Here is a 143,034-nt window from a genome sequence, read left to right as displayed (position 1 = left end):
GTGGAGGTAATGAAGATAATGGCGACCTCCTTCAAAAGGTCCCATGCATGCATTTCTGCACACAGTGGCCCCAACCCTGCAGCAGGCCACCGCTGACCCATGCCTCCACCAGGGACTCTTGGACACTCATGGGCAAGTCTGGGTCAATCTCTTGCAGGGTCACTGCGCCTTTCTCCTGGGTCCTGGTGCGTACAAGATTTTGTTTGTGCCCTCCAAGAGTCTGTTTCCCCAGTCCTGTGTAAGTTCTGGTGGCTCTATGGTGGGGTTAATGGCAACCTCCTCCAAGAGGGCTTATGTCATACCCAGGTCTATTGCACCCAGAGCCCCTACCCCTGCAGCAGGCCAGTGCTGACCTGTACCTCCACAGGAGACACTCAAATACAGTTTTGTTTGAGTCTCTGTGGGGTTGTTGGTCCTGGTGCACACAAGGTTTGTTTGAGCCCTCTGAGCATCTCTGGCACATATGGGGTTTGATTCTAAAAAATAAATTAATTAAATTAAATATGGTGTTCAAGGTTGACCTCGTTGAAATGTTGACTTTGAGAAAAAAACTTGAAAGTGATGAGGGCAATAACCATATGAATATCTAATGGAAGGATGACTCAAGTAGAGGGAACAAACAGTAAAAAGAACCTATGGTATGAACATGTCTTTAATATATAAAAAATAAACCAGTATGACTTAAACTATACAAGTGCAGGGGAGAATAGATGAGGTCATAGTAATAATGTATATAGAATTCTAGATTGGCAGTTTTTTCTTTCAGCAATTTGAGATTCTCATTCATTCCGTTGTCTTCCAGCTTCCATGGTTTCTGTGTAGAACTCTGCTATAAGTCTTATTGCATAGTCTTTTGAAATACAGTATTTTTTCCTCTCACTGTTTTTAAAATTTTCTGTCTTTAGTTTTCAGAAGTTTTGTTATTATGTGTCTGAATTCAGTTTTCTTTGTATTAATTGTATCTAGATTTCTATCTCGGAGAAGGCAATGGCACCCCACTCCAGTAGTCTTGCCTGGAAAATCCCATGGATGGAGGAGCTTGGTGGGCTGCAGTCCATGGGGTCACTAAGAGTCGGACACGACTGAACGACTTCATTTTCACTTTTCACTTCCATGCATTGGAGAAGGAAATGGCAACCCACTCCAGTGTTCTTGCCTGGAGAATCCCAGGGACAGGGGAGCCTGGTGGGCTGCCGTTTATGGGGTCGCACAGAGTCAGACACGACTGAAGTGACTTAGCAGCAGCAGCAGCAGCAGCAGAGTTCTATCTAGAGTGCTTCATGCATCATGTGACTTGATGTCTTTCTTTGGCTTTGGAAATTCTCAACCATCATTTCTTTGAATATTGCATCTGATCTATTTTTTATTTCCTTTCATGAGATTTTAATTATGCATAATTTAGACATTTTCACTGTGTTTCATACATCTTTTACATTCTTTCTGTATTTTTTCATCCTTTAGCCTCTCTTTATCTGATAGCTCAGTCAGTAAAGAATCCACCTGCAATGCAGGAGACCCCGGCTCAATTCCTGGGCTGGGCAGATCTGCTGGAGAAGGGATAAGCTACCCACTCCAGTATTCTTGGGCTTCCCTTGTGGCTCAACTGGTAAAGAATCTGCCTGCAATGCAGGAGATCTCGGTTCAGTCCCTGGGTTAGGAAGATTCCCTGGAGAAGGTAAAGGCTACCCACTCCAGTATTCTGGCCTGGAGAATTCCATAGACTGTATAATCCATGAGGTAGCAAAGTGTCAGACATGACTGAGTGACTTTCACTTTACTTTAGTCTGGATGTTTTCTTTTTGCCTTTTTCTAGCCCACTAATTCTCTCTTCAGTTGTGTATAATCTGCTGTCAAGCCCATCTGTTGAGTTCTTAATGTCAATTTTTATATTTTTAAGTTATAGAATTTATTTTTAATAATTTTGTATTTCTCTGTTGAAATTATCCATCTTTTTATTTAATTTATTGATTATATTAATCACTGTTATTGAAAAGCCTGATAATGCTAATAACTGGATCTCCTTTGGGTCTCTTTCTATTACATATTTTTTTCTCTTGATTTTGTTGGTCAATTCATGTTTCTTTGTGTATCTTAAAATTTTAATAAAATTTGACATTATGCATTAAAAAATGTAGAGATAATATGAAGCTCTGGCTTATGTTGCTGTCCTCAAGAAAGAATATACTTTCACTTTCAACAAATATTAGAGGCAGATCACCTTAATGCCATTAGAGATTGAGCTGACCTGAAGCTGGTATACAGTGTTTACAATGGCTAGTCTATTTGTAATTCACTTAAAATCTCAAACCATGATAAGTGCCATGAAGGAGGTAAACTGAATGGTGGAGAGAAATTTGGGATTGGAGTGAGAAGTGGATGCTTTCTTAGCTAGGGCACTCAAGGAAGGCCTTTGTGAGAGGTGATATTGAGGTGCAACCTGAATGATGAGAAAGAAACATCCATGTGAAGATGTAGGTTCTTCCAGATAAAGTTAGCAGTAAATGCAAGTTCTCTGAAACAGAAATGAGACTGGCAGCTTTGTGAAATAGAAAGAGGACATGATGGCATTACAAAGTGCCAGATATTAGCTTCAGATATAAGTGTCAGATATTAGCTTCCCTGGCAAAGAGCATGAATTTCATTCCACATGCAATGGGAAATTATTGAAGAGTTTTACACAAGAGAGTGATAAGATCATTTATATTTTTGAAAGATTTCTCTGGTTGCTATGTGGAGAAATATTTATGACAGAACAAGAATTGAAGCAGAGAGACCACTGCTAAGGCTATTTGCAGTCACCCAAGTGACAGATGATGGTGGCCTTGACTAGGGTGCCAGTGCAAATAAAGAGAAATGGATGGACTTGAGATAAATGTTGGAGGAAGGATTGGCAGGGCTTGTTGCTGGGTTAGGTATGGCGTGGGAAGACAAGGGTTTGAGTAATTGGGTGGATGGTTGTCCCTTATATCAAGATGGGGAAGTGCAGGAAAGGCATAGATTTGGGGGATAAAAGTCAAGAGTTCCATTTTGAAGACATTTACTTGCTCTACAAGTGGCATTAAGTTGGTGTCTTTCAGTTGTAAGTATCAAACTGGCTTAAGCAAAAATAGGAAATCATTGGCTGACTCTGCTGGGAAATACACCCTCATAAACAGCTAGATCCAGGCACTCTGTCATCACAACACACACCCACACTCACACACACATACACACACACTCTCTCTCTCTCTCCATTATGCTCTTCTCCTCCTTCTCAGAGATGATTTAAGACTTGAATGACTGCAGTCATGCCCCTCTCACCAGGGAAACTGTCCACAGTAGGAAAAAGGCAGTCATCCCATCACCAGTGCTCCTATCGCTGTATTCTTCTGCTCCATCACTCACACTGTGTGAGATTACCTAGCTATCTGTTTATTCCTCTAGGAAGAGGCTGGACACCCCTCAAGTGTAAGAACCACATCTTATTCCCTCTGAACCCCTAGCTTAGTAAAATAAGTGAGTCAGCTTTGGAGTCAGACGCCTGGATTCCACAAAGCTCTGACATTTACAGTAGTAGCTGTGTAGCCTTGGACAAGTCACTTAACCTCTCTGAGATTTTCCTCATCCATAAACTAATGGTTAAAAATATGTGATTGGGTAGGTTACGAGGATTAAATAAGATCTTGAAGAGAAATGCCTGGTACAGTTCAGGTACTCTATGGTTTGATAAATGAGGACATAACAGAGGCTGTAACACCCAACCTGGGTTTGATCTTTGAGAAACAAGTGGGGAGATGTGAAGGTGAGTAGAGCTTGGCAGCTGGGGAGGGAAACCAGCTTGGGGCAGTGGGCAGAGATGCCTGACACTCACTGTGCAGTTTTCTTGATCAGCCCCACCCCAAGCCTGGCCTCAGACCAAACTTGCCTGGTGGGGACCCTTCTGAGGCTCCCCACCCACACCAAGACAGGCCCTGTCCTGTACCCCACTCCTGTGCCTGTGGCTGGGGTTTGCTAAAGCCACATACATTCCTAAGGTGTCAATAATATTCTGGAAGGCACGCCTACCACCCACTGCCTACCTCAGGCTGGATAGGAAAGGAGCACATGCTGCCCTCCTCCATACAGCAGGGGCTGCTGGCCAGGACACATGCACACCCCTGCCCCTTCTTCCCAGAACCACAGACAGCACAGCTTTAAGGACCCCAAAAGAGTCCCCAGCACCCTCCTTCACAGATGCCTGTGGCCCTGCCAATCTGTGAAAGGCCCCACCACGTTCCCCTAGTTAGCACCAACCAGCTTCATCCTCCCCCACGAAGCCCACAAATTTTAAAAATGTACTCAGAACCCTTTGACATCAGGGAAACCATGCCTAGGGTGACCTGATGATGGATGAATGTACCGATCACTGTTTGGGTATCTTTACCTTGACGATAGCTCCCAGGGCTCTGGGTGCCCGGGACCCAGGTGGAAACCCACTCATCTTCATGGGTGCAGCACACGGTCCAACCATGACTGAGGAGGGTGGTGCAGAGAGAAGATGGGAGTTCTTAGCCTCTGGGGTCAAACAGAGGACAGTGCCCTGACTCCCTGACTCTGCACTTGTGACCCAGGGGCAAATGGTTTAACCTCTCTGAGCTCCTGTGACCTCCTCTGTAAAACAGGGCTTGACAACAAGGCAAGCAAGGATTAAGTAAAGAAACATTTGTAAAGAAGTTAGCAGGAGGCTGGACACACAGTAAGCAATCTATAAAGTGAAGATCATCATTAATAGAAACAAAGGAATAAAAGTCTATGATTCCTGTCTCAGATTGGGACCAGGCTGGAGATTGAACAACCCCCTCCCCCCCTTCCCAACCCTGCCAGCATTGTAGAGTTCCAGGACCTCATTACCTCTTACCTGCCCACCTCTCCTCCCCCAGAAACCCACAGCTTAGGGTCCTGGGCCCAGCCCTGTCCTCCAACTCCTGCCCTCTCTGCCTGATGACTCATCCCAGCTCCAGGCCATAGTTGTTCCCATCAGAAACCCACTTTTCCGGTTTCCCCTCCTGAGTCGGGGACCCCTTGGGCCCTGCCTTGCTCCTAGCTTAAGGGAGTGGTAGGGGACCCTGAGTCAAATACAGGTCTCTCTCTTGTCCCCCTCCCCAGACCTGGGACCTCGAGGGAGCTGGGGGAGGGAGGAGAGAGATGGGAGCGAACTCAGGGAAGGAAATGACCCCCTTCCTTGGCCTGAATTATATCTAGAGCAGCTCTGATTCCTGGGCAGGGATGGACCCAGGTTTTGCAGGCCTAGGGGGAGTGGGGAGGTAAGACAGGGAGGAGGGGAAAGGTCAGGCTAGAGCTAGGATTTCGCACTGCTGGGGGTTGGCAGGGGCGGGGGCGGCGGGGTGGGGGGCGGCGCACTGGTCCTGGAAGTCCCTAGGCAAAATGCAGGCAGAACTCTTCTCCTCTGTGAGCAATCTGCATCTCCCCCAGCGGGCCCTGGAGTCCCTCAGGTAGAACTCACCGCTCATCCACCCTTCCTCTAACCAGCGCATCTCATCCGTTGCCAGTGTCGGCCTTTTCTGCCTCTCTCTCGCTGGTTGCTCCCACCCACGTCTTCCCCACTGCCTGGTGTGGATCTGTATTACCTCTTCCCCTCCCTGGTCTCCTCTCCTGCAATCTCCCTCCACACAGCCAGCTCACCAGGGATCTTCCTTACACCGAACCAAACATGGGGCAGGCCTGGGAAGGAGCAAACACAGCCATGACGGCAGGAGCCAGTGCTTCCCTCTGTTCAGTCAGTTGAGTTATGGGGCAGCGGGGTGGGGTAGGGGGTATGGGGCAGGGCCGTGGGGTTGGGGGGGCAGAGGGTAGGGAGGTGGATGGCCTGGGCTGTAATCTCTAAGCACACGCACATGCCAGACTACAGCGTCCCTCTGTTCACAGTTCCTTCATCACACCCTGGGAAGGGTATCATTGGACCCATTTTATAGATGAGAAAACCGAGAGGTAAAGAGATCATATAGGTTGTGCCCAACCTATAGCTAGGAGGTGACAGAGTTGGAGTTTGACTCCAGTCTTATTTTAGAACCGGATTTTCTTCAATGTTCACAGCTGTCTCCAGAGACTAAGGAGAAAAATCTGTGTTGGGGGCCCCTGAAGTGTCAGTGGACCAATTGGTTTCCTGAGAAGCTCTCTGAAAGGGTCTTTGTGTGTGTGTGTGTGTGTGTGCCCTGCTCCAGGCAGACCTGAGTGTGTCCTGCCTGAAGATGAATCTTGCCCACTGCTGCCCTCCGCTGACCGGAGGCAGAATTGCTTCAGTCTCTTGGGAACCTGACTGCAGGGGACCATGTTGCCCAACTCTAAGGACCCTGAAAAACCAGGTGGTCTGAAGTTAAATCTCTAATATATAAAGAGCTCTTAAAAAGCAATAAGAAACAAACAGACCCAACAGAAAAATAGATAAAGGACATAAACAGACCATTTGACAAAAGAAAATATCCAAATAGCTAATAAGCAGATGATCAACCTCACTAACAAACCAAAGAAATGAAAATAAAAACAATATCCAACCTAGACAACTAGACAGCATATTGCAAAGTAGAGACATTACTTTGCTGACAAAGGTCTGTCGAGTCAGAGCTATGGTTTTTCCAGTAGTCATGTATGGATGTGAGAGTTGGACTATAAAGAAGGTTGAGCACCGATGAATTGATGTTTCTGAATTGTGGTATTGAAGAAGACTCTTGAGAGTCCCTTGGACTGCAAGGCGATCCAACCAGTCCACCCTAAAGGAAATCAGTCCTGAATATTCATTGGAAGGACTGATGCTGAAGCTGAAAGTCCAATACTTTGGCCACCTGATTCCAAGAACTGACTCATTGGAAAAGACCCTGATGCTGGGAAAAATTGAAGGCAGGAGGAGAAGGGGATGGCAGAGAATGAGATGGTTGGATGGCATCACTGATTCAATGGACATGAGTTAGAGCAAGCTCTGGGAGTTGGTGATGGACAGGGAAGCCTGGTGTGCTGCCGTCCATGGGGTCCCAAAAGAGTCATACACGACTGAGAGATTGAACTGAACTGAACTGAAGGACCCTGAAAAACCAGGTGGTCTGAGGTTAAATCTCTAATATAGAAAGAGCTCTTAAAAAGCAATAAGAAACAAACAGACCCAACAGAAAAATAAAGGACATAAACAGACCATTTCACAAAAGAAAATATCCAAATAGCTCCAAATAGCAGATGATCAACCTCACTAATAAACCAAAGAAATGAAAATAAAAACCATGAAGTTACATGTTCACCTATTAGATTAGAAATGCTTAATGCCTTCTGTTTAAAAAAAAAGATGTTGACCAAGGCAATCTTTATATGTAAGTTTTATTTTTTGTAAGGCTTACAAAAACTGCTACCCACCAAAAAAAGGGGGGTGGTATTGAGAAGTGGGCACTCATATTGTTGGCAAAAGTGAGAACTGGTACTAACTTTAGGGAGGATAGTTGAGCAATATACATAAAAATTTTAATATTCACATTTTGAACCCAATAATTCCACATCTGAATATTTCTTCTAAAAATGCAAAAGGATGTATGTTTAAAGATGTTCATTGTAGTAGTGTTCATAGTCCATTCTTTGATAGAGGAAAATCGGAAGCCATAAAAAATAAAGAAGTGACTAGGGTTTGCCCATGTTCATGCTGATCACATTTATGCATTGCATAAATGTCATGGTATATTTTTATGTGAGTATGTAATCAACATTTAAAAAAATTAAATAACAGAATATTTTTCCATAGATTCCATGACAATTTTTTCCATTGAGTGGAAAAAAATAGATTTTTTAGATTAGATTATAACATAATTACAACATAGTTAAAATACTATAATTTTATCACATCAAGTTGTGTGTGTGGATGTTTGAAGTGTATGTGTGCAGGTGTACATATGTGTGTGTGTGTGTGTGTGAACAGAGTGAATAGTCTAGAAGACTGTGGTCAAAATCTTAATAGTGACTACCTTTGCATATTAGGATTGCACTTGAATTTTATGTTCTCCCTTATACTTCTCTTATGGCTTTAACTTTTAACAATTAACTCATGAAAACAGTAATGCTATTTTCATTTTAGGAAAGGAAGAAATCAGAGAGTCTTGCTTCTCCAAGAGATGAAGCCCAGTGGTGGGGTTGGGACATGCTAATCCCCATGGATTGGGGCATGCTTGGGTTGCCCCCAATGCAACATGGTTGGGGCATGCTCACCCAGTGGGTTGGGATATTAAGGAGAGACAGAACTGGAGTCAGATCTGCAGGCTGATTGTGAAGGTCAAAGATGGGAAGGCTTGTCCAACACCCTCACTTTAAGGAGGGAGTTGACTGATTAGGTGGTGCTCAGAGAGGGCAAGGGACTTGGTGGAGGTTACACAGTGAGCCAGTGCTGACTCAGACACCAGAACCCAGACCTTCAGACCCAAGGCCAGGGCTCTTTGCTGGCTGCTCTCATGTCACAAGGCAGATCTGGAGGTCAGAAGTTAGGTCACTTTTAAATAGCATATTTCCACAGTTATGGTGCTGCCAGCGATTTGCTGGGGAAACAATTCTCTCCAACTTAGTCACATAAGATGCCTGGGGACATCTTCATAGCAAAAGGCCTGTCATTGATGGTGAGCAGGAAACTGAGTTGTAGGAGAATGAAAGATGGTTTCTTCCCTCTGTCTCCACAACCTCCCCTCCCTCTCACCACCTTCCCTGCCTCCAGTGTTGCCGCAATAATTCATTTTCTATACCACCCTCCAGGGAAGTGAAAGTCACTCAGTTGTGTCTGACTCTTTGTGACCCCATGGTCTGTAGTCTGCCAGACTCCTCTGTCGTTGGAACTCTCCAGGCCAGAAAACTGGAGTGGGTAGCCATTCCCTTCTGCAGATCACCCTCCAGGGATGTGTCAAAAACACCCTCCAACCACAACACCTCAGATTAGAAAATCTTTCTGGTGTTCCCCCTCTGTCATCACTTAGGGCCTTTAGTGAGTGGTCCCTCAGTTTGCAGCCTCCGGCCCCTCCCCAGGGGTCACATCCTATGTGCTGACTCTAGCATGTCTTTTTTTTTTTTTGGCTACACTGTGTGGCATGACGGATCTTAGTTCTCTGACCAGGGATCAAACTGTGCCCCTTGCACCGCAAGCATGGAGTCTTAACCACTGGACTGACAAAGAAGTCCATCTAGCTTGCCTCTTTATCTCCCCGTGCATTTGCTAATGCAACCCCCTCTATGTATTATATTTCTGCTCATCCTTTAAAACCATCTTAAATAAATGTCCCCTTTTCCAGGAAGCCTTCCTAGTCTCCCACAAACATTTTTAAGGCGGTGCATTAAGCTATTCCTACCTCCTTTCCTGTGACTTGAGCTACTTCCTGCTTTTTCTTTACTTCCTTTTTCTTATTTCACATTTTTTAATTGATTTAAAAAAAATCCCCTTTCTTTGTTCTCTCAGGTACCATGGAAGTGAAGCATGCATAATACACAGTTAAAATAGAGAGTTGAATAAAAACCCCTTGCCTGATTTCTACCATCCAATACAAAATCAGATGTTTTCAATCCGTTTTATAATTCTTATCATTATGTCTTATTTAGATTCACCAACACATTTGCCAGGTTCTTTGTTCATCATTACCTCTCGCCTCCCACACTTTTCTTCTGGGATTGTTTTTTAACAGTTTTATTGAAGTCTAATTGGCATATGATAAATGGTGCAGAAAAATTGCACATATTTTAAGTGAGCAATTTTGATAAGTTTTGACATATATACCACCTGTGAAATCATCACCACTGTCAAGATAATGAACATCACCCCAAAAGTTTCCTGGTGCCTCTTTGTAATTTCTCCCTCCTTCCCTCCACTCCCTGCCCCACCCCATCCTCAGGCAACCACTGATCTGCTTTCTGTCACTATAGATTACTTTCATTTTCTAGAATTTTGTTTGAATGGAGTTATATAGTAAGTGGGCTTCCCTGATGGCTCAGTGGTAAAGAATCTGCTTGCCAATGCAGGAGATGTGAGTTCAATCGTTGGGTTGGGAAGATGCCCTGGAGAAGGAAATGGCAACCCACTCCAGTATTCTTGCCTGGGAAATCTCATAGACAGAGGAGCCTGGCAGGCTACAGTCAGTGGAGTTGTAAAAGAGTTGCACAGGACTTAGTGACTACACAAAACTCTTTTCTGTCTTTTCACTCAGCACAATTATTTTGAGATTCAGCTGTGTTGCTACATATATAAATAATGTGTTCTTTGTATTGCTCAGTAGCATTCCATTTTATGGGTAGACCACAGTTTGTGTATCCATTTACTTGTTGATTTGAGACTTTTATTTCCAATTTGTTGTTGTTGTTTAGTTGCTAAGTCACGTCTGACTCTTGCTACTCCAAGGACTGTAACCCCCTAGGTTCCTGTCCATGGGATTTCCCAGGCAAGAATATTGGGTTCCTATTTCCTTCTCCAGGGGATCCTCCCAACCCAAGGGTTGAACCCACATCTCCTGCATTGGCAGGCAGTTTCTTTACCATTTGAGCCACCAAGGAAGCCCTACTTCCAATTTGGGCTATTATAAATAAAGCAGCAATGAACATTTGTGTACAAATCGTCATGCAACAATGGTTTTATTTCTCTTAAACACCTTGGAGTAGAATGGCTGAGTTATGTGGTTGGTGTATTTTTAACTTTTTAAGAAACTGCTAAACTGTTTTCCAAATTAGTTGTACATTGAACAGTTTCTCCAGCAATTTAAGAAAGATTTTGTTATTCCACACCCTCACCAGCACTTTGTATGGCCTTAGGTGTTACAGTAAGTGCATTGTAGTATCTCATTGTGGTTTTAATTTGCATTTTAATAATGACTAATGATGTCAAACATCCTTTTATATGCTTATTGGTCATCCACACATATTCTTCGGTGAAGCATTTGTACAAATCTTTTACCCATTTTGGGGGAAGCTGTGTGTTTTCTTTTTATTGAGGTTTTATAGTTCTTTATATTCTGCATAAAAGTCCTTTTTTAGATATGTGATTTGCAGTTATTTTCTCCCAGTCTGTGGCTTGTCTTTTCATTATTGTAACAGTGTCTTTCAAAGAATAGATTTTTCTTAATTTTGATGAAGTCCAGTTTATCAATTTTTCCTTACATGCTGTAACCAATGTTTTAAAATTTCAGTACTATATACAGGAAATCATTGCCTAACTCAAGACCAACAAAGAATTTCTTTTGTTTTCTTCCAGAAGTTTTATAGTTTTATGGCATACATTTAAGTCCATGATTCAAGTCTTATTTTTGTTTTCATTTTTTGCCTATGGATGTTTAGTTGTTCCAATACTACTTTTTGAAAAGATTATCCTTTCTCAATTGAATTGCCTTCACATATTTTCAAAAATCACTTGACTAAGTGTGGCTCTCTTTCTGGAATCTCTATTTTGTCCTATAGATCTAAGTGTCTATCTTGAAGCCAATACCACACTGTCTTGCTTACTGTAGCTTTATAATAAGTCCTTCAACATTCACATTCTTTTTCAAAACTGTTTTTACTATTTTACATCCTCTGTATTTTTATATAAATTTTGGAGTTAGCTTGTCAGTTTGTACACACACACACACACAAAGTCTACTAGGGTTTTCATTAAGATTGTGTTGAATCTATAGATGAATTTTGGGAGAATTGATTTAATATTGAGTCCACTAATCTAAGACCATTGTATAGCATCCCATTTGTTTAGGTCTTCTTTAATTTTTCTTAGCAAAGCGCTGTTATTGTGTACAGGTCTTACACGTTGTTGTCAGAGTCATCCCCAAGTATTTAATATATTTTACTATAAATAATGTTTTAAAAATTTAATTTCTGATTATTTGTTTCTAAGAAATAGAAATAAAATGGATTTTTTCATATTAATCTTGTGTCAAACCTAACTCACTCACTTATTTGTTCCAGTAGCACTGGCAAGAATCTCTAGTATAATGTGCAATAAAATGATGAGTGCTGACATCTTTACTTTGATTCTGATACTAGGGGAAAGCATTCAATCTTTCACCATGAAATATGATAGAAATTTAAGTTTTTCATAAATGTCCTTTATCAAGTTGAGGAACTTCCCTATTATTTCTAGAGCATTGAGGGTTTTAATCAAGAATGGACGTGACTTTTGTGAAATGTTTTTTCTGCTTATTAAGATGATCACATGGCTTTTCTGTCTCAGTCTGTTAATATGATGGATTATATTGACTATATTCCTGGGGCATATTATCCTTTTGACCATGATGTGTTGATAGTATCCTGTTTATATATTGTTGAATTCAATTTGCTGGCCTCATAAAATAAATCAGGTAGTATTCCCTCCTCTTCGATTTTATGGAAGATTTTCATAAAATTAGTATTATTTCTTCCTTATACATTTGGAAGAATTCCTCAGTGAAGCCATCTGGAGTTGGAGTTTTCTTTGTGGAAAGATTTCAACTATAAATTCAATTTATTTGTGTGTGTATATGTGCTCAGTTGGAGAGTCGTGTCCAACTCTTTGGGAGCCCATGGACTATAGCCCACCAGGCTCCTCTGTCCAAGCAGGAATACTGGAGTGGGTTGCCAATTCCTTCTCAAGGGGATCTTCCCAACCCAAGGAATCAAGGAACCCTCATCGCCTGCACTGGCAGGCAGATTCTTTACCACTGAGCCACCTAAGAAGCCTCAATTTATTTAATACTTATAAAATTATTCAGGTTATCTCTTTCTTCTTGAGTGAGCTTTGGTCATTTGTATTTTTCAAGGAATTCATCGTTTTTATCTAAATTATCAAACTTAGGTTGGCAGAGTACCTTCAGTATCTTTGAAGATCTGCCATCTTCTAGCTTGCATTGTTTCCAAATACAAAATCCGCTGTCATCACTCTTTGTTTTTCTGCATGTAGTGTGTCTTTTTTAAAAAAATATTTTATTTATTTATTATTTTTGGTTGTGCTGGGTCTTCGTCACTGCACGTAGGATTTCTCTAGTCAGAGCGAATGGGGCTACTCTCTAGATGTCGTTCAGGGGCCCCTCATTGCAGGGGCTTCTTTTGTTGCTGGAGTACAGGCTCTTGGCAATCTTCCCAGGTAACACTAGTGATAAAGAATCTGCCTGCCAAGGCAGGAGATGCAGCTCTGATTCCTGGGTCAGGAAGATCTCCTGGAGGAGGGCATGGCAACCCACTCCAGTATTCTTATCTGGAGAATTCCATGGACAGAGGAGCCTGGGGGGCTACTTCCAGTTCAGGTCCATCGGTCGTGAAGAGTCGAACACCACTGAAGCGACTTAGCATGCACACCTGTGCAGGCTCTAGGCACTCTGGCTTCAGTGGCTGCAGCTGGCAGGGTTTGTCGCCCCAAAGTCCTTCCAGAGCAAGGATCAAACCCGTGTCCCCTGCATTGGCAGGTGGACTCTCAACCATCAGACCACCAGGGAAGTCCCGGCAGTGTGTCTTCTTACTCTGACTGCCATGAAGATTTTCACTTTATCACTTGTCTTATGCAATTTGATACGCTGTGTCTTGTAATTTTCTTTATGTTTCTTGTGTTTGTGGTCTATTGAGTTTCTTGGATCTGTGAATTTACAGTTTTCATCAGATTGGAAAATTTTCAGACATTTCTTCAAATTGCTTTTGGTCCCTCCCCTTCTCCTCTCCCTCCAAATACACATATGTTAGGCTGCTTTACAGTTATCCCACAGCTTGTTTATGCTCATTTCATTTGTTACATCTTTTTTTTTCTTTGTATGTTTTATTTTGGATAGTTTCTATAGCTATGTCTTTAGATTCACAAATCTTTTCTGCAGTATCAAAACTGTCATTAATTCCATTCGGTGTATTTTTCATTTTAAACATTGTAATTTTCATCTCTAGAAATTTGATTTGGGTCTTTTTTATATTTTCCATGACTCTACTTAACATACTTAATCTTTCTTCTAGCTTCTTGAACATATGGAATTCAGTTATAAATATGTGTTTTAATGTCTTGTCTCCTAATTCTATCATGTGTCACTTCTGGGTAGTTCTGATTGATTTTTCTCTTCCTGATAAGTTGTATTTTCCTCCTTCTTTACATGCCTGGTGCTTTGTTTTTGGATGCCAGACATTGTGAGTTTTACCTTGTGGGTGCTGGATCATTTTTGTATTCTTATAAATATTCTTTAGCTTTGTTCTGGATATGGGTAGGCTCAGTTCAGTTCAGTTCAGTCACTCAGTCGTGTCCGACTCTTTGCGACCCCATGCACTGCAGCACGCCAGGCCTCCCTGTCCATCACCAACTCCCAGAGTTTACTCAAACTCATTTCCATTGAGTCGGTGATGCCATCCAACCATCTCATCCTCTATCATCCCCTTCTCCTCCTGCCTTCAATCTCTTCCAGGATCAGGGTCTTTTCCAATGAGTCAGTTCTTGGAATCAGGTGGCCAAAGTATTGGAGTTTCAGCTTCAGCATCAGTCCTTCCAATGAACACCCAGGACTGATCTCCTTTAGGATGGAATGGTTGGATCTCCTTGCAGTCCAAGGGACTCTCAAGAGTCTTCTCCAACACCACAGTTCAAAAGCATCAATTCTTTGGCACTCAGCTTTCTTTATAGTTCAACTCTCACATCCATACATGACTACTGGAAAAACCATAGCCTTGACTAGACAGACCTTTGTTGGCAAAGTAGTGTCTCTGCTTTTTAATATGCTGGCTAGGTTGGTCATAACTTTTCTTCCAAGGAGCAAGCATCTTTTAATTTCACGGCTGCAGTCACCATCTGCAGTGATTTTGGAACCCCAAAAATTAAGTCCATCACAGTTTCCACTGTTTCCCCATCTATTTGACATGAAGTGATGGGACCAGATGCCATGATCTTAGTTTTCTGAATGTTGAGTTTTAAGCCAACTTTTTCACTCTCCTCTTTTACTTTCATTCAAGAGGCTTTTCAGTTCTTCTTTGCTTTCTGCCATAAGTGTGGTGTCATCTGCGTATCTGAGGTTATTGATATTTCTCCTGCCAATCTTGATTCCAGCTTGTGCTTCTTCCAGCCTAGCATTTCTCATGATGTACTCTGCATAGAAGTTAAATAAGCAGGGTGACAACATACAGCCTTGACATACTCCTTTTCCTATTTGGAACCAGTCTGTTCTTCCATGTCCAGTTCTAACTGTTGCTTCTTGACCTGAATACAGATTTCTCAGGAGGCAGGTCAGGTGGTCTAATATTCCCATCTCTTTCAGAATTTTCCACAGTTTGTTTCTCTGTGATCCACACAGTCAAAGGCTTTGGGGTAGTCAATAAAGCAAAAGTAGATGTTTTTCTGGAATGCTCTTGCTTTTTTGATGATCTAGCAGATGTTAGCAATTTGATCTCTGGTTCCTCTGCCTTTTCTAAATCCAGCTTGAACATCAGGTTAGGCTACTTGGAAATAATTTGACCCTTTCAAAAGTCTTGCTTCTAAACTTTTTGGACAGGATCAGAGTAGTATTTAGCCGAGAGATAATTCTCCCCATTACTGAGGTAAAATTCTTTTGATTTCTCTACTCAGATTCCCAAGAACTATGATATTTTCCTCTCTAGTTGGTGGAAATGGCCTTTTTACTAGCTATATGTGAACTCTGAGAATTTTTTCCTCAAATCCTTCTGGGAGGTCCTTTCCCCTACCTTGGGTCCTGTCCTCATATGCGTACATTGATCAATACTCAGTATTGGGCTAGTACCCTCGCTGGTACTTTGTCCTGTAAACTCTAGCTTCCTTGGCCTCCCTGGACTCCCTGATCTCAGGGATCTGTCTCCTAATCTCAGGAAGACGTCTGGAGTCTGTCTGAGGTCCCTCTCCCTACACTGTGGCCTGGAAACTTTGTCTAGGCAGTAAGCTGGGGCAACTACAGGGCTCAGTTTGTTAGTTTCCCGTCTCTCAGAGATCACTGGCCCTTAGAGCCTCATGTCTGACGCCTTGAGAACCACCACTTCATACATCTTTTCTAGCTTTTCTTAGTTGTTTCAAGCAGGAAGGTAAGTCTAGTTCTTGTTATTCTATCTTGACTGGAAGAGAAGTCTTTTCCACTGCATTTAATTTTCTTCTTTCTGAAGTTCATCCTTCATAAATTGTTGGAGCAACGTCTAAGATACGATTCCCTTATCTCCCAGTCTGTAAATCTCTGAAAATTTCTTTATTTTACACTCACATTTCAATGCTAGTTAGCTGAATGTAGGATCCTAATTGTTTTTCCGTTTACTCTGAGGTTTTATTCCATTGGCATCTATTGCTGCTGATGAGAAAATGGCTTCAGGCAGAAATCATTCGTTTATAGATAACCTTCCTCTCTAGCAGTTTTTCAGATTTCTTTATCTTTATTATTTTCCAATTTCTTTACAACATCTCTGGGAATGACATTTTAAAAACTACTCAGAACTCAATGTTTTCATTTTAGGGGCTCATTTTTCTTCATGTATAGAAAATTCTCATCATCATTTCTTGAAATGTTGCTTCTTTCCTATTGTCTCCATCTGGGACTGATTAGATAAGTGTTGGAACTTCTTGCTTTCTCCACCATGACTTTTAATTTATCGTTCATATTTTCCTTTTCTCTATTATATTAATGTTTACTGAATACTTACTATGTGCTATAAGTACTATAACTCAGTGATAAGAACCATAAATTCAATTAATCCTAATGGCTCAGCAGTAAAGAATCTGCCTGCAGTGCAGGAGACCTGGGTTCAATGCCTGGGTCGGGAAGATCCCCTGGAGGAGGAAATGGCAACCCACTCCAGTATGCTTGCCTGGAGAATCCTGTGGACAGAGGAACCTGGTGGGCTACAGTCCATAGGGTCACAAAGAGTGACACGACTGAGTGCATACACAACAAACAGGTATAGTATATCTTCATTTTGCCTTTGAGAAAACTGACACACAAGGAGGCTTAAAAATATGCCTAAGGCCTTACAACTGGGCTTCCCAGGTGGCTCTAGCGGTAAAGAACCCACCTGCAAATGCAGGAGGCATAAGAGACAAAGGTTAGGCCCCTAGGTTGGAAGAGGGCGTGGCAACCCACTCTCGTCTTCTTGCTTGGAGAATCCCTTGGACAGAGGAGCGTGGCAGGCTATAGTCCACAGGGTCACACAGAGTCGGACACGACTGAAGCGACTTAGCACGAAAGGCCTCATAACTAGTAACGGAGTTGAAATTTAATCCCAGGTGTGTGGCTTCAGATCCCCTGCACTCGGTTGATATTCTTTGCTAGCAGTCATAATTTCATTTCTTTGTGCTTCTTTGTGCTACAGCCTGGGTGATGTCTTCAGGCCAATCAAGTTTACTAATTCTCTCTCCAGCCTAATGTCTAGTCTACTTCTCAAAATACGAATGAGTTTTCAATAGTTCATTTCTATTATCTCTACTTGGTTCTTTCTTTATTTTAAAAAAGCTGTATGCCTTCTATTCTTAATTTTATCTCTTTAAACATACTTCTATTCTCATCTTTCGGACTCTTCTGTTTTGGGCATGTGCACCATTCAGATCTCCTGTCATTAAAAAGAAAAATTCACCCCATTCAACAAGGGGTGCAGTTAGCTGACAGCCTGGGACTATTAGTACCTTTACGACCTGCCTGGGCTTTTGAGTTGAGACCATGCTCTTCCTTGACAGTCTCCAAACAATGACTGATTAGAAATAGGGAACTAGTGTCTCACCGTTTTTGTTCAACATGGGACTCCTCCAATGTGCAATATTTGCTCTGTAATTCCCCTTTGGGTTAGCAGCCAAGGCTTTGTCAAGTCTGCATCACATCCAAGGCTCTCACTGCCCAGTCTTGCTTCCTCCCCTCTTATCCTTCATAGGCAACACCCCAACTCCTAACTCTATCCCTGCCTTTATTTTCTGGAGGACACAACTAACACAGCATGCGAATTATCCAAGTTGTCTCATCTTCTAACTTTTATCTCCTAGAAGTCTTTCTCTTCTTATACTTTGTAATGGTTTACTAGTGGGAGTTGATTCTAAAGAAATCCTATGTGCCCTGCATTGCAGAGGAGTACTTTGGGTAGTTTCACAAGAAACTTCATTCGCTTAACCTGCTCCGTGACAAATTTTCTTTCAATTTCTGGGTTTTCCCCTACCACCGACACCACCACCATTGTATTGTTAATACAAACTTAACCCTCTCCTGTGCTGCTGCTAAGTCGCTTCAGTCGTGTCCAACTCTGTGCGACCCCATAGCCAGCAGCCCACCAGGCTTCCCCGTTCCTGGGATTCTCCTGGCAAGAACACTGGAGTGGGTTGCCATTTCCTTCTCCAGTGCATGAAAGTGGAAAGTGAAAGTGAAGTCGCTCAGTCGTATCTGACTCCTAGCGACCCCATGGACTGCAGCCTACCAGGCTCCTCTGTCCATGGGATTTTCCAGGCAAGAATACTGGAGTGGGGTGCCATTGCCTTCTCCGAACTTAACCCTCACACCCGCGCTATAAGCAAGCTGTGGTGTGATTATTCCCAGGTGACTCTTTTCTGCCTACAGTTTTTTATCTCATTTTTAAATGTACGTTTTTAAATACATTTAAAATGTATTTTAAAAAACATTTATTATATTTTATCAATCATTTCTATTTATTTACAGTAGGAGGTGAAAGGGACTTCTTCACTGGAGTACCCCATACTTACTGAAATCAAACCCCAAAACACACAGTAAGTACATATATTCAGTTAATTGCATGCAACTGGTTTCACTGGTCATCCTGTTTTTTTAACTTTTAATTTTGAAATAATTATAGAGTCTCAGGAAGTTGTAGAGAAGTCTTACATGCTCTTCAGAGTTTCCCCCAATCAGGAATCTGCATTTTAACCAAATAATCAGATATGTAGATGCTGTCAGTTCCACATGTGTATCCCTTGGAGCTTTCCTATCAACTGCTAGCATCTGCCCATAACCAGTGATGCTCAGAGTTGGTACATAAAACACCTCGTGGGGCTTCCCTGGTGGTTCAGTGGCTAAGACTCTGTGCTCCGAGTGCAGGGGGCCTGGGTTCCATCTCTCATCAGGAAACTAGATCCCACATGCCAGCTAAAGGTCCCACATGCTACTACTAAGACCTGGCAGAGTCAAATAAATAAATATATATTTTTTAACCCATCTGCTTTACCCCTCACATGGGTTATTTCTGAAGAACATGTCTTTTACCATTTCCCAGAGTTTCCCTGCTAGGTGAAGCTTTGATTACCAACTGTGGTAACTGGTTGTCTTCCTTTCCTTCATCACCTCCCACTTTTCTCCCAATGCAACCACTTCCCAAACAAGTGAACTGAACTCAAATCCTTGTCAAATCTGGACAGTCTGTACCAGAAGTGGTATTAGGAATCAGATCCTTAGGATGGAATTCTAGAGTTGGGTCACCTGTCAGTCAGCAGCGACAGGACCCCGTAGTTGGAAGTCCTTGACGTGCCTTGAAGTTGGTCACCTTCACTATAACAGGTGACCAACTGCTGTTATAAACACTCTTATCTGTGGTGAATTGGGGGCTCGGATACAAGTGTAAGGGGGTGTGATGGTTTCTATAGCCTCTCTAACATTTGAGAGATATGGAGGCAATGGTAATTAAAAGAAGTTGTGGAATTTGCTGGTTGTTGTTAAGAACCATTGATGTGATGAAAGAAGAAAATGATAGGCTGTAACTAACTAGCCAACTAACCATCTAGGGCACAGCTCGAGAACCAGAAGACTTCTATGACAGCATGTAATGATCTCCTAATCTCCTTTGCTGGAGGGAAAACCAGAACCAGGACCCAATGATTAGAGCGGCAGAAGTGTCCCACTCCCCTTTGTTGGAGGGTAAGAGGCTCCCCCTTCTTGCCTACTTAATACTTTATGTGTATCCAATATGCTAAGTCACTTCAGTTGTGTCTGACTGTGACCCTATGGGCTGTGGCCTGCCAGGTTCCTCTGTCCATACTAGATTTTATTAAAATAGAGTTGGGGTTTCTGTCTCCTGATTGAACCCAGATCATTACTTTTTTCAAGCTCCAGGTGCCTTTGCCAGGATGACAGATCCAGAGACCCAGGAAAGTACTTCCATCTCAACAAACTTCTGTAATCCAACTCCACGTTCCATTCTGCTCCTGACTCAACACCCTCAAAATCCATTCCCAGATTGCTGTTGCTACTTATTAGTCAGATTACAATGCTAATTACTTATTAGCATTTTTTGTTTGTTTGTTTTTGGTAAAAGTCTCCAAGCAGAGGTAATACTTCCTCAGTGGTGCTATGCTAGGACTTGACCTTAGTGACTAGCCCAGAAGTGACAAGAGGGAGTAGTAGCAGGCCTCCGAGAGGGCAAGTATCCTTCTTGCAACATACCTGCCTTAGGTGAGGCCTCTTCCTGGTCTCTAGGCAAGAAGGGGGAGCCTCTTACCCTCCAACAAAGGGGAGTGGGACACTTCTGCCCCTCTAATCATTGGGTCCTGGTTCTGGTTTTCCCTCCAGCGAAGGAGATTAGGAGATCATTAAATGCTGACATTAACTAGACAACTGGATAGGTAAAAAGAGTGATTGCTAAGTTATCACAAAGGCAGCAATTACAAGAGTAGATGCCATGTCCAAGGCTCATGAAATAAGGTAAGAGGGTGGAATTACAAAAATTGAAAAGCTTGGAGGAGGGATTCCAAGAAACTAAAACTGACCTCCAAGGAGAGGAACCAAAGTGTTGGAAACTGTTGCTACAGAGTGCTGGAAAAACTGCAAACTAGATTCAGCGGTGGCAAAGGCATTGCTGTGCTAGAAGGAAGAAGTAAGCCCCTCCTTCATGCTTTAGCCTTGCCAACACCCTGCTGCACTCCTTATTGGCAGGGCATAATGGGGAGCAACTGGAGATGCTGACATGATTTTCTGAATCCTGGCTCCAGTACTAAACAACAGGGTATAGTATTTATGGTGTAGTGGTAAAGAATCTGCCTGCTAATGCAGGGGACGAAGGAGACGCAGGTTCAATCCCCGGGTCAGGAAGATCCCCTGGAGGAGGAAACGGCAAACCCATCCAGTATTCTTGCCTGGAAAATTTCATGGACAGAGGAGCCTGGCGGGTTGCAGTCCATGGCGGGGTGCAAAGAGTCAGAGATGACTGAGCAATTATGCAAGCAAGCAGGTACATGTAGCATTTAGGCAATAGTTTAACAACTGACAGAAAGAATAGCTACAATCAGCGATAAAGCAACACATGAACTGCCAGGACTGGAGGAAGCAGTCAAAAGGTCGAGAGAAGTGGGCTCCCTGGAAGAACAGCATTACCTAAAATAAGAGGACCCCCTAGCTGAAATGTTCTCAGTAAGCTGCTTTCACTGATGCTCCCGGGAAATGAGCTTATGAAGGGGACACTGGCCCCGTGGAGCAGCTCAGTGGTGGCTGTCCTTTCTTAGCTGAGGACTGTAGGGGAGGATGCTATGCGCCTGGACTCTGTAGTGTTTATATTAACGGTGTGACAGTGGGATTCCAGAACTGCAGAGGCCAGGTGGCAGCACTTGAGCATCAGAGGTCAAAGTGGATAGAAGGTCTACCAAGGGGCCCTGACCCACAGGGATCTGAGGGATCACTGATAGACCTTGGAGTTCTAAGCTTGGCTCAAAAGGGGAGGTGGCCTGCACATAAATGTCACTCCTGGGCAGTGGTGATGGCTTGCTTGGTTAATCAGGAACCTGCAAAGGGCAAGACTGAAAATTTGGAGTTACGGAAATCTGGAGAAGAAGCTTGTGGATTAAGCTTGGAGAGAAGTTACAGAATGTATGGATCTCAGGCTCCTTTCAGTGTCTACTGGACAGTGCCCATTGTAGAGGAGGCATGGAATAGGCAGGTAGAGAGCACAGTTCATCCCATAGAAATGAGCCATCCTCTAACCTCAAAGCATGCACAATCGGCCAGTGAACCAAGTAGCCATGGCAGCAAGGATGGAAGCCCTGCTTGGCCCAAAGGCATGGGCTCCCTCTCGCAAAGCCGATCTAGGTACTACCACTACTCAGTGCTCAGTCTGTCAGAGCAAAGACTGATATACTTGATAGGGTACCACCCCTGAAGGAGGGCACAGGGTGCCAGGCTGATTACAAAGAACCCAACCATCCCAGAGGGGCCATGATTCATCCACGACTTCTTGGGATTGATGCAGGCTTGTCTTCTCAGTTCATAATCTCTTGCCTAGCATTACTATCTGAAGGCTCCCGGAGTGTCTAATTTATCATGATGGGATCCCCCAATAACATGACCATGGAGGAAGTGGGCATGACCATATTAACCACTGGTCCTACTATATACCATATCAACCAGAAGCTGCCATCTTGAGAAAATATTGGGATAATCACTTGAAAGTATAACTAAGGCATCAGCTAGAAGATAGGGTCAAGATGCTGTCCTTAACATATATACCTTCAGCTAATAGCCATTACATAAATACATGCTATATTCCTGATCAGTAGACTATACAGCTCTGGGAACCATGGAAGTGGCCCTCCTCACCTTTATTCCTGGTGTCCCATTTGGTAAATTTATGCTTCCTATCCCCAAACCTTTAGGCTCTGCTAGACTAGAGATCCTATTTCCTAGAGGGTAAGAGAACACTCCTACCAGAAGCCACCATAATGGTTTTTACTAAATCTAAAATTATGTATGCCTCCTGGCAACTCTGAGCTTCTCATGTCAGGAGAAGTGCAGGCAAAGAAAGGAGTTACTGAACTGGCAGGAGTAAGGGACCCCAGCTGACTCAGGTGAGAGGCATCTAGAGTGGGTGGTAGAGGGACTTCCCTGGAGGTCAGTGGTTAAGCATCCTTCTTGCAATGCAGGGGATGCAGGTTCAATCCCTGGTGGAGGAACTAAGATCCCACAAGCTATAAGATCCCACATGCCGTGGAGCAACTGAGCCCATGTGCCACACGAGAGAGTCTGTATGCCACAATGAAGATCCTGTGTACTACAGCTAAGACCTGATACAGCCAAATACAGTTTTTTTTTTAAAGGGTGGTAGAGAAGGAAGCTGACGAGCATCGCTTCATCTCAGGACCAACAACAGCAGTGGCATTTTGGCTTGTTCCACTGATCCTCCTGTTGTCTTCTTTTTTTTAAAAAAATGACTGGTTACCACCTTGAAGAAGCAGGGGCAGGACATGAAACTTGAAGTGGGGTGCTAGTTGATCTGAGGGTGTGTAAGGAGGGCCGTCACAGATACTATTGTGCCCTGTCCTTATCCTTCAGCCCCCTCAGTGGGCCAGCATGTGTACCATGGCTGTGGCTGAGGGATCTTCTCCCCAGAACTGCAGGAAGCTGACTACATACATCACAGGTCACAAGTACTGGGGAGCAGCCTCAACACTCTGAGATGGTGTATAAATGCCCACCTTCCTCATCCTTGGGGTGGGATCACTGTGAGGCATGTTTTTTCCCACTCCTAGAGGCTTCCCTGCAGGAGAAATTGTCACTTGCCCTCTGTGCTAGCTGGCTTGATAGTACAGCCATAGGGGGCTGCCTCCTGTTCCCTGTATCACTCTCCCACTTCTCTGTAGTGTTACTTAAAAACATCTCCCAAATAATATTTTCTCAAATATTTTCCAAATATTTTCTCAAGGTCAGCTCCTGGAAGGCCCTATGCTAAAGACACATGTGGCTCAAGAAAAGAAATGATTTAGAGAGTGAACTCATTTCTATTTTTAAAAAACCTCTCTCTTAAGAATTACCTTAATTTTTAAAAATATCCCTCTCTCCCCCTCCCTCTTCCCTTCTTCCTCGTGTGTGCATGCATGCGTGTATATGTGTGTGTGTGTGTGTGTGCACGCGCGCGATAAACGCCTATGAGGATATAAGCCAAGTATTAACAATAGGTCTTTCTGGGTGGTGTAATCATGAATATTTCAAAGTTTCTCTTAATTTGTCTCTGTGTTTTGTTTCTCTGCAGCAGCAGCTATATATTAGCAGCTATCTTTAATTGGCAATTAGGAGGTTATTAGTGAGTTTGGTGGAATGGTGGGGAGCAGGGCCAGGCTGCCATGGCTGATGAATGGCAGAGGAGGGTGGGCAGACAATTCTTCCAAGAGGCTGGGCTAGAGAAAGGCAAGAAGAAATGAGATGGTCGCTCAAGACGGGGGAAGTGGAGAGAGGGCTGTTTTAAGAGAAACTCGAGCCTGTTTATCGGCTGAGTGTAAGTAGTCAATGCCAAGGCAAGAAATGAAAATACAGGGTGGAGAGGGAGAAAACTGAAGGAATCAGATCCCAGAGGAGGCCTGAGAGGATCCAACTCGGGCCTAGGTGGAAGAATTAAGGCAACTTCATCCTCAGACTAGAGGAAAGGAGCTGAGGATGAATCAAGTTATAAATGCACTGCCTTCATTCCATTTGTTTATTTTACACTCAGCTTCACTGCACAAAGGATGGATCTAGGCTGAAGGGGAGTGGATGCTAAGAAAGCCCCCTGGAGGGACATTTTTCCTAGTATGGGATGCTTGGTCCCCCACTGAGAAAGAAGCAGGGGGTGTCTATGGTACTTGAGCAAACAGGCAAAGGTTTGGTGTGGTGGAGAAGGGAAGAGAAAGGGAGGCTAGCTGGATAGCTTATAAAGACCATCGGATAGAGCTATGGGCCCAGGTATGACCCAGCTCCAAGATGCATAACTGTGGAATCTTCTCTCCAGTATCTGGGGGTGAAAAAGTCTGTGCCTTTTACTTGCTCTGGTTTGAGGCAAGTCACGTCTCCCCTTCGAGCTGCAGTTTTCTCATCTGCAAAGCGGGAGAAAAAGGACAAGTCTGGAGGGCTGTTGCGAGGATTAAATAAAAGTCATGGACACCAAGCACCTAGTGCAGGGCCTGACACACAGAAGTGGCTCAACCCACGGTCATTCTCTTCCGCTCCCCCTTTGACAGACCTGAGCCAATGTTGCTTTGTATGCTACACATTCTCTGTGCCCCGGAGCTCAGTCATGTCCGACCCCGTGGACTACAGCCCACCAGGCTCCTCTGTCCCTGGGACTTTTCCAGCAAGAATACTGGAGTGTGTTGCCATTTCCTCCTCCAGAAGATCTTCTCAACCCAGGGATCAAACCTTCATCTGCCGCTTTGCAGGTGGATTCTTTACCGCTGAGCCACTGGGAAAGTCCTCAAGCCAATGTTACCTGGAGGGAAAGGGGCATGGGGTTTGGTACCTCCTACTGATGCGTGCTGCGATTCGTGGGGTCGCAAATAGTCAGACACGACTGAGCGACTGAACTGAACTGAACTGAACTGCTGTTAGACACAACGTTAAGTACAAGTGACTCTTGACATTCACACAGTTATGTTCCACTAAGTCGCTGCAGAGACTGAAATAGGGAATATTAAACCATTGCCCCTTGAGGAAATACAGAAGCAGGTTCCTGGGAGCCTCTGGCCGCATTTTTGTCAACCAATCAATACATAACCTTGTTTTAAGTGTGTTTCTGTTTAAAAACGCCTTATTTAATATATGTTGTTGATTCACTAACGTTGAACTCATGGCCAACAGCACTATAACTTATGCCTGAATGAAGCTTATCAAACACACTCCTCCAGCCGCCTCCAACCCCCAAGGCCCGTCACAGCCCTGGTGCACTTGGAAACACAAGATAGCACGTTAGTGCCGGGCTTCGGAGTAATTTTAAAACAGCAAAATCACCAACAAAAAGCCCCAAAAGTGAGGGAAAAAAGTGGTGCTGAAAAGATCATGAAAAGTTGGTTGTAAGAGAGCTGAAACAAGAAGACTGGTTCCGCATCTGTTGTGTATCAGACAATCTAAATGTTTGCTACCCTGGACCTCTGTGTGTCCACAAATGACAGTGAAAACCCCTCAAGTGTTGATTGGGGGGCGGGGGTTACAAGTAAATGAGGGGTAGGCGAATTTGCAAACAAAAGCTATGAAGATGAGAATCAACTGTGTCTTTTTTTTTTTTTTTGAAGTATAGTTGATTTACAATGTTGTGCTGATCTTTATTGCAAATCTTTTTTGGGATTATAAAAGCAAACAATAAGCAAATAGAGCTATACAGTGTCATAAGTAAAGTCCCCCCACCCTAGCCTACATGTAAACACAGCTAGGATTGCTATAGTGGTCTACAGATTTTTGCTATACAAATAATGCCTGTGAGCATGCATAGGACTGCATGTGCCCATGTCCATGTATCTGTGTGTATGGGGTCTCCTTCTCCCTTTTTTTTTAATCACTCAACAACATCTCTTGGATGCATAAAAAAAATTTTAACTCCTGATATTATTCTTTAGAGAATGAATAGATGTGGGTAGCATACCCTGCAGTCAGGATCACAAAGTCTTGGTTGACCTCTCAGCCACATCAGGTTGGAGAAACAGATCCAGAAGGAGCAATGACTTGCCAAACAAATATAACTAACAGTTTGCAGGAGTGTGGTGCTCAGTATCTTAGTGGAAATGGGGGTAAATTCAGAAGAACAACAACTCGAAGGGCAAAAAGATTGAAAGCTGGAAAGAATTGTCATGGGTCTAAGAGACTGCAACTTTCAGCCAGAGAAAACCATGTTCTATACTCTTTAGAAGAGATTGGTGCTAGATTAAGAGGAACTTAGCTATTGAAAAGATTTGGACAGTAGCATAAAATAGTACCAAAGCCTCTTCTAAAAACAGCTATGAGTAGCATGGGGTAGACTAAGCTGCTACAACAGAGTCCCACATACAAAGGCTTCTAGAAAGAGGAAGTTTATTTCTCACTCTCTAGTCCACATTGGTGGGTGATCCACTCCATGCAGTCATTCAGGAACCCAGGTTCCTTCCTCATCTTTGCTCTGTCAGCCTCACTGAAGCATTACTGAAGCTGGGTTCCTTACACATCTGTGTTTCAACATGAAAAGTCAAAGTGTTAGTTGCTCAGTCATGTCTGACTGTTTGCAACCCCTGGAGCCCACCAGTCTCCTCTCTCCATGGGGTTCTCCAGACAAGAATACTGGAGTGGGTTGCCATTTCCTTCTCTGGGGGATCTTGCTGACCCAGGGATCAAACCCAGGTATCCTGCATTGCAGGCAGATTCTTTACCATCTGAGACACCATGAGGGAAGAGGAAATGGAACACAGAAGAGCACATACCTTAGGCCTATTTCTATTACATTTTATTACAAAGGATTTAGTCACAAAACCACACTCAGCTGCAAGAGCAGCTGGAAAATGTGGCACCTAGCAACTCATCCTTTCTCTAGCTACTATATTGCTATAGAAGAGGAGGATGGATTACATATTGAATAAATGAAGCCCACTGCTTCATCCATCATCAAGCCTTTTTTCATTTCAAGTGCTTCAATAATTTAGACTCTGCCCTCTTTGTAAAAAAAATGAAGGTGCATATCAGTGTATCATTTGGGATTCTTTTGTTTGCCAAGAGAAAGCACAGTGCTATTAAACCTGCTTAAGCAGTAAGACAGACCATCTCATATATCCGAAAGTCTAGACTCTCCGTCAGTGCACCAGTTCCTCTTCCCCAGGATTCTCCTTGCCTCTGTCATGTATTGGCTGCATCCTCAGACTGGGAGCAATTCCAAGTATCACCACCAAACACATACAAGTATATCCAGCAAAAAGGGCAGACTGGTTTTGATAGGGAAGAGACCCTTTGCAGAAGCTGTCTCCTTGCCACAAGATTCCCCTCTGGTATTTAAGGCCAGACCTGCATCATATGTCCAAACCTAAGCCATCACTGGCGAGAGGAATGTAACCATCATGATGGATTTGGACTGAACAGGACTTATTCCTAGAGCTGGACTGGGGTCAGCCAACCCTTGGTCACTTGGGGAAGGCGGGGGGCGCCACCTGAACAAAATCAGGGCCCTGACTGCAAGGAAAAATCCATGAATAGTTGTTACACGGGCTACCAACTTATTTCTGGCAATGATGGAGACAAGAAACCAGGTAACGATGTGATGGAGGACACATAAATAGCAGAGGGGTAAACGTCAAGCTTTTTCTTAAATTGTGCTTTGATAAAGTTTAACTCCAGTGAAGACGTTGCTGGAGGAGCCAGAAACTGGGGGGAGCCACCTTCATGCCTCCTTCTTTCTCACTCCATAGTCAATCCATTACAAAATTTCAGAGTGTCTATACTTTCAGTATCCTGTCTTTCTCTCCTTACCCACTGTCATGGTGCCAGCTCAGGTCTCATCATCTGCAGGCACTATGACAACATGAATCTACTGCTGCCCGGTCTCTCTTCTTGAAACCCACATCTTTGCTTCTGTTATTAAGCTACACACCTTCACTGTCCACAGAGCACTGCACATATGCGGACAAATCAGAAAGTCTGCTTTCATCTTGCCAATGGGCTAATAAGCATCACCTTGACTTCCTGAAACCCACATCAGACCAGGTCAGTCCCCTGCTTGAAAGCTCAATGCTTTCAGGAAATCTTTCAGCAAGACCCTCAACGCCCTCCACCCCACTCTAGCCCCTTTTCCACCCCAACCCCAACAATAGAGAACTGCTCACACTTCCCCAAAATTTTCCTCCCCTTTCACACCTCCATGCTCCTGCACATGCTGCCCCCTCTGCCTAGAAATCCCTTATCCCCTCTCCATCTGGCATGCAGACCAGGTCTCCTATTACTCTTTCACCCTCTCCATAATACAGCACTCATACTATAGCACTCCAGAAATGCTTGCTAAGTGGAGACAACTCCTCAGGTTAGATATAAGTCAGGGCCAGGACTTTCCAACTTCCGCCATTAGCACTGCTTAAGAAAGTGAAGAGGAAATGGGACCCCAGGGCTTAGAAGTGTGAGGCTCTTGAACTTGATCTAAGCAAGCAGGGTATTTCTCGAGTTTTATCTTTACATTTTATGCAAAAGTTGTATTCTACGCAGATTAAACGACATACCTGTATTTGTTTTAATACAAAATATTATTTTTCACCAATCTTCACATTGATGATCCAAAAAGATCCTGTACTCCTTACCCTCTCAAAATAGAGGCCCACTTCTCCCGCCTCCCCTCCCCCGCCCACCTCCGCTGCAGGGACGCCAAGCGAGACCTGGATGTTGTTCCAAGTACAGACCCTGAAGGAACAGCTGGCTTTCGCACCCCTGGGAGCTGGGGAATGGTGGGGGCGGGGAGGGGTTTCGCAGGCTGGAGTCCCGGCCCTGCCCCTCCTCTCCCCCGCCCGCCGCGGGGGCGGAGTCACTGGGTCCCCGCCCGCGGAGGCGGGGAGGGAGCCGAGGCCGCCGGCAGCTTTGGCTCGGCTGGTTCCGGGTTGGGAGGCTGCGCTGGGACCGAAGCTGTGGCCTCTGAGCCGGCGAGGGTAAGAGGCCGCGCGGGGACGGGTCTTGGGGCCGGGATCGAACAGCTGAGCTTGCTCACACCCCTCCTCTCCTCTGCCGGGAACAGCCGAGGGGTGGCTCTTCCCCCTCCCCGAGAATTCCCCATCCCCAGCTTCTCCCCCTCCCCCCACCGCACCCATCCTGGTATTATAGCCCCCCAAGGCCTCCGCCCCCCTCCCTGATCCTCTTCTCCCAGCACCCATACCTCGGGACTGCCCCTTTCCCTAGACTCTTCTTGCTGGGAGCACCCTCCCCCAGACACCCACGGCCCCCTCCCTCCAGCACCCATCGCTCCGGGTCACCCACTACCTCGAGACCACCTTCCTGGGCTCACTTCTCGGATAGTCTCTACCCCGGACCTCTTACTCGCATTACCCCGCTCCCGGACAACACCTCTTCCTTCTCTTGTAGCTCCTGCTTCTCCGGGCCTGCTCCTGGCACCCATTCCCAGGAGCTGCCCCCGACAGCGCCGCGCTCTCCCCGCCGCCCCCTGCATCTCGGGGGACCCTCTCCCACCGCCCCTGGCGCCATGGCATGCAGTCTCAAGGACGAGCTGCTTTGCTCCATCTGTCTGAGCATCTACCAGGACCCGGTGAGCCTGGGCTGCGAGCACTACTTCTGCCGCCGCTGCATCACCGAGCACTGGGTGAGGCAGGAAGCGCAGGGCGCCCGCGACTGCCCCGAGTGCCGGCGCACGTTTGCAGAGCCCGCGCTCGCGCCCAGCCTCAAGCTGGCCAACATCGTGGAGCGCTATAGCGCCTTCCCCCTGGACGCCATCCTCAACGCGCGCCGGGCCGCGCGACCGTGCCAGGCACACGACAAGGTCAAGCTCTTCTGCCTCACGGACCGCGCACTGCTCTGCTTCTTTTGCGATGAACCCGCACTACACGAGCAGCACCAGGTCACCGGCATCGATGATGCCTTCGAGGAGTTGCAGGTGAGCTGTTTGCTCGGCCTGGGGCGGGGGGCGGGGCGGGGCCGGGGGCGGGGTCAGGGCTGGACCGCGCGGGCAGGGCCCAGTCAGAATTGCCATAGGGCGGGGCCGCCGGCAGGGTCAGGGCCCTATCAGAATTAGGACGGGGCGGGGCCGTGGCGAGGAGGCGGTGTTGAGGGTGGGGCCTTGAGCCGAGTTCTCCAGGCTGGGTCTCAGAACTGAAGCCGGGGGTGGGTCCATGGCTGGGGAGAGAGCCCCAGTGGAGTGCGACGGCGGGGACAAATAGGATCAGAGCTGTACTGGCTGGGGCAAGGTTAGGGACGCGGCCGAATCTGAGCTGGGCAAGGGCAGGGCCACTGTGGGAGGTCCTAGAGTGGGACCTGGAGACAGGGCCCACATAAGAATGGTTCAGGATTGAGTTGGGGACAAAGACACAGGTGGGGAATGGGAACAAAGTCAGGACTGGACAGGGGTTGGGGCCGCCGTCCGAGGATGAGTCTGGACTAGACATTGTAGCTGAGCTGCAGGTTTTGGGGCATGATGTCCTTGGGGGTTCGATCAGGTGTGCATCAGGACCTGGGGATCAGTACCTGGGCTAGATCACTCTGAGCAGGTCAGGGTTAAATCTAAGAGAGGGTCTAAATGAGGGTCAGCAAACTGCTGAGAGAGTGGATTTGGGTGCCAGGGGCTAGGGCAAGGTGTGTGAGGGTCTAGGCTGGGATCAAGTTCAGATACTGTAAAAATCATTCTGAGTTGAAATCACAGTAGAGGCTAATTGAGAGTGAGATAGGACCTATAGGCTCAAGATCTGGGTAATAAGACCCTGAGGTGAGGTGATTCAAGAAAAGAGAAAGAGTGGACCTCTAGGAGTTTCCAGGGACTTTTAGTGACCTCTTTAGCTCTGTCGACCACATCAGGACCTTGAGGACTATGTGAAACAGTACATTCAGGGTAGCCTGATCATAGTCAGCCTAGGACTGTAATTGATCTCCCTGCAGCCTTCCCATCCTCACTGACCGACTCCTGTTCAACTCTCAAAGCCCTGCTCAAATGCTCTCTCTGTATAAGCCTTCTCTAAACTCCAAAACAATAGCATTAGCACTGCAGTCTTTGTTAATAAGTATAATATTAAAAAAAAAATAGTGTTCCAGGAACTTCTCTGATGATCCAGTGGCTAAGCCTCCACACTTCCAAGGCAGGGGGCTGGGGTTGATCCCTGGTCTGCAACCAAGAGTTTGCATTGCTGCAACTAAAGATCCCGCATCCCATAACTAAGACCCGGCATAACCAAATAAATAAATAAAAATAAATATTAAAATAGTGTTCCAAGATTAGCTATAATTAGGAAATAAAGTACATTCTCTATACCCTCCTTGGAGAATTCTCAGTGTACATTTGCATATTAAAGGCTTAGAGAAATCTTGTAGCAAAGAAACCCATCTTGCTGTGTTTAATAAAGTGATTCCCAAGCTTTTTGTGAGCCTGGAATCTCTTTCTCAAGCTAAACCATTTAAATCTAGCAAACCTTGTGTCTTTGGCCTCAGGATACCAGACTAGCACACAGTCACCAAGAGAAGGGACAGTCTCTTAGTCGTCATATCTGTGGACCTAAAGCCTGGCACAAGGCCTGGCCCACAGCGCACATCAGTAAAGGTTGAATGAATGACCATCCCTGACCTAAGTTGGCCCAGACTGTAGAGCCTTTGGAAGCAGAAGGTTTTTGACTCCTTAAGCAGGAGCTAAATGACTATTTTCCCTGTTGTAGGGGGTCACCCCCCTTATACATGAGTCTCCGTGAGCCCGCCTGCATCAGCAGATACCCTGGCCCTAGGAGAAATGACCCTGTGTTCACCTCATCTGCTCCTTGTTCCTTTAATCCCCAAAACACCGCTGACTCCCTTTCAGTTTGGTTGTGTGGGGATGGAGAGCAAGAGCTGGGGGCTCTGGGAGCTGGCACAAGGATGGCATTGGCCCTCTACTCCCAGAGCCCCTTGTGCCAGGCTCTGGTGCTTCCATCTCCCCGTCTATGAAGTCACTTAAACAGGGAGAAGGAGAGAAGCTTGGACAGGACTGAGCACAGGTAGTAAGAGACTGGAGGGACTCTGAAACCATCTGTCCATCCTTTTCATTATGTAGACGCGGAGACAGGTCCAGAGAGGTGATGCAACATACCCAAAGTCACACTGCCAGATAGTGAGAGAGCCGGCCTAGAAAGCTCAGCCTGACCCCAGCCAGATCCCGTCCCTGCCACTCAGCCCCTCGTCTCTCTGTCTGACTTTCTAGCTAGGGAGAACTCTGCTTTCCAACATTTGAATTCCCTGTCTGCAAACCAGCAAATCCAAATCATGGTGTTGTGGGGTTTTGTCGTCTGTTCCATGACCTGGGGCAGGCAGGAGAAAATGAATATATATTTTCTCCAAATGTTTATTGAAACACTGTCATTCTTGGGTGAAAAGAAAAATAAGACTGCTACTCACTCATCCTCTAGTGTACTGTCCTGGGGTCAGTCACATTTAGGTTCCAAACCTTCCTTCAGCCCTGTCTGTCTAATCGGCACATTTCTTCATGGAAGCCTCCAGGCTCTCGCCTGTAAACTGGCATCAGAATGATTCTTTCCTACCAGGATTTTCACGAGGCTGACCTGAAATGAATCTGCTATTGAGATGCCTGGCACAGGTTAGGGGCTGGGTCAGCACGCGCTCCCATCCTTTCTCCTTCTACGTATGAGACCTCAAGTGCCCAGCTGGGCAATTGCCCAGACCTGCCTCTCACCTGAGAAGGAGGCCTTGTTTTGGTACCTCCTTTGGGCTTGGCAAGAAAGTGGCAGAGAAACATCCTCTCCTGTGGAGAAGTAAGCTGCTGGGTGAGTCTCAAGCCACTCCCCACCCCCATGACTCCCCCTCTGTTCATGGGGAAGTGGGGCTCATTAGCTATTTATGCACTGGAAATGAGACTGGGCTTGCCTGTCACACCCCCTCCTCTCCCAGCAGCTGGTGGCTTGTCCCCAGGGCTCCTGAGGCCTGGGCTGGGCCCCTCTCCTGGAAAATAACAGACTCCGAGCCAGCAGGGCCTTGGAGATCATCTGGTACAAACTTCCTTTGACAGATGGGGAAATGGCAGAGCAGGGAGGAGAGGATCCTCCCCTTTCCCAAGGCCCTGAGGCCAGAAGAGGCTACTCCTGGCTCATCAGGAGTCTCCTCACAGCTCCCCCCTCCCCCACCTCTCCTAACAGTTAGCCTGGAGCTGTTTTCATTTATTATAAATCCTAGACGCAGCAGAGGAGAGAGGTAAAGGACTCTGGCTTTGTACTCAAGCAGCTCCAAGTCTGCAGTACCATTTCTGGCTCTGTGACCTTAGGAAAGCTCCTTATCATCTCTGAGCCTCAGGAACCTCCTTCACAGCATGGGAATAACGGGGTTGAATTCAATAAGATGACATTGGCCAGAAGTTGGTGCTGCACTTGATACATAGTAAGCACTCAATAAATGACAGTTCTGGTTTGTTACATCGTACTTGGCACTATTAACATTTGGGGCCAGATAAGTCTATGTTATGCAGTGCTTCCCAGGTGGCACAGTGGTAAAGAATCCGCCTGCCGATGTAGGATGATGCAGGAGATGCAAGTTGGATTCCTGGGTCGGGAAGATCCCCTGAAGAAGGAAATGGCAACCCACCCCAGTATTCTTGCTGGGAGATCCCATGGACAGAGGAGCCTGGCAGACTACAGTCCATGGTATTGCAAAGAGCTGGACACAGCTGAGTGACTGAGCACGCACACACACAAGTCTATGTTATGCAAGGCAATCCTGTGCACTGTGGGCTGTTTAGTAGCATCCCTGGCCTCCACCCACTGGATGCTAGTAGCGTGACCCACCCCAAGCTCTGACAGTCAAAAATGCCTTCAGGCTTCATCAAATGTCGCCTACGGTAAAAATCACAACAGGCTGAGAACCCAGGCCTGGAGAAGTCCTACTCAGCTTTCCAGGCTCAGCTCAAATAGCCCCTCCTTCATGAAGCTTTCCCTGACCTGCAAGTAGAATGGCTTTGTACCCTAGATTCCAATACTGGGGTCAGAACCTGGCATCCTCACCGATAAGCTGTGTGTCCTTGATCCAATCACTTCATTCTCTAAGCCTCCACCTGCTAACATGGGGATAATACGACCATCATGGCAAGGATGTCGTAAGAGGGAGGTTGTATCAAATGTGCCTGACACTGTGCTTGGCATACAGTTAGTGGTAGCAATTTTTAAATATCTTTATTTTTTCTGAGTATAAAATTAACATAAGAAACAGAGCTATATAATGTAAAAGTTAAAACCCGCCCATAGTCCCACCCCATGAAAAACAGGATTTTTTTCTTAAAGATTTGTTTACAGTTCTACAGAAATTTTGTCATGTAAACAGTGTGTGTGTGTGTGTGTGTGTATGCCTTCCCTTTTTTTCCACTGCTGAGCACTGGCCCACAGAGCAAAGTGGAGGGAAGGAACCACCATCTCAGAAGGGTTTGGGGCTTCTCAGTTAATATTACTGAGTCCTAAGTGCTAAGCACTTTTCGTGTACTGACTCATTTAATTTTTTTTTCATCTAATGTTTTTCATAACACCCTGTCAAATGGGTACTGTAATTTACTCTTTTTACAGATAAGGAAACAGAGGCTCAGAGGAATTCAGTGACTTGTTTGGTCACCCAGCTGGTAAACAGCAGGGACAGGATTTGAAGCCTGGCTGAGTGGACCATGCATAGCCTCTGAGCTACCTCTCAGGGCCGGGTGGCTGTCTCCCCCGCACCCTGCCTGTCTTTGTAGTTCAAGTGTACAGGGTCAGGCTCCGGACATCGTCTGCCTGTGCCAGCTGATGCTCCAAGGGCAGGTGCTGAATGTCATCTTACTTGGGCACGGCATCCGGCTCTCTGGCCATCTCAGCTTCCTAACCTCCAGGCAAGGGGTTGGATGCAGTCCCAGCCACCCCCTCCAGGTCTCATGTGACCGCTGGAGCCTTTCCCAAGGCCTCCTTCATGCCAAGGGAGACAGCAGTGGATCAGCCTTGGATGGGAGCCCTGAGGAGTTGGGCGTGGGGCTCCAGAGACCCCCGAGGCAGCCACACAGGGAAAGAACAGAGCTGAGGGACTGGATTCAAATCCTGACACTGGCTTCTTCCAGCTGAGCAGAAGGTGCTGCCTTCTCTGCACCCTCTCCCAACCTGGGAAGTGGAAATTAGAACAAAACATAAAGAAGGAGAGCGAGTTGCTGCCTATCCAGAGACAGCTGGTGTGAAGGTGCTTTATTTGCTACTGTGGACAGCTGGGCTGTCTGTGTCTGGGGGAAGTGGCCTCTGCTGTTACTTTTGCAGGAGAGGGCAGGACTTGTGTGCACAAAGCAGGCTCCACTGGGGCAAGGCTGCCAGTGAGTCAGACCCACGGCCGCAGTTGGCATCTCTACTTCCCTCTTCACAGGTGTGTGTGGGCAACCAGGAAAAGCCCAGTTCATCCAGAACACCTTGGCTGAGCACAGGTCATGGGGCTGAAACTCAGAATGGAAGCTGGGGACCCCAGGATGTTTATTTTCTAGAGAGGAAAGGATCGGGTAGGAAGTGACAACAGAAACAATAACAACCCCATAAAACGAGCCAGAGTGTATTGGACCATTGTTATGTGCCAGGTGCTGTTACAGGCCTCGAATCGTTACAGAAGCCCTTTTTCTTTTCCCCGCTCCCCGAGTGGGACTAGGATCAGCCCCATTTCACAGATGAAGATGATGAGGCTGAGAGGCTCAGTAACTTGCCCAAGATCACGCTGCAAGTAGGAGGCAAAGCTGGGTCAGACTCTGGTCTGACTCAGAATTCTTCCCCCCTCACCAACACCACCCTAACTGCCTCAGGGAACATCCAAATGAGACCTCAGAAATCCGCTTCCACCCTCTCCCCACTGTGCAAATGGGGAAACTGACTTGCCCAAGTTTGGTCCAGAGCCCAGCTCCCTGGAATCTCAGTCCAGTGCTGTTTTTACAGCATCATTTACTTTCTGGACCTTGAATTCTGTTTGAACACAGAGGTGGTTGTCAAGGATGTGGAGATGGTGTCCTTCTTGGATTCAGAGATTTAGTCAGTAATTTACTCGGTTGACACTCCTCTGCTGGCTCACTGAGGGCCAAGGTCCTGGGCCCAGGAGAGAACAAGACAAGCTTGGCCCTGCTGTGGTTCTTGGGAGACAGGCCTATAAGCTGCCGCGTCATGTCCTAGGCTCCTGTGGGCACAACTGAGGGTTGGCCAGGTTCCCCAGCTGACAACTGGGTCTTGAGAGCAGAGAGAGGAGACGTTACACAGGGAGAAACAACACCCACGGTCCCATGTGCAGGGTGCCGGGGCAGATACCCGTTCTCGTTTCACCCTCACAGCCGCCCTAGGAGACAGGTCTCATTGCCCCATTTTTCACATGAGGAAACTGAGGCTCAGAAGTTGTGCCTAAGGCCACACAACCAGTACATGTTGCTGAAGCCAGAACTTGGACTCAGATGATGATCTGAGTCAGCCAGGGACAGGCATGAAGGTGAGCCGGCGGTTCATCGTGACTGGAGGGCGAAGGGTGGGAAAGGGGCTTGAATGCACCAGTCCTGCCCAAGGAGCTGGACACCAGTCCTGCCCAAGGAGCGTGGACTTGACCCTGGAGATGCGGGGGAACTAGAAACAGGCTGGAGCAGGCAAGGCGGGCCTGGTCAGTGTGCCTTAAGGGGCGGTGTGTGGGTGGGCCTGGTGGGCAGCCTGGAAGAGGGGGCATAATCACGCGGTGCTGCCCTGCCAGAGACCCTGAGGCTCAAAGTGGGCAGGGCAGGCTCAGAGGCCGAGAAGATGCATCAGGGTTCAGGTCTGACAGAAGAAACAGAAACAGGAGCATCAGGGGTCTGCAAATAGAAGAGAGACCTGGGGGAAGGGAGAGAAGAGGCAAGTTCAGTGTGCCCTGTGAAGATCTGGGGCAGCTCTGGGCCAGAGGAGGGAAGAGAAGGCAGTACTGGGTGTGGAGGAGGGGAGGAGTCTTGAGCACCAAAGGGTCTTGAGTACCTATCGTGAGCCACGCCATGCTGGGCCCTTTCAGGGGTCTCGTCTCATTTTATCCTCATCACATCCCCTGCCAAGTGGCTCTGGTCCTCATTTTATAGATAAGGCTCTGAGAGGGGAAGATGTGATCTACCCAGGGGCATGCAGCCAGGATTTGAAACCAGGTTTTTCTACACCCAAGTTCATGCCGTTACCACGGGGCAGAAGCGTGACACGGGTGAGAGGGTCCCTGAAGCTGGTGGAGATGGCTTCTGGCAGCACCTTTATCCTCTGGGCTGGAGGAGGAATGGCCTTGCAGGAAGGGAGGTCTGGCCTTGGGGGCCTGTGAGCCCTGGCTCTCTGTCCTCCCCCACAGCTGCTGCCCCAGGCCTGGCCTCTCTGCATGCGGGAGCCTCAGAGTCTCTCAACTGACATATTTGCATAATTGTGTGCTTAGGTCTGCACCAGCCCTAACTCTGCCCCCTCTCCAGCGGCTCTGCCCTCAGGAGGGCGTCCCCCCACCCCCCACCCCCATTCCTGTTCTGCCCCAGCATTGATGGGCCTGCAGAGTCCAGCTCCCCCAGGCTGACCTCCAAGGCCAACTCCACCCCACGCCCTGCTGCCCTCATCCCAGCCAGCCCCACTGGCCTTTCCAGCTTGAGACTCCACCCACATACCTGGCTCCAGCCACCCCCAACTGCCCCTCACTTCCTGCACACACCTGTGCCCCTACCTGACCAGTTCTCTCCACCTGGAATGCTCTGGCCCCACCCTGGAGACTAGAAGGGACCCTGCCCAGCCATCCATCCATCTTCCCAGATCTTTCCGTCAGAAATAAACTCTCTCTAAGAAACTTCCTATTCCACATACAATTATAATTATTGTGATGATAATGACAACCACGAGTGACTGAGCACTTCCTGGGCCTCCGGACAGGTCCTGCATTAAGTCACCTAATCCTCACAACAACCACAGAGCCGGTGGTGTCATTAGCTGTACTTTATAGATTTGGCAAATGAGGTGGGAGGGAGTCACAAACACAGCCGGGCTCCTGGGTGTTCCCTCCACGTTTATCCTGTTCTCCCTTTGCAGTCTACCTGTTTCTATTTCTGCCTGTCCTACTCACTGCAAACTCTCAAGGGCAAAGGCTGTCTGCAGCGCCCCAGCCCCCTGGAGTGACTGGCCTAGAGCCTGACTGTGGGTGCCCAGACGTGATTGCTGTATTGCTGACAGAAGGACCGAGTGGTTTCCAGCATGGATTTTGGAGTCACTCAGATCCCCACTCCTGATTCTTACAAGCTCTGTCCCCTTTGGCACACTGCCTGACCTCTCTGAGACTCTCTTTCCCCCTCTGAGAGACCAAGTGACAAAGGCACCAATCTCATGAGGTTGTTGTGCGAATTAAGTGACACGCTGACTGTGAAATTCAAACCTAGGCCACACTGCCTCCAGACCCGGTTCTGAGCCTCCAGGAGGGTCAGTGTCCCTCCGCACAGTTAGCTCTATCACTTAGGAGTTCGTCAACAGCTTCGTTTCCTGTCTGACATCTGCTGGGAGATTTCCCAGTTGGTTCTCTGTCAAGCCGTGTGGCCATGGGCCACTCAGTCCCTTTTTCTTGGACCTCAGTTCCCTGTTCTAGAAATCCAGATGGCTGGACTAGATGGTCCCTGGGGCCCCTTCCTATTTCGGCCGTCTGAGGAGGAAAGGAGGGGCCTGACACAGCAAACCATAGGGACGTGGAGAAGTGACCCAGGAACCTCACACGGGACATGGTGGCCCCCCGTCTCCCAAGCACCCAGTGTATGCGAGGCTCTCCACTGTAAGGCTAAACAACACTTCTTACCGTTATCTCATTTCACCCTTCCAACCCTAGGAGATATTGTTATCCCCATTTCTCAGATGAGGGACTGGGGCCCAGAGAGGTTAGGTTACCTGCCCAAGATGACAAAGCCAGTCTCCTAACCCAGGGGGTCAGGTCTGATCCCAGGCCTGGAAGGAGGGAAGGCAGGGTGAGTAACAAAGCCCAGGCTGCTTCCTAGTCCTGCTCTGTGGGTTCTACGTTTTGTTTTTCCTAACTTAGCTGTTCCCTCAGGATCTGTAGCTCACCTGAGGAGAGCTGCCTGCCTGGGGACTCTGCCCACCCTTTCAGAGGTGAGCCCTGACCCAGCCTAGCCTCTCCCCAGGGCAGATTCATGATATAAACTCTGTGCCTGGCCCTCTCCTAGGTACTGAGGGTGTGAAAATCTCTCAGACACAGTCCCTGGCCTAAAAGCCTATACCTCAGAGGGAAGACTGACAGGTAACCTTGCTGTTAAGATGCAGCATGTGCCTGATAGTGTGAGGGAAGGCTCTGCACACAGGGATTGTCTGATGACAGAATGGAGTTGAGATATGGATTCTCAGTGGAGGTGATGTCTGTTCTAGGTCTTCCAAGATAAGCACTCACCCCACTCCAGCACTCTTGCCTGGAAAATCCCATGGACGGAGGAGCCTGGTGGGCTGCAGTCCATGGGGTGGCTAAGAGTCAGACACGACTGAAGCGAGTTAGCAGCAGCAGCAGCAACAAGTAGAGAAAACCATGTAGCTGAGCCTTCCAGACAGAGGGAACAACATGTGTAAAGGCCTGGTGGAGGTCACTGCAAGTTGCTTCATGCATCTAGAGCAGCACTGTCCAGTAGAACTTTCTGGAATAATGGAAGTGTCCTGCATCTGCACCATCTGATACCATAGCCACCAGTCACCTGTGGCTGTTGAGCACTTGAAATGTTTACTCTAGTATAGCTGTTGTTTTTCTAGCTCTAGTATAACTGTTGCTCAGTTGTGTCCAACTCTTTGCAACCTCATGGACTGCAGCACACTAGGCTTCCCTGTCCTCCACCAACTCCCGGAGCTTGCTCAAACTCATGTGCATTGAGTTAGTGATGCCATCCAACCATCTCATCTTCTCCTGCCTTCTCCTCCTGCCTTCAATCTTGTCAAGCATCGGGGTCTTTTCCAGTGAATTGGCGCTTCACATCAGGTGGCCAAAGGATTGGAGCGTCAGCATCAGTCTTTCCAATGAATATTCAAGGTTGATTTCCTTTAGGATTTACTGATTTGATCTCCTTACTGTCCAAGGGACTCTCAAGAGTCTTCTCCAGAACCACAGTTCAAAAGCATCAATTCTTTGGCATTCAGCCTTATTTATGGTCCAACTCAGTACAGCTTAGGAACTGAATTTCAATTTTATTTTATTTCATTTGAATTTAAATAACCATGTGTGACTAGCAGCTACTGCATTGAATGTTAGGTCTGGATGAAGAGAAAAGGCTGGAAAAGAAATCTTGGGTCAATACTGAAGGGCCTTGAATGCCTCACTCAGGCATGGTGCCCTTTTCCCCAGAGTACGTGTGTGCTCAGTCACTCAGCCGTGTCCAGCTCTTTACAACTCCATGGACTATAGCCAGGTTCCTCTGTCCATGGAATTTTGCAAGCAAGAATACTGGAGTGGGTTGCCATTTCCTACTCCAGGAGATCTTCCTGACCCAGGGATTGAACCAGTGTTTCCTATAGCTCCTGCACTGGCAGATGAATTCTTTACCACTGAGCCAACTGGGATGCCCTCTTCTCCCCAGACAATGTGGAAATCCTGCAGAGGGCCCTGGGGAGGAGATGCAGGAACACATCCATTCTGGAGAACCATCATCCCAGCTGCTCTGTGGGGCAGGGAGGAGCCTGGAGCCATGGCCCAGAAAAGAAGTGATAAAAACTGAACCGGGTGGTGGGTATAGAGAGGAGAGGACAGATTCCAGGGCAAGCCCAATGACCGATTGGATTGGTGACTGGGCCATGTCAAGGGTGACTCCTAGATTTCTGGCTTGGGTAGCAGCAGGGGTAGGGGGTGTGCCCTGCACAGAGATGGGGAACATGAGAGGAAGGGCAGTTTGGGGTACCATATCACTATTCCAGCTTTCACTGTGATGTAAATCTCTCTGTCCCTGTCTCCCACCCACCCACCCAGCCCATCTACACACCTCCTGAGGCTTCATAGATTGGGACTTGCCCCCATCCTTCTCCCTGTCACTGACACAGCAGCATGTGGGGCCCAAGGAGGCCTCATTCAGCACATGTTTGTGGATGGATGAAAGAGTGTTCCATTGCTCCTGGGATCCTGTTGTTCCCTGACCCTGAAAGCAGGGAGGAATTTGGCCATGTCCCTGGGGTGCCCTGAGCAATGTGAAGAACGTGGCCTCCAGGGCAGTTTTCTCAGAGAATCTGAAGAAATGCCTGAGTGGTTGGGTCTATGAGGGCCACCAACCGAGAGAGTTGTAGCATTTGGTTCATCTCCTCAAACTCTGCATCTCAAGCAGACTGTCCCAAGCTGGACAGACCCAAGGCCATCAGGGAGGAGCAGTCATTTTGTATTATTAGGTGAACGTGATCTGTCTATTCCAGTGGCTCAGATGCATGAGAATCTATTAGGAATAACTCCCAACTGTTAGTAATAGAGAGCTGCCCAAAGTAACTGAAATTAGGTGAGGGTATATTTCTCTTCCACGTAAAACAGGTCTATAGGAAAATAGCCCAGGCAATGGTCTGCCAGGGCCAACTTGCCCCAGTTCCTGAGAACTAAATGTGCAAATCTTGTCTCAGCTCTGCGTCTGATGACCTCACTTGGAGAGCTTGAAATTGGCTTTGAGGGAGCCTTTACACCATGGAAATTGGCCAGCGCTATAAACTGAAGCTGTTTATCTTTTTTACAGAGGGCAAGCTTCCTAGCACATCCCTGAGTGCAGTGATGGTGTGGCTAACCCATCAGAGACCCAGGCTGCTTCTTCCTTCTGTTTCACTAGTTTTGGCCTGTCATATCCGCCTTTCTGGTTGCCTTATGGCCTGAGATGGTACTAGAGTTCCAGTCGTTACGTCTATGCAAGCTCTCTACTCCCATAAAACTAGCTATTCCGAGTTTTCTATCTAACTTGTATTTTCAAGGCTGGGTCTTCATCCTTCACCTGTCATCTGAGGTGTGCCCTCCATAGAGAAGCCTTCTCTGACACCCTACTAAATTCATCACCCATCCTACGCGGCTTTATTTTCACTAGAGCATAGACCATGTGTGCATGCTGTGCTGCTTCAGTCGTGTCTGACTCTTTGTGACCCTATGGACCATAGCCTGCCAGGCTCCTCTGTCCATGGCATAGACTATAATGGATAACTATCTGAAGGCTTCCCTGGTGGCTCAGTGGTAAAGAATCTGCCTACCAATGCAGGAGATGCAGGTTCAATTCCTGGGTCGGGAAGATCCCCTGGAGAAGAAAATGGCAACCCACTCCAGCATTCCTGCCTGGGAAAACCTCTGGACAGAGGAGCTTGGAGAGCTACAGTCCATGGGGGTCACAAAAGAGTCAGACATGACTTAGTAACTAAACAACAATATCATCTGTCTTCCCCACTAGACTGGAAGATCCCTATCAGTAGGGACTATGTCTGTCTGGTTCTCTGCTCTGTTCCCAATGCCTCACACTGCCTGGTACATTATAATTGCTCAATAACTATTTGTTGAGTGAATAAGGGATAGTAAGCACAGATCATTTTGTTTTCTACATGCTTCCCTTAGCGTGTCATTGTGACCATTTTCTCACGTTGCTATCTAGCCTGTAAAATTAGTTGGATTAGATGTTTTCAAGGGCTCTCCCTGCTCTGACGAGACAAGTGATAAGGAGGTGGGGTGAACAGGTAAGTCAGCTCCCTGGCACCACTCACACCCCAGGCTGACTAGAGAGCCCAGGCCAGAAGCTATTTCCATGGAGATTCACTCCCAAAGAAAACTTCTTGGAGCCTGATTTCAATGCCAGGCCATTGATGGGTGCAGGGGAGATAGAAAATGGTAGGGTAAGCCCGCCCTGCATGGGGATGGATGAAGGACAGCCAGAACGACCAGCTGTGATAGCATGGACTAAATGTCCAGAAGTACTGGGAGCCAGGGCCTCCCAGGTGGCGCTAGTGGTAAAGAACCCACCTGCCAATGCAGGTAGACATAAGAGACACAAGTTTGATCCTTGGGTCGGGAAGATCCCCTGGAGGAGGGTGTGGCAACCCACTTCAGTATTCTTGCCTGGAGAATCCCATGGACAGAGGAGCCTGACAGGCTGCAGTCCATAGGGTCGCACAAGAGTAGGACATGACTGAAGCGACTTAGCATGCACACACTCACTGGGAACCATCCATCTCTATGCCCCATTCATTCATTTGACAAATAATTATTGAGGCCCTACTGTATGCTGGGCACTATCCTAAGTGCTGGGGATAGAACAGTGAACATGTCAGTCAAGACTCTTGCCCTCCTAAAACTCACATTCCAGTGGAGGAGAGGAACAGTAAACACACTGTCAGATAAATAAGCAAGATCGTGGAGACCATGGAACAGGATGCGATGGAGGGTGGAAGGGATGCCACTGTGTGGGGCTGGTGAGGCAAGACCTCTCAGAGGAGGCAGCATCTGAGTTGTTACGTTAATGCTATAGAGGAATGGGTGGGGAGGGGGGCGGGTGGCTGTGGGGTTGTGGATCTGAGAGTGAAGTGCACCAGGCAAAGGAAGCAGCAAGTGCAGTCACAGAGCTGAAACAGCCCAGAGTGAGGAACAGGAAGATTGCTTTGGCTGGCTGGGATTGATGGGGGAAGGACGGTGGAGACAGCGGTGGGACGAGCATGAGGTCACTGAGACACTTGCTTCAGGCACAAAGCTGAAGCAAATGCCCCAAAGCTCAGTAATCAAGATGAATAATTTTTAGTGAAATTTTTAAAAATCACAATTAATGCCCAAAAAACTACATGATGAACAAAATATCAGATTTGTAAATAGAAACAAGATGACTAGCCATGTCTTACTGAGCCATATTGGAACCAGAGGCAAAGGAAAAATTAGTCATAATGATCCTGTCCTTTAAAATTTTGACATGTTGTCTATCATGGATTTTTGTTGCTGTTCATTACTGAAGAAAATTTATCACCTGGTGTCATGATCATGGTCTCCAGAACTGGACTTCCTGAGTTCCAATTCTGGCACTACCCTTCCGTGCTTAGCTGTAAGTTTGGGGTTATTGGGAGGATTAGATGACCCCATACAAGCTAAGGTCTGAGGACAGTGCCTAGCCCAGTGGAAGTGCTCAGAGGATGTGGGGAGTTTGTCACAGCCCTGGACAGTGGTACGGCCTTGGTTCCTGCCAGAGGATTCTAAGCAAGGAGTCTTGACCAGCACATCAGGGGGTCTGAAAGTATGTGGAGGTGGATTGGAGACTGGGGGGCCAGAAGCTCCTAGGATGGCCCTAGTGGAGGCTGTTACAAAACTCCGGATGAAAGATGGGCACAGACTCTGGAGATACTTGGGAGACAGACTCTACAGGACTTCGTGGTTGTTGAACTGTGACGGGAGGAGGGTGCTGGGGCAGGGGAGGCACGGGGTCAGGACAGCTTCCAGCGCCTGCAGCAGTTAGCCCTGGTCTCTGCATCACCGTCACCAGGAAATACCGGGCTGGCTCTGGCCTGCTCTGCCATTCCTGTCTTGTCTGTGTTCCAGAGGGAGCTGAAGGAGCAGCTTCAGGCCCTTCAGGACAGTGAGCGGGAGCACACAGAAGCGCTGCAGCTGCTCAAGCGACAGCTGGCAGAGACCAAGGTGAGCCTGGCCTGGAGGTGGGGCGGGGCTGCCAGAGGTGGGGGTGGAGCTTCGTGGAGGCGGGGCCAGTTGGGCACTTGAAGGGCGGGGAATCGAGCCTGCTGCGGGGGAGGGGCTTCGAGGGCCCAAGCTCCAGGTGAGAAGGGTAGGGCATGCGGAAAGGTGGAGGCTGGGGCTTCTGCGAAGGTAAAGGGGCAGGGACCTTTCCCCAGATGATGGAAGGAAAGGATATGGGCTGGTGCCCGGGGTTAAGGATAGGATCCTCGCTCCCTGCTTTGGGTGAAATTTGAGGTGGGATCAGGGACCCTCTAGGAAAACCCGGACTGGAAGAAGGTACCTAGTCTCTTTTTCCTCTCCTGTTATTAAACACACCCATTTTCAGAGTTAGCAATCCCTCCAATCTCTTGGAGACAATGTTCCCTCCAAGCCCTCCTGATGATTTGTGGCTCAGCCCTGGTATAATCTCCTCTCCGAAACTCTGATGAAGATATAAACAGTAGGGGCAAACCCTGCAGGCTTTGGATACGATGGTCTCAAAAGAAAAGTCTTTTTCCTTGAGCCGAGAGGAAGGCTATGGGGTCTGATCCAGGCACTCCATGCTGTGTGACTTTGGGTAAACTGCATACTTTTCTGCACTCTTAATCTTCCCATCTGTGCAGCAGGGACTCTGCCAGGCTCTGTCCAGCCATGCTATTCTGGATCCTAGCACACTTCCAAGGGGCTCCTTCCAAGTCCTCCACAGATATCTCTCTAACTGAGCAAGGCTTGCTTTACTCTCTGCTGTCCTTCTGGGACCACTCACCAGGGACCTAGACCTGGCTGCTAAGCTCTTGGGTGATTTCATTGACCTGGTAGCTCAGTGGTAAAGAACCTGCCTGCCAGTGCAGGAGACAAAAGAGAAGTGGGTTCAATCCCAGTGGGTCGGGAAGATCCCCTGGAGGAGGGCGAGGCAACTCCCAGTGTCCTTGCCTGGAGAACCCCATGGACAGAGGAGTCTGGCAGGCTACAGTCCATGGAGTCGCACAGAGTCGGACACGACTGAAGTGACTTAGCACACACAGCACAGTGCTCCATTTGCAGAGATGCCGCTGCCAGCAGCAGCTGGAGGCGAGCCTTAGGAATGTTCTGGGCCTCCAGAGGTCACTGGAGAGGCCATTGGAGATTCAGACTTGTGCCCCAGCTTGGCTGCCAACCCACTGTGGGGTCTCAGGGAGGTCATGACAGACATTTCTTCAGAGAACATTCTGGAGTGCCTCCAGGCAGGCCCCTCAGTGGGCAACAGATGAGAAACAGACCCAGAACTCCGGCATCTTTGCTTCTCACAGCCTCAGTTTCCCACCTGCAGGGGAATCCGGTACCTCTCAGGTGAAGAGAAGCAAATGGAAGCCTCTGTCTGGGTGAGAGGGGAATATTATGGTCTGTTTTTCTCCCCAGCATTCTGTTCTTCTCTCCAACCACCCCCCCTCCATTGTTTTTCTCCACTGACCTCTTCTTCCCCTGCCTTCCTGTCCATCTGTCTACCTCTGGGGGGTCCTGTGGGGCCACCTTCCCCTCCAGTTCCCCCAGCCCTGCTTCCTGTCTGGACTGGGGTGTTTATACAAGAAATGCCTATGGATGCTTTGGAGGTCATATTTCACCTGGTGCCTGACTCGGCTCAGCTTTCTTGCGGCGCCTGCCCCTCCAGTGGCCCGGCTTGAGGGCCCGTCTGATCTCCCTCCCCAGACCCAATGTTTTCCTTGGTCGGCCCTGACCGAGTGACGCATTCTTGGCAGGGTATTTTTCTGAAACAGCCCCAGCTCCTCCAAGCCCCAGTGTGTTCCCAGGGATATGGTGGGCTGAGGTGGGGGCTGCTTTCCCAGTCGAGGCACTGAAGGGATTGGGGGTGGGGCAGGCCTGGCTCTGTCCTAGAAAAAACTAGAGTAAATGGGGCACACCAGTTTAGCTGAATCTTTCTCTGTGCTGGGAATTGTGTTCCCCATCCATTGTCCTGCTGAACTGCACAGAACGCCACCTCCATGAGCACAGGATTCCCCAGAACCGATACACTGTCCGGCACACAGTAAATCAGTTCAGTTCAGTCACTCAGTCGTGTCCGACTCTGCGACTCCATAGACTGCGACACACCAGGCTTCCCTGTCCATCACCAACTCCCAGAGCTTGCTCAAACTCATGTCCATTGAGTCAGTGATGCCATCCGATCATCTCATCCTCCGTCGTCCCCTTCTCCTGCCTTCAGTCGCCTCCTGCCACAATTGTGCCTTCAATTGTGCCTGCTGCCACAATGATAAATAGTTGTGGAACAAACGAGTGAGGAAAAAACACACCTTTTGAAGTAGGAATTGTTGTCTCCATTTTATTAGCAAGGAGACTGAGGCATAGAGAGATTGTGGGACATGCCTGAGGCCTCATGGCTAGTAAGTAGCTAATTGAGAGCTAGTTCTGTCAGATCATAGGACATATTCCAGCCTCACGCTGGGTTGTCCTCAGCAAGATCTCTGGCTCTGTGGTCTGCAAGCCGGGGAGGCCTAGAGAACCCATCAGGGACATACTTAGGGCTCCTAGGGTGGCTGTCACTCTGATGTTTCACTTCTGAGCTGCCCTCTCCCAGCTTCTTTCTCTCCTCTTGTGTTGGAGACACTGGGCCCCCACCAAGAAAGATGATGGAGTCTGCACCCACCTCTGCATATCAGTCTTGGGCGAGACCCTTCCCTCCCTCACCATTCAAGCAGGTTCTGACTATCAACCTTGTGCCAGGCCCTGGGATGGGCACAAGGAGTGCAGGGTTAAGAAAGATGTCATTCCCACCCAGGAGGGGTTCATTCATTAGCTGGGGAGCCACATAAAACGTGGGGCAGCATATTAAGAATATTTACAAAATATTGGGAACATTTAGCCTGTTTAACTGGCTTCAAAAGTTAGGGAAGGTATCACAGAGAAGGGAGCTTTTGGTCTGGGTCTCACAGGATGAGTAACAGTTTGCCAGTTGAATAAAGCATTTGCTGGGGGAGGGGTCCACTCTAGGTGGGTAGACTTACAGTGCAATGGCACTAGAGTGGTAAGCTGGGATTAGAGGAAGGACTTTGAATTCCAGACTAAGGAATTTAGCGCTGTACTAGTCATTAAGGCGCCAAGAGATGTTCCTGAACACAAGACTGACTGTGGCCCAGTTTGCACTTTAGAAGGATCACTCTGGTAGCAAGTTTGTTGGCAAAGATTAGGTGTAGTTGACACATTAAACCAGTGAGTTGGTGGAACCCAGGGGCATATGTGGAGGAGGCAGGTGGAAAGATGACTGTAGAGCTCAGGAGACATGTAAGGCCTTCAAGATGGATGGATCTGGAAAGCAGCCTCAGAGCAGCAGGAGTTGAAGATGAGGGAGGGCGTGTCATGTATGAACAAAAGGAGCCAGGACTGGATGAGTCCTCAGGAACAGGGATGGCAGGGAGGGAGCAGCCACAGCGGTGGGAGGCAAACCAGAATTCTCGATTGGTAGCGGCTGGCCCTTGGGCCAAATGCTGCTGCAGACTGGCCAAGGAGGAGCCAGAAGGGCTGGCCATGAGATTTAGGATTCTTTGGAGGCAGCAGCAGACGGTCCAGGGCGGGCAGGCCCCATCTTCCCCACCATGACCTGCCGCTGCAGGAACCTCACCTTCCCTGGGTGAGGGGGCTCCAAGAGGCCACAGGCAGCCTGGCCCCTCATCCCCAGCCTCTCCCTTCATCACCCCCTTTGTCTGCCTGGCGAGCTGGGTGGGCATGCGCAGGGAGGCTGGCCCACTGCCAGCAGCTCTTCCTGCCGGCCCACAGCCACGACCAGGAGGGAACAGGCCCTAATTGAGCCTTTGTGGAGCTTCCCACAGAGCCCTGGGCACTGAACACAGCGGGGTCTCTGACTCTGTGAACTCCCAGTCAGAATCCCACAAAGTCAAATTGCAGAGGCAGGCCCCACATGCTGCTGCTGCTGAGCAGCGCTTTTGTGTCCTGTGTCATCCTGCCTCTTGCTGTCCCCTCAGCCCGTCCCCCCCTCCACCCCCAACTGACATCCTGCTCACCCTTCAGGCCCCAGCTCAGCAGCCATCTCTCCACGAAGACTTCACTCTCCACGAACAGGGATGTGCCTGTTCCAGTGTTTAAATAACCAGGCTCTGGGGCTGCACCTCAAACAACGTCATGTACGTTGTGAACCTCCCCTCACTTATCGTAGCCCTGCAATGTCATTGTGTTACCGTCTTCCCAGATAAGAAAACCAAGGTTTAGAGATACCAGGTGACTAAAGTTGCCACAGCGGGAGACCCAGTGCCCTTGGGCACTGAAGCTGTCTATGCCTTTTACCACTCAACCCCCCCTTGGGCCTGGCAGTGCCCTTGGAGACAAAGAGAATCAATCAAGTCCATGCTTATCTTTCTGTGACAATGGCTTTAACCCCCAACTCTTGTTCCCTGGCAAGAGGGTCTGGGGGTAGTGGGACAGGTTGCGTGACCCCCAGACTTGCCCAGTATGTTGCCATTTATAAAGCTCTCTGACATCTGTGACCTCCTTGGCATCTTTGCTTAGGCTGCATGAGTGATGTTTTTTAAAAAATAAAAATTTCCCTGTCTCCTAGACTGAGCTCAGCATCTGCTCCCTGCCCATCCCCCCATATCTCTGGCCCACTTCCTCATCCTTCCCGTCCCCAAACCAGAAATCCGGATATCATCCTCACACCTGTCTCTCCTTTACCCTTACAGCCAGTCAGTTGGTCACCAGGGCCACCGAGGCTCCCCCTACAGATGTCTTTCAAGCCATGTCCGTCTGCTGCTCCTCTAGCTCAAGCCTCATTGTCTCGCCTGGACCACTTCATTTGTTTCCTAACGGAGACTTTGTTGTCCCTGATCAGGCCAGTTCTCTTCTGCCGCCATGCTTTTTGCCATTTCCTCACTGAACGTACCTTTCCCGCCCTTTTCTCTCTGCGTGCCAAGACCCTCAGTTTCCTCCTCTCACACAGGGATCACCCCGTCCGTTCTCCCTGACTAACCCCTGATGACCGTGTTCACAGTCTTCCACCAAAAGCCTGCGGACCACCATCGGGGAGGCGTTCGAGCGGCTGCACCGGCTGCTGCGGGAGCGGCAGAAGGCCATGCTGGAGGAGCTGGAGGCAGACACGGCTCGCACGCTGACCGACATCGAGCAGAAAGTCCAGCGCTACAGCCAGCAGCTGCGCAAGGTGCAGGAGGGGGCGCAGATCCTGCAAGAGCGGTTGGCTGAGACCGACCGGCACACCTTCCTGGCCGGCATGGCCTCGCTCTCCGAGCGGTGAGTGCCTGCCTGCCCCAGCGTCTTCTCCACATGGAGCACCCCTCCCCGGCCCCTGTAGGATGGAGGGAATGGAGGCGGATGGGGGTGGTTAGCGGAGAAATCATTCATTCAGATCTCCATCAAACACACAGGACATCTGCTCTGTGCCATAGCCTGGGGTGAAGGCTTTGTGTACGCACGCTATTTTATACATCATATTTATAATCCTATAGGATAGTACTTGTTTTGCGTGATTTGTATTATAAATATACATTTTATAGTATTTATCATAACATCTTTACCCTACTAGCCCCTTGGAGGTCGTCACCGCTGTCATCCCTATTTCACACATGTAGAAACTGAGGCACAGAGGAACTGGAGCAACTGGCAAAAGCCCTTCATCTAGTACGTGGGGGAGCCAGGATTCAAGCCCAGGTCTCTGGTTCCATGGCTACCTTTAATAATAAAACTTGGGACTTCCCTCGTGGCCCAGTGGTGAAAACTCCTTGTTCCCACTGCAGGGGGCAGAGATTCCATCCCTGGCTGGGGAACTAAGATCCCGCATGCTGCATAGTGTGGCCCCCCCAAAACAACAAATAAATAAAACTTTAAACTAATAATAATAACAACACTTAATTATTGGTTTTCCCTTGTGGCTCAGCTGGTAAAGAATCTGCCTGCAATGTGGAAGACCTGGGTTCGATCCCTGGGTTGGGAAGATCCCCTACAGAAGGAAAAGGCTACCCACTGGAGAATTCCATGGACTATGTAGTCTGTGGGGTCGCAAAGAGTCGGACATGACTGAATGACCTTGACTTTTACTTTCAATGACCAGTACTGATAGCTGATGTCATGTATTGTGTTGAGCATGAGGCACACACTGTGCCAAGCGTTTTACATGCATTAAGCCTCACAGTGTTCACAAGCCTAGGAGGCAGGTGTTATCATAGTACCCATTTTAAAGATGAAGAAACTGAGGGTGATAGCTAGAGAGTTAGGAAGTGGTAGAAGCAAGCACTTGAGTCTGGGTATGGCAGACTTCCCACGCATGGCCTCTCCCTATGCCAGCGACCCTGAAGGTGCTGGGATGGGAATCCAGCCCCCAATGTGGTCTTCTCTCTTGCTGTCTTTCCAGGCTCAAAGGGAAAATCCACGAGACCAACCTAACCTATGAAGACTTCCCAACCTCCAAGTACACAGGCCCCCTGCAGTACACCATCTGGAAGTCCCTGTTCCAAGACATCCACCCAGGTAAGGCCCTTCCTGCCACTCACCAGAGGGCCCAGGAAGAGGCAAGGATCATCACAGGTCGGAGCTGGATGGGCCACTGCCCAGTCCAGCCCCCTGCTCTACACACAGCATGGGGGCAGGGAAGAGGGATGGGAAGGGTGCCTTAATAAGCGCCTACTATGTTCCGGGGCCTGTGCTGGGCACCTGCAGTAGCTCAACCCAGGGAATCTTTATAATGATACAACTCCAGGAGGTTGGTTCTACTAGTGAGCCCATTCTCTAGATGAAGAGACTGAGGCTCTGGGCTGTTCACTCATTCACTCTATGAGTACAGAAGAGATCAAGCACCTGCCTCATACCAGGCACTATTCTAGGTACTGAAGATAAAGCAGTGAACGAAACAGGCAAAACTTCCTACCCTCGTGCATCTCAGTTACATCCTAGGGTGTGAGAGAGAAAGAAAACAAAATTAAATAAGTAAGATACATAGTTCATTAGATAGTGATAAAAGATGAGGAAGGAGGCTAACAGATGTTGAGGTAGGATAAAATGTTTAGTAGTGGATTCAGTCAGAAGACCTCCCGGAGAAGGAGGGAGTAAAGGCCTGAAGGAAGAAGGAGAAGAGTGAGCCACGTAGATACCCTGGCAAGAGTGCTCCTGGCAGTGGGAATGGCAAGTGCAAAGGCTCTGAGGCAGGAGCAGCTGGGCATGTTCAGGGAAGAGGAAGGAGACCAGTGTGGCTGGAGTGCAATGAGTGAGAAGGAGAGTGGAGGTAGCAGTAGCCAGACCATGAGGGCCTGTGGGCCCAGGTGAAAACTTTCAATTTTGTGCTGAGTGAGATGGGAGCCAGTGGAGGGTCTGGGACAGTAACGTGAAGTAATGTGAGTTTTTAAGTTCTTAAAGTATTCCTCTGGCTGCTGAGTTGAGAATAGACGCGAGGAGTAAAGGGTAGAGGTCAGGAGCCTCTTGCAGTAATCCAGGTGAGAGGTGGTGCTGGCCTGAAGCAGGGTGATACCAGTGCACATGGTGAGACGTGGTTGGATTTGGGTCCATACTGAACAGAAAGCCAACAGGAGTTTCTAATGCACTGGATCTCAGATGTGAGAAAGAGGGGAAAAAAAAAGGAAGACTACGATGATTTTGGCTGAGGTGACCGGGAAGATGGAGTTGTAAGCATGCGAGGTTCGTGATGCCAATTAGATGTCTCAGTGCAGATGTGGAGAAGGCAGTGGAAATGACACGTATGCAGTTCAGGAGGAGGGTCTGGGCCAGTGGTGTCCGCATGTGGACGGTACCGAATGAGCCAGGAGGAGATCACCTAGGAGGTGAGTTGAGGGTAGAGAGAAAAGAGAGAGGACCATGCTAACAATTGGAGCCCTGGGGTCCTCCTAGAAGTCAAGGACAGGAAGGGGACCCAGTCAAGGAAACTGAGAAGGAACAGCCAGAGAATAGGAGGGAGACCTGGTCCATCCTGGAAGCCAAGTGGAGAAAGTGTTTCGAGGAGGGGAAGTGGCTGGTGGTGGCCAGGCTGCAACGCCAAGTGTGGGAGGATCAGCACTGACTGTTCTCTTGGTCCTGATGGCCTTGACAGGAGCCGCTCTGGTGGAGCAATGGAGGCAAATCCTGATTAGAGGCCATCCTAGAGAGAATGGGAGAGGAAGTGGAGACAGTGCTTTCAAAGAGTTGTATTTATGGGAAGGAGAGAGTGTGGTGGGAGCCATTTAAGATAGAAGAAATGATAGCATATTTGGGGGGAGGGGGGCTTTCCTGGTGGCTCAGCTGCTAAATAATCCACCTGCAAAGCAGCAGACCCTGGTTCGATTCCTAGGTTGGGAAGATCCCCTGGAGGAGAGCATGGCAACCCATTCCAGTATTCTTACCTGGAGAATCCTCATAGACAGAGGATCCTGGCAGACTACAGTCCATGGGGTCGAAAAGAGTCGGACATGACTGAGCAACTCAGCACAGCACATGGGGGAAGTGGGGCACAGAAAAGATGCAATAGAAAAAGGTAGAATTGAGGATGAATGAGAGAGCATTGCTGGAGTGCTGTCAGGTGTGGGGTCCACCCCAGCCTCTGCTGGGAGCCCGCAGAAGGTAGAATACATGGGCACCGAAGCAGAGGGGCAGGTGGTGGGAGCTCGTGGGAATTGTGTTCTGATAGCTTTGCCTTTCACAGTAAGGTAGGAAGCAAGATCATCCGGTGGGATGAAAATGGGAGGTTGGCTGAGAGGGGAGAAAGTCTGAAATGGATTTCTAGTAGAATCAGTAGACCCTGGGACTCTGAGATCAACACCTTCCCAACATTACACAACCCACCAGGGCATCAGTCTAACCTACTGGCAGCAGGGAACCTTCTGTGTTGAGTCAGGCGCAATGTCCAATAGAGAGGAGACAAGGATGCAGAGGAGACTAGTCCCTAAGAGATAGACACTATTACTATTTTTTAGATGAGGAAACTGAGGCACAGAACTGTTAGGAATTGGTCATGGTCATAACCTGGTAAATGGTACAACCACGATTTGAACCAGATCCATCAGACCCAAAGGGTGTCCCCTTCCCTACTAAGCCTACCAGGCATTCTCTGGCCTCATACCACCAACCCAGGAAGGCTGCTGGGGAGGCTGAGGCTCAGAGAGGCTCACTGATTTTCCCAGGTCACACAGCAATCAGAGCTCTTTGCACCTGTCTGGATTCATTCTTTCAATCTACAAACATTGGAAGTCCTTTGAGGCACGTTCAGGAGAGACAGATGAGACAACAGACCCTGACAGTCCATGGGAAAAGGGCCATCATGAGGGACTTACACAGGGCCATGGGAGCCCAAGAGGCAACAGGAAGCTCTGGGTGGGTCAGGGAAGGAGCCAGGGGAACACTGAGCAGATGGTGTTTGCACTGAGCACTGAAAACTGAAGGTTTTCCCACTCAGGGAGGATTCGCCTAGAGGTATCCCCAGACAGTCCCTGGCATTGAGAACAATATACGCAGAGAAGCATCCCAGGATGCTCACGATTGGCCTCCAGGTACAGATGGAGAAGGACTGAGGATGATCACTGAGGGTGTGTGTCGGACAGGGATGGGGCTCCCCTCTAGGTGATTGAAGGCCGCCTCTGATGCATCATGACCAATTTCACAAAGATGAAGGGATACCTCCTAGTACCCTTTAGTCTGGATCTGTGCCCTCGTTGACAAAGGGGGCAGTAGTTGGGGGAAGGGCCCATTTTCCAGCCAACTGGGTAGGGCTCTGGACTATCCTCCTGGGGTGGGGGTGGGGGGGTCTCTGTGTGCTCCCAGCCTTGGAGGGACCTTCACAGTGGGACCCAGCAGGATGAGGGCCACGCATGGGTGAAGCGGCATAATTCAAAGAAGCAAGAAGCCCAGCCAAGGGTCCTGACCCCTCCCCTGACCCAGGGAAGCCCCTCAGGCAGATGGTCTCAGGAGCTGATTTATCTCAGCTGCCACCTGCCCCACCCCCGTCACAGCTCAGCAAGGCAATCCAGGCAGTTAAACCTTATATATCAAGGCACTGTGAGATCTGGGCCCTGCCAGTCTCTCCTTCTCCCTCTACATCACACCCAGACACACCGAGCCATCTTCATGTCTTACATGAGCCATATTCCCTCTCCTGCACACTTTTCTCACTTTTGCACAAGCAGTTCCCTTAACCTAAACCCTTGACACAAACCTCAGTCTTTGAGAACTAACTCCTACTCTCTTTCACATCGTAGTTTATAAACACCTCCTCTGAAATGCCTTCCTGGATTTCTCCAAGTAGCCCTGGGCTTTCCTGGTCTTGCTGTCTTATTAATGTCTGCATGGCTGTCTCTCTCACTAAACTGTGAGCTCTAAGAGGTCAGGGGCTGAGTCTGATTCATCACTCTACATCCCCAGCAGCCAGCGCAGTAAATGTTTGTGGATGATTGAATAAAGAAATGAATGAGTCCTGGTCTCAGTTCTGTTACTAGAATAGCCTGGTATTAAGTAGGTGCTCAGTGATTATTTGTTAAATGAAGGAACTTGCTGCACATCCTTGGATAAGTCCCTTCCTCCCTCCAAGCCTCTGTTTCCTCCTCTATTATAGGGATACTAGTGTTCCCTGGATAAGGCGATGGCACCCCACTCCAGCACTCTTGCCTGGAAAATCCCATGGACGGAGGAGCCTGGCAGGCTGCAGTCCATGGGGTCGCTAGGAGTCGGACACAACTGAGCGACTTCACTTTCACTTTTCACTTTCATGCATTGGAGAAGGAAATGGCGACCCACTCCAGTGTTCTTGCCTGGAGAATCCCAGGGATGGGGAAGCCTGGTGGGCTGCCGTCTATGGGGTCGCACAGGGTCGGACATGACTGAAGCGACTTAGCAGCAGCAGCAGCAGTGTTCCCTTCTTGACTCCCCCACAAGAGAGCAAACGGATGTGGGAATTTGCATTGCCCCAGGGCAGGCTTTCTCAGCCTCAGAACTATTGACATTTGGGGCTGGATAATTCCTTATCTTGGGAGCTGTCCTGTCCATGGTAGGATGTTTAACAGCATCCCTGGTCTCTACCCAACTAGATGCTACACACACATACACACTCAGATGTGACAACCAAATATATCTCATTCATTGTCCAATGTCCCCTATGAGGCAGATCCACCCCAGTTAAGAATGACTTCCCCAGAGAAAGCAGCCTGTAGCAGAGGGGCTGAGAGAGCCCCAGTGTGTGCTCTGAACATCCTGCCAAGGATAGCAGCCCCTGGGGTTCAGAGAACAGTGGCCTGGTTAGCCGGGCCTCTTCCTTTGTCTGTAGGGCCTGTGAAGTCACTCTGGCTCTTCTGCCAAAACCAAGGCCCTTTATGTCTAGATGGGAGGGGCAGGCGCCCCCAGGGACCTAGCCCTGGATTCTAGCAGCTTCCTGCCTACCTGCCTTCCAGTTCAGGCTTCCTACTGAGTCACCAGAGAATTTTATCTAGCACCTGTTACTCCCCTGCTCTGGAACCTCGACTCTCTACCTCCCACCCACACCCCTGCCCCACCCCTCAGCTGACACTGGAAATCCTCCTCCAACTGCCTGGCCTGACTGCCCCATCTCCTGGGCACCAACTTCCTCCCCACCCAGGACAAGTGGCCATTGTCCAGAGGACACCAGACACTGCTTCCTTTGCTCCTGCCACCTCCCTCTCTGGGCTGCTTTCTCCTCCCCCTGCTTATCTGAATCCAATCATTTTGGGTTCCAGCATATTCACTGTCAAGCTGTGTGACCCAGGGCAGATCTCCACCCTGTCTGAGCTTGTTTCCTCATCTGTGAAACAGATGGTGGAAGGGGTGATTTATGCCCACGGTAGGTAGGAGAATTAAATAAGATTATTTATTTGTGATAATAATCCTGGAACTTAGTAAACGAATGATGCCTATTTCTTATGATTATCATGAATCATCAGATGTTCCCTCAGTCTTGCTGAACAGGCTTTCTGGGGCCTAAAGGAAAGAACATGAGTGAAAAGATCTTAGCTCGAGTTCTGGTTCCACATCCACCCCAAGTGGCAAATTAAGCAAGCCACTTAATTCAGAGAAATCTCCTTGGAACCTCAGTTTCCTCTTCTCAAAAATGGGTACAATAATTTGTGCTGCTGGGGCTGCTGTGTTAGTCTTATGAACTAGAGAATGTGAAAGTGGTTTTTTTTTAATGCCCTACTGGGTCCAGCTGAGGGCCTGAGTAGGCAGGAGGAATCAGACTTTTTAAAGGCCTGACCAGAGGAAAGAACTGATGGTATTTCTTGCTCTGTCAGGCTTCAAAGTTGTCCTTGAGAACAAGGAGGCACAAATGACTTGCTGCCCAGTCTTTGGAGCTGCTGGACTTTGGAGTTTCTCTGTTGCTTGGGTCGCTGCAGTATGTGGTTGATGGTGACCAGGAGACAGATCCTGGGCCCCCTGCAGTCCACGCTCCTTCCTGAATGCCTTTTGACCTTGAGGTCTCAGTTCACTCCCTCAGTCTTTGCAACCCCATGGACTGCAGCATGCCAGGCTTCCCTGTCCATCACCAGCTCCCAGAGCTTGCTCAAACTTCTGTCCATAGAGTCAGTGATGCCATCCAACCATCTCATCCTCTGTCATCCCCTTCTCCTCCTGCCTTCGATCTTTCCCAGAATCAGTGTCTTTTCAAATGAGTCAGTTCTTCGGATCAGGTAGCCAAAGTATTGGAGTTTCAGCTTTAGCATCAGTCCTTCCAATGAATATTCAGGACTGATTTCCTTTAGGATGGATTGGTTTGATCTCCTTGCAGTCCAAGGGACTCTCAACAGTCTTCTCCAACACCACAATTCAAAAGCATCAATTCTTCTGCACTCAGCTTTCTTTATAGTCCAACTCTCACATCCATACATGACTACTGGAAAAACCATATCCTTGACTAGATGGACCTTTGTTGGCAAAGTAATGTCTCTGCTTTTTAATATGCTGTCTAGGCTGGTCATAGCTTTTCTTCCAAGGAGTAAGCATCTTTTAATTTCATGACTGCAGTCACCATCTGCAGTGATCTTGGAGCCCAAGAAAATAAAGTCTGTCACTGTTTCCATTGTTTCCCCATTTATTTGCCATGAAGTGATGGGACTGGATGCCATGATCTTAGTTTTTTGAATGTTGAGTTTTAAGCCAACTTTTTCACTTTCATCAGGAGGCTCTTTAGTTCTTAGTTATTCTTCATTTTCTGCCATAAGGGTGGTGTTATCTGCATATCTGAGGTTATTGATATTTCTCCTGGCAATCTTGATTCCAGCTTGTGCTTCATCCAGCCTAGCGTTTCTCATGATGTACTCTGCATAGAAGTTAAATAAGCAGGATGACAATATACAGTCTTGACGAACTCCTTAACCAATTAGGAACCCGTCTGTTGTTTCTTGTCCAGTTCTAACTGTTGCTTCTTGACCTGAATACAGATTTCTCAGGAGGCAGATAAAGTGGTCTGGTATTCCCGTCTCTTGAAGAATTTTCCACAGTTTGTTGAGATCCACACAGTCAAAGGCGTTCACATAGTCAATAAAGCAGAAGTAGATGTTCTTCTGGCACTCTCTTGCTTTTTCGATGATCCAGCGGATGTTGGCAATTTGATCTCTGGTTCCTCTGCCTTTTCTAAATGAAGCTTGAACATCTGGAAGTTCTCGGTTCACGTACTATTGAAGCCTGGCTTGGAGAATTTTGAGCATTACTTTGCTAGTGTGTGAGATGAGTGCAATTGTGTGGTAGTTTGAACATTCTTTAGCATTGCTTTTCTCTGGGATTAGAATGAAAACTGACCTTTTCCAGTCCTGTGGCCACTGCTGAGTTTTCCAAATTTGCTGGCACGTTCAGTGCAGCACTTTAATAGCATCATCTTTTAGAATTTGAAACAGCTCAACTGGAATTCCATCACCTCCTCTAGCTTTGTTCATAGTGATACTTCCTAAGACCCATTTGACTTTGCACTCCAGGATGTCTGGCTCTAGGGCAGAGATTACTGTGGTTATCTAGGTCATGAAGATCTTTTTTGTATAGTTCTTCTGTGTGTTCTTGCCACCTCTTCTTAATACCTTCTGCTTCTGCTAGGTCCATACAGTTTCTGCCCTTTAGTATGCCCATCTTTGCCTGAAATATTCCCTTGGTATTTCTAATTTCCTTGAAGAGACCTCTAGTCTTTCCTATCCTATTGTTTTCTTCTATTTCTTTGCATTGATCACTTAGGAAGGCTTTCTTATCTCTCCCTGCTATTCTTTAGAACTCTGCATTGAGATGGGTATATCTTTCCTTTTCTCCTTTGCTTTTCATGTCTCTTCTTTTCTCAGCTATTTTAAGGCCTTGTCAGACATCCACTTTGCCTTTTTGCATTTCTTTTTCTTGGAGACGTTCTTGATCACTGCCTCCTGTACAGTGTCACAAACCTCGTCCATAGTTCTTCAGGCAGTCTGTCTATCAGATCTAATCCCTTGAATCTATTTGTCACTTCCACTGTATAATAGTAAGGGATCTGATTTAGGTCATACCTGAATGGTGTAGTGGTTTTCCCTACTTTCTTCAATTTAAGTCTGAATTTTGCAGTAAGAAGTTCATGATCTGAGCCACAGTCAGTTCCGGGTCTTGTTTTTGCTGCCTGTGTAGAGTTCCTCCATCTTCAGCTGCAAATATAATCAGTCTGATTTTGGTATTGATCATCTGTGATATCCATGTATAGAGTCTTCTGTTGTGTTGCTGAAAGAGTGTGTTTGCTATGACTATCGCATTCTCTTGGCAAAACTCTGTTAGCTTTTGCCCTGCTTCATTTTGTACTCCAAGGCCAAACTTGCCTGTTACTCCAGGTATCTCTTGACTTCCTACTTTCGCATTCCAGTCCCCTATGATGAAAAGGACATCTTTTTGGGTGTTAGTTCTAGAAGGTCTTGTAGGTGCTCATAGAATCATTCGATTTCAGCTTCTTCAGCATTAGTGGTTGGGGCATAGACTGGGATTACTGTGATATTGAATGGTTTGCCTTGGAAACTAACAGAGATCATTCTCTCATTTTTGAGACTACATCCAAGTACTGAATTTCAGACTCTTTTGTTGACTATGAGGGCTACTCCTTTCTTCTAAGGGATTCTTGCCCACAGTAGTAGGTATAATGGTCATCTGAATCAAATTTGCCCATTCCAGTCCATTTTAGTTCATTGATTCCTAGGAAGTTGATGTTCACTCTTGCTGTCTCCTGTTTGACCACTTCCAATTTACCTTGATTCATGGATCTAACATTCCAGGTTCCTATGCAGTGTTCTTTACAACATCGGACTTTACTTCCATCACCAGTCACATCCACAACTTGGCATTGTTTTCACTTTGACTCCATCTCTTTATTCTCTCTGGAGTTATTTCTCCTCTCTTATCCAGTAGCATATTGGGCACCTACTGACCTGGGGAGTTCATCTTTCAGAGTCCTATCTTTTTGCCTTTTCATACTGTTCATGGGTTCTCAAGGCAAGAATACTGAAGTGGTTTGCCACTCCCTTCTCCAGTGGACCACGTTTTGTCAGAACTCTCCACCATGACCCATCCGTATTGGGTGGCCCTACACATCATGGCTCATAGTTTCATTGAGTTAGACAAGGCTGTGGTCCATGTGATCAGTTTGGTTACTTTTCAGAGATGCTTAAATGGATAGACACACCTGGAGACCAGATGGGCTGCCTTGGCTCCTTCTTTCTGTTTGTGTAAAACGGTGTCCCAGGACCTAGAAAAGAGCTCTGACCTTTAAAATGTTGAACCCCAGGGGTCAGGATTTGTTCATTCTCAGGAGAGTCTGGCGCCTCTCCTGAAAATAAAGGATGGGTGGAAGGTTTGCCAGTCCCCATACGGGGACTGACTTCTCAGAGTTCAGTTTGGTTCAGTCCCTCAGTTGTGCCCAACTCTTTGTGACCCCATGGACCGCAGCATGCCAGGCCTCCCTGTCCATCACCAACTCCCAGAGTTCACCCAGACTCACGTCCATTGAGTCAATGATGCCACCCAACCATCTCATTCTCTGTCATCCCCTTCTCCTCCTGCCCTCAATCTTTCCCAGCATCAGGGTCTTTTCAAATGAGTCACCTCTTTGCATCAGGTGGCCAAAGTTTTAGAGTTTCAGCTTCAACATCAGTCCTTCCAATGAACACTCAGGACTGATCTCCTTTAGGATGGACTGGTTGGATCTCGTTGCAGTCCAAGGGACTCTCAAGAGCCTTCTCCAACACCACAGTTCAAAAGCACAATTCTGTCCGGAAGTACAGAAGGGAGGACCGAAGACAGGACCTCTTTTTATGAGGGGTGGACCTCAGCCCAGGTTTTAGGGTGCAAGAGCCTCTTAAGAATCAGGTCACACCCTCTGCCTAATAAGGATGCCAGGCCCTGCCCCTAGCCTCGCCCTTTGGGCTGTTGGACCCTGCCCACTGTGGATCAGGTCCCGCCCCCAGCCTCGCCTCTACTGCCGGAAATGACCAATGAACAGCAGACCCCGCCCCTGCTGCTGCTCCTGCTGCTGCTAAGTCGCTTAAGTCGTGTCTGACTCTGTGCGACCCCATAGACGGCAGCCCACCAGGCTCCCCCATCCCTGGGATTCTCAAGGCAAGAACACTGGAGTGGGTTGCCATTTCCTTCTCCAATGCATGAGAGTGAAAAATGAAAGTGAAGTCGCTCAGTTGTGTCCGACTCTTAGCGACCCCATGGACTGTAGCCCACCAGGCTCCTCCATCCATGGGATTTTCCAGGCAAGAGTACTGGAGTGGGGTGCCATTGCCTTCTCCGGACCCCGCCCCTAGGCCCACCCAATGAGTGGCGGGTCCTGTCCCTTGGCTGCCTCCTAGAGTGCCCTCCGTACTCATCAGTGGCACTGTAAGCGCCCACGTTGCCCTACTTAGACGTAAGAGTACGGAGCTGAGCCCTCCAGCGTGCTAGTCTCTCGCCCCCTCCCCAGCCCCGTCCTTCTTCTCCCAGCCTGGGTTCTGCCTGTCGCTGGTCTCCTCAGATCATCCTGGCACCTCCAAGGCACTCATGACAGCTGCCCACACCTTGGCATTGTGCCCATCTCCTGTCTCTCTTGCTCCTCTGCCACGAACACCTGAGTATGACCCACATTCCACAACCAGAGGAGTGGCCCCATGTGTATCTGATTAGATTTTTCTTCTCTCCCGAGCTCCCCACAACACACACATACCTCCAACACCCCCTTCACCTCCTACCTCTTGACCCCACGGTGGGAACGCCCACATTCCATGTGGCAGGAGCCTTCTGGTCTGACAGGCTGCGCTGTGACCAGAGGACAGGGTGAAACGTTCCTCTGCTGACTCGGTGTCCTCCTCCTCATGGCTCCCCTCGTCTGTGTCTCTGGATAGAGAATTATGTTTCCTTTGACCTCTCTATTCACAGGGCTAATTGTTTCCATACAGCCCTCTGGCTTCTAAGAATAGGAAAGGAGGGTGTAACACTCAAGACTAAATTTATTCCTGACAGAGCTCAGGAAAGGAGCTTGCTCTAAGTCAATGGTCAGCTTTGTTAGTCGACTGAGAACAGGAGCACAGTTCGAGGACTGGCTGTCACTCCCTGTTAGAGATGATGGCCATCACTGAGGCATTTTATTTCTCTGTATACACACAGCCAGGCGAGGTAGCTGAATTTGGAGGTGATGTTCAAGCCAAGCATCATCATGGCCCCTCTCCACCAGATAATGAAAGCACCAGGGAGTCAGATGGAGGAGTCCCTCCTTTGCTCCAAGGAACTAGTGACAGAATTTATTCTTCTTTTCTCCCCTCTGTCTTACTCTGCTGTGGCAGTGCTCATCCAGGCTAACAGGAGCCAATTCTCAATTCCTTCTTCTGGCTAGGCATCAGCTCCTTCAGGGGGACAAGAGTAAACAGAGTCTTTGACAAGAGTTCATGAGACTTTGAGAGCCAAGCCTGCGAAATCAGTGTGGCCACCTCAGAGCTGGGTGTCCCAGCCTGCCCAAAGACCAACACAAGCAGGGTCAGTTTAATTTGGTGAGCCTTTCTGGAAACCTTCCCCATGCCAGGCTGTGGGGAAGATTGTATATGTCAATAAGTAGATGCTGGGCACGGGGCACACCAGGGAGAACCTAGCTGGAAGAGTATGTGGTCCTTGACCTCCTGGTGTACATGATAAGTTATGGGCACAGAAGACTATCCTAGGTGTCAGGAGAGAGGCACAAACAAAGTTGAGAAATTTCAGAGGAAGCAGCCAGGAAGGCTTCCCTGAGATGAGCGCTGGAATTGAGCCTCATGGGGATGATTACAACAAGCAGAGGTGAGGTGGAGGAGGGAAAAGTCTGCGTGAAGGCTTAGGCCTGACTGGAAGGGTGAGTGAGAGGTAGGCAGGAAGAGAAGGCTGGGGCTGGATTGCACCTGGTCTTGATTAGTCCTGGCTCTGCCAGTGTTTGCCTGTGACCTGAGACTAGTCAAGTCTCCTCTCTGGGTCTCAGTTTCCCCATCTGTCAAATGGGAGAACTGGCCTAGAATCAGTGGTTTTCAACTTTTTCAGACCCATCATATACATTTTTTTTTTAGCATTTGGGTTTATTTTTTTTTTTCATCATATACTTTTCATAACAAGTAATTTGTAATGATTCAAAATTAGTGTGACCTTCTCACAATTTCAAGTATATATGTACCTATATATATATGTATATATTCGGAAAAAATAGAAGGAAAATATTTATAATAAAATACTGTATATGTCAATATGTAGATGCTCACTCACAACCACCCCCAGAAAACATAATGAATGAGTCAGGTGCTCACACCATAGGTAAAACATCATTCTGCCTCAAATGCAGTCTGAAATAGGTAGGTTATCTTGGTCAATGGTGTTCTTCTTAGAGATGTACTTTCAAAAAAAAGCAAACAATTCTTAGTGAAGTTCCAGACAAAACAAATTCAGTGTTCCCCCAGTTTATAGGGTAGTTGCATTTCAAAATATTCAGTATATATTAAAACTGTACAAAAATTATTTCATATTTATGTATAAAATTGAGTTAAACTGTAGTTCTGGGTCATTGTAAACATTTTTTTCATCCACATGAATATCTGGGGGAGCATCTGAAACTTATTGGTGGGGGTATGGGACCACCCTGCACATTTCATTCAGGGCATTTAGCATCCCTGGATCCTACATATGGAGACAACTCAAACACCCCCACAAGTTTCCAGATTACCCCATAGAGTGATTATCCAGCACCTGAAGAATCTTTAAACTCCCTCCCAGCTCTGAAATCTTCCAGTTCTGGACCTCATTCAGGTTTACTCAGCAAATTTTTGCAGAGTACCCACTGTGAGCCTTGCCCCCCAGGAAATCATCAGTGAACAAGCCGCCATAGTTCTTGTCCCCTACAACCGAGTTTCAATCCAAAAAGCTCTTAACTGTCACCGTCCCATTTTACAAAGGAAGAAGCTGAGGGCCAGAGAGGGCAGGCTTGTATTCAGCATCACACAGCCTCCTGGGGGCCAGCCAGAACCTGGCCTCAGGGAAGCACCATAGAGTGGGTCCACAGCCTTCTCTCCACTCATCTTCTCTTCCTCCCCCATCCCCGCAGTGCCAGCCGCCCTGACCCTGGACCCGGGCACCGCCCACCAGCGCCTGATTCTGTCCGACGACTGCACCATCGTGGCCTATGGCAACCTCCACCCACAGCCGCTGCAGGACTCGCCTAAGCGCTTTGACGTGGAGGTGTCGGTGTTGGGTTCGGAGGCCTTCAGTAGCGGCGTCCACTACTGGGAGGTGGTGGTGGCGGAGAAGACCCAGTGGGTGATCGGGCTGGCGCACGAGGCCGCGAGCCGCAAGGGCAGCATCCAGATCCAGCCCAGCCGCGGCTTCTACTGCATCGTCATGCACGACGGCAACCAGTACAGCGCCTGCACGGAGCCCTGGACGCGGCTCAACGTCCGCGACAAGCTCGACAAGGTGGGTGTCTTCCTGGACTACGACCAAGGCCTGCTCATCTTCTACAACGCCGACGACATGTCTTGGCTCTACACCTTCCGCGAGAAGTTTCCGGGCAAGCTCTGCTCCTACTTCAGCCCCGGGCAGAGCCACGCCAATGGCAAAAATGTGCAGCCACTGCGGATCAACACCGTCCGCATTTAGTGCAGTGGAGGGCGACCATGGGCGCCTGGGCTTGGCCACCAGCAAGAGCCTTGCCTCCACAGACGGGAGGCCTGGACTCCAACCCAGCGAGGCCACCCCTGAGATCTCAGGCCTGTTGTTTACCCTTCAGCCTCATTTCCCCATCTGTGCAATGGAGGTTGTGCTCCGTGACTCGGGAAATGTCTTCCAGCACTGATGTTCTATAGCTCTGACCTTGATGGGGATGCAGTTGTGGTCCAAGAACCAGACCTGGCTTCTCCTCATGGCAGCCCCTGCCTAACCCCTCATCCTCTTCTCGGGCAGGTGACTGCGTCCCTGTCTCCTTCCTGCCCACATGCCCTGACCTCAGGATGTGTCAGAGTGTTGCCAGCAGTTGGCAACTGCAAAGAGAACCCTCTTATTCTCCCAGGCCTGAGACTTGCCCCTGACCAAGCTAGTGATGGGCTGTTTTGTCCTTGATCACAGCCCATGGTGGACACAGGTGGTAGCTAGCCCCTAAGTCGCCTGAGAACCACCCTCTCCTTCCACCCCTGTACCACAGGTTTTATAGTTCCTGATTTTCCCATTTATCTGTGGGTAAAAGTGATATTGGGCTTCCCTGGTGGCTCAGTGGTAAAGAATCCACCTGCAATGCAGGAGATGTGGGTTTGATCCCTGGGTTGGGAAGATTCCCTTGGAGAAGGAAATGGCAACCCACTCCAGTATTCTTGCCTGGAGAGTCCTATGAACAGAGGAGCCTGGTGGGCTGTAGTCGCAAAAGAGTCAGACATGACTTAGCGACTAAACAGCAACAGCAACAATACAAATGAGGCTGTGGCCTATGGAAGGCAACCAGTAGTTGAGCCCACGTGTTTCAGCCAGTAAGCCCACAGGCCTTAGGGCAACAGGATGGCACACCCCAAGGCTCATGTAGGACAAGCACCACTGGATGGTGGAGGTCCCCAGCAGCTCTGAACAAAGGTCCAGCCGGGCCTCTTGACTTGGTAAGAGTGTAGCAAGGCTGGGGAGAGCTGTTGTTTAGGCCTGAGCACTGGGGTGGGCTGTCGGTTAGGCCCCCCCATCAATCTTGGCATCTGTCTCAGCTGGGATACCATTGCGGAAAACATGAGCTGCTTTAGCTTTTTTTAATTAGACAAGGATTTATTACCAGGTCCCTAGTGGCTTTGCAAAATCACTGCAAGGGCTAGAGGAGCCGACTCTGCTGAATTTCCAGGAACAGCTCCCAGCCGCCAAATTCATCACGTCTGCTATGACCGGGAACGCTGCTCCCATCGGCAGGCAGCCACTGCATCAGAAGCTGCTGGCTGCAGAACTGTGCAGTCTCTGCTACTGTCCATGCCAGTAAATGATGTCCTGAGGCCTGCCTCCCTCCAGGCAATTCGGTTTCCAGATCCAGATCTCTACAAGGGATTCTGTTTGGGGAAACATAAATCAGATCCAGAACCTTGGCTGCAAGGGAGTCTGGGAAATGTACTTTTCTTCTTTCCAGCCTCATCCATACAAAAGGCACAATAGAAGAAAGTGAGAATGGGTCTTGAACAAGCTCACTTTCAGTTTTTGCCTTTGGAATCCACCTCTAGGCCTTGGCTTTGAGGCAGCAGAGCCTCTAGGTGTCCTGCTCCAAGGCTGTGTCCCTGTCCAGGACAGGCACCCCTAGAGTGAGCCTGCAGAACCAAGCTGAAAGCCTCCCACCCTAGGCTTTCCATTCCAGTTCTGGGGCCTAGATTCTGAACTTGGGGTCTTTGGTCATACCCATCTCAAAGGAACCAGACTAGCTGAACCTGGGGAGCTCCCACCTCACAACTGCTGCCCATGGGGACCTCCCTTGGGCAGGAGGAATCCTCAGTCTCACCCCACCCATTCAGCTACCAGAATCTGGGCCACCCCCAGCAGTATTTTTATCTTAAATGTTACCCATTTTGTGAGTTATGATGAATTTGTATTAAATTAAAGTTACAGGCTGTGAGTGGTCAGTGCCATTCATTTTGACACACACAGAGGCCCACCCATCCTGGCCCAGGCAGCATATATAAATCGACATGGCTAATCCACAAAGCAACCCGGCTGAGTAGCAACATACCCATTTTACAGAGGGGGAAAATGAGGTTCATAGAGAGGACGTGACTTGCCTACAGTCCCATGTCCCACACTAAGCGAGTTCAGAATTGAGCCCAAGGCACTCTCATCACAACTTACCAGTCAAGGAAGACTGTCAGTCTTGGCCTGGAGGAAGGCATGGTGGTAGCCTTGGAAGCAGAGAGGAGCTCATGAGACAGTGGCAAGAGACTGGGCCCTAGAACCCCAGAGACCTAGGCTTAAATCCAGGCTCTGTCACTGTGTGCCTCTAGAAAAATGAATTAACTTCTCTGGACCTCAGTTTTCTCACATGGAAAATGCGGATAATCACACCAGTCTCACATGATTTGTTACAAGCTGCAAAGTGCAGTGCATTTAGGGAGGACCTGCCTGTCACTAAGCTGCCTCCCATAATCCGTGCCTAGAACTGGGTGGCTTTTCTCAACCTCTGGGCTGGCTCTGCTCTTAAGGAGTCTATCTTCTTTCTTGTGCTTTGTGAGGGGGTGTGGGACCATCCAGGCCAGGCAGTTCCCCAGGTTCGCTATGTCAAAGGAGTCCATCCCACCTCCACCTGGCCAGGAGTCACAGCCCTGCATGTGGGCACACAGGTGTGTACACTAAGGAGAAAGGCCACTGGGACCCCCTGGAGTTGTGCAGTGCAGTGCAGCAGCCTTGGAAGCAGGACTCCTGGGCCTAGTCTTGCTTCTGTGCTGACTTGTATTGTACCCTGAGAGTCCCTTCCTCCATCGCCTCACCTATAGAATGAGGGAGGTTAGACCGGGTGCTCTGTAAGGCGCCAGGTGGATCTTCACCTATACCTGGAGGCGGGGAGGAAAGAGAGAGGGAACTACCCAAGTCACTACTTGTTTGCGGTTCTTGGAAGATGGACATGAATGAGGAGGAGGAGGGGCTGTTGGCAAGGGCGGAGGGAACGGTGTCTGGATGGCTGATAGCGCCCCAGTTTACAGAGAAGCTGTAGGGAGTGGGCCTGGGACCAGAGAACCCCATCACCCCCTCACCCCATGCTCTCAGATCCCTGTGACTCCTCCCAAGCCCACTCCTCTATTTTGCTCAGGGCATCTGTCCCCTGGAGGAGTACCCTGTCCATGGTTCTTCCTTCCCCTCCCCCGACTCAGGCTCAGCACCTGGTCCCAGAAAGGCTGCTTGCTGCCCCATCTTCACCCCTGGTTTCCGAGTGTCTGGGAGTGTAGGGATCTAATCTGAACACCCAACTGGGGACTCTGGGAAATCAGGGGACCTCCAAGAGGTATGAAGTGTCTGGAGACTTCCTGAATGAAAGAATCTGCGGTTGCCAGTATAACACCAGGAACCCACTTAATACAGGTAAGTGAAGAGGGGAGACAAAAGCAGTCCAGCCTTGGGGTGGAAGCAGGGATCAGCAAGGATCTTCCCCAGGGCAGGAAAGAATTGATAGAATGACAAAAAACCCCATTCACAACCATGTTCATGGCCAGCAAGCGAAGCAGTGGGACTTCCTGCACCTTATCTAACATCAAAATAAGTCCATGAAATCAGTATCATTATCTCAGTATTTGAGCAGGGAAACACTACTTCCCAGGGGACCCACAGCTGGTACTCAGTAAAACTGGAAATCAGACTCAGGCCTGTCCAAAGCTAAAGCCTAACTCTTCACTGGCCTCCCTGGAAATGCTTCTCAACTTTGAGAACAGCTTCAGTGACAGGCAGCACCCACCAGAAGTGTGATCCCCCTGGGATTCAAGGAGGGAACTTAACCCAGACTCCACACCATTGAATTATGCAACTGTGAGTTAAGTTTCACCTATAGACTCCACCTCATGTGCCTCCCAGATCAGAGGTGGACTCGTGAAGGCACTGTGACCCGGAGCGGGTCTCTCTCCCTTTCTGGACCTCTGTTTCCCCATTTCTATCAAGGAGGTTCAGATTCTAGCTAACTGATTGCCAAGGCAGTGGTTCTGATGGCCCAGGATCCTGTAAGTCTTATGTTGGTCCCAGGGCTTGGCCCGCTCAGCACCTAACAAGGCCATTAGCTCTGGGTCTTTCTCTCTGGGGTGGCAGCAGGAATAGAAAACAACAGAGATAAGGTCTCCTAGCAGCACAGTCTCAGCTCGGGGCTCTGGGGATGGGCCTCCCCTCCTGCCGGAGAGGCCATCCCAGGAGGCTGACTGCTCACACCTGGGCAGCATTCCTGGCTTCATCCCCTCCTGTCTGAGTCTTGGCTCTATTCACTCTCCCCAGATGCTCCACGAGAATGTAAGTTGCAAAGGACCCTGTCACAGGCTTAAATACAGACGGAAAGGAGTGGGATGAGGTTGGGGGAGGGGCAGTGTGCTGACCGAGGTGCTGAATCTTCATTCCCACCAGGGAATGGTAATTTCTCCTTAGTCTGGGACATCTGCAATTCTAGCCAGTGTCTCTGGGGAAGAAGGAGTGCTGGGAAGCAGAGGAGAAATGAGAAGGAAAGGGAATGACAGAGGGAGGGAGGGAGAAGGAGAGAAAGAGAGAGAAAAGGAGAGACGCATTTAGGAGGCGTAACCTCTAAAAAATAGAAAGAGATGGGGACTTTTATTTTGAAATATGCTCATTTTCCTTTGTTTTTCTTTTCTATCTGGTTTAAATTATGTGGATTTTTGTTTACCCTAGATAGAGTATAGAACAGTCTTCCATCTTCTTTCAAAATGTTGACAGTTCTATCATATTTCTGACTGTTACAAAATGCTCCCTATTCACCCTAGGAATTCAGTGAAGGAGGGGAAGAGTGGCCACTTTGGACCCGAGGACCAGGGGACTTGCTACTCTGATGTCGTGTCAAAGGAGGGCCTTTCAGGAAGCTAGAGCCAGAGGCACAAAGCCTCGGCCCTGGTGAGCTCCCCAAAACCATGGGCTGCAAGATGATCAAGTCTGAATGCTCAAGGCACCTAAGGGCTCCTCCAGCCCAATCTGGAGGCCCAGAGAGGGTTGGTTTCTAGTTCAAGGTCATATAGCACATGACAGAGCCAAGCCAGGGAACCCAGGTGAGGAAGAGGAATAAGCAGAGTCAGGAAGTCCTCTCTGGGTGGAGATAGCCCAGTTGAGCATGCTAGTCAGGATCATAGACTCCAGGATGGCTGCTAAGAGACCACTGGCCTCAACTCCATCATTTCACAGGTAAGAATACTGAGACCCCGACAGGAAGTCCATGAGGCAGAGCAGGCCCAGACCCAGGTCTCCAGACTCACAGCCATCAGTTTCTCATGCAACCTTTAATCTCCCCCCTGTGGATTCTGATGCCTCCTCCTACCCCATGGGAACTTGGAGTCAGAGCCAAAGGAGAAGGGGAGTGGCCAGGATCCCTGCAGCTCCAGGCACTAAGAGCTGGTTACCTTTCTCCATCCTCCTCCCGGAAGAGAACAGAGAATTGGCCTGGACCCCAATGGCCCCTCCTCCAGGGCAGAGTCAGTCGGTGCCTACCCACACCTGGTACCTCCCTTACTGGCAACAGAGTCCAGAGCTAGTAACAGCCACAGCAGGGACAAAGCCACCTGGGCAGCTGCTGGAGCCACTGGGAGTCACAGGTAAGAGAGGGCACTGTGGGTGATGGCCCAAGAAGGTCCCCTGATTCCACGGGGATTTGGGATTTTTTTTCCCTAAAGAAGGGGCTTTTGCCCCTTCTCTCCCTGTAGGCTGAGCCCCTGGGCCTGCTTCCTGTGCTCACTGCAAACCCCAGGTGAAGCCCCTCGATGACTAAGCTGCCAGATCTACAAATCAGGAATGGGGTCCCAGGCTCAGCAGCTCTTCTCCTGCCCCTGGGAGGAAGGAGAAGCAGATAAGGGCCCCAGGAAGTCCCAGGAAAAAACAGAGACCAGCTGGAGGTGTGTGCTTCTCACAGGTGTGGGCTGTGGGCCGAGATCTAGACAAACCTGCTAAGTCTGGAGTGGACCCCCACTCAGTCTCACTGACTCACCAGTGACCCTGGACAACTCCCGGCATAGCCACCTTACTGATGTCCATTTCTTGTTGGTTCAATGGAAAAGATGGGTGGCCCTGGGCTATGGGACAAGTTTAGAACCTCCAGTTCTAAGGTTCTAGCTTGAGGCAGCCTCATGGAATTTGTCCAACAGTCTCCATCCACCCACTTCACCTTCCCTCTTCTTTGGGGGTCTCCCTCTATCACACTTCTGGAATGCCCTCCTCCACCCCTTTCATTCCTCCATCAATACTTACCCTCCTGCGTTCCTTAGAGTAACTGACTTGTGGTTTTCGATGGCTCCTTCCCCAACCCATGCACATGTATAAAGAAACCTCTTTTAAAGAACAGCTAGTGGTCAGATTTCAGACACCACACCAAGCAGGTGGGAGAAAGATAATAGTGGGACTAGGAAGGCAGAAGAGACCTCCATATAGGCAGCAATACAGCAGCAGTTACTGTGTGGACACAGATCTGGCCAGAAACAACCATGGCTCTCATGTACTGAACCGATCCAAGTCCTACTCTTGACCCAGCCTTCAGCCCTCACTCCCCCTCGCCAGCAACAAACAGGCTAATGGTGACACAATACTGCCTTTCTGGTTTGAGGATCTCCTGGTGGAGGAAAAAAATGATGATGTGTATAAGATTAGCATCAGAGAACTCAGAATATTAAAATCAGGACTTCCCTTGTGATTCAGTGGCTAAGACTCTGTGTTCAAATGTAGGAGGCCTGGGTTCAATCCCTGATCAGGGAACTGGATCCCAGATGTTGCAATTAAAGATCCCGAATGCTGCAATGAAGATCGAAGATTCCAAGAGCTACAACTAAAACCCAGGGCACCCAAATAGATAAATAAATATTTTTTAAAAAAGAACATCGGGATCTCAAGTGGAGAGTGTGGAGCAGATTTCGGTCCTTAACACTTCCACTTGTGCAACACCCGTCTACCTCCTAGAATATCCTTGCCCTCCTTTTTCTTCCTGTTGAAATCTTACTCATCCTTCACGTCCCATTCAAGGTGAAGCTGTCCTGGTCATTCAGGTCCAGTGGAACCCAATGCTCTGCACCCTTGAAGCACTTTGGGTCTCCCACTACTACTAGATCATGAGCATCGTGAAGCAGGGATCACGTTCCCTGGGGTCATGGGTACAGAGAGGGTCACAGAAAATGTTTGCTGGGGAATTCCCTGCTGGTCCAGGGGTTAAGACTTTGCCTTCCAATGCAGCGGGTGTAGGTTCAATTCCTGCTCTGGGAGCTAAGATCCCATATGCCTCGAGGCCAGAAAATGAAACAACATAAAACAGAAGCAATATTGTGAGAAGTTCAGTAAAAAGACTTTAAAAGTGATCCACATCCAAAAAAAGAACTTATGAAAAAAAGAAAGAAAGAAAGAAAGAAAATCTTTGCTGGCTGGAGCTGGTTAGTGTCCAAGCTGGAACCGTGGTTCGTGTGTCCAAGTTGGGAGGGAGCGCAGAGACCAGGAATGGCTCCTCCCTAAAGATGCCCAGGAGAGAGCACCAACACACCCCCGGCCAGGCTCTGCGCAGAGAGACCAGGAAGAGCTGGCAAAGACTAGGAACATTGCTTGATTGTTTTTTTTTTCTGCCCATTATAAAATAACTTCTGCTTTTTGCAAAAAGATTACTATAGACATAAACCTATAAAACAGAAAGTCCCCTCCTTCTGCTCCCAGGAGTCAACACCTGTTTACAGTTTGTTGCAGGCCCTTCCAGCCATTCTTGTTTATACATAAACAAAGATAGCCTTTTCCTTTATAAAAATATGTTCGTTTTTAATTTCCTACGAGTTCTATGCGTGTGCGCATCGTGTCCGACTCTTTGCGACCCCGAGTTCTGTAAATTCCTACAATTTCCTGGTCAAAAGGTTTCCTCATTTTATTCTATTTTTAAATTTTACCTATTTATTTATCTCTGGCTGTGCTGGGTCTTCGTTGCTGTGCTCGGGCTTTCTCTAGTTGCGACCAGGGCTGCTCCCTAGTTGCACCAGCTTCTCATCGTGGTGAATTTTCTTGTGGCGCACAGACTTAGTTGCCCTGAAGCCATGTGGGATCTCCCCGGCGCAGGGATCAAACCCAGGGCCCCTGCATTGGCAGGCAGACTGTTCACCGCTGGACCATGAGGGAAGTTCCTTGCTCATTTTAAATGTCTTGCTTTCCTAAGTAAACTTTTTTTCTTATAACATGTTCATTGTAAAAAAATTGTGACATACAGTCAAGACACACAGAGTACATATTTCCCATCAGCCACTGTTCAGAGATAACCACTGCTTGTGTCTAGGTGATTAGGTTTACAGGTTTTTCTCCATGTGAGTACATATGCTTGTTTACAAAAATTGGAACACACTCTCCTGTTGTTCGCTAGTTTATTTTTTTTCTCCACTTAATAATAGATTGTGTGCATTTTCCCGTATTGATGAATAGTCTTCTACAGCATCAATTTAATACAATAAGGTTGCTTGACCTTGAGGTCCCCCTAGTAGCCTGTTTTTCCTGACTCCCTTTCTGAGTACGGAGCCTGCTGCAACAGTGAGCCAGAGCCTGTTGCACCAGGGTTTAACCTTGGCCTGCTCCCTGCTTTCAGGAAGGGAAGGCCCTGGAAGGCCTTGAACCCTGCCACCTCCGCCCCTCCTGGGATAAGGTTCCAACACCCCACAGATGGGCCCAGGGCCCCCCTGCAACTTCTCCACCGCCGCCCACCGGTGCAGTAAGTAGACACCTGCCACTTTCCCCTGCTGCTCTCTTAGACCCTGGGCTCCTTGAGTCCTGGAGGGTGGGGGACTTGGGCGATCTTGACCTTGAAGTGGAGTAGGGAGGCTGGAATCAAGTGGAAAGGGAGGGGCGGAGTGCCACTTGCCCTTGTACTTCAGCCAGCTCTTCAGCCAGCCATTTCCTCATGTTGCTGGGACTGGGGGAGTAACAGGGGCAGCTGGGGGTGGGGGGAGGGTGGGGGAAGGAGCTGAGCCACTTGAAAGTTTTCTGGTTCCCAAAGTAAACACCCAGCTTCCCAGCCCAAGCCCATGCTCTGCCCCAGGAATTTACCAGCCAAATAGTAAGGAATTAAGTGTGATCCTGGACCAGACTCTTATCCACTCTTTGGGCCGGGGGGCAGTGGTTGGGGGGCCTCAGTCTCCCCTCCAATGTACCACGTGGTTCTTAAGGCAAATTCCCTGCTCTGGAATTCTGTAACCCAATTCAAACCCATGTTTTCCCAAATGCTCTCTTTTCTCTCCAAGCCCCTGAAGACCTTATGATTGGTTAAATCTAATTGTGCACCAGGGCTTGTTTGAGGGATCATTAACATAATGTGTATGATTAGCTGTCAACTTGTTTAATCCTCACAACAAGCCTAAGAGGAGGTACCCACTTTTATCCCCATTTCACAGATGAGAACACTAAGCCCAAAGAGTTAAAATGATTTTCCACATTAAATGGTAAAGCTCAGATATGAACCCAGGGCTGTGGGACCCCCAAACCCACGTTCCTTATTATCATCCCATCCACATACCACTGTGCTGTATGTGCTGAGATCATTCTTCCCTTGCTACAGTTGAGGAAACTGAGACCAGAGAGGGGAGGTGGATTCCTCAAGGTCATACAGCATGTTCATGGCAGAGCTAGGTGAAGCCTGGCTTTCTGCCTCCCAGCCCACCCTCACCTCCTGTGCTGCCCTGGATAGCTTTCAAAGAGGGAAGCTGCTGAGCTAGAAACAGTCCTTGGACTGGAGTCAAATGCCCAGAACTGATTGGGGCAGTCAGGTAGAAAAGGTTATGTTTGTTCAGCCCAGCTTGGTTCTACCCTCCTCTGGCTCAGTTCCGGGAAGTGTTGACTTTGGGCAGGTCCCAAAGGAGAAAAGGTGACATTACTTGTGAGTGGGGGAGGGCTGGGCCAGAGGAGCCCCTTCCCCACTCTCCTCTTAGCCCCACTGTGCTCTCCACTCCTCACTCTGCCATTCAACCTCTTACCTGACAAACCCTTATTGAGCAGCTACTATGTGCTAGCACTGAGATGAGCAAGGACAGGTTTATCTCAGGTCTCCATCAAAGAGGTGACAGTGACCAGACAGTCACAGCACACGTGCAGAGGGCTGGGCTTGGACAGAGGAGAGAAAATCAGAGGGGCTACTGGAGGAGGTACCATGGAAGTTGAGACCTGCAGCATGAGTGAGAGTTGGGGACAGGGTTCCAGGCAATGGGAACAGCATGTGCCAGGGATAGGAGGCCAGAAATGAGATCATGTGGTTAGAGCACTGAATGTGAGCCAAAGAGGCAGCCTCTGCATCTCAGCTTCTCCATCTGGTAAATGGAGACAGCAGCTTGCTAGTGGGCTAAGACACGGTATGTAAAGCGCCTTGGGTTATAGCATCACTGCTCTCCCTTTTAGGCCACAAACATGTGCCTAGCAGCAAGTGCCAAACACTGGGGGAAATGAATCATTGCCTGCTTGTCCAAGGTCACTCAGTCTTTGCCTCCAAGCCTGTGACTGCTCTGTACCAGTCTTCCTTCAGACCTGCGGCCCCAATATGGGGCCCCAGCTACTGAGGCCCAGGGAACAGCCCGCCCTTGGGGAGCACTCCACTACCCCTGCCCTGATGCCTCTGTCCCTTCGTCCCCAGACGTGGGTGGCCTACCGGCTGCAGTGATCATCATCCCAACCCTGCTCTCCTCGTCCTCTCTCCTGATCATCAGCTTCATCTTATGGAAAACTTGCCGCCGGTTGTCCCGGGTCACCCAGCCCCACCTGCCATCCACATGAGGGGCCCAGGTAAGCCACTTAAGCACCTTCAGCCCGGGGGGGTAGGTTCTAGATCAGTTTTATTCTTTGTCTCTCATAAGAGAAGAAATTCTCCTTATTGTCTTGCGGCAACAAGGGATGATGTACTGAGTTGGATAAAGCCTCACAGAGGCCACAGCCACATGTGTGGCCTCACAGTCTCCTGTACCTTTGTCCAGGTGCTGCTGGATGTAATCATCAACCCTGCAGGTCAAGGAAGCCCATTCAGCAGCCCCCGTAACTGTGGCTCTGGGTGACTATGAGACCAATGCTGCCCTTACCACACTGCCCCCTTACCTTCCAGGGATGCTCCCTGCCTGGTGGGGCCTCCACAGGGAACCTGACCAAGGAGCAGGAAGTCCTCCTCCGGGGACTGAATGAGAATGCTCCGAGTTTCACCCCAGCTGTGGCATGGCTTAGCACGGTATGCAAGGCTTGCAGTCCTTCAACCTTTCCACTTCTCATATCTCTAAACACTAGCACTGCCAGTGCTTTCCTGAGGTCATGGTGTTTCAGCTTTTTCTATGGTTCTTAGAGGAGAACATAGCCCTTTAGCCCCTGGCAGGCAAGGCTTGGATGGCACAGAAATTTCCAGGAGACTCCTCGTCTACCACCTGAGACCTGGGATTCAGAGGAGCAACAAAGTGAGGAAATTGGGTCTCACACAGCTTAATACAAAAGCCCAGAATTCTCACCACTGCCCTAAGATGTCAGGATGTCTGCTCTGATTGTCTGCCAGCCACAGGTTCACGGCATCTTACATTCATCCAGTGGTACCCAGGTGTGTAACATGTGCCGGGCACGCCAGGTGCTGGATTTATAACGACAAATGAGACCCAGACTAGAATCTAGTGGCTGTTACAGAGCAGTGATAACAGGGTGTGAGAAGTGCTTGGATAGAGTATAGGAGTCTAGCAGGGTGTAAAGAAGAGATCAACTACAAGCTAGAGGAGGAGGGCTGGGGAAAGTTTCCAAGAAGTGGCATCTAAACTGGGACCTGCAGGATGATGGGAAGTTGCCAGAAGGAAGGTGGGAGAGGATAGTAGAGGCAGAGAGAAAAGAAAGTACAGTGTAAGGTGATGGCACACTATGGCCCACTTTTTAGTTTTATAAATACAGTTTTACTGAGACATAGTCACATCCATTCATTTATGTATTGTCTCTGCTTTTGCTTTACACAGCAGAGTGGCATAGTTGTCACAGAGACTCTTTGGCTCACAAAGCTTAAAACATTTATTATCTTGTCCTTGAAAGAAAAATATTGCTGGCTCCTAGAAGTTAGAGAGCTTATACTGCCCCTTAGGAACACAGTGGCTGTAGGGTTGAGGGTGAGAACTCTACAATAAGCATCTCACAGCGAGTGCCTCTCCTCTTAGTCATTGTGGATTGATCCAGAAGTAGACACACCTGATTCAAACTGACCTAATCAAATTCTCTCTTCCCAGGAATCTGAATTGTGGAATGTGACACCCAGAAATGGAGCTGAGTTATATTAATGCCTGGGAACCTCTGCTGCTGAGGCCCCTGGAGCTACCCTGCTCCTTTCAAAGACCCATTCATCAATAATCCTTTTGATTCTGAAAGTCCTTGCAATCAATTCCCCAAACTTTTAATTTTCATTTCTTTCAGAATCAGTTTGTTACTTTTAAAGAAAAAACTTTGAAATTAACAGTGAAGACAGATGAAGCTGGTGGGGTACACAGTCAGCATGGTCCAGTGTATGTATAATAGGACCCACATATGTAATTTTGCATTTTCTAGTAGCCACATTTTAAAAATTGAAGTTAGTGAAATTAATATTAACAATGTTTCATTTCACCCAATATAGATAAGTATTATATTTCAGTATCTAGTCAAAATGTTTAAATTGCTAATGAGATGTTTTACATTCTTCTCTTTGAACCATGTCTTTGAAATGTGGGGTGTATTTTACACATATAGCATATCTCAAATAAGACTGGCCACACTTTGAGTGCTCCATAGCCACATGAGGCTGGTCGCTTGCATAATGGATAGCACAGATTAAGATATTCAAGGTGATGAAGGATCTGCTAAGAAGTCCTGGCCTCATTCTGAAGAGATTCATCCCCAGAAGAGATTCAAATCTAGAAGTAACATGATAAAATATATATATAACTTTAGGAAGATCACTCTGACTTCCACTTATAGAATGGACAGGAAAGGAATTTGAAGCTTGAGTTAGGGAGATCAGTTAGGAGGAGCTGAAGAGAGAATGAGAGGTAAAGATGTTGATGATAGACTTTGGTGGCAGCAGCTGAAATATTAAGATGCAGTCCTTCCCATCACTCCATCTCACATATCTTCCCCTATTCTCTCTGGCAACCAAAGAGGCAAATCTATGATCTTTAAGGCATAGTCCCTGGCAGTTATGCCCACAAAGTGGTCCACAATAGGAGATCAATCAACAGATGTGTCTTTCCTCCCTCAATGAAATGTCCTCTGAATGCTCCTGCCCGCACCTAACTGCTGATACTGAAATTTGGAAGACAGGAATATTGGCCCAATCTATGGTAAACTGGAGATCCTGTCCTAGGAATTTTCCAGCAACTCTAAGAAGAGCTTTCTGCTGCATGGGTGAAGGTGGAAAGTTATATTTAACCAGAGTTGTGGTTTTGCTTAGAGAGTATACATACAACAAATAAAAAAGAGGCAAGGAAGTAGTGGGTGAATGCAAGGGAATGATAATAAAAATAACTATGGAATTTAAGCCAGCATGGGAATATTTAAGAGATATTCATAAAAATTCCAGTTCTCCAACCCCACCCCTTGCTTCTGGACCCTGGGAAGAAATGCACTTTTCTGTCCATTTGAGGCTAGGTGTGGCCATGTGACTAGTTCTGGCCAATTAGATTACAGACTCTAGATGGAGCATTTAATTGCCAAGACCCTCCAGTTTCTCTTTTCCCTCTCATATACTGACCAATGTTATTTGAAATGGTGGCTTTTCCATCAGCCTGGGTCTCTCACTATGAAAAGCAAGTCCTCTGTTTGTTGACCAACAATGTTCAAGTTGTGTGAGCAGGAAATAAATCTTTCTTCACTATATTAAAGCTTAAAATGCAAGCCTTAAATATAAACCTGAAATATTGGGATTGTTTTTTACTACAGCACCACATAGCCTAGCCTGACTGATATAACCAGAAGAGAGGACATTAATAGGGAGGGAGAAAATGAAAAATGTAAGATTAATAGATTTCAGTTCCTGGCACTGAAGATTGATGAAGTCCCAATAGGAGAGAGAATAACTGGAGAGATACTTGGTATTATTAGAGCGGTAAATTCATGGCAAGGTCTAGGACAAGATCTCTGAAGCAAGAAACTGAGAGAACAATGTCAGGAGGATCATCTCTGTGTGTATTGAAATTGTCAAAGATTAAGACAGAAATAATGTCGAAGAGGGTTAACAGGCAGAAGCCAAAATTCTTATTGTTTCTCTTCCCACAAGGAAGACATGAATGCCATGAAGGTAAGACTTCTGTGCTCACATTTATGTCCCCAGTGCCTGGGACGGCACCTGCCACAGGGAAGACACTTAATATACACTTGCTGAATGAATGAGCAGAAGAAGGGGAGGATAGTACACCATACATTTTGACAAATAAATTTAATTCAGGCAACAGAGTACTTTCCAGTTCTTACTCCTTTGCTTCTGTTTTTTTCTGCAATACTTTCCCCCCAGACCACAGTGGCTGTTCTCTTTGTCCACGAGTCTGCTTGTTGATCTATCTTCTTGTTGCCAGAAATCTCAAGGAGCTACTTTTTAAACTTATCCCCAGAGGCTTGCATGCTGGCAACTCTAGCTAATACCATCCCCCATGTTACAAAACACCAGTGTTATTTTCTCCTCCACCTTCTCCCTCATTCCCACATCCAACTTCAATGCCAAATATCTTTTGTTTATTTCCAGACCTATCTCAGATTCATCCACCCCTACAGCCAATGCCCCACTCCAGATTCTCATTATCTCTTCCCTGGCCTAGAACAAGTGTCCCCTCCTAATCAGCCTGCTTTCTCTTTGCTTCTAATCCCTGTCTATTATCTAGTTATCTACTGCTGCATTAAAATTACCTTAAATTTTTGTTAAAGCTTAAAGCCACAAATATTTATTATCTCGAGGTTTCTGTGGGTCAGGAATCTGGGCACAGTTTAGGGGGTGCCTCTGGCTCAGGGTCTCTCACTTGACTGCCAGCAAGTGTTGACCAGGGCTACAGTCAATGCCAATGTTCACCTGGAGGAGGATCCAACTTCAAGCCCACTCATGGCTATTAGAAGCCCTCAAGTCTTTGTTATTGGACAGAGACATCCATTTCTGGACACCTAAACCTCTCCATAGGACAGCTTGTAACATGGAAGATGTTTTCCCCAAGAGCAAGTGAGCAAGAGAGGGTGCCAAAGACAGAAGCTACAGGTTTTTTTGTAATTTAATCTCAGAAGTGGTAACCCATCACTTCTAACATAGTCTATTCATTAGAATGGAATCAACAAGCCCAGTCCATACCCAACGAGAGAGAATCATAGCAGGGTGTGAATACTGAAGTTTGAGGTCACTGGAGACATCTTGAAGACTGCATACCACAACCTCTTCACTGCCTCTAGTGAGCCACCTAAAGTGCAAAGCTGATTTCTTCTCTCCCTTTCTCAGAAACTTCTGTTAACTTGCCAGCACTACCACATTTCCCTTCATAATATGCCTCAATTGCTATTGCATTATCATCTTCCATCCTGTGCTCCAGTTCTTAAGAAAGTGCACCGAATTATTGCACCACTATCCCTTTACACACCATTTCCCTGGTTTGGAAAACTTCCCTCAGCCTTCTCAGGCTTTTCTACTTGGTCAGCTCCTACTTTTCCACCAAGGTTTCTGCTTCCATCCACTGCTTCTGCCAGGTCCACCCTAACTCTAGCAGGCAATTTCATCTATCACTAATCAGACCCCACTTGCAACCCTCTGTTTTCCACTAACACACAACTTACCACACCAAGTTATAATTATTTCCATTTGGATCTCTCACAGGATCTCAGATTCAACACATTCAGAAGTTCATTTCTGCTGACTTTTATATCAATGAGATTTAGCAGGAGTGGACCTTACAGACTCACCATCTTCAATGGAGATGTATGACAGTGAAAAGTGTTAGTTGCTCAGTCGTGTCCAACTCTTTGCGACCACATGGTCTGTCCATGGAATTCTCCAGACAAGAATACTGGAGTGGGTTCCCATTCCCTTCTCCAAGGAATCTTCCCGACTTGGGGATCAAACCCAGGTCTCCTGCATTGTGGGTAGATTCTTTGCCATCTGAACTACCAGGGAAGCCCATCTTCAATGGAGATATATAGAACAAGTTATAGAACCTCGCTATCTCGACTGGTGTTATTTAAATGCCCAGAGAGCAATCATTTGGTAATAGGGTCTTACTAAATAAATACGTGTGGGGCTCTAAAGACAATCATGGTCCCCACAGGATTCCGCAGGAAGAGGGCTGGGTGAGTATGATTGAAAAGTTTCCTCCAGAGTGGGCAGAGCTGCTTCCCTACCTACCTCCACTAGTAATTAACACTATCAGTTCTAGAGAAGTTACTTCATTTCAAAGTCTCCGTTTCCTATTTTATAAGTGGAGGTCACCTAAGTGGTTCCTATGGTGACCACGAATCAGCTGCTGTTCTGAGTATTTTAAACATGCTAACTTATTTAATCCTCAGAATTAGGGTATGAGATAGGTGTATTATTTCATTTTACAGATGCACAGGAAACGCAGATAATAGCTGCTTAGGATTCCAGGATTCCAACACAGGCACTGAGGAATCGGCGTTCCTGTTATAATATCCACTTCACAGGCTTGCGAGGGTTAAATGAAAAAGATGAGAGTGAGGGGGTAGGGCAGAGCATGGCACAGTGAGTATCGTTTTCAAAGGTAAAACACATTGGCCTGCAAGTCAGGAATTCATTCAAAGCCCGTGATTTTCTGCGTGAATTTATGAGGCGTCTCCTTTAGGGAGTGAAATGGATGAGTGGGGAGGACACTGAGGACAAGCCTCCCAAGATCGATAAAGCTCTCACGTCCCGTTACTCATGGATACTCCTATTTTGCAAGGCGAAGTGGAAGTAGCTGGTGGGCAGAAGCCCACTTCCGGTGTTATGGCGGGCCTTTCTAGCCGAGCAGGGGCCCGGCTGCACCTTCGCCTGCTTCCTGCGTCCCGGGAGGACCCCTTGCCGGTGGGGGCCCTCCCTAGGCAAAGGTTCTATTTTCCATTCGTGGAGGCTGCGAGCTCCGTCTGTCTAGTCCTTCAACCAATGGACTCGGCTGTCTCTTCTCGCTGTTTGGTAAAGTCTTCCTCCGCTCAGGAAGGGGGCGCCAGAGCGCGGGGGCTCGAAACCTGGGAGGCACTCTGACGCGAAAGTGACGTCACGACGCCGGAAATCCGCCTCTCCGGGGACTTGGGATGAGACGTGAGCCGAGCAAGCGAGGCTGGTTTAGAAGGTGTTTAAAGGCATCGTTTCCACTCCGGATAGACTCGGAGACTCAAATGAGAAAAGTGAGCTTCTAGAGGCAGGGATATGTTCATATTCCAGCGAGAACCTCTCCGAGGACTAGCGCGCTTCCCACGCGACTCCTCGGAGCGGGGAGGGACGTCCTCGGGGTGGTTTGCTCCACCTGAGAAGTCCCTGAAGCAAGTGTCTCTGGAATACACCTATTGCACAGATGGGGAAAACAAACGGAGAGACAGACAGTGACTTGCAGGGTCGGGTTGCCGGATTGAGCAGCTAAAATGCAGGACGCCTAGTTAAAGGTGAAGTTCAGATAAACAGCAGTGTTAATACATGGGTCATATGTTTACTGAAAAAGTAGCCGTCTTTTTTCTGAATTCAGCTTTAACTGGGAGTCCTATATTTTACATGGTAACCCTACTCCAAGGTCACCCAGCTGAGTGGAAGAGCAGAAAGAGCTATTGAGGTATCTTGTATCCCTCCCCACCTAAGATTCACTAGTATGTGGACCCGGGCTCCTCCTGGGTTGGAATCCTGGAAGCCTGCCGGGCCCCTAGTCTTTTCTAGTTAGTGGTCTGCCCTTAGCGGGATCTAGGCTGCTGTTCAGGAGCTGAGGAGAAGGGCCTAGATATTTCTGCCTCGAGGTTCAGGGATAAACCCCCGCCATCCCATTCTCCAAGATTCGGTTCAGTCGCTCAGTCGTGTCTGACTCTTTGTGACCCCATGAATCGCAGGATGCAAGGCCTCCCTGTCCATCACCAACTCCTGGAGTTTACCCAAACTCATGTCCATCGAGTCGGTAATGCCATCCAGCCATCTCATCCTCTGTCGTCCCCTTCTCTTCCTGCCCCCAATCCCTCCCAGCATCAGGGTCTTTTCCAATGAGTTAACTCTTTACATGAGGTGGCCAAAGTATTGGAGTTTCAGCTTCAGCATCAGTCCTTCCAATGAACACCCAGGACTGATCTCCTTTAGGATGGACTGGTTGGATCTCCTTGCAGTCCAAGGGACTCTCAAGAGTCTTCTCCAACACCACAGTTCAAAAGCATCAATTCTTCAGCGTTCAGCTTTCTTTATAGCTGGAAAGACTATACGTGACTCACATGTATACATGACCACTGGAAAAACCATAGCCTTGACTAGACAGACCTTTGTTGGCAAAGTAATGTCTCTGCTTTCTATATACTGTCTAGGTTGGTCATAATTTTTCTTCCAAGGCCACAGTCACCATCTGCAGTGATTTTGGAGCCCCTCAAAATAAAGTCTGTTACTGTTTCCATTGTTTCCCCATCTATTTGCCATGAAGTGATAGGACCAGATGCCATGATCTTAGTTTTCTGAATGTTGAGTTTTAAGCCAGTTTTTTCACTCTCCTCTTTCACTTTCATCAAAAGGCTCTTTAGTTCTTTGCTTTCTGCCCTAACTGTGGTGTCATCTGCATATCAGGTTATTGATTATTTCTCCCCACAAGCTTGATTTTCCAGCTTGTGCTTCATCCAGCATTTCTCTTGATGTACTCTGCATATAAGTTAAATACACAGGGTGACAATATACAACCTTGACGTACTCCTTTCCTGATTTGAAACCAGTCTGTTGTTCCATGTCCAGTTCTAACTTGTTTCTTGACCTGCATACAGATTTCTCAGGAGGCAGGTCAGGTGATCTGGTATTCCCATCTCTTGAAGAATTTCCCACAGTTTGTTGTGATCCACACAGTCAAAGGCTTTGGTGTAGTCAATAAAGCAGAAGTAGAAGTTTTTCTGGCACTCTCTTGCTTTTTTTGATGATCCAAAAGATGTTGGCAATTTGATTTCTGGCTCCTCAGCCTTTTCAAAATTTTAGAATTAAGAGCTTAATTGTAATTAAATGTATGTCAGGTGATGAGTTATGGGGAGTGGGAGGAGGAACGACTATGGAGGGGATCATGGGATAGTAGGGTGGGAGTGTTACAGTTTTAACAATGGTCAGGAAGGCCTCACTGAGAAGGTAGCATCTGAGCAAAGATCTGAAAGTGTGAGGGAGAGAGATCAGAGAGCTATTGGGGTTATAAGGAAATGCACCTGTCATGTCAGAGGAAGACAGAAATAATGAACTGCTTCCAATGGGATAGCTTTCTCAGGGATTTTCAGTGGAACTGTGACTGTGTTCCTTGCCTTAAATGTTACCTTTAGAATCTACCTTCTGTAAAATGTGATCACCCCCCCCACACACACACACACATAATTAGGTGGGAGGGGCACTTTGAACAGGGTGTACAGAAAAGGCCTTCCTGATGTGCTCTTTAAGATGGGAATGAGTCAGCCCTGGAGAGCTCGAAGAAATGCAGTTTAGGCAGAGGGGACAGCAAGGGCAAAGGCCTGGAAGCAGAAAATAATTCCAGTAAACATGGGGAACTGAAAAGAGGCCAAACAGGCCAGTGCTTGGTGAGAAAAGAGCGGCAGGAGATGAGGTTGGAAAGTGGTAGGAAATCTCAGGCAATTTAACTTCTATTGGGGCATCACAGTGGGAAGCCACCGAAGAGTTTTCAGCAGTGGATTGACAAGATTGGGTTCATATTGCAAAAAGATCCCTCTGACTGTTAGAAGCCTACGTCGAATAATTTTGCAGGTTAAGTTTACACAGGCTTAGCTACTCATCCGCTAGGTGCCAGGAAGAGGGTTTAAAATGGAACAAAGGGTTGACTGGAAACTCCCATCCTGTTGCCTTATGGTCCCTTTGCAGCTGGAATGAGCTGGCTTGGGCAGGTGGGCTTCCCAAAGGGGGAGGGGTGGAGGGGGTGCGTGACACCCAGAGAGTCACCATCTTCCTCTTGTCACCTCACCAGGGATGGACAGAGGTGACAACTTGTGTCTTTTGGACCCCCTGGCTGGACCTGCCTTAAACAGGCTCGGGGTGAAGGAAGTGGATGCTACCTCCAGGTCTCCCTCTGCCCCTTGTGAATAAGCTTTCATTTATCCTCTCAAAGGTCTTACCATGCTTCTGCTGCAGAGGCATATAGGGTTCCCTGCTGCCTGCAGAATTAAGTTCAGACTCCTTGCTTTGTTGTTCAGATTTGTAGGACTGAGCCCTTAACCTGTGGGATCTGATTCTATCTCTACTCTAGGTAGGTAGTATCAGAATTGAGTGGAGTTGTAGGACATCCAGCCGTTGTCAGAGAATTGTTTGGTGGTGTAGGGGGGAAAACGCACGCATTGTACCAGGCTTACCCAGGAAGAAGCTCAAGTGAGACAACTTGAGCTTCTTGAACAACTTGAACAACAAGCTCAAGTAAAAACAACTGCAATTCAGAATATCTAGACCAGGCAAATCCACAGAGGTGGAAAATAATTAAGTGGGTACCAGGGGCTGGGGGAAAGGGAGAATGGGGAGTGAATGCAAATATGCAGTTTCTTTTTGAGGTAATGGACATGTTCTAGAATTAGATAGTGGTGATGGTTGCACAGACTCTGCAAATATACTAAAAACCACTGAATTCTACACTTTGAAAGGGTGAGTTTTAGGGAATATGAATTATATCTTTTTTAATTGCAGAAGAAAAATCTCTAGGATCACCCGTTAAAGCTGGGGGAACTCTAAAATCCAAACTCCTTTGCTAAGCAGCTCACACACTCCACATGCATAGTTTTGTGACCCTAACAATGTGAAGTCCTAACGAGAACTGCCAAACTGAGGAGCCGTGGGCCTCAGGGCCCTTGACACTGTATGCGGCAGTAGTCTATGGCCAACCATGTGCTAACGGTCACTGCCTGAATAAGCAAAACCAGCCATGTATTTGTATTGCTCCGATTGCCTTGCTGACCTGCAAGGAGAGGATGGGTAGGGGATCTCCTTAGAACCTCCCAGGTACCCACCTCTTCGCTCTTCATCTTTGTTAGGAACACCTAAAAGCTGTGTCAGATATTCGATTGCCCATACTTTAGGCCAGGACTTAAGCTGGGTACGGGGGACACCCAGAGACACCTCTTCAGCCATGAGCTGCAGCTCCAGTGCTACAGGGAGGCAACCCTGACCGCCACCCCAAGCCCTGACAGCTATGCCTTCCTCATGCTGCCAGCGTGGAAGCTTGGGGAGACAAGAGAGGTGAATCAGAGAAGCTGGAAGCCAGTAGGGGAGGCCCACACTGCAGCGTGAGGTTATCACTGTAGGATGGGGAAGTCTCAGCCCTGGCCTAACCCAGGCTGCTTTGTGAACTGAACTGCCGATTCCACTAGAGTATTAAAAAACCTAAATATTTTATTTGCTTCATATTTACAAAGGTGAGAAGGAGACCAAGGGAGACCCCCAAGAACACCCCCACACCTGGCTGACCAGGCCCCTTGCGCTGCAGAGGAGGCAGACACAGCTGGAAGGGACAGGATTTATGTTGCATACTTGAACTACAGTGAGTGTAAGACTGGTCCTATTTACAGGGCAGAAACACTACAGGTGGAGCGTGGGGGTGGCAGAGCGAGCACCAGAGTCCTGGCCAGAGGGTGCCTCTGCTTGCCACTTTCCCCACCTCTCCCAGAGGCATCTCTGGGGCCCCGCTGGGGTTCTCCGGGGGGGAACGGGGCCCGCTCACATGATGCTCGCCGGGGTGAAGACGGGGCCCATGCACAAGGTGTCCGTGATCTCCCAGCCACAGGACAGAGGCTTGCACATGCCCTCGGCGTCCTCGTCCTGTTCTGCAGGCAGCAGCTGCCCTTGCAGGGCTTCCCTGCAAGGGAGAGGGCGTCTCTGAAGGCAGCTGGCACATGGCCCATGGGCCAAGAACTCCCCATGGCTCCTGCACTGGAAGACCTGGTGCCCAGCACCCAGGGGCAAGGGCAGGGGGAGGCCTGCTGCCCTCTCTTCCCCCAGTGCTGTCTTCTCCCCAGAGCCTAACCCACAGGGAAAGGAACCCACTTTCACTGATGTGCCCATTATTGTGCCAGGCACTTGGCTTACAGTATAAGTGTATCCTCCCAAAACCCTGTAAGGGTGACTTTATCGTCCCCATTTTACTCCAAGCAAACTGACTTAGAAGTTACCTGCCCAAGGTCACAATCCTAGAAGGAGGCAGAACTAGGACTCAACCCAACACTCACTTCAAAGCCCACATTCTTCATACCCCAAGCTTGGTACTTAAAAAATAAAAATCTGCCCTTCCCTCAAAAATCCTACAAACTGTTTCTCCTACATCCTCACATTAATAAACAGCTCCTGTTCTTACCATGAGTTGGGGATCTTGTTCCCACACCCAGTGGATCCCTGCTGAGCCCCATTCCTGAGCATCCCCAAAGGCACCTGCTTCTCTCCATTCCCACTGACACCACCATGTTTAGCCAGGAAAGCACAGTCTCCCAGAAAAGTCCAACCCATGTTCATCTTTCCAAAAAGCAAATCTCTTCTGAGTTGCTGGCAGTTTCTCTCCACACTCAGGCCACACAAGGTCTGGCCCCGGCCCGCCTCTCCCACCACGCACAACGGTGCAGCTGACTTCGGGCTCATATCCCATCCTAGGCACATCCTGTGCACATCCAGTCTCTGCCTGCATCAGCAACCCTTAGCTGAGTCCCACAGCACAGTGTAGTCCTTGATAACAATGAGCATTCAAAACATGCTTCCCTGACAATCCTCTAGCTACAGCGGGGCAGGGGATGTACCTGAGTTACTCACTGCCTAGTGCCCCTGACAGCAAGTAAATACACCCTTGGTGCAGAGAGGTGGACGCTGGGTGGAGGAAGGGGTAAAAGCACTGCGTTCGGTATCAAGAGGCCCGGTCGGGGCAGCATGACAGCCTGTTCCCTACTTCTACCAGGATCTGCTTCCCGGGACCCTCCCTCTTCCATCTACATCTTCCCTCCCCTCCTTTCATACTTCCAGCCTATTCTGGTCCCCCACCTGCAGGAAGGCCTCCCCCTTTGCCAATGTGTACAATTCAGCAGCAAATCAGTAGTCAGTCCAGTCGGGCCATTCCCTTCCAGGTGGGAGGTACTCTGGGCAAGTGCCCTCTGTCTGAACCTCTGTTTCCTTATCTAAATGGGCTTTGAAAGATAAGTTTCTTAGAATCCCTCACTGGCTCCCCACTGCCTTCAAGATCAAGGCCAACGTGGGCCTCCAAGGTCCTTCTTGACTGAGTTGTCCCTTCATGCCACTGCAGCTAGACAGAACCACTTAAAACTCTGGATGAAGTGGACTCTGAAGCCCCCCTCCACCCCGGCCCAGGCCACCCTCCTGTCAGCTTGCCTGGCCCTCCAGTGCCTGGCTAACTCCTCCCTCACCCATCAGGTGGTGCCTCCTCCCCAGCTCACTGGCCACCCTCCCTCCTTAGTGACCTCTGCAGTCTGCTGGTGTGTGTCTATGTCTCTGTGTGTGTGTGTCCATCTGTGTATATCTGTGTGTGTGTGTGCGCGTGCAGGTCTGACCCTTGGCTCTCCATATTCTCAGATGTTCTTTTACCCTCCAGGATCCAGCACAGAGCCAGATTCTAAAGTAGGATGTGCCCACGAGGCCCCTTCGATATGGAGGATTTTTGGACGTGGCCATTGCAATACATCAGAATTTTATGTTCCTAGTAACGTGTGCATCTGACTCCGTGCAACTTCATCCACCTGTGTTTGCTGACGATGGAGCCGGGATAGATAAGGAAGCCTGTGTGATTATTGGTTTCTTACGTTTGGTGTTTTGTGGGGTTTTTTTGGCCTTGTCAAAACACTCGTGATTTCAAAATGGCAGCATCAGCCTGTCCCGTGCAGGGAGTAGAAGCGGCAGGTTTGTTGACTGGATGAACTACAGGTGGCTCTGATCCCGAGCCCGTCAGGCCTGCCGTTTGGGACCACTGTTCCTGGGGTGGGGGGAGCTCAAGCCCCCAGCATGTCCCTGGGGGCACAGGCTTCACTCATTCCCCAGGACCCGGCATAAAAGCCCCTCCCAATGGCTCCTGCCCTCTGCAGCCGTCTCCCCAGCCCCATATGGGGGGAACTCTTCACTGCTGACCAGCTGTGTGACCTCAAGCAAGTGACCTCTGTTTGTGTCAACACTGATCCCATAGTGTTGTGTGTTTGAGTAAAAGAAAATCATCATATGATGCCTAGTGTAGAGCCTGACAGAAAGGCCCAGGACTTTCAGGCTTGTCTCGCTGGATCCCAGTGCCGGCCTGGTGAGGGCATGCTCAGTGAGTAGCCACCCGACTGGTCAGCTCTGTCTACACCTGCCCTTGTCTTCCCTTCATCCACCCAGTAGCTACAGTGGTCTTTCTAAAATCCAAATCAGACCATGTCACCCCCAGACTTCCAATCAGTCCCCACCAGCACTGCTGGAAGCTCTAAGCGACCCTTCGTGGCCCTTCCCACGTCCAGCCCTGCTCCCTCTCCAGCCCCGACCAACCTCATGTTTTTCGAAGGCATGTTTGCCCCCAATTCCTTCTAAAATCCAAATCGGACCATGTCCCCCCTCATGGAAGGTCCTCTTCTGGGGGACCTTGGAACAGAACCCCCTTCCTGCCCTTCCAGCCATTTAACTCCCGCCAGGCTTTGACTTCATCCTTCTTTCCTCAGGGAGGTAGATCTGGGCCTCGGGAGGTGGGGGTGGGGATCTAAGCCTCCAAAACCCGCCCCTCCCGCAGCACTGTATTCTCAGGTGCGCCTGTCTGCTTCTGTGTCCCTCCAGGGCTCTGAGCTCCCCAGGGGAAACTCAGTCTCATTAAAGACCACAGCCAGGTGCCCGGCACAGGCCTCACTTGAAATCAGTAGCCCAGGATTACTTGTCCCATTGGGTTACACAGGGGCAGGGCCCCAAACCGGAGGCTCCCCATGTGGCTTCAGTCCAGCCTGCCCCCCTCTCCAATCCCCATTCCATTTCCCAGCAGGGCCCCCTTACCAGGCCACCCGGGACATGGCATAGGTGATGCGGCAGGTCTGGGCACCCCTGAGGAGGGAACCCACGCCCACAGTGTAGGCGCCCATGTTCTCAAAGACCAGCCAGTCCCCTACGTGTAGTTGCGGCAGCCACAAGCCCTCAGCTACGCAGTCACAGCCACTGGCCACCGGGCCCCACAGGCTGCTGCTGTACAGGGGCTGTTCCGTGGATGGTTTCTGCAGGAGAGACGGACAGTCAGCTTTCCCGGGCATACGTGCACAGTCTGAGCACTCCCTCCCTCCAAAGCCTGCACGGCTCCCAGAGCAAACAGGATCAAGACCAGCTGGGCCTCCTAGCCTGCATTTAAGGCCCCCCCACTTCTCTGCATTCATTGCCTTCTATACTCAGAAGCCACAGTGCCTGGTCTTAAATGCAGGCTCCAACACTTGCTAACTGTGTGACCTTGGGCAAGATACTTAATCCGTCAGTTTGCTCATTTGTAAAACGGGAATAGTAGCAGTTACCTACCTGCCAGGGTTAGTGAAAAGATACATGAGTATAGGATGAGTGTGTGAACCAGCGTCTGACACATGGCAGGGGCCCAGTAAGTTAGCACCATCTTTATTAATCGCTGGCATTGCCGTCAGCCTCTGGCTTCAGTCTTCACTGGAGCATCTGCTGCTTTGCAGACCCTGGGTGTTTCCCCACCTCTGCAGCCCTTCCCCCTCCCTCAAATCGAGATTGTCCTCTGGGCCCAGCCCTGAGGCTCCTTCTACGCAGGCTGTCACGATCCCCTCCTTCCAGGCCTGGCCCAGTAACAGGAGCCAGAAGGACACCAGTGAGTTAGACCCTCCCTCAGGCTCGCACGGCACTCAGTCTGGTGAGGAGGACCGGCGTCCCATAGACAGTCACAGGGTGGCCTGGCAGAGGTCACAGAGGACCTCACAGACTCAACAGAATTACTTCCATTTCAGAGAAACTGAGGAATTCTGAGAGGTTAAGTGACTTACCCAAAGACACAACTAACAATGACGTAAAATTTTTACTTTTTCCTTAAGTGACTTCCAAATCCAGAAAAAAATCTGTAGCACAGACCATCTGAAGACAACCAAGATATCAGTGCCATTTGTCACAGTGTAGGGATGCTGCTAGGCAGGTTGTGACTGGAGCTGTGACTCCCCGGGTAAACCCTGCTTCTGTCCCCTCCCTCCCCTCACCCCTGGCTCCCCAAGCCATCCCCATGCTATTCCCTGAGGTCCCAAACCTACCAACTCCTAATTTTCCTTTAGATCTCAGTTTTCTCCTGGAAGCCTTTACTAAGGCTCTGCAAGCTTTGCCTTCATAGCATTTCCTATCATTTATAATTCGATATTTAAGAAGTGTATCTCCTCAGGCCCGTCTTCCCGTCAGACTATAAATTTGGTTGAGTCTCGTTTACCTCCATCTCCTCCAAGCCTAGCGGTCTGGCATACAGTAAGTGCTTTTGTGAAGACTGCTTAAGGGAATGAATGAATAAATAAATGAATAGGGAATACCTGAGTGATGGGAAAGAACAAAAAAGAAAAAGAAGGTACAAATAGAAGCTATCCAAGAGCCTTAGGAGGAGGCAGCAGAGGAGACCAATGGAAGGAGGAGGAAAGGTGTTTTGGTACCTCAGCCAGGAGCAGGAAGAGCCACAGGCGCCATGAGCAGAAATAATACTCATTTGTTACTGCATAAGTCATTAGTCTCATTAATAAAGACACGCACATATTATTAAAATCAAACGTGAGAACTATCCTATACTCATTCATTCATTCAACAGAAACTTATTAAGCACCTACTATGTGCCAGGCTCTGATCTAAGAGCCTGGGATGCAACAGTGAACACACAAGAAAACAAAGTTCCTGTGCTCATGAACCTCACATGCTAGAAAAATACAAATCAATACATCCTTGTTCATACAACTTAACACTCTTGTTCATAAGCTTATTAATGAGTAAAAATTCATCTCAGTTGCTCTGAATTAATTACCTTAGCTCCAATTGTTAAAAAACAATTTGGACTTTTAAAGACGTGTGAGGGGAAATGCTATATAAATGTGTCCATGAGGATCCTTAAGAAATCCTTAAGAAAATAGGTTTCAAAGCTTCTTCCACAATAAAATGAAAAGAAAAGGCACCCTTGATTTATAATCAGATTTCTCTCACTTATTAGTGGTATAAATTTAAAATGGGTAGAAAGGAAAGATTTTAAAATTCCACAGGAAATAAGGCAATTACCATTTAAAACCTTTTTTTTAAAAAGGAAATAAAAAAGGAAATAGCAAAATAAATGTTCCAAAAGCATGTGGGAGCAGGCTTTTAAGTCTCAGTTCTGTTTTTGAGTTGGAAAACTGAGTGGAAATGGACAAGCCCCTGTAAAAATACAAGAAGCCCGATCAGCTACTAAGGCCCCTTCTGAGAGCAGGCAGAAGGTCCCACTTCACAAAGCACACCCACCACTGCTTCACACTTCATCTGGGAGGCAGCTGCATTCCCATCTTACAGATGAGAAAACTCAGAAGAAGTGACCTGATCCGGGTTCTGGAGCGAGTGGCACAGCTCCTGGGGGTCCCAGACAAGGGCCCTCCCAGCTGCACCTGGATGGCAGCTTTCCTCAAAGAGGCCCAACAGGAGACCAGATCCACAGAAGAAACATAATGAAACATTTAAAATGGCACATGGCCCTGAGGGAATCCCTAAATAATTCTCCAACTTTTAAAGTATACATAAGTTAGCTCCTATACTGCATAAAGTATACAAAAATATTTTAAAAGGAAAAAAAATGGGATGAACAAGGACGGCACACAAAAAGGAAGAAACATAACAAAAGCCTGTGATCAAAATCTCACTTGTGAACATACAGGCAAAAATCCAAAATGAAACCCTAGCTAATCAAATCCATACTCTTTTTCAAAAAATCACTTTCAATGGTCAGATGATTTAAATGGAAGGCAGGGACAATGAGCAAGGTGATCACTGGCTTCATCATAACACAGAAAATATAGATCTACAATTCAAATTTAATTTTCCCAATCATGGCATTCAATAGCCTATAGGACCCCTTCTTGATTAAAACTACAGACAAAATTAAACTCCACAATAAAGAGAAACTATTTAAAATAAGGAGCCAACTCTAACTTAATGGAGATATACTAGAATGGCTTCATTTCAGAACTAGAAGCAACCTTAATTGCTACAGTTAAGCCCCCTCATTTTCCAGATGAAGAGACTATAGAAACAGGGCCCAGAGAGGTTAAGTAACTTGCCTAATGTTACTCAGCTACTAGATGGCAGAGCCAAGAACCAGACCCATGTCTTCTGACTCCAAGTCTGAACCTTTCTGTCATTTCTATTTTACATAGCATGAGAAATGCTGACAATAGCTATTATCTGGAAAAAAAGAAACAAAAAGGTATAATATAGAAAAATAAATAAAATATTATACTGCAGACAAAGCTTGCCCACCTAGAAAATTCAGAGGGGAGAGGAGTAGTTACTAGAGATTAGTGAGTTTTTACATGTAAGCCGATGTCTCAGCTTAAACACAAAAGGGACCATCTCCACTCACACAATGATGAAAGCATTAAGTTACTAAACTCAGGGATGTACTTGGGCCACAATAATACTTAACCCATGAAAATAATAAAACCTTGAAAGGAGAGATGAAATACAAGGACTCTACCTTCTCCTAGCTGGAAAAACTTAATAAAGCCAAAAAGAGAATTTCCTCGAATTTCAGAAATAAATAAGCTACTACTAATTAAAAGCCCCAGAGATCGGGATCCAATTTCATTTTTTGCATACGGACAATCAGGTGACCTAGCATCATATATTAGGCAATTCCCAATGATGTGCTTTGCAAGCCTTGTCAAAATCAAGTTTCCAGATATATGTGGATTTTTTGTGTGTGTGCTCTAATCTATGTTTTGCTGGTCTATGTTTTTATGGCCACTCTCCAAACCAAACTGTTTTAATAAACTCCTACTATTTTAGTGGTTACTCCAGATACTTACTTTGTAATATGTATACTTGCTGCTGCTGCTGCTAAGTCGCTTCAGTCGTGTCCGACTCTGTGCGACCCCATAGATGGCAGCCCACCAGGCTCCCCCGTCCCTGGGATTCTCCAGGCAAGAATACTGGAGTGGGTTGCCATTTCCTTCTCCAATGCATGAAAGTGAAAAGTGAAAGTGAATCTCTCAGTTGTGTCCAATTCCTAGCGACCCCATGGACTACAGGCTCCTCTTTCCATGGGATTTTCCAGGCAACAGTACTGGAGTGGGGTGCCATTGCCTTCTCCGAATATGTATGCTTAAGGTAGTCTAAAATCACTCAACATCTTTACCCTCTGCTCAAGCAACTGAAGGGCTTCCCAGGTGGTGCTAGTGGTAAAGAACCCACCTTCCAAGGCAGGAGACTTAAGAGATGTGGGTTTGATCCCTGGGTTGGGAAGATCTTTTGGAGGACGGCACAGCAACCCACTCTAGTATTCTTGCCTGAAGAATCCCATGGACAGAGGAGCCTGGCAGGCTACAGTCCATAGCGCCGTACAGAGTGGGACATGACTAAAGTGACTTAGCACACACACAAGAAATTCAAAACCTTAGAATGCCAACTCAGTCACTCCACCTCCCAACTTACATTCTACTGCTATCCAGTGAAGGTTGATAGATCGAAGTTGCTATTTCACTATCTTCTGCCTTCCATTGTTATGGGGAAATAAGCTGTAAGTCTAATAAATATTCCTCTACAGGTATTCTTTTATCTGTCTCATTTCTCTCACTAGTTTTATGATCTTCTGTCTCTGGTGTTCAGTTTCACTAATATGTTGTCTACGTATGGATTCATTTTTAGGTAATATACTTGGAATTTGTTGGATTTCCTGAATCTGAGAATAAACGTTCCTCTTGTTTACTCTCTGCCAGCAATTCATTTTTAATTTATTTATTTAGCCTCAGCTCCAAATCTACCCTTCTTTGCCCTGCTTTGTGATACTAGAGTGAGACATTTCTTCCTGACTAGGCAGCTCTATGCTCTTGATGATGTGGTTTAGTTGCTATGTCTGACTCTTTTGCAACCCCATGGACTATAGCTCACCCCTCTCTCCATGGAATTTCTCAGGCAAGAATACTGGAATGGGTTGCCATTTCCTTCTCCAGGGGATCTTCCTGACCCAGGGATCAAACCCATGTCTCCTGAATTGGCAGGCAGATTCTTTATCACTGAGCAACCAGGGAAGCCCAGCTAGCTCTATGTTAGGCTTTGTCTATATAAGTTGCTTGAAAAACACTGCAAGGGCAGATCAGGAAGAAGGAACTCTCTCCCTTTCGGCTTGCTGTTTTCCGTGTGGCCACCTTTGGTTCAGGGTATGAGGGTGTGGTTGCGTTCACCTCAATGGCCTTCAGTTCAACTTTGGCCTGCACAGTCCAACAAGCTTCTCTCCACTCCACAGCAGGCTACTTCTGCAATTCAGTTGTGTTGGCAACCCTCTGAAAGGCTGCACACCATGGCCTTTCCTCAAAGGTTTCAATCTCAGACTTGCAGGGAGGAGCTCTCCTCTAAGCTGCTTCATTTTTCACTCTCCCAATAGCACCCCATTCCAGTACTGTTGCCCGGAAAATCCCATGGATGGAGGAGCCTGGTAGGCTGCAATCCATGGGGTGCTAAGAGTCGGACACGACTGAGCGACTTCACTTTCACTTTCCACTTTCATGCATTGGAGAAGCAAATGGTAACCCACTCCAGTGTTCTTGCCTGGAGAATCCCATGGACTGAGAAGCCTGGTAGGCTGCAGTCCATGGGGTCGCACAGAGTCGGACACGACTGAAGCGACTTAGTAGTAGTAGTAGTACCAGATATAGTAACTGCTTTTATCCTTTTTAGTAATTAGCCATCTTTAAAGTTAGCAATTCTTTATGTTAAAATTTCCCTGTTCAAACTACCTGTCTTGTTTCTGTATCCTGATACAATCTCTTCCTGAAACTATGATTAGACATTACACCCTCTGGCTCTACCACTTCCTTTGCCTTTATTTTCTTTCTGTCTCTTTGTGCTACATTTGCAAAGTTCCTTCAGCTCTATGTTCCAATTCCTTCTTTATCTTCTCATATCTTCTCTCTTCAACTGTCTCTAATATCTCACTTTGTTGTTGTTTAGTCGTTAAGTCATGTCTGACTTTTTTGCTACTGCGTGGACTGTAGCCTGCCAGGCTCCTCTGTCCATGGACAGGCTCCTCTGTCCTCTGTCCCAGGCAAGAATACTGGAGTAGGTTGCCATTTTCTTCTCCAGGGGATCTTCTTGACCCAGGGATCAAACCCACATCTCTTGCATTGGCAGGTGCATTCTTTACCACTGAGCTACCTGGGAAGCCCCAATATCTTGCTTACCCTGTGTATAATTTCAATGTTCATATATTTCATTTCTACAAATTCTATTTAGTCCTTTTAAAAATCTGTTAAGTCAAATTTTTATATTTGCTTACTCTTTGGTAAGCAAAGTAATTTTCAATTTACTTATTTTCAATTTATTTCTTTAAACACAGTAAATATTTTTGTTTTATTTTTCAGTTCAGTTCCAACTCTTTGTGACCCCATGGACTGCAGCACGCCAAGTTTACCTGTCCATCACCAACTCCCAGAGCTCACTCAGACTCATGTCCATCAAGTCAGTGATGTCATCCAACCATCTCATCCTCTGTCGTCCCCTTCACCTTCTGCCTTTAATCTTTCCCAGCATCAGGGACTTTTCAAATGAGTCAGTTCCTTGCATCAGGTGGCCATAAGTATTGGAGTTTCAGCTTCATCATCAGTCCTTCCAATGAATATTCAGGACTGATTTCCTTTAGGATGGACTGGTTGGATCTCCTTGCAGTCCAAGGGACTCTCAAGAGTCTTCTCCATCACCACAGTTCAAGAGCATCAATTCTTTGGTGCTCAGCTTTCTTCACAGTCCAACTCTCACATCCATACATGATCACTGGAAAAACCATAGCTTTGACTAGAAGGACCTTTTTGGCAAAGTAATGTCTCTCTGCTTTTTAATATGCTGTCTAGGTTGGTCATTCTTTAGGAGCAAGCATCTTTTAATTTCATGACTGCAGTCACCATCTGCAGTGGTTTGGGAGCCCCCCAAAATAAAGTCTGTTACTGCTTCCATTGTTTCCCCATCTATTTGCCATTAAGTGATGGGACCAGATGCTGTGATCTTAGTTTCCTGAATGCTGAATTTTAAGCCAACTTTTTGACTCTCCTCTTTCACTTTCATCAAGAGGCTCTTTAGTTCTTCTTTGCTTTCTGCCATAAGGGTGGTGTCATCTGCATATCTGAGGTTATTGAGATTTGTCCCAACAATCTTGATTCCAGCTTGTGCTTCATCCAGCCCAGTGTTTCTCATGATGTACTTACTCTGCATATAAGTTAAATAAACAGGGTGACAATATACAGTTTTGATGTACTCCTTTACTGATTTGGAACCAGTCTGTTGTTCCATGTCCAGTCCTAACTGTTGCTCCCTGACCTGCATATAAGTTTCTCAAGAGGCAGGTCAGGTGGTCTGGTATTCCCACCTCCTGAAGAACTTTCCATAGTTTGTTGTGATCCACACAGTCAAAGCCTTTGGTGTAGTCAATAAAGCAGAAGTAGATGTTATTCTGGAACTCTCTTGCTTTTCCAATGATCCAGCAGATGTTGGCAATTTGATCTCTGGTTCCTCTGCCTTTTCTAAATCCAGCTTTAACATCTGGAAGTTCACGGTTCATGAACTGTTGAAGCCTGGCTTGGAGAATTTTGAGCATTACTTTACTAGCGTGTGAAATGAGTGCAATTGCGCATTAGTCTGAGCATTCTTTGGCATTGCCTTTCTTTGGGATTGGAATGAAAACTGACCTTTTCTAGTCCTGTGGCCACTGCTGAGTGCATACTGAGTGCTGTAGCATATTGAGTGCAGTACTTTCACAGCATCATCTTTCAGGATTTGAAATAGCTCAACTGGAATTCCATCACCTCCACTAGCTTTGTTTGTAGTGATTCTTCCTAAGGCCCACTTGACTTTGCACTCCAGGATGTCTGGCTCTAGGTCAGTGATCACACCATCGTGATTATCTGGGTCATGAAGATCTTTTTTGTGTAGTTCTTCTGTGTATTCTTGCCACCTCTTCTTAATATCTTCTGCTTCTGTTAGGTCTATATTGTTTCTGTCCTTTATTGTGCCCATCTTTGCATGAAAAGTTCCCTTGGTATCTCTAATTTCCTTGAAGAGATCTCTAGTGTTTCCCATTCTGTTGTTTTCCTCTATTTCTTTGCATTGATCACTTAGAAAGGCTTTCTTATCTCTCCTTGCTATTCTTTGGAACTCTGCATTCAAATGGATATATCTTTTCTTTTCTCCTTTGCCTTTTACTTCTCTTCTTTTCTCAGCTATTTGTAAGGCCTCGTCAAACAACCATTTTGCCTTTTTGCATTTCTTTTTCTTGGGGATGGTCTTGATCACTGCCTCCTGTACAATGTCATGAACCTTGTCCATAGTTCTTTAGGCACTTGGTCTACCAGATCAAATCCCTTGAATCTATTTGTCACTTCCACTATATAATCCTAAGGGATATAATTTAGGTCATACCTGAATGGTCTAGTGGTTTTCCCTACTTTCTTCAATTTTTAGTGTCTGATAATTCCAGTACATGAAGTAATTGCAGGTTTAAATCTGCTGTCTATTGCTTATGCTGGCTCCCCATCATGGTGACTTGTTTCTTTGTGTTTGTGATTTTTTATTGTGAGCTCATGTGCTTGAAACTTTATCTGTGATAATTATTAAAAGCCTCGTTGGAAGATTCCTCAAGAGAGAGTTTGTGTTTGCTTCTGCAAGATAAAATAAATTCTAGGCTTCAGGCTTCCAGTGAAAATAAAAGTGAAAGTGAAAGTCACTCGTCGAGTCCGACTCTTTGCAACCCCATGGACTTTACAGCCCATGGAATTCTCCAGGCCAGAATACTGGAGTGGGTAGCCTTTTCCTTTTCCAGAGGATCTTCCCAACCCAGGGATCGAACCCAGGTCTCTCACATTGCAGGCGGATTCTTTACCAGCTGAACCGCAAGCAAAGGCCAAGAATACTGGAGTGGGTAGCCTATCCCTTCTCCAGGGGATCTTCCTGACCCAGGAATTGAATCCGGGTCTCCTGCATTGCAGGTGGATTCTTTTCCAACTGAGCTATGAGGGGAGCTTCTAGATCACATAGTTAATATGAATTTGGGCAATGAACCCAAGAAAAGACTGGCTTGTGGCTTCAAATTCTCAATTTTTTGCTCTCTTCCAACCACTAACAAGATCAAAACAGACACATTTTCTTGCTGTCCTCCTCTATGGGGGGTTCCTAATATTCTCTTATACTAATGATGATGTACTTTGTTTAGGGTTCCCAGCTTTATATGAGGGATCTTATCAGATTCTCTATCTTGGCTAGTCCCTAGGAACACTCATAGCTATCAAAACTGAAGATCAGTGCTAAAAGGATTCAGCATACATCCCCAGAGAGGCCAATTTCAGAGCTGGTTTTCTCTCTGGATTAATTCACTTAACATATTTGAATAGTCACTATTGTACATGCTTGGGACACACTAGTGAACAAAATAGACAAAGATCCTTGTCCTCACAGGGTTTATAGTCTAGCAGGAGGGAGGAAGACAAAGAAGTAAATTCTATACTATGTTATAAAGTAATTTAAAAAACAGATTAGGTGAGGAGTACAGGTGTAACATTAAATATGGTATAAGGTGTCAGGGTGTAAGGAGATGACTTTTCAGCAAAGACCTAAAGGAGGTGAGGAGCAAACCAGGGTGGTACCTGGAAGAGAAGTGATCCGGTCAGAGGGGAAAGCTGGTGCAAAAGTGCTGAGGCAGGAATATGCCTGGTGAGTTCAGGGAGCTGCAAGGAGGCTGGAGTGATTAGAGTAGGATGAGCAAGGGGATGTGGGTGAGGGAGGTGGTGTGAGAGGTAACAGGGTCAGATCTCAAAGGGCCTTGGGAGCTACTGGAAGGGCTCTGGCTTTAATGCAGAGTGAGACAGGAGCCCAAGCAGAGTTTCAGGTAGAAAAGAGACATGATTTGACTTACACTTGAAAAGGATCCCTCAGACTGGTGGGTTGACTGACTTTTACACTAAGTGAAACAGAGATGCCTGCTTTTGTTTGTGTATTGACCTCTGAAGAGTCCCTGCTATCTTGTAAGTCAGGACACAGTCTTCTTTGTCAGTGGGGAGGCTGTTCAGAGTATCTCGTCTACCACATTAGAAACTCCCAGGTTTCTAAACATAGCACAAAGCTGTTGTCCAAAGAACAGGATAAAAACTAGAGATCATTGAAAAATAAAAGTAATGGATAGTATGGCAAAGCAGAAATGAAATAGGATTAGAAATCATTACTTAAGAATTTTTAAGACAAGAACTAACCAGATCCAGACCTGAAAAAGTACTACTGCAATGTACTCCAGATGGAACCCTACTTTTTAAACCATAAAATAATTAGAATAAAATATAATGACAAATGAAAGAACCTGGTCTTGGCAACAAAGGTGTCTCTGTACAGAGCGGGGTGATCAGAGCTTGTAACCTGAATTGTGCTTCTGAAAAGTCTCGTAAAACTCCCATGGTACTTGCCCCCTCTGGGACCCTCCCCACACCTAACTATACCTTGCATTCATGAAGTACTAATACACATTTATTGAACTGCATTTTAGACCACTCAGTGAATATTTAAAATGTTTATAAATAAAAAGTCTACCTAACATATCAGTAAAGAAAATCATGTCTTGGAGAAGATGATGGCAAACCACTCCAGTATTCTTGCCTGGAGAAGCCCATGGACAGAGGAGCCTGGTGGGCTATGTCTGTGGGGTCGAAAAACAGTCAGACACAACTTAGTGACTAAACAAGGCCATGCCAAAAATATTTTCAAGAGTAAAGGATATTTTCTTACCTCAATTGTTGCTTTTAAAATAGCATTTTAAAAAGATAAAATTAATATGCCCAAACATTGTTAATAAAAGACAAAGTTACTAAGTTATTATATATCCAGGGCATCTCTGGGAGGCAGAGGTTGTATATTGGCTTCTAATTTAAAAGTGTTCACTTTATGAAACATGATTTGGCTTTGGTTGGCCTTTTATAATTTACATAAAACAAAGTTGATTTTCCTCAATTCTGTGATTCAGATATTTCCCACACTGAGCAAATAATGAAATTTGAATTAATACAAAAAAGAAAACCATGTCTCATAATATGTTTTTTTTAAGTTAAAACAATGTGCACTATGACACTTAAAGAAATGAAAGTAAAATTTAACAATAGTCATCTCTGAATGGTGGGATTAGTGGATTATTACTTTTTGTGCTAAATTTTCCCCAGTAAATGTTCTAGGTATTATACACACACACACCATAAACATATGGTAAATCTATAACCGGCAGAGCAGGTAGAAAGAGATAAATATCATTACTATTAATTGCAGAAGACTTAGGTAAGACATATGAGAGCATGTTGAAATATCTATTAAAGAAGCCTTTATACTTGTCAAAGAAACAAAAATGAAAGACTGAGGTATACCATTTCAGATAAATTAGCCAGCAAGAAAAAGGTCACAGTGTGGAATGCTGGTGAGCTTATTGTGAAATAGCACTGCTGGTAGTAATACATATTAGTCCAAGCGTGGACCAAAACAGTCTAACAATACGTATCAAGAGGAATAAAAACGCTCAAATCCTCTTACTCAGTAACCCTATTCCAGAGACTCACCATAAGAAAATGGTTTTTAAAAGGGAATATACTTTAAGCATGTACATTGAGCCACCTATACAAAGAGACTAACAAAGAACAATTTTTTGACAGAGGATACTCAAAGAAACATGAACAAGAATAATAAAAAATTAGCAATGCCCAAATGCTAATGAAGACATTTTATAAGGAGGCAGCGATTTTACAGGGAGATAATCATTTTATAGGAAAATAGTTCAGAGTTTGGTCTTTAGCAACAGACAGATAATCAAAGATGAATAAGACATGAACCCTACCCCAAGGGTCTACAGTTTAAAACACTGCCATTTATCAACTGTGTGACTTTGAGTAAGTTCCTTCACCTCCCTACCCCTCAGTTTTCTCACCTGTAAAATCAACTATAAAAACCATTTATAAGGGAATATCTGAATACTCACTAGGTGACAAGGGATACTATGGAATTGCTTCGTTTTTAGTCTGCTGATGATACTGTGTTTCTTAAGTCCTTATCTTTTAGTTGTTAAGTACTAAAATACTTTTGAAGAAAATGCAGTAACATTTGTCTGTACTTTTCGTACTTTTCTTATGACATTGCTGTAGTCAGTGTACTTCTCTGTGTGTGTGTGTGTCGCACACACACGTTTCTACTCAGCAAGACTATATTTCCAAGGCACAAGCAATCCTTCCGTACCTACTACCTTCTGCAGACCTCAGTGCATGCGGAAGGTGCTCAAATATTTGTTAAATTAAACAAGCAAACAAAAAAAGGCCACACATATTCCAATGATGAGAAAAATACCCTGAAGCAAGGATTACGTTTAATACACCTTTTTCTACCTGAGGTCCAAAATCAAAGTCCATGGGCACGAAGAGCAGGGTAGAAAGCTGCCCTCCTGGCTGGTGAGGGGCTCCTTCCTTGGGGAGGGAAGTGCAGATACTGTGGCCAGGCTGGGCCCTCCCGACACACTCCTAGCACAGCCGTAGCTCATTTACTAGGCGTGCTCCATCTACACAGTCTCCATGGCCACACTGTGGGCCCACCCTGGGTATGGTCTCCTAAGTGGTGGGCAGCCCGAAGAAGAAGCCCGGGCACCCCCCAGAGGAGCAGCAGCATAGACCACTGAAAGACTTAGGAACATCCTGGTGCCCAAGCCAGGAATACCAGCTGGAGACTGAGCCACCAGGCTCCTGGGGCAGGTGTGGTGCTGGGCTGGGACCACAGCTCCGCTCCTCAGAGGAGCTGATGAAGGGAACGGGGAGTGGGTCAGGGATGGCCTGCAACAGGAAGAAGGGACTGGGACCCTGAAGGGACTAGGAAGCAACTGCTGCCTGCTGTGTAACCTGGGGCTTGGCTGGCCTAGGCCGGTCCTTCCCCTGTGCGGTAGGATGTGGGAGACCACAGGAATGCCAGCAACGCTAGTACATCACTGTAGAAAACTGAATTCCTGAGCACTTCACTATCGGGGAGGCTTACTCAGACAACGACACAGCTATGGAATGAGGACTCATCCAGTTGTGGGGGGTGGTGGGGGGGCGCCTGGAGGAGGGAAGCTCCCTCTGCCTGCAGTAGAGGACGGGCAGGAAGAGCTACAAAGAGGAGCCCACATCTGGTTGACTCTGGGGGGAGAAAAAGATGGAAAGAAAAACAACAGCACGTATTGAAAGCTCACGGTGGTCTAGGTGCTGGTTAGGCACTTAAGCTTCCTTCCTGAAGCAGGACCACACAAAGGCCTGTGAGAATACAAGTGTGTCTGATTTCTTTCCCCTCCTAACGAAGCCCACTAAAGCTGCCAGAGGCCCTGGGCTGGACTCAGCAGGCTAGGAGGGACCTTCTATCTATTCCTCTTCCCTTGTTAACACGGAAAAACTCCATAAAATGAATTTTTAGACTTCCCTGGTGATCCAGTGGTTAAGAATCTGCCTTGCAATGCAGGGGATGAAGTTTCGATCCCTGGTCAGGGAACTAAGATCCCACATGCTCTGGGGAAACGAAGCCCACGCAGCACAGTGAAGACCCAGCCCACGAGCAGTGATCAGAGATGGATGTCAAGATAGACTCAGGAAGCTCAAAAACAGGAAACCAAATGGATAATTGCTAGAGTTAGATTGCCTAAAATATTATATGGTCATCAAGAAGCGTGTTGTTAAAGATTCGTGAATGGCATGCACACCCCATATGAAGTGAAAAAGAATCAGGTTACAAATGAATATGATCCCAACTTTATGGGGGAAAAGTATAACACGTTTTTTAAAAGACTGAAATCTAAATATTCAAGGGGTCTATCTCCATGTGGTGGAATTAGGGGTGATAAGCTTCTTCCTTCTTAGTGTCTGTTTTCTCCAACAAATATGTTTTACTTTTTTAAAATTAGATAACAACACACACCAAAAAAAAAATGTTCTTTAAATGCACCCACACAATTGAAAACAGGCCCAGCAGGGCAGGCTCACCTTCTGCAGGATGGGGGCGGGGCAGGCGCTGTCAAACAGGACTGAGTTGAAGACTCCATACACGCCCTCGCCAAGGTGGTACACAACGCTCTTGGGGGAGGAACTGGTTTCCTCTGCAGGGAGGGGAGGGGTCGGGGGGCACAAGCAGCATGTGAGGGGGTGGGACAACGGCGGGCTCAGCAAGCAGACAGGAGGGCTGCCCCTCCTCAGCTATGGGGCTGCTCCTGCCTCCTCCTGTGTTCATGGCTGGGTTGGAAACATCTGGCAGCTGAGCAACCCTGCCTAGAACACCCTCCAGGCTTGCACCTGAGCCCCTCGATGCCCCAGCAAAGGCTGAAAAGCAGCCCACCAGAACTCAAGACCCCAAGAGACTGAGTCAGCGGCTCAGAAGTATGCACAGTGGGGCAACGCATGAGCTGGAATGAGAAGTCGGGTCTCCAGGCTGGGCTAGAAAGTATAATCCCAGATCTGGAAAGGAGGCCAGAAGAATTCCATCACTATGCACACATACACACAAAGAAGACCTTCCACCTGGAGCCTACTACCCATCTCTGGGAAAAACACCCAGACCTTCAGGCTGGGGGTCCCAGAGCAGAGAAAAAAGCTCCAAGATCAGAGTCAGACCTCTCACTCAAGAGTCTGCTGAGAGGACTGATCTATCGGAAGGTCAGTGAGGAGCACTGATGTTGGCAGTGTGGACAGAAAAGCCTTGAGTCAGCCTGAAAGTGTTAGTCGCTTCAGTCGTGTCCAACTCTTTGCGACCCCATGGACTGTAGCCCGCCAAGCTCCTCTGTCCATGAGTCAGCCTAGCCTGGACTTGAACCCTGGCGCTGCCCCCTTCTCAGCTGTGTGACCTTGGGTGAGTGACTCATCCTCTTCATGCCTATGTTCTGTAGTCTGCAAAATGGGCTTAGACCAGTATAAGTTGTTGTCAATTATTTTCATTATGTTATGAGAAGCAGTAGGATGAGTAAGAGCTTGGACTCTGGAAAGGAGACAAACATGGGGTCAAATGCAGGGTTTACCACTTACTAGCTCTTAAGCAACTCACTTGTATTCTGTCTGGCTCTCAATTTCCTCATCTGTACTATAAAATGTGTGCTCAGTCATGTCCAACTCTTTGCAACCCCGTGCACTGTAGCCCGCCAGGCTCCTCTGTCCATGGGATTTTCCAGGCAAGAATACTACAGTGGGTTGCCATTTCCTTCTCCAGGGAATCTTTCTGACCCAGGGATCGAACCTGTGTCTCTTGCGTCTCCTGCATTGGCAGGCAGATTCTTTACCACTGCACCACATAGGAAACCCATATACAATAGGTTTAATAAAGTATCTGTTCTCCCCAAGGTTGCTTTGATCTCAATCTTCATAAAATATAAACATGCACAGGGGGAAAAAAAAGATGCTAAAAGAGTGTGTTGGGGGTGAGGAGACATGACTGTCAATTTCCCTAAAGAAGGAGCCAGTCTTCAGATTTCCCCACCCCCTAAAATCAGACCCAGCCTAGCCAACAACCGTCCTTGGCTTTAGGGAAGAACAGGCCTCCACTGCCCACCTGGAACCTACCCTCCCTGCCTGGCTGATCCAGAAGAACCTCCTTCTTGGCAATGATGCTGACTGCCAAGGTGAAGGCCGAGGTCACGTAGTAGCGCCCCAGCTTGGCAAGGATGTCCACACCACAGCCCTCCGGGAAGTATAGGTCCAAGGCTGAGTTGATCACAGAAGCAATCTGAGGGTAGAGAGACAATTACATGTTTGAAATGTGGGGTTTATGCTGGAGACTAGCTACAGCTCCAAGTCTTACTTCTTGAAAGCAGCTTTGATTTCAGGAAGAAGAACTTGGCAGCTGCTAAGACCCCAGTTGGTAACCACAGACCAAGGCAGGCAGGCAAAGATGGAGCAGGGTCAAGACCCTTACCCTTGAAAATCACCCTTCAATGCCCCCCACAATGGAAAAAGGAACTTTTAATCTAACAGTTGGTACTCAGATGGCAGAATCTGTGATGCAGATCTTTCTCTGCTGAGTAACCAGTATGCTAAACAACATATTTTTATAGACAAGATAGAGAAGGAAAAAGAAGACCAAAGTCACCCCTAATTCTAACCCCAGATTAACCTATTCAATGCTAACTTATTGGAATCACTCCTTTAATTTCTTTTTATACAAACCTGAAAATCTGATTTTTTATTATAAACATAATAGGGCTATAAGTATACAGGTTTTTATAACCTGCTTTACTCAATAAATTGAATGATCTCTCCATGTATGTAAATCTATGTAAATTCTTTTTACATAAGAATATACCATAATTTACTCAGGGACCTCAAACAGAGCCTCTGTGACAATCTAGAGAGGTGGGAGGTTCAAGAGGGAGGGAACATATGTATACCTATGGCTGATTCATGTGGATGTTTGGCAGAAAACAAACTTCTGTAAAGCAATTATCCTTCAGTTAAAATAACTTTTTTTAAGTAATTAAAGAGAAAGATTTAAAAATAAAAATATTTTAATAAATCTTATTTGCATTTACCCATAAAATATACTGGTATCATTTCCATATGATAAATATTTTTATAAAATGATTTTTATAAAAAATTATATCTTTATAAAAGTAAAAATATTTTACATAAAAAGAATGTACTGTAATTTAGCCAATCCCTGAGCGACCTCACTTTCACTTTCACTTTTCACTTTTCACTTTCATGCACTGGAGAAGGAAATGGCAACCCACTCCAGTGTTCTTGCCTGGAGAATCCCAGGGACAGGGGAGCCTGGTGGGCTGCTGTCTATGGCGTCGCACAGAGTTGGACACAACTGAAGCAACTTAGCAGCAGCAGCAGCAGCAGAGTGTTAGTTGGACCAGGGAAGTCCACTGAACTTCTGTTACGAAGAATGTTGCAATGCTCATCTTTGAAGCTAATTCTTAGTGTCCGTCACAGATTATTTTCTTAAATTCAGTTCCAAGATGTTAATATTCCAGAACGAGGCACTTACTAAGGAAAAGCGACCCCTAGTGGTTCCAGTGGGGATTGCAATGACACATTTTTCCTGATTTAATTGAGGGCAGGAGAAGGGGAGGACAGAGGATGAGATGGCTGGATGGCATCACTGACTCGATGGACGTGAGTCTGAGTGAACTCCGGGAGTTGGTGATGGACAGGAAGGCCTGGCGTGCTGCGATTCATGGGGTCGCAAAGAGTCGGACACGACTGAGCGACTGAACTGAACTGAATCTTGGCATCCAGTCCCATCACTTCATGGCAAATAGATGGGGAAACAGTGGAAACAGTGACAGACTTTGTTTTTTGGGGCTCCAAAATCACTGCAGATGGTTACTGCAGCCATGAAATTAAAAGACGCTTACTTCCTGGAAGGAAAGTTATGACCAAAAGAGTAGAGACATTACTTTGCCAACAAAGGTCCATCTAGTCAAGGCTATGATTTTTCCAGTAGTTATGTATGGATGTGAGAGTTGGACTATAAAGAAAGCTGAGTGCCGAAGAATTGACGCTTTTGAACTGTGGTGTTGGAGAAGACTGTTGAGAGTCCCTTGGACTGCAAGGAGATCCAACCAGTCCATCCTAAAGGAAATCAGTCCTGAATATTCATTGGAAGGACTGATGATGAAGTTGAAACTCCAATACTTTGGCCACCTGATGGGAAGAGCTGACTCATCTGAAAAGTCCCTGATGCTGGGAAAGATTGAAGGCAGGAGGAGAAAGGGACGACAGAGGATGAGATGGTTGGATGGCATCACTGACTCAATGGACATGAGTTTGGATAAACTCCGGGAGTTGGTGATGGACAGGGAGGCCTGGTGTGCTGCAGTCCATGAGGTCACAAAGAGTCGGGCACAACTGAGCGACTAAACTGAACTGAAACTTGCTGGTGGGAAGGAGACAGATGGACTAGAAGTGGATAGAAGGTTGGCTTTTCCTTCCCCTGCCCAACTTGATTTCTCATCATCCCATAGGAGGGTGAACAGGGCACACCCAGGCCCTCAGAAAGCCTTATGACTTATGCAGATATGGCCCGATTAAGCCTCAAATATGTGCATGTTCAGAGTCCGGGCAGAGCTGGGTGCGCAAGCCGGCCCTGCCATGGACTCAGGAAATGAAGTAGCTTCTGTGAGCCTCAGTTTGCTCAGCTGTAACACAGGGTTAATAATGAGATAATCCAGGCAAACCACCGAGCGCAGTACATAGTACAGAGGACCCACTCGCAGTGGGCTTCCCAGGATCACTGTAGCCCTCCCTCCAACCCTCGCCCAGCCCAGCGCAACACCTGTGACCCCACTTACCTCCTCGAATCTCACTTTGGCGTCCTCCACTCCGGGGAAGCCGCCACCGAGGTCCAGGATGTGCATCCTGTGGCCCAGCTCAGCACCCATTTCGAACACAACCCGGGCGTCCGCAATGGACTGAGCGTAGGCCTGAGGGTCAGGACAGCCACTGCCAATGTGAAAACTGGGGAGGAAGAGTCTTGGCTTACACACAGGACCCTGGGTATCACCACTTCAGCCTCAGCCAGCAGCAGCCTTGCCCAAGCATACTGGGCACTGTGCCCATTTTCCAGATGCAGTGACTGTGGGCCTAAAAGGTTGAGGGGGTTGCCAAGGGCCATGTGGCAAATGAAGGTGGACAGGAGACTAGATCCAAGGACCTTTGGCACTTGGTGCCCCTCTCATCCCTCCACGCTGCCTCTGGAGGCTGAGCCTTCCTAGGATGAGGGCTAGGGCCCCAAAGTCAGCCAGAACTAATGTGTATCTCACTGAGCAGTGTGGCCGGCCATGCTTCCAGTTTCTCCATCTATAAAGTGGGGATAAGGTCCCACAATTGCGGGACGTGTATTTAGCACAGTGCCTGGCCATGCGAAATGCATAGCATAGGAAAGTTATATCATCAGGTCATAGTTCTGGCTCCTTCCACATCCCCACCAGAAAAGCAGCAGAGCCAAGGTGTGCCAGGATGACCTTTGGCTTCAGGCCGGGGACACTTCCTGCAAAGCCAGGTCCCTCCTGGAACCTCCTGGGACAGGACGTTCTGCAGACTATGGGGTTGGGGCGGTGGGACACTCCAAACCTTCTTTCCAAAAGGAGGAAACTCTCAAATAGCAGAATTCCAGACCCAGGGACAGGCCTGCCTTGGGGGCCCTGGGGGAGGTTCCACACAGAATTGAGTAAGTCCTGGGAAAGAAGCAGGAGGCAGCGGGCATGGTGGGGGATGGCGGGGTTCCAGCACTCACCTCACACCTACCACCTCTACATGGTCCCTCTTGGCATTCTCAAGCAGGTGTCGGCAAGATTTCAGCGACGCTCCGAACTTGAGGCTCAGGTGGCTCAGAGAGTGGGAGTCCTCGGTGGCAACGCACAGAACCATCCTGAGGGGGAAGACAGGGTGCAGCACCTCGGCGGGGGCGGGAGCCCGCTTCCCCTACACCAACCATGTCTTCTCTAGTCAAGGGGGATGAACCCTCATGGCTCAGAGCTATGTCCAACCCCATAAGCCCCGGCCCCCTTCCTCCCCCTGCACAGCCAGTCAACCTCTGAGTACTGTCCAATCCACTCCCTAAATGTCCCTGGACCCTTCCATGGGACCCCTGCCCTGGTCCCAACTTCACCAGTTTCCCCCTGGGCAGCCCTACTTCCTCCCAATCAGCCAGGCTTTTCCAACTTCTCTTGTATGGTGGGGTGGAGGGGACCTTTTTTTTTTTTTAAACAGTCTTATTGAAAACACCTGTATCCTCAGTATGTGAAATAGTCAAAACGGAAGCTGCTTTGGGTGAACCCGAGTGGTGCCCCTCTTGGCCCCTCCAGCGTGTCCAGTGACCAGGTGAGGGGGACACCCTGAAAAAGATGTCCAGCCCTGACCCCTTCCAAAGCCCACGTGCATCGGGGTCCTTGCCCTGTGACCAGCATCACTGACTTCTTCACCCCTGGCCGCACATGGTATGATCCAGCAACATCAATTTCTGCTTATCCTGCAAATGCCCTGTGCTGCTTCCGGCCTCCATGTGCTTGCTCCTGCAGCTCCCTCTGATGCACTGTTTATGCCCACTCCAGATGGCAGTCACCCCTGAAGGCCCACCTCAAATGCCGCCTCCTCCGTGTAACTTTCCTGACCACTGCTCCCTCTGCCATGGCTTTGACCTCTGCAGTACCCTGGGCTTTGCCTGGACTGTAATCCATCATTTCTATCTCCACCCTAGTCAGGCTCTGGCATCCTGGGTCCAGCCCAGGAGTGCCCGCCCCAACCTCCTGTGGCTATGGCCAGCTCCAGGGCAGGATCCTCAGCCCCAACCCTATTTCGCCTACTCCCCCCACCCTCACCCGCAGCCCAGCCTCCCACCTGAGTGGTTCTCAGCTTACTTGGCACTGGGATGGCTTTTCACCACCTTTGCCAGCTCCATCTCGTTGTCAAAGCTCAGCAGCCGGACCCCGTGCTTGGCAGCATACTTGATGTGTGCAATTTGCTTACAGGGATTGGCATAGATGATCTTACTGGCAGGGACACCAATATGCTGGACCAACTCCATCTCTGCCTGTGGGGTCCCAAAGGTGGTGGTGAGGAAGCGCCAGAGCCTGCTGGGCCCATGGAGGCCAAGGAAGCACAGATGAGGGGCAAAGTCATAGCTATGCCTAAGGAGGTCCATAAGAAGTGGGCCTCACTTTTAGACAACAGATACACAACAATCAGAACTCACACTGATTCCCAGTTGACAAGAAGGGCTGCCATGTACAGCTGTGCAGAGGGTGAACCGCTCAATCCTAGGGAGGGTGGGGCCCCATTCAGAGAATCACGCATGCGTATTCAGTCGCTCAGTTGTATCCGACTGTTTGCAACCCCATGGACTATAGCCCACCAGGCTCTGCTGTCCATGGAATTTTCCCAGCAAGAATACTGGAGTGGGTTGCCATTTCCTATTCCAGGGGATCTTCCCAACCCAGGGATCGAACCCAGGTCTCCTGTGTCTCCTGCATTAGTAGGCATATTCTTAAACACTGCACCACCTGGGAAGCTCCATTCAGAGACTACATAGTATACTGGTATGTTTACTACAACTTCCTAATCGCAAAGAGTCGGACACGACTGAGCGACTGAACTGAACTGAACTGAATGGTGAGCATCTTACTCTAACAAAATCTATGTATTTGTAACAGTGTCTTCAAGATACATTTTTTAATTCCCACAAAGGCACTGTACAGATTCATGGTGGCCCTGAAAACAGACTTCTGACATATTTTCCTGGCAGATTTAAATGGATAGAGAATATCATTTGATGTATTAGAAAGTTTGCCAGCTCAAGAGTCTTCTTGGCACAGGTCATCCACATCCAAAGGCCGGCCCTGTGTGTGGCACTGTGCCGGGTGCTCCAGCAAGGCCTCTTCCTCCTCATCTTTCCAGAACAGTGCTTCACCTGATTGCTGCACTAATGATACAGACAACGATGATGGTCTTGGTGAAGAAAGCGACCATGGGCATGGAGCACCTACCACAAGGAGGCACCGAATGAGAGGCTTTACATGGGCCTTGACAAACTTTTCCCATGAAAGGCCAGAGAGTAAATATTTTACGTTTTCTGAGCCAGTAGTTTCTGCATAGCTAAACTGCCTTTGTAACACCAAGCAGCCACAGATAAAGCATAAGTGAGTGAACGTGGCCGTGGGCCAGTAAAACCCTGCAAAACCCACCATCTATAATTTGTCAACCCTTGTTTTAGATTCGCTCTTATTTCCTCCTTACAATACCCCGCCAGAGGGTTATTAGCTCCATTCTACAGGGAAAAAAACATGCTCAGAGAGGCCACACAGCAAGTAGGAGGCAGAACCAACTTTCAAACTCAAACCTGACTCTCCATGATTAACAAAGAAGCAGTTTTGAAACATGGTAGAGACACACAGGGCCATCGTTAGCCATCCTGAGTTTGTAACAAGACTATGTAATTTTAATGTAGCAACTTTTCAGCATGAGGTATTTATGTGCATTATCTCATGTGATGTCTGTAACTATCCCATGAAATATTTATGGCCACATCCTACAGAGGACGAAATTGAGTTCAAAGGAGCCCACCTGTCTGGGTGACACAGCCAGTGACACAGCCAGAGGGAGAAACAAAGGTCCCCCTCCAGAGCTGAAAATGCCGTCATCAGAGCTTGCTTCCAAAGACCCTGCCTCTCTGCAGATATGAAAATATGGTTCCGCTCCTGGCTTCACCCATGAGGTGAGAGGAAGCGGCAAGGGCAGCACTTTGGGGACCTGTGGTTGAGCTTGGATTATAGTTATTTAAATAATAACCATTGTCACTCATTGACGGATTACCATATGCCAGTCATTGCATTAAATATTTTATAGACATTCTCATCATCCTCATAATAATCTTATGAGACAGGGAACAGAGGCCCCAAGAGGCCTTAGGTGACTTGTTCAAAGTCACACAGCTTGCAGGTGGCACAGCTGGAATTCTAACCCAGGACTGGCGACTTTAGCACACTGGCTCTCAACCACAGCACTTCGGCGGAGAAGACACCTCAATGCTGCCCTGGCAAGTGTCTCTTGAGCATCTATCGAGTCGCCAGGCTCTGTGACAGATGCAAATGAAAGCAAAGCGCTGAGTAAAGCAGACAGGGTCTGACTGTGGAGCTTTCAGACAGATGGGAAAGAAGGGGAGGAACGAATGAACACTGAATAGTGATAGAGTTACAAATGGATAGGAGCCATAGAGAAAAAGTATGGGATACTAGAGAATGTGGGATGCAGAGACCTGGGTGAGAGGTGTGGCAGGCAGCTTTCTGAGGGTCAGAAATTTAAGCTGAGGAGAAAGTGTGGGGAAAAGGGAACCCTCCTAGCCTGCTGGTGGGAATGTAAATTGGTATAGTCACTAAGGAAAATAGAAGGGAGGTTCCTTAAAAAAACTAAAAATAGAGCTGCCATATATATGATCCAGTAACCCCACTCCTGGGCATATACCCAGAAAAGATGAAAGCTGCAATTTGAAAAGATGCATGTACCACAGTGTTCATTGCAGCACTGTTTATAATAGTCAAGGCATGGAAGCAACCTAAGTGTCCAATTACAGATGAGGAGATGAGGAAGATGTGGTAGATACACACAATGGAATATTACGCAGCTATAAAAAATGAAACCCTGCCATTTGCAGTAATGTGGACAGAACTAGAGATTATCACAGTAAGTGAATAAGTTAGAGAAAGAAAAACACCACATGATATCACTTATATGTGGAGTCTAAAATGTGACACAAATGTACTTATTTACAAAACAGACTCAGACACAGAATGTAAACACATGGCTACCAAAGGGGAAGGCAGGGGAGGGATAAACTGGGAGTATGTGATTGACAGATGCACTCATCCATATGCAGAATAGGTCAAGTATTTACCATATAGCACAGGGAACTATGTTCAATGCTATAATAATGGAAAAGAATTTTAAATATATATACACACACACACACATATATATAACAGAACCACTTTGCTGTACACCCCAAACTAACACAATATTGTAAATCAACTGTACTTCAATGAAAAAAAAAGATTTGAGCTGAGCCCTGCAGGAGGAGTCAGCCAGGCTGGAAGGGAAGCAAAGAATATTTCTGGTACAGGAAGCGGCCTGTGCGGAGGTTCTGAGATAAGACTGTGCTCAGCCTGATGGAGGAGCAGAGAATGCTGGTGTGGTCTGGGCAGGGTGACCAGTGTGGGAGGACGAGGTTGGAGGGAGGCAGGCAGAGCCAACGGGGAGAACAAGAAGGCCGATGTGGATTTATATTCGACGCTGCAGGTTGTGGGAGATGGTTTGATGGAATCGCAAGAGGGAAAAGGACATGGTCAGATGTGCATCTTGAAGGCAAGGCCTAAGTGCTTGTCACTCCAGACATCATGTGGAAACGGACCAAGGGAGGGCCCGGAAGGACCTCCCCGGGAGACACGACAGGCTGTGCTAGGAAGGGGGCAGGGTGTGGTCTGGAGGCAGGGCTGGCAAGCTTGCTGATGGATGGCACGTGGGGATGTGGGGTAAGAGGGGGACTTCACACCCAGCAGACCTAGGGGCCCCTCTTGAAGGGAAGATTGTGAATGCATTTGAACACGCTGGGCTCCAGGCATCCTGTAGTATCAACTAGGAGTCCGCCTGCCAATGCAGGGGACACGGGTTTGATCCCTGGTCTGGGAGGATAACACAGGCTGCAGCACAACTGGGCCCATGCACCACAACTATCGAGCCCATGGTCTGCAACGAGAGGTCACCGCAGAGGAGCACCGCAACAAAGAGCAGCACCTGCTCCCCATAACTAGAAAAAGCCCGCAAAAGCAACGAAGACCCAGGGCAGCCAAAAAGTTAATTAAAAAAAACAAAAACTGGGGAGGTGGTGGCATCTTGGGGATATTTGAAGCCATGGGAGGAGATGAAATCCCCTAGGAAGATGGAGAGTTTATAAAAGAAGGGAGCCTGAGCTGGAATCCAGAGGAACACTTCCAGCTAGAGAGAGGGGCAAGCTGGCATAGGACTGGCAGAGGGGAAGAGACAGCGTCTCCAGAAGAGGCAGGACAATGCAGATGTTACTATGCCATTCCTGCCAAGGTAACCCTGTCTTACAGTTCACATCTGGGCAGGAGACGCCTGCACTGTCAGAGGCCTCAGACTTCACTGTCAGACTTCACTTTGCTGTGCTTCACAGATTTTGGGGTTTTTCTTTAAAACTGATAGTTTGTGGCAACCTTGCGTGAAGCGAGTCCACTGGCACCATTTTTCCAACAGCGTTTGCTCACTTCACCTGTGTCACATTTTAGTAATTCTCTGGATATTTCAGACATTTTCAGTGTTACTGTATCTGTTATGGTGATCTGTGATCAATGATCCTTGATTTGACTATTGCCTTTGTTTTGGGGTGCCATGAACCGCACCCATATGAGATGATGAACTTAATGGATAAATGTTTGTGTGTTCTGATGGCTCCACCCACTAGCCATTCCCCAACTCTCTCTCCCTCTTTTTGGGCCTCCCTATTCCCTGAGACATAACAACCCAATCATACTGAAATTAGGCCAATGAATAATCCTACAACAACCTCTAGCTGTTCAAGTGAAAAGTAGAGCTATCTGTTAAGAAACAGCCACCCCAAACTTCAGCAACCACCACCCTGATCAACGACCAGCCATCAACATCGAAGCAAGACTGTCCACCAGCAAAAAGATCACAACTCACTGAAGCCTCAGATGATAGTTAGCATTTTTTAGAAATAAAATACTTTTGACTTAAGGTATGTACATTTTACTTAAGGTATGTTTTTTTAAGACATAATGCTACTTACTGCACATTTAATAGACTACAATATAGTATAAGCATAGCTTTTATATGCACTGGGAAACCAAAATATTTATGTGACTCATTTTATTGTGACCTCTACTGTAGTTGTCTGGAACCTAACCCACAATATCTCTAAGTTATGCCTGTGTTTTTAAAAAGACTATATTTCAATGGCTGCAACTAGAAATTATTATTCTAAGTGAAGTAAGTCAGAAAGAGAAAGACAAATACTCTAAGATGTTATTATATGTGGAATCCAAACTATGACACAATTGAACCTATCTAAGAAACAGAAACAGAATCAGGGGCCTAGAGAGGAAACTGGCGGTTGCCAAGGGGATGGGCTGTGGGAGAGGGTTGAATTGGGAGTTTGGGATTAGCAAGACGCAAACTGGTATACAGAAAAAGGATAAACAAAAAGTCCTGCGGTACAGCACAGGGAACTATATTCAATACCCTGTGATAAACTGTAACGGAAAAGAATATGAAAAAGAATATATATATATGTATAACTGAGTTACTTTATTGTATAGCAGTAATTAATACAGTATTGCAATTTAAATATACTTCAATTATAAATAAATTCTAAAAACTAAAAAAAAAAAGAGTGTGTTTCAAATGGGGAGTTACTATTCAGTGGGTATAGTGTCAGTACCGCAAGGCGAATAAGTTCTAGAGATCTGCCGTACGACACAGTGCATATTGTCAACAACTGCTTGTTGTTCAGTCGCTCAGTTGTGTCCGCCTCTTTGCGATCCCATGGACTGCAGCACGCCAGGCTTCCCTGTCCTTCACCATCTGAGTTACTTATATACGTAAAAAATTGTGAGGAAAGATCTCACGTTAAATGTCGCTCCACACACACACACATGCACACACTCCAAAAAACAGTACAAAACAAACAAAACCTTTTTTCGTGGTAAGAGCAAAAAAACATAGGAGGATCAAGGAATGTCCCCTACAAGGTCTAAATGCATCAACACAGACAGATCTCCAGCCTGGTGAGTTTTAAACCCACTGAGGCACGGTGCGTACCAGATGAATATTTTATATTTTGTTACAAAATCACAGCATACTTTATATATTTTCTATGGATCATATTTGTAAGTATTTTTAGAATATAGCCACCAAACTCAAACTCAGAATGTTGATTATCTCTGGAGATATAAAGCTGATGTTCTACTTCTCTTCTGCAGATGAATCAATGTATTATTTGAATAATTCAAGATGAGTGTTTAGTATAAAGTGCTCACTGGATCCTGCAGATCACTGGGGACATTGGTAAGAGGAAATTCCTTGAAATGATGAGTGGAGGTCAGGAAGCAGTGGCTTAAGGAGTGGGTGCTAAGGGAAAGAGACAAGTGAGTATAGATAAGTGAGTGTAGACAACTCAGTTTGGTTTTCAAGAGGGAGCAAGGGATTGGACCGGGGGGAAATGTGGTGTCCAGAGAAGGCTTTTTAAGATGGGAGGATGCTGAGGGAGACAAGAAGAGAGGGCAAGGGATGGCGTGGGAGAGATGACAGAAGGTCCTTGGGAAGGTGGGTGGGTGGACCAAAGCCCCACATAAGGAATGGTTGGTGCCCTTGACCCTGGAGCCTGTCTGGGGCATATCTGTACACAAAGCCCCAGCTCACGCCTGTCCCTTGGCCATGCATGTGTGTGCGTGCTTAGTCGCATCCAATTCTTTGCAACCCCATGGACTGTAGCCCTCCAGGCTCCTCTGTCTGTGGGACTTCCCAGACAAGAATACTGGAGTAGGTTGCCATTTCCTTCTCCAAACCGTCTTCCCAACCCAGAGACTGAACTCATGTCTCCTGCGATTGCAGGTGGATTCTTTACCACTGAGCCACTCGTGAAGCACCAAAGCATGATGCTGTACAGGGTGGCCACCAGCTCTAGCCTACCAGAAGAGGGCAGCCTCGGGCTTCCAAGAAAAGCTATACCACCTCGGAGTAAAAGCACCCAAGGGCTAGGTGATCCCACCTACCCAGGAGGGGTCCCATCTCTGCCATCCCCTCCAGAAGACCTTCATGAAGACAGCAGCCATAAAGTCAGAGAGGCCCTCGCCATAATCAAGTGGCCCTTCCCTGTGCATCCCTCAAACCTCTGGGCCTCCTTCCCTTATATGCTAACTGCTTCCTCATGGGACTGTTGTCAGAATCACCGTGATAATAATTACTTTACAGAGTTGTTTCGAGAATCAAATTAGATCATGTACAGAAAGCTCTTGGCAGACAGCCTGGCACAACAGATGCCCTCAGCAAACAGTAGATGCTTTTAACATTCCCCACTGACTTTTAAGCCCTAACACCACAGTTTTGCTCTTTTGAAGGCCAGTCCTGAAGCTTGAGGGCCAGCACAGGGCCCACCTCTAGGTTTCCAGAAGCAGAGGAGTCTAGTCAGTAAGGTTTGGTCTTGTTCTTCACTCCTACACTAAGCAGGCTGGAAAAGGGTCCCCTTCCACCTCGATCAGAGCAGAGACTCTGAGAGCTGCAAGGGGCAAGTCCTGGCTCTGCCATCAGCAAGTTTGGCGCAGCTGGTCCCCAATTTCAACTGCAAAATGGCGATCTCCCCCTCAGATACCTCACCGGGTCTTATGTAGGCCATGCATGAAACTTGGTGTGCAAAACAAGAGCTGATGCAAAGGGGCTTCATGGGTGACAAAAGAGAGACTTATCTGCAAAGGACACTAATGTGTATCTCTGATGAAGGTGAACCTGCTCATTCCAACCCCCACCATTGGTGCGTACCTTTCTTCCACTTAGAATCCCTCCATCCCTGCATGCCGCCCAGGCAAACTCTCCTTCTGTCTCCTTCAGGATCTCTTTCTAGAATCCTTACAACACCCAGCCATATTGCTGATCAGGATTTAAAAGGGGTTCCCTCTCAAAACAATCATTGCTGCTGCTGCTGCTAAGTCGCTTCAGTTGTATCCGACTCTGTGGGACCCCATAGACGGCAGCCCACTGGGCTCTCCGTCCCTGGGATTCTCCAGGCAAGAACACTGGATTGGGTTGCCATTTCCTTCTCCAATGAATGAAAGTGAAAAGTGAAAGTGAAGTCGCTCAGTCATGTCCGACTCCTAGCGACCCCATGGACTGCAGCCTACCAGGCCCCTCCGTCCATGGGATTTTCCAGGCAAGAGTACTGGAATGGGTTGCCATTGCCTTCTCCAAAACAATCATTACTAACCATTTAAAAAAATAACAGTAGTAACAATATCACAAACCAATGCCCACCAGGCTTTCTCCCACCTCAGGGCCTTGGCGCTTGCTGGTCCTTTTGCCTGGAATGCTCTTCCCCTAGTTATCCACCGGGATTGATCCTTTGTTTTCTGCAGAACACTGTTCAGATCTCAGTGAAGCCTTCCTTGGCCAAACTTTCTAAAAGTACAACCCTCTCTCCCAACAACCATGTCTCTTCCCTACTTCCCTTTCCCACCGTAATTTTCTCCACAGCATTTACCATCTAAAGTACCATAGATTTTCATTGTTTGCTTGTTCTTTAGAAAGCAAGTTCCATGAAGGAAGAATCTTTTTTTTGTTTTGGTCACTTGCTAAGTCCCACTAAGAAAAGAACCTGACCCCACAGTAGGTGCTCAATAAGCACTTGCTGAATGCATAACTATGTCAAACCTGTCTATGTCTCGGAGGAAACTATGTCTCATAGGAAACTCTATAGCTAAAAGACTTTATCAAGTGAGAACAGAATGAAGATAGATAAGCTGTACATTCAATTCAATGACAACAGAGTCTGTTTTACTCAATACTATATTGCCAGCTGAGGAAGGCTTTCTAATCTCTCCTTGCTATTCTTTGGAACTCTGCATTCAGATGCTTATATCTTTCCTTTTCTTTGCTTTTTGCTTCTCTTCTTTTCACAGCTATTTGCAAGGCCTCCTCAGACAGCCATTTTGCTTTTTCGCATTTCTTTTTCTTGGGGATGGTCTTGATCCCTGTCTCCTGTACAATGTCACGAACCTCCGTCCATAGTTCATCAGGCACTCTATCAGATCTAGTCCCTTAAATCTATTTCTCATTTCAACTGTATAATTATAAGGGATTTGATTTAGGTCATACCTGAATGGTCTAGTGGTTTTCCCCACTTTTTTCAATTTAAGTCTGAATTAGGCAATAAGGAGTTCACAATCTGAGCCACAGTCAGCTCCCGGTCTTGTTTTTGCTGACTACATAGAGCTTTTCCATATTTGACTGCAAAGAATATAATCAATCTGATTTCGGTGTTAGCCATCTGGTGATGTCCATGGGTGGAGTCGTCTCTTTGTTGTTGGAAGAGGGTATTTGCTATGACCAGTGCATTCTCTTGGCAAAACTCTATTAGACTTTGCCTTGCTTCATTCTATACTCCAAGGCCAAATTTGCCTGTTACTCCAGGTGTTTCTTGACTTCCTACTTTTGCATTCCAGTCCCCTATAATGAAAAGGACATCTTTTTTGGGTGTTAGTTCTAGAAGGTCTTGTAGGTCTTCATAGAACTGTTCAATTTCAACTTCTTCAGCATTACTGGTTAGGGCATAGATTTGGATTACCGTGATACTGAATGGTTTGCCTTGGAAATGAACAGAGATCATTCTGTCGTTTTTGAGATTGCATCCAAGTACTGAATTTCAGACTCTTTTGTTGACTATGATGGCTACTCCATTTCTTCTAAGGGATTCCTGCCCACAGCAGTAGACATAATGGTCATCTGAGTTAAATTCACCCATTCCAGTCCACTTTAGTTTGCTGATTCCTAGAATGTCGACGTTCACTCTTGCCATCTCCTGTTTGACCACTTCCAATTTGCTCGATTCATGAACCTAACATTCCAGGTTCCTATGCAATATTGCTCTTTAAGAGCATTGGACCTTGCTTCTATCGGACCTTGCTTCTATGCTTAATAAAGGACAGAAATGATATAGACCTAACAGAAGCAGAAGATATTAAGAAGAGGTGGCAAGAATATGCAGAAGAACTGTACAAAAAAGATCTTCACAACCCAGATAATCATGATGGGATGATCACTCACCTAGAGCCAGACATCCTGGAATGTGAAGTCAAGTGGGCCTTAGGAAGCATCACTACAAACAAAACCAGTGGAAGTGACGGAATTCCAGTTGAGCTATTTCAAATCCTAAAAGATGATGCTGTGAAACTGCTGCACTCAATATGTCAGCAAATTTGAAAAAGTCAACAGTGGCCACAGGACTGGAAAAGGTCAGTTTTCATTCCAATCCCAAAGAAAGGCAATGCCAAAGAATGCTCCAGCTACTACACAATTACACTCATCTCACACGCTAGTAAAGTAATGCTCAAAATTCTCCAAGCCAGGTTTCAGCAATACGTGAACCGTGAACTTCCAGATGTTCAAGCTGGTTTTAGAAAAAGCAGAGCAACCAGAGATCAAATTGCCAACATCAGCTGGATCATCGAAAAAGCAAGAGAGTTTCAGAAAAACATCTATTTCTGCCTTATTGACTATGCCAAAGCCTTTGACTGTGTGGATCACAACAAATTGTGGAAAATTCTAAAAGAGATGGGAATACCAGACCACCTGATCTGCCTCCCGAGAAACCTGTATGCAGGTCAGGAAGCAACAGTTAGAACTGGACATGGAACAGCAGACTGGTTCCAAATTGGGAAAGGAGTACGTCAAGGCTGTATATTGTCACCCTGCTTATTTAACTTATATGCAGAGTACATCATGAGAAATGCTGGGCTGGAGGAAGCACAAGCTGGAATCAAGACTGCCAGGAGAAATATCAATAACCTCAGATATGCAGATGACACCACCCTTATGGCAGAAAGTGAAGAGGAACTAAAAAGCCTCTTGATGAAAGTGAAAAGAGGAGAGTGAAAAAGTTGGCTTAAAGCTCAACATTCAGAAAATTAAGATCATGGCATCTGGTCCCATCAATTCATGGCAAATAGATGAGGAAACAGTGGAAACAGTGGCTGACTTTATTTTGGGGGGTTCCAAAATCACTGCAGATGGTGATTGCAGCCATGAAATTAAAAGACCCTTACTCCTTGGAAGGAAAGTTATGAGCAACCTGGACAGCATATTAAGAAGCAGAGACATTATTTGTCAACAAAGATCCGTCTAGTCAAGGCTATGGTTTTTCCAGTGTTCATGTATGGATGTGAGAGTTGGACTATAAAGAAAGCTGAGCACCAAAGAATTGATGCTTTTGAACTGTGGTGTTGGAGAAGACTCTTGAGAGTTCCTTGGACTGCAAGGAGATTAAACCAGTCAATCCTAAAGAAAATCAATTCTGAATATTCACTGGAAGGACTGATGCTGAAGCTGAAGCTCCAATACTTTGGCCACCTGATGCGAAGAGCTGACTCATTTGAAAAGACCCTGCTGCTGGGAAAGATTGAGGGCAAGAGGAGAAGGGATTAACAGAGGATGAGATGGTTGGATGGCATCACCAACTCAATGGAGTTGAGTCTTGGTAAACTCCGGGAGTTGATGATGGACAGGGAGGCCTGGCGTGCTGCGGTTCATGGGGTCACAAAATGTCAGACACAAATGAGTGACTGAACTGAACTGAACTGCATTGCCAGCCCTACCTAGCAGAGTGTCTAGCATACTGCAGGAGTAAAATGAATAGAGATAGTAAATAAACAAATCTAAAGAGAACAGTCCATTCTAAAGGAGATCAGTCCTGGGTGTTCATTGGAAGGACTGATGCTAAAGCTGAAACTCCAATACTTTGGCCACCTCATGCAAAGAGTTGACTCATTGGAAAAGACCCTGATGTTGGGAGGGATTGGGGGCAGGAGGAGAAGGGGACGACAGAGGATGAGATGGCTGGATGGCATCACCAACTCGATGCACATGAATCTGTGTGAACTCCAGGAGTTGGTGATGGACAGGGAGGCCTGGTGTGCTGCAATTCATGGGGTTGCAAAGAGTTGGACACGACTGAGCGAATGAACTAACTAAAGAGAGCAGGAGGGAATTAAGACAATCAGATCAGATCAGATCAGTCGCCCAGTCATGTCTGACTCTTTTCGACCCTATGAATCGCAGCAAGCCAGGCCTCCCTGGCAGCAGAACTGGCAACAATAACAAAATTCTAAGAGTATTAGTTAAAAAAAAAAATACAGTCACACATTAATATTATAAAAGAAAAAAATAAAACCAATGATAGAAAGATGTTTTTGTTATGTCTTAATTAGAAGAATATCACATATAGCTCTATGCCAAGAAGTTTTAAAATCTCCATTAAAAAGGTGACCCACCTGCCCAGGGACACATGTGGTTCCAATGCGGAACTTCAAGGCTGGCAAATTCCTCCCTCATCCCTTAAACTCCTCCCAAGTGGGTGGCCCCTCCCAGAGGACAGGGGCCACCACAGGTCACTCCTGCCTCCCCTGGTCCACCCGATTGCAGCAGCTGCAATCGGGCCAGGTGTGAGCATTCAGTAAGTCAGTTTGCAGGTAGGGGATAGGGGCTCACCTTGTTGGCACAGCTGAAGCCCAGCCCCAGCTCGGCCAGGACCTTCAGCACGCCCGGGCTGCTGTTGCACTTGACAGCGTAAAAGGATCGGACTCGAGGCAGGCACTTCAGAAAGCAGAAGTGCTTCCTCACCACGGCACCCAGGTCGGCCACGAAGAAGGCAGCGACCTCTTCCTGTCCAAGAAGAGGGGTGAAGATGAGACCCCACTCAGCTCCCTGCTAGTGCATGCCACCCACGTTCCCCCCAAGTACCCTGCTCTAAAATTCTCTGGGGCTCCCCAAGCCTACAGGGTGTGCAAGGTTCTGTGATCCAGCTCCAGTCCCTCCCCTCACGGCAGCTCAAACTCCAGCTCTGTCTTCCATCATTTTCCACCTCCCAGCCTTTACTGTCACCACGCCTCCATGTAGAATACCCTGCCCCCGTAGGAGTCTGGCAAATTCTTAATCTACCTTCAAGTTTCAGCTCAAATGCCACCTGCCCCAAACCAATAAGGCAATTCTGCCTTTAATGCTCACACTGCATTTTGCACATGTTGCCAAAGTATCAGAACTGGGTTATATATACATCTTTCTCCTCCAGATCAATTCCTTGAAGACCAAAGCTATGGCCTTCAGCCACTGGCTTTCACGTTTAGGAACTCAATGAAGCCTTGAGGTAGTCCCATTGTAGAACTGCAGCCCAAACCTGTGGACAACTGTCTGCTGATGGCTGGATGTGTATGAGGCCATGGGTGAGACTACATTATTTAAACCTTTCCTGCGCCTCAGTTTCCCTTTTATGCAACACCTTTTTACTGATGCCCACTTGGCATCTGATCAAGCATATTTATGCAAGTATGCTAAATAAGGTACAAAGATGAACAGACAGGGCTCTAGCCGTAAAGGGCCTTGAGTCTGGACAAGAACTAACCCTGCAAGCAATTACAAGCCCATTCAGGAAATGCTAAGCAGGAGTTTCTACAAAATGCAGCCGGAGAAGTACAAAACCTGCCTGGGGCAATCAGGAAGAGGTGACACAGATGAGTGATAAGTAAAGAGTAGAAACGGGTATTGGAGAAGGAAATGGCAACCCACTCCAGTGTTCTTGCCTGGAGAATCCCAGGGATGGGGGAGCTTCGTGGGCTTCCGTCTACGGGGTCGCACAGAGTCAGACATGACTAAAGCGACTTAGCAGTAGCAGCAGAAACAGGTAAGAGGCAAAGAGGCTGGGAGAAGGGTGTTCCATGCTGAAGGAACAGCCTGGACAACAGAGTGATAATGGAGCACATGGAATCATTGGGGAATATGAGCAGAGTAGTTCAGTTCAGATGGAGCACGATACATACCCTGGGAAAAGCCAGAAATGGGGCTATGAAGGCAGAGGGGTTCTGACTTGGATCCTGTAGGCAGTGGGAAACTGCCAAAGAATTTAGATTTTGAGCAGGGCTGTGATAAAGTTGGAGGGGGTGGGATGAGGCAGGGAAAAGTTTAGGGGGGTTATCAAGAGATGAGGCCTAAACTACAAAGTGAGGTTCCAGAAGAGCACGTGTGTGCATGCTAAGTCCCTTCAGTTGTGTCTGGCTCTGCGACCCTATGGACTGTAGCCCTCCAGACTCCTCTGTCCATGGGGATTCTCCAGGCAAGAATACTGAAGTGGGTTGCCATGCCCTCCTCCAGAGGATCTTCCTGACCCAGGGATTTAACCCTTATCTCTTATGTCTCCTGCACCCTGAAGGATAATTTAAGGAGGCTGAATTTACAGAACTTGTGGTGCCCAGGTGTGGGAGAGAAAGTGAGGATTCCCAGGTTTCTGACTTAGAGGGCTGGGTAGATGATGGTAGTGTTGTTCATGAAAGTGGAGGACACAGGAGGGGCAGGACTGGGGCAAGGACCAGGAATTTGCAGATGAAATGAGCCGTTCTCTTGCATACAGCAAGGATAGAATACCAAATGAGTGAAAAGAACCAGATGAGGGCCCTAGGGGGCAGCTGAGCCTGCTGTGAGAATAGAGGTCCCACCCCCACCCCCAGACCCTCACCGTGGTGGCCTGTGAGGCCCCCAGAGTGAGCTCCTCCAGCAGGTCTCGGGTGCTGAAACCCTCCTCCACCATCACAAAGTCCGTTTCTCTCAGGTAGCCAGCCATGCCGAGGGGGAGGACCCGATGGGCTGGATGGAGTTGCCGCTGCCTCCGGCCGCCTTAGAAAGTATGCAATACACTGCGGGAGGAGAGTGAGGGACGGCTGGGGGACTGGCCTCAGCTGCGCCCCTCCCCTCCCCAAGCCAGGGCACCCAGTCCTGTCACACCCTGCCCCCAGCACAAGCCTGGGGAGCTTAGGCTCACTGAGGAAAGTGAGGACGATCAGGACTTCTGGCCTGGGACAAGGTATTATATGCCTAGATGTCATTGCCTCTCCGAGCCTCAGTTTCCCCATCTGTAAAATGGATAAATTGCTTTGGTGATCCTTTCCAGTTCTGAAATTAGGGTTTTGGTTAAAAGGGAAAGAATGAGAGGGAAAGGGCAGAACAATCGAGGGGAGAAGTTTCCAGGTGCCCCCCCCATCGTGACCACGCCCAGTTAAAGTGGCTGCAGGTGGCTCCACCAAGGAGTCTCAGCTCTCTCTCTGACCCTGGATATGCCCGACCCCCTCTCAGAGTCTACTTTCACCGTTTGTAAAGTCGGGGGCGGGCTGGTCCTGATGTGCTAGGATTCTAAGCATGCATAGGAGCTCCACATGGTGGGTGGGGGCCGCGGACTGAGATTCTGTCCTGGTGAGCCCTCCTGAGTGCACAGCCGAGGTCCCGCCCCCACAAAACCCCCTTACCAAGCCCCGTGCTCCTTCGCGGGGGCCAGAGCCAGGCGCGCTGCTAGGGGGGGTCGCCGGTGACCTCGAAACCTGTGCAACACCCCGAGGAGTGGCAGTTGCGGAGCCGAGGCCCCTGCTGAGAGGAGGCAAGAGTAGCCAGAGAGCAGGTCAGCATCGGAGCCGAGAGCGCCCGCTCCCGAGGCTCCCCGAGGGTCTCCCCGCACTCGCCTTAAAACGCATTTACACGGCTTCGGCCCATAGGTCTCCCCAGCGAGTGAATCGGATCCTCCGCGCCTCCGCTCGCTCGCTCCCCCCGGCTCGGGCCCCGCGGCCTGCGCCCCGCCCGCCCAGCAGCTACCGACCCCCCCACGCCCCGCCTTCCACCCGTCACCCACTTATATAAGCCCCGCCCAGACCCCGCCCCTGGCACACAAGCCCCGCCTCCACCCGGCGGCCCCTCCGTAGCCCTGGCAACTGGGTGCCGCCATCCCATTGGTCGATTCCGACATAAAGCCTTCAACTCTGCTAGCCAGCTCCGCAAACCTGAGCCTCAGTCCCAGGGAGACCCCTGCGCGACTCGCCTACGCTGGTAAATCGGTATTGCAGGACCGCCAACTCAGAATCCTGAGCGCCTACGCCATGGGACCCTTAGCTCCTGGATCTTGGGTCTTAGAGAATGTGCAGAAAGCCAGGAGATTTACTATTCGCTGAGAAGCCTTTGCTGACGGTGTCTCTTCTCTGATCTGGTGAACTGCCCACTCGTCCCTGGAAGCCCAGGCCAAATGTCATCTCCTTGTATTACTTTTCTCATCAAGTCCTTTTCATTTGTCTCTTCCAGCATCCTCCAACTCAAAACCCAGATGAAATGTCTTCAACGATGCTTCTTGTCATATTCTCAGTTCAGGGCAATACCTCCCTGCATCCCATCTTCTGAATCGGGCAAACTTCTACTCACTTCTCAAGTAAAATGTGTCCCCCCCTCTCCAAGAAGCGTTCTCTGACTTTCTCAAAAGAGCTTCTTCTTTTATATCTAATGAACTCCTGCTCCTGCGCATCCATCAAAGCCCAGTATGTCACCTCCCCCATTGAGCCTACCAAGACTTTCCTAGCTTGGAGAAGCAACGGAACTCACAGTACTTACCTCTGGGTGGACTCCTTCCTTTTTCCGCTTTTGTTTCCTCATCTCATAACATGATATTCCTGTTGTTGTTTTACACTTCTTGTTTGGTTACACTTCCCGGTTGGTTTGAGAGCTCCCAAGGGCAGGAACTGAGTGCCTGCCTCCTCAGAGTGCCCAGCACTGGGCATAAACAAGAGTGCTGAGGAAGATTCAATATCTCTGCTATTCAAAATCGAACTGAAACGTTCATCTGAAACTGTAATTGTACTAGAACAGCCAAGACATTCTTGAAAAAAGAAGAGGATGTCTTCTACAAGATAGCAAAGTATTTTATAAAGGAAATGGCAACCCACTCCAGTATTCTTGCCTGGAGAATCCCATGGACAGAGGAGCCTGGTGGGCTACAGTCCACGGGGTCGCAAAGAGTCGGACACGACTGAGCGACTTCACACACATACATGGTCTTTAAAACAGCATGATGCTGGTGCAGGAAAAGGCAGTGGTAGAACAGAATAGAGTTTAGAACAGTCTTGTGCATGTTGGAGAATTTGGTACACAGTGAAGGCAGCATGTCAAATAAATCAGTGTGGCCAAAGAGCTTTTGGTCTGACATATGTGTTCACATCCCGTTGTCAGGCTATAGGCTTCTTGAAAGTCAGAGGCAATTCTTTTTTTATATACATGAACTTTTTTTGTATTGGGATATATTCAATTAACAAACCATGTTGTGATAATTCCAGGTGAATAGTACAGGGACTCAGCCTTACCTATACATGTATCCATTCTCTCCCAAACTCCCTTCCCATCCAGGCTGCCACATAACATTGAGCAAGGGTTCCATGTGCTACCCAGTAGGTCCTTGTTGGTTATCCATTTTAAATATAGCAGTTTGTACATGTCCATCCCAAACTCTCTAACTACCCCTTCCCCATTTTTTTCACCCTGGCAACCATAAGTTTGTTCTCTAAGTCTGTGAGTCTCTTTCTGGTTTATAACTAAGTTCATTTGTATCATTTCTTTTTAGATCCCACATATAAGGGATGCCCTTTGACATTTCTCCTTCTCTGATTTACTTCACTCAGTATAACGATCTCCCAATCCATGCGTGTTGCTGCAAATGGTATTATTTCATTCTTTTTAATGGTTGAGTAATACTCTATTGTGTATATCTTCTTTATCTATTCCTCCATCAGTGGACTTTTAGGTTGCTTCCTTGTCTGAAAGTCAGAGGCACTTCTTGTTCTGCATCAGTATCTCCCTAGGGCACCCTGCACAACCTAATCAAAGCATCCTTAGCACACAGATGGTATAGAACCTTGAAGTCTGGAAGAACCATTTTCTGCTCCCCACCTAGCGTAGCTGCATAACTGATGGATGTCCTTGGTTGGACCATCCTGCTGAGACCAGGGTCACGTCTGCCTGGTTTGATTTCCCCCTGTGAACTGAGAGCATCCAGATTAATGATTTCTGTGTGCCTTTCTGCCTGGAACACTCGTGCTTTCTATACTAGGAACAGCCTTTCAGAAAGCAGTCACTTTTACCAGAGGGGTCATTTGGCAGATCCATTCTGAGACATCTGTAGCCATTTGCACCGTAGTATGAATTAGTGACTGAAATCCTCCTAAGAATAAGCATCTACTGACTCGGAAGGAGTAGACCAAGATGGCCATGGCAGAAACCTCAAAGGGAGCCCTCAAGAAAAGATGACAGTAAGAGGAGGGAGGGGCACCCAAACAAACTGTCTTTACTTTTTAAAAAATCATTGTTGAGCTGGCTTTATGATGCCATAGTCTAAGTTTGCCTCACTAGCTCTTTTCATCACCTGATATAGTGTAGGCATGTAACAGACATATTCAATGTGCTAACTGAATGAACCAATAAAGATAAAAAGAAACAAACCATAATCCAGTCTGTCCATTTGAAAACTGTTAAGGGTTGGTAGTCAGAGCAGAAAAACCATCTCCTGAACTGGATACAAATACACTGTGGATTTATCTTTTACCCTACTGGGTATATGATGTCACTGAATCACCATGACAACCCTATGTCATAAGGCTATAATTGTCCCCATTTTACAGATAAAGAATCTGAGATTCAGAGAAGTCAGTAACTTACTCGGGGTCACACAGCAAGTCAGGGTGGACCCTAGGCTTAAACCCATCTGACCTGACCCTTCACCTTCATGCTTAACTGCCAACCAGTGGCTGAGCATTCAGGCCCCAGCTCAAAAAATGTCAGCCAGTCATGCTGCTGGCATCCAGGCTGAGATCTGGTGGCTCTTCTCCTGCTAGTCTCTATGCACTGTTATCAATGCGCACTGTTATCAATGCACTCTGTGCAGAGCCCTCAAAAACATATTGCCGAAGCAGGACAAAGAGACTTTGATCATTGTATAACTCAATTTCAGCCTGTTCTGCTTAAATCAGTCATAATTGTATTCACAAACACTCAATAATAAAAATGCCTTATGTGTGCCTATGGAACAACAGACTGGTTCCAAATAGGAAAAGGAGTACATCAAGGCTGTTTATTGTTACCCTGCTTATTTAACTTATATGCAGAGTACATCATGAGAAATGCTGGGCTGGAAGAAGCACAAGCTGGAATCAAGATTGCCAGGAGAAATCTCAATAACCTCAGATACGCAGATACCACCACCCTGTGGCAGAAAGTGAAGAGGAACTAAAGAGCCTCTTGATGAAAGTGGAAGAGAAGAGTGAAAAAGTTGGCTTAAAGCTCAACATTTGGAAAACTAAGATCATGGCATCCAGTCCCATCACTTCATGGCAAATAGATGGGGAAACAGTGGAAACAGTGTCAGACTTTATTTCTTTGGGCTCCAAAATCACTGCAGACAGTGATTGCAGCCATGAAATTAAAAGACGCTTACTCCTTGGAAGGAAAGTTATGACCAACCTAGACAGCATACTAAAAAGCAGAGACATTACTTTGCCAACAAAGGTCCGTCTAGTCAAGGCTATGGTTTTTCCAGTAGTCATGCATGGATGTGAGAGTTGGACTGTGAAGAAGGCTGAGTGCCAAAGAATTGATGCTTTTGAACTGTGATGCTGGAGAAGACTCTTGCAAGTCCCTTGGACTGCAAGGAGATCCAACCAGTCTATTCTAAAGGAGGTCAGTCCTGGGTGTTCTTTGGAAGGACTGATGCTGAAGCTGAAACTCCAATACTTTGGCCACCTCATAAGAAGAGCTGACTCATTGGAAAAGACCCTGATGCTGGGAGAGATTGGGGCAGGAGGAGAAGGGGACAACAGAGTTGGTGATGGACAGAGAGGCCTGGCGTGCTGCGATTCATGGGGTCGCAAAGAATCTTACACGACTGAGAGACTGAACTGATGTATGCCTAGAACTGAAGAGTTTGTAAAATACTTTCCTGTTCATCATTTTATTTGGGCTTCCCAGTATTTTATGGGATTTGATATCAGATAAATTTAGGTTTGGCTGAGGAAAACAGAAATGTCAAATGCAATAGAACCATGAACAAACAGGTTTACTCTACTATGCATGAAGTACTGCCTATGAAGTAGGCAGTCCAAATCTGGTATGGAAGCTCCACAAGGTCATCAGGAATGAAAGTGCCTCCTTTCTTTCAGTTCTACCTGGCTTCTAACCTCATGGTTCAAAATGGCTGCAAGAGCTCCAGCCACATTTGTAGGACTCCTATTTAACCAGTATACATGAATGTAACCAAATCATTCATGGCCAGTGTCCTTTCTGGTTGATCAGTGCCCATCTTTATATTGATTGTTAAATATTTTAAACACCAACCCTGCACATTCCAGGCAGGAGGAAGCAGCCACCCCCAAATTCTACACATGCTAATTTTCCAAGGGTTGCCATAACAAAGTACCAAACTCTGGGTGGCTTAAAACAACAGATATTTATTGTCTCACAGTTCTGGAGGCTAGAATTCCAAAATCAAACTATTGGCAGCACCACGCTCTGTCTGCTAATTCTAAGGAAGAATCCTTCCTGCCCCTTCTGTTAATAGCTTCTGCTGTCCACAGTCAATCCTTAGTGTTTATTGGCTTATAGATGCATCGCTCAGGTCACATGGCTATCTTCTTCTCCCTGTGTCTTCATATCATTCTCCCTGTGAACATGTCGGTCTCTGTGACCAAATTACCCCTTTTAATAAGGACTCCAGTCATATTAGATTACAGCCCACCCAAATGACCTCATTAAAACTAGATCACCTGTGTAAAGACCTTATTTCTTTTTTTTTTTTAAGACCTTATTTCAAAATAGAATATGAAATAAGAAATTTCATAATATGAATATGTAAAGACCTTATTTCAAAACAGAATATGGTATCATATTCTGTGATCCTGAGGATTAGAACTTTAACTTATCTTTTGTGGGGACACAATTCAAACCATACCAGCACTCCAATATTTCTTGTAATATTGTTGGCAAAATATAGATACAGGGTGCCACCTAGCTGCAAAGGAGGCGGGAAGGTCTAGTTTTTAGTTGGGTACATTGTTGCTTTCTCCCACTCCCATTAAAGTCAAGATACTAAAGAAGAAAGGGAGACTGGATATTGGGTGGAGCCTGGCAATCTCTGCCACAAGTAGGAAAGGTTATTTTCTCCTTTTACAGATACACCAGCTCAGAATAACTATGGGATTTGCAGGGAAGTAAATAAACATATATTGAGCACCAATTGTGTGACAGACACCCTGCTGAATACATGTCACATTTAATCTTTAGACAACCCTGCAAGACAGGCATTGTTAGTCCCATATTACAGATGAGAAAAGTGTGATTAAATCCATTGTCTGGTGAGTACAGAGCTGAGACTTAATTCTGCCCTGACTGATATTATGTCTGTGAGACGGACCCCAGGAATGGGGCATGAATGCTGAAAACAAAGGATTCTGAGACCAAGCCAAGGGCAAACAGCAGGAGCCTCAGAGAGGCTGGAACTCAGAGTCAGACACAAGGTGAATTGGCAGAAAAGGCACCAACCCCAAGTTAGCACTGCAAACTCCCCAAAGGCATTAGTGAGATGGAGACCCTTAAGTAACTAGAAGCGAAAAGCTCAAAGCAGCCATAGGCATTGTTAGGTCAAAGATGTATTCACATTAAGATGGAAAGTAACAGGACTTCCCTGGTGGTCCAGTGGTTAAGAACCCACCTTCCAAATGTAGGGGGATATAGGTTTGAGGAACTAAGACCCTAAAGCCCATAGGGCAACTAAGCCCTTGCACTACAGCTAAGACCTGACACTGCCAAGTAAATAAATAAAGAAAATACTATTTTGAAAAGACAGAAACTAACAGTAACCACCGTTTATTGACCATCTTCTGTGCTCCAATAATAACGATAGTAGCTTTATTATCAGTTCAGTTCAGTTCAGTTCAGTCACTCAGTCGTGTCCGACTCTTTGTGACCCCATGAATTGCAGCACGCCAGGCCTCCCTGTCCATCACAAACTCCTGGAGTTCACCCAAACTCATGTGCATCGAGTCGGTGATGCATTCCAGGCATCTCATCCTCTGTTGTCCCCTTCTCCTCCTGCCCCCAATCCCTCCCAGCATCAGTCTTTTCCAATGAGTCAACTCTTCACATGAGGTGGCCAAAGTATTGAGTTTCAGCTTCAGCATCAGTCCTTCCAATGAACACCCAGGACCAATCTCCTTTAGAATGGACTGGCTGGATCTCCTTGCAGTCCAAGGGACTCTCAAGAGTCTTCTCCAACACCACAGTTCAAAAGCATCAGTTCTTTGTCACTCAGCTTTCTTCACGGTCCAACTCTCACATCCATACATGACTACTGGAAAAACCATAGCCTTGACTAGACGGACCTTTGTTGGCAAAGTAATGTCTCTGCCTTTGAATATGCTATCTAGGTTGGTCATAACTTTCCTTCCAAGGAGTAAGTGTCTTTTAATTTCATGGCTGCAATCACTATCTACAGTGATTTTGGAGCCCAAAGAAATAAAGTCTGACACTGTTTCCACTGTTTCCCCACCTATTTGCCATGAAGTGATGGGACCAGATGCCATGATCTTAGTTTTCTGAATGTTGAGCTTTAAGCCAACTTTTTCACTCTCCTCTTTCACTTTCATCAAGAGGCTCTTTAGTTCCTCTTCACTTTCTGCCACAGGGTGGTGGTATCTGCATATCTGAGGTTATTGAGATTTCTCCTGGCAACCTTGATTCCAGCTTGTGCTTCTTCCAGCCCAGCATTTCTCATGATGTACTCTGCATATAAGTTAAATAAGCAGGGTGACAATATACAGCCTTGACGTACTCCTTTTCCTATTTGGAACCAGTCTGTTGTTCCATGTCCAGTTCTAACTGTTGCTTCCTGACCTGCATATAGGTTTCTCAAGAGGCAGGTCAGGTGGTCTGGTATTCCTATCTCTTTCAGAATTTTCCACAGTTTGTTGAGGAGCTCCACCTGTGGCAAAGGTCATGAGGGAGGAGGCTCGGCATACGCAAAGGTGGGATCAAGCCTCAGGAGTCCCCCTGGAAATTCTCGAGCATCTACCCCCAAAACCAGAGTCTGCCTACTTTCTGCTCTCACCTACACCTCTGACTTTATGGGGGGCTGTCCCCCACTACCTCTCTCTGAAAAAAGAGTTAGCTTACAGCTCCAGTTAATAATTCCTGGGTGTGACAGTGTTTCAACCTACAAACTCCTTTGGAAGTCCTCTAGCCTGCCTGAATAGGTTTTTCCGGCCACATGTGGTTGTTCAGAGCCTCCCAACTGTGAGAGGCAGGAGATGTTCTAAACTGTCTAAATACAGATTCCTTTGAGCAGCTAAAAGATTGATTAGAAATTGTATTGGTGAAGGGTTTTTCACTTGTTGGGCCAATGTTTGCTGCTAAGTTTCCATATCCCTTACCTGCTGTGTCCCTGGCAGTGTATTGATTAATATGATTGGTGTAAGTAGTAGCTCTAATGTTTGTAACCTTGGACCCTTGAGTTAATTCTTTTTCTTGTTATAGCCCACCACACCTTTGCCCTATAGGAATGCAACTTTATCTAATGCTTTTGGAGGGTGGCGCCTGACTAATCACCTTTAGAGAAAAATAAGTTTTCTGAAGAAAGGGTCTTAAAATGTTAACAGGCCTCCAGGCCAGAAGATGATGCAAATCACCTAAACTTTTGCATATGATAAGTTTGCAGGAAGAAAGCCTGGCTTACTGCATGACTCTACCCCTTCCCCCATTATCCTCTATGCATAACTTAAGGTATAAAAACTACTTTGGAAAATAAAGTACGTCCTTTTGTTCACCGAAATTTGGTCTCCCCATGTTGTTCTTCCTTTCGCCTTCTGGCTGAATTTTTCCTCTGAGGTGGGGAAGCTCGTCAAGCCTACTAATTTTGCCTGGGCTTCTAAGATCTGACTGGGGAGGCCTTAGTGTCTCCTCTCCTTCGGGAGAACGGGAGGACGCCTGCGGCCTTCGTAGGTGACGTAAATTCCCTGCTTTGGAATTTTGTTCAGCCTCTTTTCTTCACTGAATTTCTTCGCTGAGCTATCCTTATTTCACCACTCTTTATATCCTTAATTAACGTTTAATTAAGCAGTTGTTTCCTGATCCTCGCCAACGCCGTCCCCGCTTCGAATTCCCTGAATCCACCGGGGCTGGACCCCGGCAATCCACACAGTCAAAGGCTTTGGCACAGTCAATAAAGCAGAAATAGATGTTTTTCTGGAACTCTCTTGCTTTTTGATGATCCAGCAGATTTTGGGAATTTGATCTGGCTCCTCTGCCATTTCTAAAACCAGCTTGAACATCTGGAAGTTCACGGTTCACATATTGCTTAAGCCTGGCTTGGAGAATTTTGAGCATTACTTTACTAGCATGTGAGATGAGTGCAATTGTGCGGTAGTTTGAGCATTCTTTGGCATTGCCTTTCTTTGGGATTGGAATGAAAACTGACCTTTTCCAGTCCTGTGGCCACTGCTGAGTATTCCAAATTTGCTGGCATATTGAGTGCAGCACTTTCACAGCATCATCTTCCAAGATTTGAAATAGCTCAACTGGGATTCCATCACTTCCACTAGCTTTGTTCGTAGTGATGCTTTCTAAGGCCCACTTGACTTCACATTCCAGGATGTCTGGCTCTAGGTGAGTGATCACACCATCATGATTATCTTGGTCATGAAGATCTTTTTTGTACAGTTCTTCCGTGTATTCTTGCCACCTCTTCTTAATATCTTCTGCTTCTGTTAGGTCTATACCATTTCTGTCCTTTCTCGAGCCCATCTTTGCATGAAGTATTCCTTTGGTATCTCTAATTTTCTTGAAGAGATCTCTAGTCTTTCCCATTCTGTTGTTTTCCTCTATTTCTTTGCATTGACCACTGAGGAAGGCTTTCTTATCTCTCCTTGCTATTCTCTGGAACTCTACATTCAGATGCTTATATCTTTCCTTTTCTCCTTTGCTTTTTGCTTCTCTTCTTTTCACAGCTATTTGTAAGGCCTCCCCAGACAGCCATTTTGCTTTTTTGCATTTCTTTTTCTTGGGGATGGTCTTCATCCCTGTCTTCTGTACAATGTCACGAACCTCCCTCCATAGTTCATCAGGCACTCTATCAGATCTAGTCCCTTAAATCTATTTCTCACTTCTACTGTATAATCATAAGGAATTTGATTTAGGTCATACCTGAATGGTCTAGTGGTTTTCCATACTTTTTTCAATTTAAGTCTGAATTTGGCAATAAGGAGTTCATGATCTGAGCCACAGTCAGCTCCCGGTCTTGTTTTTGCTGACTTTATAGAACTTCTCCATCTTTGGCTGCAAGAATATAATCAATCTGATTTCAGTGTTGATCATCTGGTGATGTCCATGTGTAGAGTCTTCTTTTGTGTTGTTGGAAGAGGGTGTTTGCTATGACCAGTGCATTTTCTTGGCAAAACTCTATTAGTCTTTGCCCTGCTTCATTCCATATTCCAAGGCCAAATTTGCCTGTTACCCCAGGTGTTTCTTGACTTCCTACTTTTGCATTCCAGTCCCCTATAATGAAAAGGACATCTTTTTTGGGTGTTAGTTCTAACAGGTCTTGGAGGTCTTCATAGAACCGTTCAACTTCAGCTTCTTCAGCATTAGTGGTTGGGGCATAGACTTGGATTACTGTGATATTGAATGGTTTGCCTTGGAAACGAACAGAGATCATTCTGTCGTTTTTGAGATTGCATCCAAGTACCGCATTTCGGACTCTTTTGTTGACCATGATGGCTACTCCATTTCTTCTAAGGGATTCCTGCCTGCAGTAGTAGATATAATGGTCATCTGAGTTAAATTCACCCCTTCCAGTCCATTTTAGTTCACTGATTCCTAGAATGTCGACGTTCACTCTTGCCATCTCCTGTTTGCCTGCTTGCCACTTCCAATTTGCCTTGATTCATGGACTTAACATTCCAGGTTCCTATGCAATATTGCTCTTTACAGCATCGGAACTTGCCTCTATCTATCACCAGTCACATCCACAACTGGGTATTGTTTTTGCTTTGGCTCCATCCCTTCATTCTTTCTGGAGTTATTTCTCCACTGATCTCCAGTAGCATGTTGGGCACCTACCGACCCGGGGAGTTCCTCTTTCAGTATCCTATCATTTTGCCTTTTCATACTGTTCATGGGATTCTCAAGGCAAGAATACTGAAGCGGTTTGCCATTCCCTTCTCCAGTGGACCACATTCTGTCAGACCTCTCCACCATGACCCGCCCATCTTGGGTGGCCCCACATGGCATGGCTTAGTTTCACTGAGTTAGACAAGGCTGTGGCCCGTGTGATTAGATTGACTAGTTTTCTATGATTATGGTTTGTGTGTCTGCCCTCTGATGTCACTTGCAACACCTACCATCTTACTTGGGTTTATCTTACCTTGGACGTGGGGTATCTCTTCACGGCTGCTCCTATTATAGGGGACTGGAATGCAAAAGTAGGAAGTCAAGAGCTACCTTGAGTAACAGGCAAATTTGACCTTTGAGTACAAAACAAAGCAGGTCAAAGGCTAACAGAGTTTCACCAAGAGAATGCACTGGTCATAGCAAACACCCTCTTACAACAAAACAAGAGAAGATTGTACACATGGACATCACCAGATGATCAATACCAAAATCAGATTGATTATATTCTTTGTAGCCAGAGATGGAGAAGCTCTATGCAGTTGGCAAAAACAAGACTGGGAGCTGACTGTGGCTCAGATCATGAGCTCCTTATTGCCAAATTCAGACTTAAATTGAAGTAGGGAAGACCACTAAATCATTCAGGTACTACCTAAATCAAATCCCTTATGATTATACAGTGGAAGTGACAAATAGATTCAAGGGATTAGATCTGATAGAATGCCTGAAGAATGATGGATGGAGGTTCATGACATTGTACAGAAGGCAGGGATCAAGACCATCCCCAAGAAAAGGAAATGCAAAAAGGCAAAATGGCTGTCTGGGGAGGCCTTACAAATAGCTGTGAAAAGAAGAGAAGCAAAAGGCAAAGGAGAAAAGGAAAGATATAAGCATCTGAATGCAGAGTTCCAAAGAATAGCAAGGAGAGATAAGAAAGCCTTCCTCAGTGATCAATGCAAAGAAATAGAGGAAAACAGTAGAATGGGAAAGACTAGAGATCTTTTCAAGAAAATTGGAGATACCAACGGAATATTTCATGCAAAGATGGGCATAATAAAGGACAGAAGTGGTATGGGCCTAACAGAAGCAGAAGATATTAAGAAGAGGTGGCAAGAATACACAGAAGAACTATATAAAAAAGATCTTCATGACCCAGATAACCACGATGATGTGGTCACTCACCTAGAGCCAGACATCCTGGAATGAGAAGTCAAGTGGGCCTTAGGAAGCATCATTATGAACAAAGCTAGTGGAAGTGATGGAATTTCAGTTGAGCTATTTCAGATCCTTTAAGACGATGCTGTGAAAGTGCTGCACTCAATATGCCAGCACATTTGGAAAACTCAGCATTGGCCACAGGATCAGAAAAGGTCGGTTTTCATTCCAATCCCAAAGAAAGGCAATGCCAAAGAATGCTCAAAGTACCGCACAGTTGCATTCATCTCACACACTAGCAAAGTAATGCTCAAAATTCTCCAAGCTAGGCTTCGACAGTACATGAACTGTGAACTTCCAGATGTTCAAGGTGGATTTAGAAAAGGCAGAGGAACCAGAGATCAAATTGTCAACATCCGTTGGATCATTGAAAAAGCAAAAGAATTCCAGAAAAACATCTGCTTTACTGACTACACCAAAGTCTTTGACTGTGTGGATCACAACAAACAGTGGAAAATTCTTCAAGAGATGGGAACACCAGACCACCTGACCTCCCTCCTAAGAAATCTGTATGCAGGTCAGGAAGCAACAGTTAGAACTGGACATGGAACAACAGACTGGTTCCAAATCAGGAATGGAGTATGTCAAGGCTGTATATTGTCATCCTATTTATATAACTTATATGCAGAGTACATCATGTGAAATGCCAGGCTGGATGAATCACAAACTGGAATCAAGGTTGCCAGGAGAAATATCAATAACCTCAGATATGCAGATGACACCACCCTTATGGCAGAAAGTGAAGAGGAACTAAAAAGCCTCTTGATGAAAGTGAAAGAGGAGAGTCAAAAAGTTGGCTTAAAACTCAAGATTCAGAAAACTAATATCATGGCATCCAGTCCTATCATTTCATGGCAAATAGATGGGGAAACTGTGGAAACAGAGAGACTTTACTTTTTGGGGCTCCAAAATCACTGCAGATGGTGACTGCAGCCATGAAATTAAAAGATGCTTGCTCCTAGGAAGGAAAGTTATGATCAACCTAGACAGCATATTAAAAAGCAGAGACATTACTTTGCCAACAAAGGTCCGTCTAGTCAAAGCTATGGTTTTTCCAGTAGTCATGTATGCATGTGAGAGTTGGACTATAAAGAAAACTGAGTGCCGAAGAATTTATGCTTTTGAACTGTGGTGTTGGAGAAGACTCCTGAGAGTCCCTTGGACTGCAAGGAGATCCAACCAGTCAATCCTAGAGGAAATCAGTGCTGAATATTTATTGGAAGGACTGATGCTCCAATACTTTGGCTACCTGATGTAAAGTACCGACTCATTGGAAAAGACCCTGATGCTGAGAAAGATTGAAGGCAGGAGGAGAAGGGGACGACAGAGGATGAGATGGTTGGATGGTATTGCCGACACTGCGGACTTGAGTTTGAGCAAGCTCCAGGAGTTGATGATGGACAGGGAAGCCTGGTGTGCTGCAGTCCACGGGGTCACAAGGAGTCGGACATGACTGAGTGACTGAACTGAACTGAACTGAGCTAACATTCTACTAACATTTTACTACTAGTAATTACTATCCTGCAGTTTTGTTGTAAATTCATGCTATGGGTATGGCAGGGCAGAAAACAAGCTTGAGAGACTAACAAACCTGCTCTAGGTCATGCAGCTAATGAATGGCATCACTATGCTACATACATTTCCTCCATCCTCACAACAAGCCAGCAAGGTGGAAATTATTTCTCTCATTTGTCAGTGGAGGAACCTGAAGCCCAGAGAGGCCAGGTGATTTGCCCAAAATCACACAACTGGTAAGTGGCAGAACCTGACCCAAACTCAGGGCTATGTTCTGGTAATGCAAAGTCATGCTAAGTCGCTTCAGTTGTGTCCGACTCTGTGTGACCCCATAGACTGCAACCCACCAGGCTCCGCCGTCCCTGGGATTCTCCAGGCAAGAATACTGGAGTGGGTTGCCATTTCCTTCTCCAATGCATGAAAGAGAAAAGTGAAAGTGAAGTCCCTCAGTCGTGTCCAACTCTTAGTGACCCCATGGACTTGCAGCCTACCAGGCTCCTCTGTACTCTTTCCAGGCAAGAGTACTGGAGTGGGGTGCCATTGCCTTCTCTGATGTTCTGGTAAGGAACTTGAAATGGTGCAGCCCAGAGTTATATTGGAGCAGACTCTGAACCCCAAGTCTTGGAACCCCCAAATTCTAGTTAGTGAGTTGTCTGTGCCCCTGACACAGAGTCAGGCAGGAAAGAGACCCATGTGTGCCTCAGAGCCCAGCCTGGGACTGGGCACCAAGGAGGCAAAGCTTGAGTGTGTGGGCTGAATGTGGGATTATAGTCATAGACCTTCCCTAGACAGACAGGATTCTAAGATGCTGAATTTGGTCCTTTGGATTTCTTTACGTTTATTTTCACTCTTTTAGGCTGAACACAAATGTGAAAAATAATAATAATAGTATGCAACAGTTAAGGATTCACACACTATCTCTCAAGCCAGCCCTGAGTCATTTCTAACAAATGTGATGAGAAAGCAACAACAACAACCAAATTAAACATAAAAAATACTCAGATGAAAGTTTTTGCTTTGGCCAGAGTCCTCTGGGAGTAGAATGGAAAGGGTGTTGATTCTTCTGCATTCTTCAACGGTTCGCAAATGAGTGTGTATCAGAAGCACCTGGAAGTCTTGCTAAATAACAGATTTCTGGGGCCCGCCCTCGAGTTTCTGATTCAGTAAGCCTGAGGTGGGCCTGAGAATATGCATTCTGACAATTTCCTGACCATTTCCCAGGTGATGCGGATGCTGCCAGCCCAGGAACCAGACTTTGAGAACCCCTGCCCTAAATGAAGAGAAGGCAATGGCACCCCACTCCAGTACTCTTGCCTGGAAAATCCCATGGACCGAGGGGCCTGGTAGGCTGCAGTCCATGGGGTCGCAAAGAGTCGGACACGACTGAGCGACTTCACTTTCACTTTTCACTTTCATGCATTGTAGAAGGAAATGGCAACCCACTCCAACATTCTTGCCTGGAGAATCCCAGGGATGGTGGAGCCTGGTGGGCTGCCGTCTATGGGGTCGCACAGTCTGACATGATTGAAGCGACTTAGCAGCAGCAGCAGCAGCCCTAAATGAACTTGAAGTACAGCAGGCAAAGGGGTCAAAACTACGTACCCTTGAAAAATCTCATCAGGCTCTTAACTCTATCCCCTCTCTGGTAGGGAAGTAGAGTGAGCCCAAAACCTACCTGGGCTAGCCGAACAACTGTACAGTTTCTAAGTAACAAGAGAATACACTGCATGTGTATATAAGCTTTGCTCTGTTTCCTGGGGCCACACTCACTGGCTGTGTGACCTTGGAAAATTTATTTATTTTGTGTGAGCCTCACTTTGAAGGTTAAAGTGTTAGTTGCTCAGTCATGTCCAATTCTGTAGCCTGCCAGGATCCTCTGTCCATGGAATTCTCCAGGCAAGAATACTGGAGTGGATTGCCATTCCCTTCTCCAGGGGATCTTCCTGACCCAGGGATTGAACCCAGGTCTCCTGCAGTGCAGGCAGATTCTTTACCATCTGAGCCACCAGCCAAGGTCATACAGCCAGTGAGTGTGCACCCAGGAAATGGAGCAAAATTTATATACTCACGAATTTTGTTCTTGTTACTTAGAAACTGTATAGCTGTTTGGCTAGCCCAGGTAGGTTTTTGCCCCACCCTACTTTATACATCTGTAAAATGGGCATAATAGTAACTACTTCCTAGCATTGATGTCAGAAATTCATAAACTTATAAAAACTCTTGCCTAGAGCTCTGCTGGTGGTGCAGTGGATAAGAATCTGCCTGCCAGTGCAGGGGACACAGGTTCAGTCCCTGGTCCGGGAAGTTTCCACATGCCGAGGAGCAACTAAGCCCATGAGTCACAACTACTGAGCCCAAGTGCTGCAACTACCGAAGCCCGTGAGCCTAGGGCCTGTGCTCCGCAACAAGAGAAGCCACTACAGCGAGAATCCCGCACACCACAAAGAAGAGTAACTCCTGCTTGCCAAAACTCGAGAAAGTCCTCTTGTAGCAATGAAGACCCAGTGCAACCTAAATAAATAAAATTATTTTTAATAAAGCTCTTGTGTAGTATCTGGCACACACATTCTTATATGCATTCTACATAGTAGCTGTTAGTATTATTACCCTGAGCCGGGGTGTGCAGGGGACCAGAGGAGAAAACCTAAACTGTGTCAAAAACTAAAATTGTCAGAGCCACACTGCTGGGACAGGATGGGAGAAGCAGCTCCACAGGAATGCTCTGGGACCCAAGCCGAGGAACACCCAGCAGGGGTCAAGGGCTCAGTGTGAGGGGATGGGTGGATGGGTAATGGAATTCCATTCCAACCCCATGGGATTGCACAGGGGCAGCACCAGTGTGCTGGCTACTGAGTCATGGAAGCCTGACCCAAGTTGGGCTTCTTCCTAAATTGCTGTAGTGTCATGGTCTCCCCTTGAAAACTGCTCCCTCGCCCCCAGAGTGGCCAGGTAGCCATGTCTGTACCTCAGGGTTCCTGCTCCCCTGCCCCACGGCCAGTAGAATCACAGAGCATCCATATACCTCCAGTTAATTGGCCAACCAGAGACGGAGACTGTGGTCAAGTAATAGGTCAAAGCCAGGGTCAGTGAAATCCTCTCCAGAGGGAGCCAGAGAGTAAGTACTTGCCTCTGTCTCTGAGGCTTCCCTTGTAGCTCAGTTGGTAAAGAATCCACCTACAATACAGGAGACCCAGCTTCAATTCCTGGGTTGGGAAGATCCCCTGGAGAAGGAAATGGCAACCCACTCCAGTATTCTTGCCTGGAGAATCCCATGGACTGTAGCCTGCCAGGCTCCTCTGTCCATGGGGTCGCAAGAGTTGGACACGACTTAGTGACTAAACCACCATTGAGGCTTCCAGCCCTGCCTGATATCTATGAGAGGGCCTGCATCCTTTGGGCAAACCCCTTCACAGATGCCATGTGGCTATATAGGGCCTTCCCAGGTGGTGTAAGCGGTAAAGAACACACTTGCCAATGCAGGACACCGGGTTCGACCCCTGTGTCAGGAATATCCCCTGGAGAAGGGCATGGCAGCCCACTTTCCAGAATCTTAGAATTTATATATTAAGTCTATGTACTTTAAGCTTCATAAAGGCAAGTCTCTTGTGTTCACTGAAATATCCTAAGCTCCTAAAACAGTACTTCA

General features: G+C 47.2%; 3 protein-coding genes across 11 annotated transcripts; 2 read left to right on the top strand and 1 right to left on the bottom strand.

Annotated features, from left to right (window-relative positions):
- Positions 1-29,123: 29,123 nt before the first annotated feature.
- Positions 29,124-66,955, top strand: TRIM62 (tripartite motif containing 62). Its single transcript, XM_070385029.1, has 6 exons — positions 29,124-29,251; positions 29,682-30,207; positions 44,790-44,885; positions 49,918-50,174; positions 51,292-51,407; positions 64,444-66,955. The coding sequence occupies exons 2-6, from the start codon at positions 29,800-29,802 to the stop codon at positions 64,992-64,994; spliced, it is 1,428 nt and encodes a 475-aa protein (XP_070241130.1). The 5' UTR covers positions 29,124-29,251; positions 29,682-29,799; the 3' UTR covers positions 64,995-66,955.
- Positions 66,956-68,441: 1,486 nt separating this feature from the next.
- Positions 68,442-99,316, top strand: LOC138991258 (splicing factor 3A subunit 2-like). Of its 5 annotated transcripts, none has more exons than XM_070385044.1 (5): positions 68,442-70,624; positions 70,733-70,921; positions 73,621-73,743; positions 75,652-75,800; positions 75,989-76,121. In XM_070385044.1, the coding sequence occupies exons 2-5, from the start codon at positions 70,821-70,823 to the stop codon at positions 76,048-76,050; spliced, it is 435 nt and encodes a 144-aa protein (XP_070241145.1). In that variant the 5' UTR covers positions 68,442-70,624; positions 70,733-70,820; the 3' UTR covers positions 76,051-76,121. The 5 variants fall into 5 exon arrangements, 3 of the variants coding, with proteins under 3 accessions (XP_070241145.1, XP_070241139.1, XP_070241152.1); XM_070385038.1 differs by having other exon boundaries at positions 68,457-70,624; positions 76,114-76,237; XM_070385051.1 differs by lacking the exon at positions 75,989-76,121 and adding an exon at positions 77,255-78,883 and having other exon boundaries at positions 68,459-70,624.
- Positions 79,813-126,271, bottom strand: AZIN2 (antizyme inhibitor 2). 5 transcript variants are annotated; one of them, XM_070379119.1, is made up of 12 exons: positions 126,161-126,271; positions 125,951-126,068; positions 125,167-125,344; positions 123,150-123,323; positions 110,729-110,901; positions 109,606-109,740; positions 108,662-108,827; positions 105,927-106,089; positions 104,364-104,476; positions 90,157-90,371; positions 86,879-87,013; positions 79,813-82,520 (listed from the first exon to the last, which is right to left on the bottom strand). In XM_070379119.1, exons 3-12 carry the CDS (start codon positions 125,269-125,271, stop codon positions 82,391-82,393), a joined length of 1,509 nt encoding a protein of 502 aa, XP_070235220.1. In that variant the 5' UTR covers positions 125,272-125,344; positions 125,951-126,068; positions 126,161-126,271; the 3' UTR covers positions 79,813-82,390.
- Positions 126,272-143,034: the final 16,763 nt, after the last annotated feature.

The sequence above is a fragment of the Bos mutus genome, chromosome 2, assembly GCF_027580195.1.
Source record: "Bos mutus isolate GX-2022 chromosome 2, NWIPB_WYAK_1.1, whole genome shotgun sequence".
Taxonomy (NCBI): Eukaryota; Metazoa; Chordata; class Mammalia; order Artiodactyla; family Bovidae; genus Bos; species Bos mutus.
This window is presented reverse-complemented; position numbering and strand designations above follow the sequence as displayed.

Bases quoted from the DNA above. Each gene is read 5' to 3' on its own strand.
- TRIM62 (XM_070385029.1), top strand. From the start codon at position 29,800: ATGGCATGCAGTCTCAAGGACGAGCTGCTTTGCTCCATCTGTCTGAGC. The intron at 44,886-49,917 runs GTGAGCCTGGCC...CCGTGTTCACAG, and splicing joins GACAGCTGGCAGAGACCAAG to TCTTCCACCAAAAGCCTGCG. The intron at 51,408-64,443 runs GTAAGGCCCTTC...CCATCCCCGCAG, and splicing joins GTTCCAAGACATCCACCCAG to TGCCAGCCGCCCTGACCCTG.
- LOC138991258 (XM_070385038.1), top strand. From the start codon at position 70,821: ATGGGGTCCCAGGCTCAGCAGCTCTTCTCCTGCCCCTGGGAGGAAGGA. The intron at 70,922-73,620 runs GTGTGTGCTTCT...CCCTGCTTTCAG, and splicing joins AAAACAGAGACCAGCTGGAG to GAAGGGAAGGCCCTGGAAGG. The intron at 75,801-76,113 runs GTAAGCCACTTA...CTTACCTTCCAG, and splicing joins CATCCACATGAGGGGCCCAG to GGATGCTCCCTGCCTGGTGG.
- AZIN2 (XM_070379119.1), bottom strand. From the start codon at position 125,271: ATGGCTGGCTACCTGAGAGAAACGGACTTTGTGATGGTGGAGGAGGGT. The intron at 106,090-108,661 runs GTAAGTGGGGTC...CTCTACCCTCAG, and splicing joins CCAAAGTGAGATTCGAGGAG to ATTGCTTCTGTGATCAACTC. The intron at 87,014-90,156 runs GTAAGGGGGCCC...TCTCCCTTGCAG, and splicing joins GCCATGTCCCGGGTGGCCTG to GGAAGCCCTGCAAGGGCAGC.